This window comes from Akebia trifoliata, chromosome 8, assembly GCF_017979445.1.
Source record: "Akebia trifoliata isolate Shusen 1 chromosome 8, ASM1797944v1, whole genome shotgun sequence".
Classification (NCBI taxonomy): Eukaryota; Viridiplantae; Streptophyta; class Magnoliopsida; order Ranunculales; family Lardizabalaceae; genus Akebia; species Akebia trifoliata.
The window spans coordinates 52,681,423-52,825,265 of record NC_141382.1 but is presented as its reverse complement, the minus strand read 5'-3'; the positions used below and the strand labels follow the sequence as shown (position 1 = coordinate 52,825,265).

Here is a 143,843-nt window from a genome sequence, read left to right as displayed (position 1 = left end):
AAAACCAAGCTCCTTAACCAATCAATGCCTGGGTACAAGTCAAACATCCAAACAAGTACTGACAAGAGATACAAACCACTCCAAGCCCCCAAGGATACGAACCAAGCACAAGAAATGAGATGAAGAAATTTGAGGTTGCTCCCAAGAAGTAACGCACCTTTTTGTAAGCCAATCAATCAACAAAGCTTTGTCCAAACTCTTTCGAGGGGCTTTTGCATCAATATGAAGAGGAATTTAGATGCATGGCAATCCTCATTCTCACATTACTTGTCAACCCAATCTTTAAACAGCAACATCACGTACAGAGGAATGTTCACAGCTGCAATGAACATAAGCGATCGGAATGTTCGAACCAACCGTAGGATCACGGACTTTGTCTTGAACCTGCTTGATTTTGGCAATAGTTTTCTGCTTCCATCCATCTGCACGTCTGCATTCATCTCTACAACAAAAGATGCATCTCTCTCTTGAGATGTGTGTTTCTTAGCCGATGGCCGCACAACAACATTACCCCTGCCATGTAAGAATGTCAATCTCTTTCCAAGATTGTATTCCTTCTAATGAAAGTCCCATTTGTAACATGGAGTCATGGAAAATGCATACGTTTTATAGCTAGTTACTGGAAAGCAATCCAATACTTCTTTCTTATCTTTTTTCCTTAAAAAAATGGTGACTATAAAAAAAAAGAAAAAAAAAGGCCAACAAGGCATAGATAGCACCTACTTGTGGCATATCCAGAGAAACCCGTGTTTCCCAGCAGAAACCACACAATATTTAGAAAATATGTGATATTAAAATTCCCTACATATTTGTATACAGATGATTAAAAACCATATTAGATATTATATCTGAAAAAAAAAATTGAAAACAGATGAATCACTACGTGAAAAAAGTGGTCAGTTCGACACCAAGGTCTGTCGAATTTGCTTGGATTTGGCCAAATTCAACGGACCTTGGTGTTGAATTTACCCCCTTTTTCACATAGTGAATCAAGTTTAATCCTAGTGCATGTTGAACAAATTTCTAAGCGCACCTTCCCACCAATCCCGAGTCACTTGAAACTGTAAACTCGTCCTTCTTTAGAGCTTTCTTGACAAGATGCATCGATCCCTCTGCATCCCAAATCATCTCATACTCGCAAATCTCATCTTCGTCCTTCTCTTTAGTTCCATTATTAAAAATGTTGCTACTTAGTGCCCTTCCAATGGACCCCACAAAACGGATATAACGATGCCAGCAGCCCAATCCATACGTGGGCCGAAGTAGAAGCAAAAGAATAGTACAAACAAAGAGAGAGAGATACCTGATATTTTTGGAAAAGGATATCAGAACAAGATCCATGATATAAGTCTTCGGAGAAGAATTGTATAGTTCATCCAGTGGTGGATTACCATATGTAAATGTGGGTTTGCTTTGGAAGAAAGCATAGCTGAGTGGATACAGCATCCTCTGATTTGGTTGTGTTTGAGATTGCGCGGCTTGCAGACAACAGCATGAATGATGGATACAAGTTCCCTTGTTGCCAACTTAAGGTCCCTAAAGTGTGCTGCAGTGACCAGGACAATAAGATATCATACCCCTTTCAGAAACCCACATTTACACAACAATTGGTTACTTACCTCTGTTATGGGCCCATGTTGTGTTAGGTGGGTCACAGTACACTGATCATGATCATGACCAGACAGGATAAGTACCTGTGGCAAATACAAATTATTGCGAGTAATCTTAATTTTTTTCTTTCTTTCTTCTTTTCATAGTTGCTGATTTTTCTTTAGCACAACCACATGATATATCTCAAAAGACACCAAAGGGAGAAATAAGAACCTACAGGTCTGATAAATTCCAGTAAAAGGCTAGATGTTTCCTCGGTGAGATAATTCTGGTACCTTCATTGACACAGTTACAGTTAAACCACTAAGTCACATAATAATCACAGCCAATTATATAATGTAATTCCAATGCTGAAATTACAAGACATAGTGACAGATGAAAAACTTACGTTATTTCTTTATCATTAAAAGCATAAGTGACCCTCTGGAGATAAAAATGGAACATATTAGGCAAATTTCATTAATAAAAGATGTAGAAATCATTTAGTTTTCAAACCTAATATTTCATTCAGTAGGTCCATAAAAAATGTTTCTGAATATGAATAGAGAAAGCAAGGATTGACTTGGATTTACAAAGAGCATCTTCAGTTTTAACCACTACAAATCACAACATGATCAAGAGAACTCTGATAGCATACCTGGTTAATGATTGGGGAAGAGCGCTGCAGGCCACAGGGAGTCCCATCAGGTCGATACAATGGAATATGGGTCAATAACACCCTTGGACTTGACACAGCATCTACATGAATATAAAATATATATATATATAAACAAATGAAGTCTTTTGATGTTATACACACTAGGATGTAATCAACAACCAATATCACATACCCATGGATGCATTTTTGACGAAATTCCAGGATTTAGAAGTCAGATTTCCATGCTTTGGCCCTGCAGATTCGAGAAACATTCACCGGGTCAGTGGGACTGATGTTTAAAATCTTGTCTCAAGGAAATCACATGCTTGTTATCAAATATCCTACAACAGCACTGCTGGATCCCTGCAGTCAATATTCTGTTCATGAAGTAGAGGAAATTTTCTTCATGCGTAGCGAACACCTTTTTGCGGAAGAAAACTTTGTCAAGAAAATAAAATAAAGGCGTAAATGGCTCTTGTTAAGCAACACGCAGACCCTTTTTCCTATTAAGCAATTTCAGAGCTCCGATTCAATAACTTGATTAATAAATCACTACTGAAGATAATCAGTGGAACTACCATTACGTACTTTAAAAACCTCTTGAACCAATCAATTGATGGCTTCAACCATGGTTTCAAATCTTGGTTTGAGGTTACATCTTGTCTCATTTATGGAAGAGACCAAGTTGTCTCAGGCGAGATAAACTATTTAACTCGATTAACAATTATTTATTCATGTATATGTATATTATATGAGAATAATTATAAATATTTTTTTTATAAAATAAGGTAGATTACAAAATACTTAATCATATTCTATTCATATAATAAATATTTAAATCATAAAAAATTTAACTAAAAATACAAAAATCTCAGTTGATTTGGCTGAGTTTTACTGACTCGTCCAAGATTTTGAAATATGGTCTGAGTCATATCCGTTGTCAAATGAGAAAACATTGGAGATGATACACATGGAATACCCGTATCTGTGAACAATACCGAGATGACTCAGGTGAGTCATCTTGGACTCTGACAATATTTGAAACCGTGGAGTCAACCCATCATGTGACAATGGGTTGACCCATTGTTTGGCCAGAAATGACCGTACATAGAATCGAATGAAAGAACAAGATTCATGTTACGGACCCCTCATTAAGGCTTATGATAATGATAATGAAAAGATCCAGGATATTAATTTTTTGGTCAATTCTTCATTGTTTGAATCTAAACCAACACTTCCACATACAAAGACATGCATGCCATCCTATCACATCCAAAAGCTGAAAGGCCAGAGTAGAGCTGCCAATGAATCAGATCAAACCAGAAATCCAATCTATTAGCTGAAGGTCTGGGGATTTGGGATCCAATAAGGATCTGACCCAATCAAACTGGTTCTGGATTAACCACATACTCATCTGATAATATGTGAGAAAATATATCAATTATATTTGTATACAAATATATTATTTATTGAATCAGATTTGCCATGATACATCCACAATCTGATCGTTATGGGATTTGGACCTAAATGCTAAGATCTGATCTGATATTCTAATCCAATAAGCTATCAGATCAGATCATGACCCATTTTTTCTCTTATCTGGTCAACTCCCAATCAACCCCACAATAAGATCTGACACATTGACAGTTCTAGGCCAGAGGCCTCCAAAAAAATAAAATAACATGAGAGGTTTCTGCAAGAAATAAATCACTGACACATATCAAAAGCGATGAAGTTTGAACTTTTACTGAGTTCCAAACTTCAAAAAATATTTCAAAGATTCCACTTGAAAGAGTTATTAGATTTGTCATTTACCATCAAGAGTTTGGGCATCAATAGCAATGAACTCCACATTTCCTGCAGTAAATTTATGGTTTCTAGCTCCAAACTCATTTTCATATCGACCTATAACCTGTATGGAAGTAAATATATATCAAGAAGTTGGGAACATACTCATAACTCAAGATAAGAAAATCTCAAAAGTTACAAAAAAATTCCCAGTGATGCCTAACAGTTAACTGCAGAGAGATTCCTTTGAACCCAACTCATTTGGCAAAGTAAATTATTGAGGCTTGAAGTTGTATGAGGAGTTCAAAGAGATATTTTTTGAGGATCTTTATTTAGGCGGGATTCGTTTTGTAAGGATGGCAGATAGTTGTATCTCTTCCTTTCCTTTTATTTCCTAACATATCTTGGAGGTCTCCTTTGCCTCCTTTTTTGATATATAAAATCTTCTTTATCTATCTTAAAAAAGAATAATTGAGGTATAAAACTATGGATCACATAAATGAGGTATGGCGTGTGTCTTGAAATGAGAAAACCAAGTCCTACTAGGACTCATAAGGATGAAGATAAGTGAAAGGGAGGTGGAATGGACTGCTAACAACCGACTGAACCATCCATTTCAAAATTCTGATCTTATCAAACGAGTTACAACTCTTTTCCAAGATATTAGGACTTGGCGTCGAAATTCCTCAACAAATAGGAGGTGGGGAATGAGTTTTACATAAATAAAGCATTGAAAGGTCTGAAGGTAAATCTTACATACATGACGTAGGATGAATGGAAGGAATACAGTCTGAAGGCTGCAAGTTTGATTCATCTATTTTGCAAAGGAGGTTGTGTACAATGCAGTGAACGAAGATTCTGCGACGAAGCTTTGGACAGATTTTTTTAAAAAAAATTTAATATAGATTTAGAGTTTGTACATGACTATATCACTAATGAATTAGTTATATGTGAAACAGCAGTTATACCTACTGCAGATGAAATAATGTATTGGTATCTTTGATCATCCAAATGCCTTCAATCGCATCATTTTTTATATTTAATGAATGGCAATGTAAATGGAGATATGAGGTGCACATTTGGTGTGGCTTGTCCCAAATTCAAACCTTCCAAGAGAAAGGTGGAAATTATTTTTGTGGCTTGATTTGAGAAAACCAATTCCTAGTTATTCAAGAAGAAAATAAAGCGAGGTGGGATCGATTGTTTGACAATTAATTGCACCAGTGATCTGAGGTCTATAAGGACTCAAACAAAAGAAAACAGAGATACAGAGGTGGGATATACAAAACATCAAAGACCCCACTCCATTATTTATATTCAGCCATTCATAAATATGGAGAAATTGTTGAGGACCCTACATGGTTAGCATTGAATGAAGCTCAAGCAATTATCTCGGTATGGGGACTCCTTATGGCTTCATTACTCATAGGGAAGCAGTTTTCAAAGCACTAAACGAGACAAAGATACCCCTCAACCACTTCAGAACAATTAGCATCCATAGTAGGGATACTATGTTGATGATTAGTGTTTAATAAATAAAGTCTAGCTTTCCTAGAGTGTTGTGACATGTTCTGATAAAACAAAAGGAAAAGAAATTACAAGACACCAATACGACCACCCATGTTTTACAAAGCAAATGTTGTGTTGTCAATATGTAACATTAACATGTCCATAGAGTTAGCAGATCTGAGATTATAGTATTTAGATGTACAAGTGATATGACAACAAAAGACAATAAGAAATGAGTGTATATTTGAAGAAATTTAGGAATAGCTCCAGTAGAATATAAAATAAGGTAAAGTCGATAGCTCCAATAGAATATGAAATAAAGCAAAGTTGTATGAAATGGTTTGGGGATGTGTAAAGAAGACAAATGGCATCACAAATGAGGAGCTTTTTGGTGCAAGTCGAGGGCTCTAAAACATGGTCTTAAAACTCGTTTTGACGTCACGTCTCGTCCGTGAATGGGACCAAGTTGTCTCCGATGAGTTTTCCGATACGTTTGAGATGTCTCGTTCAACAATGAGAAAAATGAACGTGGGTTTTAAATCTCGTCCGATATTGTCTATCCGTCTCGTTGGTGGACAATATCGATACGTATCGGACAAGTCGTCTCAGTCTCGGATGAGATTTAAAACTATGCCCTAGAAGGGCAACAGGAAGCTAAGACCGAAAATGACATTGATGGAATAGTAAGAAAGGATACAAAGGAGCATGCTAGACTTTAAAAAAAAAAAAAAAGGTTCATGATAGAGTTAAATGGTGAAATTGCCGACCTGATAATTGGGACAAGTGTTGACGGCCACAATATTGAGGATGATGAATGTGTTGGCACCCAAGTTGTTCAGATTGATGAGTTATGATCCTTATATGCATGAAAAAGATAGATTTCTAAGATATGCTCTATTTTCAAGAACTGTATTTCAGCAGAACATCATTTTAATATACCTGTGGATTACGAGAAAGCAAACCCACATAACCAATATCATGGTTCCCAGGAATGTAGTATAATGGAATATCTGAACTTCCTCTATCATTCAGATTAAAGATGTGCTTAAAGCGACTCAAAGAGTCCTGCCACCTGTTAAAATAAAGAATGTCAGGGAATGGGACACAAAAACTAACAATACCAACACTCATGAAATTTGATACAAGCAATGACACTTTAAGCATAGTTTGGCTCTTTAAGTACAGAGAAATAAAGAAGGACCACTTAGCTAAGTGGTAAGACCTTGTGGAGGTTGTTCCCAAGGTCTTAGGTTCAAACCCCTTCTTATGCTAACCACTAACCCCGCCTAGCAGGAAAAAAAAAAGTACGGAGCATAGGATTATGTGAGCCATAGTCCCACATTGCCTAGGTATCAAGACCTTGGGCTGTATATAAACCTGGGGCAATCCTCATCTTACAAGCCGGTTTTGTGAGGATGAGTTAGGCCCATGGGCTTTTACATAGATAATGTAAAGAAACGTAATATGGTGGATACATTAATATATTAATTAACTTCCATCTTTGGTTCCTGTGTTTTCATTAGGTGCATTTGTGACTGTCCTGCTTTTGGACACACTTTCTTTCTAAACTAGTGGGAGTGATGCAGAACCACCCTCCTCCACAACCCCAACCTACTACCAACCACTGCCACCCTTCCCTTACTACTATAGTGTTGTCCCTTTCAAAACAAATTTGTTACCAATCAAAGACACTAGATATAGTGCGAAGCAATGTTCAGCAAAAAATAGACGTACAAATAAAACAAAGAAAGAAAGAAAAAAAAAATGAGGGCAATTAAAGGGGTTTTTTTTTCCTGGTGAAAGCTAGACTTCACATTCATGAGAATACTTGCATCCAGATGGAACAGGAAGAAGAAGTTATCTTTTCCTGCTTGTGCTATGCATGTGGTGCTGGTCCAAAGATGATCCAGGCCTATCATTCAACGTTTCCCACCTAAGAGGTCTCCCAAATACAAAAACAACGTGGCATAAGATCCTCGCCATCCCATTTACTGATATTTTTCAGGATGACAGGCACAGGTTTAAAATATACGATATGAATGAAACTGATCATATTCTAAAATCTATCCAGACAGACGATTTTTTAGCCTAGACAACAAGAAGACCGAAAACATCAAGTCGTGGCTTTTCCTCTGTCCTTTACGGACAAACAGAAGGAAAAAAACCAGGGGCAGCCCATCCAGCAAAAAATAAGGAAATCTGGGGGCAGCATGCTTGCGTAGAAAAAATTGCATTAGGGTAATTTGTTTGGATTCTGTTGGCATATGGAATTATGGAAGACAAAAATGTACGGCAGGAAGCAACTCCAAACAAAATTGATTTGTGAGAGATTCAAAGACCCATGCATATCCACAAAAAGTAACTCCATTTAATATTCCTTACTCTTCATCTGACAATAGGGGGCCCCCATCAAAATAATCGCCCAGGAACAGAATCAGATCAGGTTTCAAAGGCAATACAGTCTCAAGGAACGATCTTCGCATGTACACATCTGTATAAAACTGTGAAATCTCCAGAGCAAGTGATTTTGGAGTAAGTCCATGGGAAGTCTTGTCCATAAGCTGTTACAATTTGGAAATCTGTATTACAAGATGAAGCAGAGAGGCAAAATAGACCATAGGTAGGGTGAAGTTAGACTCACCTGAGGATCAGCAAGAATGGCAACCTTCACATGATCACCTACATAGGCTTCTTCATCCATCATCTGCACTAACAAGACAGAGATGTGTATCATGGTTTACACAAGATAAGTTGCTGTGGCCTAATGGACCACAACAAAAAATAAATAAATAACATGTCTTTAGGCACAGCAAGAAGCAACACAAAGCATAATAAGAGGTCAAGTCATGAGTCCCAACTTGATATGATCAAAAGGCATTCACTTTAAGCTCCTCTAAAGGCTTGGCTTCCAATTTTAGTTCCCTCTCGCATCAAAAGAGCCAATGATCATTCCCTTTTGGAGGCATTTGACTGGCTGACTTACTTCGAAAGCCCAAACGGGAAATAGAAACCTTCACCAAATACTTAATAGAAGAGATCATCTATACTGGCTCTCTTTTCCATGCATTTTTGTTAGACAGAACCCTCAAATCCGAAGTATAAAGCAACAAAAACACAAGACACAAGATATACGCGGTTTAGTAAAAGCATCGACCTACGTCCACGGGGGCGAAAAACGGCGATTTCATTATGATAACCAAAGAAAAACTAGGTTACAATTTCTCTCTGCCTCTCGTATATCTCTCTCACTCTCTTAGGGTTTCATCTCTTACCCTTTATATACTTAGGGTTACAAAAAGAGTATAGTGGTCGGATCTAAATCCAAACCAAATGGGCCCAATAATGGGTCATACGGGTTGTTAACGGATCATCAAAAGATCCGAGTTGAATCCACAACTCTCCATATACAAGAATAGAAGACATAACCCAACAATTTTCAAATTTAAGTAGGATATATATTATCACATTCCCGTGTTTTTTAACTTCTTATCCTTTCACAGACCAGTTTTATGGTGTTGGATCTTGGGTAGTCAAGAAATAACATATTTATAGATTAACAATTATGCAGTGCTAATATGGATAAATCAACATGACAAAAAAGATAGATTAAAAATGAACACGTTTGTGAAAATGCAGTAGTAGGCCCCAATAAGTGATATCAAATATAAGTTGTTTCATTTTCGTCTTGTTCTCACATATCTTCCTCTCTTTTTTGTTGATAACATATCCTATTATTTTTCCCTTTCTTTGCAAATACTAATCAAAATAAAAAAATAAAAATAATACCTTCACATTCTCAAAGGAAGTGTAGTAGATTTAGAGGAAGTATTTGTACATGATTCGAAGTTAGAGGATGCAGAAGTGTTGGCAAGTATTACATAGTCTCGGTCAAACATGTTCCATAATCTCTGGGTTGAACATGCAGTAGAAATGTTTCAAAAGCGTATGGGAAAAGGATGATGCAAAAACTCATAAGTAAGATCAATGATAAAGCATACAAGGTATAGGCATTTTCAAGTATGGGCAGTGAATAGTTTTTAAAGATAAGACTTAAACATTTGGATGAGTTCTTAAATGGGAGGGACTAATATAGATTCAATCCATTTTGGGGTTGTTTAGACATCAATGCTCACCACCCCCTTAGAATTTGGCTAATCCCCAATTATTAAAATGTTAAGGAATTAGGGTGATTATATTTGGTGATACTCACAACCCCTAAAATTATCAAATACACATATTTAAGAAGCTACAAAACATATAGTTTTGTAATGGAAAAATATTACGGTAAGGCGGTGAACTTTATGAATGTAGATATTCTCGATCTCGCAAAGAAAAATAAAGGAAATTGCTTAGACAAAAAAAGAAGTGTAGACAAATCTTGTATGTCAATAACCTCATACCAATCAATCGAATATTGATTATCATTTTGTAAAGAACAACCCATGAAATATCCGACACTACAATTCTTGTTTCTTTCCCAGACATTTCCATACTTCCATCATAATATCATCTGCTCCTAAAGATCTAACCTATCTTTATCTTTTCTAGCATTGTTCAAACTTCATATATGTTAATTCTACGTAAGTATGTATACTCGTTGGTCATTCAAGTGTTTCTTTCTAGTCCTAAGTCTCGTATGTGTTTTTCATTTATCAATTTTGGAAATAACCTCGTTAAATTTTCTTAATCTATGAAAAGACTCTCATCTTAACCGTTAATCCTTATAGAATGATATAAGTCTATAGTTGTCATTTTTTAATGGGTGCCATACTTGTATAATTATTATTAGCAATACACAAAGTCATCATCTTATGAAGATTAGGATAATGATTAGATTAGATTCATCAAAATTTGTTTCTAATTAGGACTATGTCCATTATTTTATAAGTTTACTAGGATTCTTGTAATTTGGGATCTAATAATGAAAGAATTATTCCTTCATCACGGAATCAGAGCCATACTCCGCTCCACTCCTACAATCAGGCTGGCCATGCTCCTATCCCCACAACTTTTGCTACCAATATTCAACAACCTTATATTACTTTCTTTTCCACTAGTCTTTTCTTTAATGATCAATAAAATCCCCACTATTCAATCCAATGATCTATGTTTTTCATCATTTAGAATCTCTATTGAAAAATTATCCAGTCAATCAAATGCTCTTGGGAGATATCATGAGTGAGACGTGATAGTGATGGACTTCCCATAGGTAGTGACCACCAATAGTGTAGGAACAAAAAATATCCCCTTCGAGGGATTAGCAAAATTACTAAATCAAGGCAATCGAATCCGTTCTAATCCGATCTAACCCGTAAACTTGATTCGAAAATGTAGGTGAATCGACCTTTTTGCCCCCCCCCCCCCCCCCCCCACATTGTTCTCTCTAAGTGGTTTGGCCACCTTGATCGACCCCCCTCTTGCTCCCTCAAAGTGGTTCGATCACCACAGCCGACCCCTCATCATGATTCAGCTAGGTGGTTCGACCACATGGCCGACCCTTCACCGTAGTACATCTATATGTTCAACCTCCCTATGGGAATCAACCTCTCTCTCTCTCTCTCTCTCTCTCTCTCCAATCCGTAGGTGGTTCAGCCTCCCTATAGGAGCCAACCCCTCTCTCGTATATCATAGGTGGTTTGGCCTCCCCCTAGGGAGCTGACCCTTCTCTCAAACACTTAAAGTGATTCAGCCAAGTTCTTTCAGTAACTTCTTCTTCTCCTCCTCCTACTCAATAGTTGATGCTACTACCTCTTCTATTCTCCTGCTCCTGCTCCTGCTCAATAGTTAATGCTACTTCTTCTTCTTATCTTACTCCTGCTTAGTAGTTGATGCTATTGTTACTTCTCCTTCTCCTACTCCTACTCTTACTCAGTAGTTGTACTACTACTGCTGCTACTCCTTCTCTAGCTCTTACTCAATAGTTGATATTACTATTGCTACTACTACTCTTACTAGTAATCCTCCTACTCTTGGGAATTACTCTAAGGAGATTGATACACTAAGGGAATTGTGTAAAGCTACTCAAGTAGCAACATGGCAAAGTACTATAACTAATTACCATAAAGCTACTCAAGTAGCAACATGGAAAAGTACTATAACTAGTCACCATAAAGCTACCCAAGTAGCAAAGGTCATTACAACATGATCTACGGCCAAGGTAAAACACACATAGTCCTGAAAGAGTTGCAAACACCTAACTTGACTGAGTCGACTCAAAGAACTGAACAGTCATCAAGTTGAGGCAATTACATATTTAAGGTCACTCCTCATGTAGGTTATAAGAACCACGAGGAGTGGGTCTTCATTGCCGTCAAAGCCTCATGGGCATTTATTATCATAAATGCTAGATAATATGAGTAAGTGGTTACAACTAAGTTTACTACCCCCATTAAAGAGCTCACTCTATAACTAGGGAGGCTTCTCCCACTCAAACCCAAGGCACAAGCTACACACAATTCTAGGAAAATTTTCATCAAGTAGTAACTTGATCATCGGAGACTCCTTAGCCGATACCACGTTGATGTCTTTTCAAATAAAGACTAATAGAGAAGACAACCGAAAAACAAGGTTCATCGGAGAAGACGTCCTGAGTATACATTTATTGCAATACAAAGATCGAGGATCAAGGAATCCACTGTTACACAGATCTTGAGGTGTGTGAGATCCGAAAAAGCCCCCCACAAATAGCTTGGTGGATTTTTTGAAAACAACAATTATTTAATCAGTGAAATCAAGACTGACATTAAATGTAACGAATGGCGCATTCATCATTTAAAGCAACATGCAATTGTGGGAAGGTATTAGTCATCTTCTCATGAAGATTAGGATAAAGATTAGATTAGATCTATTAGAATTAGCTTCTAATTAGAACTCTTTCCATTGTTATTCTATATAAGCACAATTAGGGTTCTTGTAATTTAATAAAAGAATTATTTATTTATCAAGTATCATAATTAAGTAAATAGCATACCACCTTTTATAGAAAAAAAAATGGGGCAAAAGCTTCACAGATACAAAAAGGTGTACCTAAATTATGGTTTTATTTGGTAGGAGTAGGTGTAAGGGGTAAAAACGAAGGGTGGCAAACTAGATAAATAAAAGACAGTTTAATCCTTGTAGTTATTGAAGCATTTAATAAAGTGGAGGGCATCGTTAAGATAACTAAAATAAACTGTTTATTTGTAATTAGATAGACAGATAATGAACAATATCGTTCCCTATATATGTAAAATAGCATTTTTTACATTATCAGTAGTAGTAAGGACTGATTAGTATAAATCTATAAGGAAAATCTATGTCTTCTATAATTTTCTATTTTCAAAAATACGACCAACGGATTCGCAATTAATTAACTGAAACTGAATTACCGAAATATTCGCAATTAATTAACTGAAACTGAATTACCGAAATATTCGCAATTAATCTATAAAGAAAATTATTAATTTAGTACCTTGGAGTTGGAGGTTGAGAGTTGAGGCCACGAACAAGTCCACAAAGAAGGCACCCAAAACGCAACCATCTCTCCATAAAGAAGACTAAGCGTCCACACGCAGCACAGAAACACTGTCACCTTCTCCACCTGCATCTTTTCTTTCTTTCTTTCTTTCTTTCTTTCTTACATTATTAAAGCACTCACTCTCTGTTAATTTCCTTCTTCTTCTCGATTTACTTACAGATCAGGTACAGTACAGCAGTATTTCGATTTACTTAATCTGAAATCTGAATACCTTTACAAATTAAGATTGAGAGAACTATCTGATGAACCGATCGCCTCCGTGCTGTAGCTGACTTTCTACCCAAATTTTCATCTTTTCCGTAGAATTTTATTATTCTATTATTTAACACCAGCACAGTGAACGGCTGAGATTAGATGATAAATACAGGTTTTTTCTAGCAATTGGAACATGAAGTTTCCTCTAAAATCAAGTGTCGGTGTCAGTGTCAGTGTCGTGACGTTGGATACTAGAATTTTCCTATAAAATCTATTACAAATGCCAGATAAAGAGGTAAAATGTTAAGGGCCTGTTTGGATATCAGGAGCAGAACTACTCTTCCAAAGAGCAGGAGCTGAAGTATTCTATGGAGGAGCTGGAAAAATAATTATGTGCAGAAATGACGTTTGGCAATCAACTCTATGAAGTACTGGCAGAAATACTTTTGTGCTAGAAGTTTGTTTGGGAACCATACTGACTTCTCATGACTTCTAGAAAAAAGACTAGAATACCCTTATATTATACCAGTTACTGTTTTTTATCTTTTAGTGTCATAATATGCCTTCAAACTATATTGTTTTTGATATTTTAACTATAAATATTAATATAATATAATATAATAAATATTAATATAATATTTTAAATATTAAATATTAATATAATATGTTTAAATCCATTATACTTAAAATTTTAAAAAAAAATTGACTGACTGTTTTTGACATAATATGACATAATATTAAAAAAAAAAAATTGACAGACTGTCTTTTAGTGTCATAAGATGCCTTCAAACTATACTATTTTTTACATTTTAACTATAAATATTAATATAATATAATATAATAAATATTAATATAATATAATATAATATTTTAAATATTAAATATTAATATAATGTGTTTAAATCCATTATACTCAAAATTTAAAAAAAAATTGATAGACTGTCTTTTAGTGTCATAATATGCCTTCAAACTATATTGTTTTTGACATTTTAACTATAAATATTAATATAATATAATATAATATAATAAATATTAATATAATATAATATAATATTTTAAATATTAAATATTAATATAATGTGTTTAACTATAAATATTAATATAATATAATATAATAAATATTAATATAATATAATATAATATAATATAATATTTTAAATATTAAATATTATTATAATGTGTTTAAATCCATTATACTCCAAATTAAAAAAAAATTTAATATTAATAAATGTTTCTTTTGTTTGATTTAAGGGCAAATGAATTAGAAATATTTTCATAGAAAATTAATACAGTTAGGGGTATTTTGGTAAAACGAACCGTTAGATTTTGACTCCCCGCAAGAAGAGTTTTGAGAAATAGGTTTTCTTGACTTCTTCATAAAAAGTAATTTCTTGCTCTTGCACGGAGTAACTCTTCGAAAGAGTAGTTCATACAAACGCATCCAAACGACTTCTAACTCCCCGCAAGAGTCAGAAGTAGCCAAGGAGTCCTATCCAAACGCCTACTAAAAAACCGGAACCAAGTTTTAAGCCACGGTCAAAAGGTTCTAAATGTTTCTATGGAACTAGCGAGTACGTATTTGCTGTTAAAGAAATTTTTGGCATAACGCCACGTGCATTGAAAATTTATTTAAAATCCTAACACCTAACCTTTTAAGAAATTTTCTCTCCATAAGCCAATCGAACTTTACTTTTTCAATACAAGTGGTATCACATTATAGATCGTGTCGTTTGGGAGTTGGGACTGGTTATTGTAGATGTACGCTCAATGTGAAAATCGATTTTACCCTTGAAAGATGTAAAGAAAATCCCTAGACTAACTTTTTTTCACTGTAATTCTCACTGCATTGATGTGATAGTTATAAATGCATTTTTTCGAAATAGGAATAGAAAGCTTTTACGATTATATGAGCACCTCCACGTCAAAATGTGTGAATCACAATAAATCCCAATGTCACCCTAGCACTACACAAAAAGTGATTTTCTGACTCCCCCACTAACATGCTTAAAATACTCTCCTGACTTGGCATATGCTAGAACCATAATTTTTATGTCTTAGGATACACATATTCACATCCTCATAAAATCTATGGACATATGTATCTTGAGTCATATAATCTATGGTTCTAGCCCATGCCACATCAAGAGAGTATTTTGAGTATGCTAAGTCGGGGAGTCAGATTATCACGCTCATTGAAATATAATGATAAACTAACTAAAAATACTCAACTAACGTGGAATGTGCATAAAACCATAGATTTTCCTTGTGTATCTCAAGAAAAAATATATATATGGTATGTGCACATGTTACTTCCGTTGAGTAAGTTTTTTTCTTTTTAGTCAATTAATCACACTTCTCCCTCTAGAGGTTAGCTTGACTAACTTAGATTTCAAACTTACAAAGACTCGTTGGGCCACATGTATTAGGGTTGGCAATGATTTGAAATATACTCAATGTTCGAACCGATTCGATTCGAAAAAACATGAAAAATCAGATCGGATTTGAATCTATCCCAATCCATTCTAGAAATATATATATATATATATATATATATATATATATATATATATATATATATATATATATATATATATATATATATATATATGTATGATCTAAACATATTTTAATAATTTTTTAATTATTCTTAATTTCATACAAAGACATATAAATAAAATAATTTAGTCTTTTTTCCACCGTAGAGTCCTTGACCACATTGTATCTCTCTCCCTCTACATCTCACAAGATCTTTTACAAAAAAGAAGGTTTCAATCTGTTTTCCTGAAGTTACAAATCTTGTCATGCAAGACCATGGAAGTCACTCAACTTCGAGGAGAAGTACCGCATCACCTATTCAGTTCCCCTCAATTACAAACAATGTGAGTATATGCCAACTCTCAAAATAATGTGAAATAGTTCACAAATGAATATAAGTGCAATGCATATGTCATTACATGTTATGGGCTAGATTTTCCATAATCTTTGGCACAAGTTGGAACATGTGCCAAAGATCTTATGAGGCTTTGTATAATCCCCAAAACTTTTGCGAATTTTTTTTCTTGATTTGTCCAAATTAAACTGAACTGAACCCCATTGCATAACTGTCGAATCCGAACTTGGTTGCTATAATTACCATACAAGGAAAAAGAAGAAGAAATTGCAAATCTACTTAAATGAACAATATGTATCCTCATAATATATAGATAAATGTTAGGAAGCTAATAGTTTGAAAATGTGATGACAGGAATTTAAAACACAACGATTTAAACGGCACCTGAGAACCATTTGAAGGTCCTGATAAAGGAACTTGTATTCTTATTCACATCTTCTTTTATGCTTTTACTAGGTTTTATGTTGTAAGTTAAAATCGATGTTGTTATCTAAGAGTCTACAGAGAGGAGAGGGTTTTTTATTTTTTTATTTTTATAGAGTTGTTGTAATGAGGTGGTTGTTTTGCTTGGTTGAGACTTGAGATGTATCAAAAGTTAGTTACTATGTACTCCTTTGTAATTTTATGAGAATTTCTAAAGTTAATTAGTTCTAAAGCACTCACTCTCTGTTAATTTCCTTCTTCTTCTCGATTTACTTACAGATCAAGTACAGTACAGCAGTATTTCGATTTACTTAATCTGAAATCTGAATACCTTTACAAATTAAGATTGAGATAACGATCTGATGAACCGATCGCCTCCGTGCTGTAGCTGACTTTCTACCCAAAATTTCATCTTTTCTGTAGAATTTTATTATTCTATTATTTAACACTAGCACAGTGAACGGCTGAGATTAGATGATAAATACAGGTTTTTTCTAGTAATTGGAGCATGAAGTGTCGGTGTCAGTGTCAATGTTGTGACGTTGGATACTAGAATTTTCCTCTAAAATCTATTACAAATGCCAGATAAAGAGGTAAAATGTTAAAGAATCGGGACCAAGTTTTAAGCCACGGTCAAAAGGTTCAAAATGTTTCTATGGAACTAGCGAGTACGTATTTGTTGTTAAAGAAATTTTTGGCATGACGCCATATGCATTGAAAATTTATTTAAAATCCTAACGCCTAACCTTTTAAGAAATTTTCTCTCCATAAGCCAATCAAACTTTATTTTTTCAATACAAGTGGTATCACATTATAGATCGGGTCGTTTGGGAATTGAGACTGGTTATTGTAGATGTACTCTCGATGTGAAAATCTATTTTACCCTTAAAAGATGTAAAGAAAATCCCTAGACTGACTTTTTTTTCATTGTAATTCTCACTGCGTTGATGTGATAGTCATAAATGTATTTTTTCAGGATAGGAGTAGAAAGCTTCTACGATTATATGAGCCCCTCCATGTCAAAAATGTGAGAATCACAATAAATCCCAATGTCACCCTAGCACTACACAAAAAGTGATTTTCTGACTCCCCGACTGACATGCTTAAAATACTCTCCTGACTTGGCATATGCTAAAATCATAGTTTTTATGCCTTAAGATACACATATGTACATCCCCATAAAATCTATGGACATATGTATCTGGAGTCATATAATCTATGGTTCTAATCCAATCAGATCAAGTTCATGTTTAAAAAAATTGGATCAGTATCAAAAAGGTACTGATTCAGTATCGAACTGATTCATTGCCAACCCTAACATGGATTATCACATTCGAAATCTAATACCATAGTCCTCTAAATTTCATGGAAAATCTCAACTTTAAAATAATAATAATTGTAAACTATGAAACCCAATATGAGCAATAATTCCTCAGGGCACACCCTCACTTACCTGGTGCGTGTGATGTGTGGACGTTGCACATGCCCCGGGACTAGTCCTTGGATAAGATAATGGTCTATAAACTGGGCAAAGCTCAAATACGAACTCGGTCCATTGTCTACAGGGATACTTGATTATCAAAAAAAAAAAATTGTAAACTATGAAAATGAATGGTTATTGAACTCCCAATTTTAAAATTAGAATTCAACGGTGAAAAATTACTTTAAATTTTTTTTTTCAAAGTTCTTAAAATGTTGTCATCTACATTGGAACCTTGTTAGCAATCTCCCGTTTAATTCTTGAAAAATTCATGAATTTTTTCATTTTTTTCAATGAAAGTATTATTCTCCAAAATATTAAACTATTCTGAATAATTCATGGATTTTAAGTTTGAAAAGAATAAAATGTGATTTTTACAATTTTTTATAAAATTCGATGGAAAAAAAAATTCTACTATAACTTGTTGTATGTTGCGAAGTGTAAAATTGTAAGTTGTGACATGTAACACAAGTTGACTTTGAAGCAGCCATGCTTCAAAATTTTGGAGAAATCCACATTTTTATGTGACAAAAGTCCTTTTTTTTTTTTTAAATAATGACATGACCCTCTACATTTATTTGAGATTACATCTTAATTTTCCATATTGATGATTTGTCCCATAACCTTGGTCTTCTTTTAAAAATCAATGGAACTATAACCCCAATGTCCTCATTATCACCACCATCATTATTACCATCAACTTCCTCATCACCATTAACATCATCAATTTCATCATCACCATCACTATTAATATCACTATCATATGGTCGAATTTTTTATTTCAAATTTTTTAAATGAAATGGATAATACACGTATGAAGCATATGCTGCATGTTTTCCATTTATCAAATTTTTGAACAAATTTTAGACCGGATTTTTACAATCTAAAATCAAATATAACTTGAATTTTTCACGAATCCAATTTTTGCCGTATTCCAAATTGCTAACAAGGCACCGGAATCATGTTTTTAATGTCATGAGTTGATGAGGCTGGAAAACTTTCCTCACTAATTGAGCAAGGAAATTTCTAGATGGAATGTGTGATGTGCTTGCATTACAAAATTTTGAATTTATATAATATTATTTTTATAATGATTTAATATTTAATTTAAATAGATGATTTAATTTTATTTCATAAATTTAATGTATTGCAAGCATATTTTATAATTTAAAATATTGAATTTACAATTTGAATTAGAATCGAAACCTTATCTCATTATAGTATCGAAGATTAAAAAAGTACTTTTGAAATTTCAATAAATCAACTTCCCTTATCTCATTATAATATAGAAGATCATGATATGATAATGTGACTAAAATGTATTGTTGGGGGCATTTTTGGAAGTAACGGTAAAAAAAAGTTACGACTCTTCAACATTGATTAACAATGTGTAGGATTTTTTTTCCCATTTGTTATTATTAAAAATTAATCATTTTTATTCACATCAATTGTAGATCAACGTCAATTGACAATCCTATAATTTCTGATAATGTGATTTATTATATTTAATCTATGATTAATTTATTTCTCTGGTGCTCGTGTTGAAAATTTTAAATTTTAACTCTTTCCGTTTGGTGATTATGAAATTCGGATAATTAATTAATCAGATCATTTATCCTAGACAAATAGTGAAAATCAATCAGATAAATAAAATTTTAAAAAAAATTGTGTTAACCACGACACACTATTTTTAATGTGGAAAATTCTTCTAAAAAAATCACGGGACTTCCATCCAAAAATATCCACTTTAGATTTAACAAGTACACAAAGGTTACTCATGCACAAAATGACTTTAAAGACTCGATTCTACAATCCTTCACTTTCTTTCTTAACCGCGCCATTTGTTACTTCACAAATCAGAACTCGAATCCATGTACTATTCTTATAGCTTCACCACCATACAATCTGAACCAATGAAACGCAACACCAACATACGATTCCATGGGCAGTAAAGGAACAATGGGTATGTGTATGATTGTTCACTCGGTCTCTCAAACAATCATAGATCTAAATGAATTTCAGTGTTTGAGAATATTGTCCAGGGTCTCCAAAGACATTCTAAAAGATATAATTCGTGCTCTACTTCTGTAAAGATCCATATTTGAAACCCTAGATCTGAAAGTCAATTTATAGAGGAAAAATTCAGAGTACTAAAAATATTGAAATTCTCTTCACCTATCGCAACCAGGTCGGTTGATCGGTTTTCACCCCACCCAGTCAATAGAGGATCCAAAAAGTCATGTAATTGAGCTTGGCTGATTCCTTGAACCTTGGCTACACTTGATGTTAGCTCACTAATTCAACTAGCTAGTGATTGATCAAATGTATCGAAGACGATCAAATGGATTTAACCTTGTTCAATTGATTGTAATTGACATAAATCGAATGTTTAACTTCTGAAATTAATTTGCATTTTGACTTCCTAAATTTAATTGATTCTAATCATTTATGGCTAGAATGGTCTCTAAGTCACTTGCCATTTTATTTCATAAAATCAAATGGTCTTGAATTTTCTTGTGCAATGCGCTTGACCCTTGTCACACCCTAAATATTGAACTTTGATATGATCCATGACCCAGTTCAAGATCATAATTTAAAAGGGTATGAAAGGAACCAAGAGTCATTGAATAATAATAACTAATAATTTAAGAAAAAGAAATAAAATTAATAGAAATTAATGCTTATAAAAAAAGAGAGTATCAACCTAGAATCCAATCAAAACATCAAGTGTAGTAATACTTGTTGGATAGCTATGACATCCAAACAAAATATAAAATATAAAATAAAAATAAAAAATTTCTAAATTTGAATCTCAAGGAGACTAAACAACAAACTAATGAATAAATTATGCCCACTGATGATTCTGCATTTCCATCGTCCAACTCTGATTTCAATGCTCATTATATGAAAAGTTTTTCAATAGAATCAATAAGCTAAAGTTTGCTCCCTATCTTAGATTTACATTGAGAAACATCTGAAAAATGTAAAAAAATTAAGTTTGGTCGAAGGTTTCATATTGGATGTGGTCGGAAGCACTATTTTTTTATTCCCCCTAAAACTTGTGATGAACTGAACGATTTTCTCTTCTACACTAAAATCCAATGGATCCTCTTAGTAAATGAAAACCTTGGTTGAAGATAGCGGAGGCTAGGATTTTTCTAGGATTTTATTTTTAAAAGAGGAGAGAACATGTGAGTTTTGAAAAATCTGAAAATTTTCGTAGATTTAATATTTATAAGGCATAAGGGTCATTATTAGATTTGTTTTATGTTAATTTAAAAGTTTATGTCCCGAACTCTAATTTTCGCAATCTTATAATCTATTTCAGTGTGAATCCAATGATGTAGTAAGATTTGTTAGAATTGAATCCTTAATTGTTTTCCTATTTGATTAACTTACAAGCTTCTTTGAGATACGCACATAAATTTGGGGCATTACAAACCTTCAACCACGTTATTCAACCAACTCGATGACTAGAACTTGACACATGTTTTGGGATATGTGATTACATGATAAATGTGCTAAATCATATTATTAATCATTTTGTAGATGCATGCATTATAAGTGATTAAATTTGTTCAGATCAATGTGAGGATGATAGGATCTGTATGATTTATTTTTAAGATGATGGATTCGTAATTTAAGGGCTAAGGTTACAAGATTTACGAGTTGGATTTTAGGATTAGGTTTTTAAGGGTTTAGTGGTTTGAGTGTTTTAGGATGTTGTGTTTTGGATTTTATGTATGAAGTTATAGGGTTAGAATTTTAGGATTGGATTTCAATTGTATGTCATTCTAGGTCGACAACTCGAGGTTATGGAGTTAAGGTAGGATTTTAAGGGTTAAAGTTTTACTTGATTTTAGGCTTTTAAGATGATAGATTTGAGGTTTAAGGATTGGGGTTATAGGGATTAGGGTTAAGGTTAGAGTTAGGATTTCATATTCGGTATAGGTTTAGGTTAGGGTAATTTCACCTATGTAGTTGTTGGCTTGTAGCATGACTAGAACACCAATACATGATCTCGCTGACGACAATCCTAATTTGTTCCTAAGTCCCAATGGTTACTAGATATGTCTCTAGGGAGATGAGGCGTTGATTATTGCCCTTCATAAAGGAGTGTGATATTAAAAGGTGAGTGCAGCATAATAATTAGGCTAGTCATTTGATAATCTTCTTGATATTGTTAACTTGAGAACGGGGACATCAACTCGACGTTATGTTGAATTTAGTAGCATCAAATAACATATCGAGCTATAAAACCAAGTTGTGGATGACCCTATTACTAGTGATCATTAAAAAAAAGAAAAATAAAAAATCGACAAATGCTTATGACAATGAAATAATTTTAGAGAGAGCTTCTATAATATGCATTCTACTAAAATGTGTTGTGGGTGCCTAGAAGACGAGATGATTGATTACTTCTTGTGGTGGATAATAGTTAGGTATTTATGATATATTATTTAGAGTTGTTTATACGTTGCAATCTATATTTGATGGCTTTGACGATTGCCACAAATGGCTTAATTTGACAATTAAAGTGCCGTTAAAAAACCTATCTAACAACATAAGAGAGACTAGTACATCTTAGGAGATTCTATCTTATTTTTACGATTGATGATATACTGTCTACAACACTGAACCCCCCCCCCCCCCCCCCCCCGGCACTATGTTAATGTTGTGGTACACAGAAAATCATAGATGCTTTTCCTTGGCATACAATTATTGTACGCTCAAGGGAAATCAAAGCTTTTTTTGCACAAAAAGAGCTGTAGAAAGTGTTGTAGGATGTCGACTCTATTTTTTTTTTATAGCAATTCCTACATTTTGGGAGACTTGAAACCTTATGAATCGGTGCAGGCACTCTCCTCACAATTAACTAGTTATGAGAGACACTTAGCATATAGAGAACTTTGGGATTCTCTATGTTTTTTTTTTCATGACTAGTGATAAATTGATTCGCTAAAATTGATGTGGCATGTGCATAGAACCACAAATCATTTTTCCCAAGGAAAACTCAAAGAAAAAGATATGTGATTTTTTGTACATGCCACATCAACCACATAATCACAATGTTATTTTTTAACAATTGTTTAAAGGCACACATTTAGATGCATTAAGGGTGTACGATCGAAATCCGATGGACGGCTCTAATGGACTTTGTTACACTGATCCGAAGTCACTCCGAGCACTTCCCTTTCCGCAGTGGAGTGGTATCTATCAAAATCACTCCGACGTTCAAATTAGAGAAGTAGATGAATAATCTAAGAAAATTGGTTAGACTTCTGATCCCCCCTTAAAAAAAAACAAAACAAAACAAAACAAAAAAATCCCCTCAATAATACTTATTATGCTATTTATAATCCAAAGCAACGAATCAGGGTTTCCCCCTTTTCAGGCGACAATCATAGGATCTCCCCTAACTCTATGGGGTTGTTCACCTAATAAGGATCTGGATTGATTGTATGATTCTGCAGAGATCACCTCCGAGATCTCTGTGATTGACGCGCGCATATCAGATTTACGGTTATTCTATGACCTGATCTACCCTGCTTGGCTGGTCTGGTTTCACTTAACGTTGTGATGCCTTTCTAGTCAGGCTAGGAAGATCTTTACTTTGATCTGCCTTGCTTGAAAGCAATACATGTATGCTGATTTGCGCCTAGTACCACTTAATCGTCTTGATCACGTGTACGACTTAGATAACTACACAATTATTTTCCTCTATAAAAAAAACATTTGATTGCACATGAAAAATAAAGTGGAAAATCAATTTTCGTGGAAAAAGACATTTTTCATGTGTTTGATTACATTTTTCCATGAAAATTGATTTTCTACCCCAATCAAAAAGTCCACAAAATATGAATTTTAATTTCCCACCCATATGGGTGGAAAAGTGAAATCAACCTATATTTTCCATCCTTAAAATATCATTTTCTTCCCCACTCATATCTTCTTCTTCTTCCCTACCGCTACCACCGCCACCATAGCTACTATCACACTAACATCGTCGTCATCACCATCTCCGACCACCTTCTCTTTCTTTCTCTCTTTGTCTTCTTCTTCTTCTTCTCATTTGCCTTCCCTCACCTCCATCGCCACCACCACCACCACGTTTTCCCATCTTCTTCTTCACTTATCTCACCCGCCACTACCACCACTTCCTCCCCCATCCCTCTTATAATTTCCCAAGCATCTTCTTTTATGCCCCAAGCCTCTCTCTTTCCTCTCGTCTTCTTTCTTCTCATCCTCCTCTCATTCTTCTTCTTCTTCATCTTCCTCAGATATTTTTCCCATGATTTTATCCAAGTAAAATCAAATAATGAAATTTGATTTTTCAATCCTATCTATTTTCTACTATTATTTTTTCATGGATTTCAAATACCATGGAAAGTCACTTTCCATGCAATCAACCATACCTTAAATACACTTTGTAAATAACCATTTGTGGGTAATTTAGTACGAAAAAATTAAGGGTAGTTTTGGTGTAAAAATCAATTTCCAATGCCCTAAAATTAACAATCTTAGGATGACAACAAATTTATCATATATGACTTAAAAGTTTTGGATCGAACTGATTTTTTGTGAGGATGATCTCTAAGGTGAAGGGATCATCCTCACCAAAAATTAGCTCAATCTGAAATTTCTAATCTCATCAAAATTATTTTAGAATTGTAAATCCTTATTTTTTTTATCGAAAATGTGTAAATCACTTTTGATGAACTTAAAATTTTCAGATTTGACTGATTTATGATGAGAACGATCGCCTCACAAAAAATCAACTCAATACGAAAATTTTAAATCATATAGGACAAAAAAATTACCAGTGTTTTATCATCCTAAGATTGTCAATCAAACACTCCCCTATATATATAAAATATAAGAAATCGATCCAATTAAATTGAGGCTCAGTCCAACCAATTAAGTAAAATTTTGGATCGATTATCAAGTCAAATTTTAAAACATTGGGAAGTACAGCAATCCAAAGTTCCACCCATCATTAATATTGGTGGCATTCATAATTCAAGGAGACGAGGAGTCACGCGTAGACCAATCTTTTTAGATCACAATTGCTGCAATGATAAACGAAAAAAATCCAATCCAAAGTATGAAATATAGGTAAGTGACATTAATTAATGAATTAATTTGACCCTTACCTTGAGACGCATGGAGCTGTCGTCGTGATGCTGACATTTTATTAATGTATCGTTAGTTACCAACGCTAACGATAGAGATGGACTACTCTCACTGCTCTCTAGTCTAGTAATTACTGAAACACCGACTACGCACCATAAAGAAGAGAGAGATGCAATTAACAGCTGACTAACCTACCTGCATGGGGAAGCGTGGTCTCCACTCTCTTTGAAGGTTATCTATTCCATTCAACTGCCTCCCTTACACGCCACCCCAAGTAACGTTATTAATTATAATTATTAATAAATACATAATAAATAGACAGAACTACCACCAGCCCACCAGCCCACCAGCTCTCACATCAAAATTCAAACCAAACGCACCTTGCACACTGCACAGAGAGAGAGAGAGACGAAGAAGAAAATGATGATGATAGAGAAGAGAGAGAAAGGTGGGTGTGTTGTAGAAGTAGGTGTAGGAGCGGAGGTGTTATTGGGGGGAGCTGATGAAGGAAGAAGCAACATTAATGCTACCATGCGCACTGCCGAGACCGTGCTGCGAGTTGTCCCTATGGCCCTCTGCGTCGCTGCACTCGTAGTCATGCTCAAGACTTCCCAGACTAACGATTTTGGCTCCGTTTCCTACTCCAATCTCGGAGGTTTCAGGTAATTTATCTGCTACTATTGGCACTCCAACTTTTCCTTACTACACCCCCAATTACAAATAAAAAGAATATAGTAATATTTTCCAAAACTTACCCCAACCTTCGAAAAAATTCCGATTCTGGTACATTGTTCACTTTAATTCCCAAACCATGTTTTTCAATCGATCTCGCTGGACTTGGAATTTTGACATTTCAGCGCACGAAACGATAACTTATCCAAGAATGTAAGTGAATTGTTGAATATGACAAAATTCCAGTTTTAGTACAATGTTCAATTTAATTCTCAAAACATGTTTTCCAGTGAATCCTCGACTTTTATAATTGTAGAGGTGAATCTGAGTTTACCTCAAGTTACTCAGCTCTGCTACTCTGACAAAATGTTCCTTGCTCCGAATAATCCTCTGACGATCAACGTATAATCACAAAATAAATTGCTTTAGTTAAATTTCAAGTCTGAGAGGAGCCAAAAAGATCTCCGACTCTTGGTACTCCCTCCAATATATAGGATTTCCCATGGATTAGGGTTTCCTTTGAATTCAGAATTTGATTATGGGACATCCCACGATCTCAAGGATCCTAACCAAATCAGAACTAACCTTATCGTGTCCCTGGATTCTTGGGATCCTCCTAGAACCTCGGATCCTGACATGCAAAGAACAAGATCTGCGTACATACACTGAGTTACTCTACGCCGCTATCAGGGCAGACTTGCATCTCTGTCCTGCCCTTCTACTGGGCAGGCCTGGATTACTGGCCTGACTTAGGTACCATTTTTCTCTGTTAGTCATCTCCATGCTCTCTTGATTTCTGCTCTCATCAGGAGTTGTTGAAATACCGATTTTACACTCTACAATAATCAATGAATCCGTTGATAAAATATCTCAACGAATTCGTTGTTATTTGCAGTCTCACTGATAATTTATCCTCCTCATTGGTGAGTCCTTCCTCCTCCGCTGATTTAGGGCACCAATGTAATTCCTGACAAACACCCTCCGACGATACGACACGGTCTAGTTAAAATAGAAATTGTAGGGAATAATGACACCAGTAAATTCAACCAACCACTTTACAAAAGTCCTTTCCTTCATGGCCCTCTCATTTATAAGTTGCCCTCTTGTGCTGAGTTGATTAGCACCTCAAGTACAACGGGTTTGTGTTGTACCGTGAGACAATCTTGCCTAAGCCTAACCTCCCAACTACTCTCACATCCTGCCACGTGTAGGATCTGGATTGAATCTAAATTCTATCTTATACTGGAAGCAGCGTACGTAAGATGTATATATTGATTGACACACAATAATGTTACGTTCGATTGTCTTTATCAAAAGATTAGAACACTTTGAAACTTTGTTGTGGATACCCCAAATATTTTCTCAAGAAGTGAAAACAAACTAAGAAATTTGATTCAATAATTGCACAGATTTTTTCTTGATGAAGATTCCATTCCTTTTGATTTACATACATGGTGCAGGTATTTGGTGTATGCCAACGGCGTATGTGCGGGCTATTCCCTTCTTTCGGCTTTCTACACGGCTGTACCTCGTTCCCCCACCATCTCTCGGGCCTGGACTCTCTTTTTCTTCGACCAGGTAGTGATCTGACTTTTTCAGCGGTCGTGTTAATATTAAGTCAAGAACAATAAATAAAATATAAAAAACTAGATAGATAGATTGGGTGATGATAAAAATAATTAATGTGTGTAGGTATTGACCTATGCGATCCTAGGGGCAGGGGCAGTGTCGGCAGAGGTGATGTACTTAGCATACAAGGGTGACGATGCCATAACATGGAGTGCGGCTTGCGTGGTCTTTGGTGGTTTTTGCGGAAAGGCAATGATATCAGTGAGCATCACTTTTGTCGCTGTGGCCTTCTATGTTGTGCTCTCTCTCATATCTTCCTATCGACTCTTTATCAACTATGAAGCGCCCACCACCACCACCTACCCATCAAAGGCATAGTCTAGACCTTGCCTCTCAATGGCTCATGGTAGTCGTCTTGTGTGTTTTTGGTTATTCAGGATACCAAACACCAGAAAATATATGTAGCATCACTCTCGATCTTATCTCTCTTATTGTTATTATTAATAAAAGCTTTCCCGTCTAATCTTCTTCTTTTTCTTCCATAAAATTGAGCATTGGAATGCCACAGGACATGGGTATCCAGTGGGCAACCTGCTCAACGCATAAGGGGATCCACATTGTAAAAAAACACCACATCAAGAGATTTCCAATGCCAACTTTGCAAGACTTGTGGAGTCTTGTTCCCACGTCCAATGTTCAAACCCTCTGAATTCAACTTCAGTTCGTTAACTAGTAATCATTTATCTATAAATAAAATACAAATAAAAATTAGGAGTATTTAAGTCATTTTCTACTCCCAAGACCATGGTGTGAAAGGGTCATTGGTTTGATATATCTCAAATATTCACTAAAATTACTCTGATGTGTAGATGGTAGGAAAAGTTGACTTTTGGTGTATTGGTCTCCAAGGGGTAGTTCAAATTTCAAACATCAATGCACAGGTGACACTTGTATTTTGTTTTTCCTGCAATCTCTAATGTGATTATTCTTGATTACTTTTAACACCTATAGCTGATTTGACTTAAAGATTGTCGAGACATAACCATGTATGATATCATAGTGATTGCTTTCTTTGTTTTAGGCAAGGATTTTTGTCATCAAAATAAATAATTTAAAAGGTATCTAGCATTGGTATGCCACATGAAATGATGACTAACCTTTGTTGTGCTGCAAAATGGTCCTTCAAATATTCAAGTGAAATACACGATTGTGTGATTATTCCTATACTTCGATCGGGTCTACTAATAAAAACCATGCACCATGAGATAACTATCATTTAGCTTGTTGGCATGTTGTCAAGGTCATGAGAGATCATGACTTTCATTTTAATTTTAAAATAAAATGTTAAAATTATAGTGTAAGATAATAATGGTATGTTATTTTGACCGTACACGTGTCCTAATCAAGTAAATAATATTTGGAGCGAGCCAGTAAATCTAATCCTGCCCAATAGCAGTGTGAATCAAAGTAGTTGCGTCTAATCTGACTGATACGGCAAGACAACATAAGGGGAGACCTGACCTGCTTAGTAGGGCAGACCTAATCTGAATATCTGCATAATTTTGGATTACGCATGTCAAGTCTAGAGATCTTCCAAGAATCTTGGACTCATTCTCAGATATTCAAATTTTGTTTAGGATCCTTGTAATCAGAGGATTCACCGAAATCGAATCTTGGTTAAAGGAGAAACCTTGACTTGAAGGAAAAACCTATAAATAAAGGAATCAATGGAGAAAAAATATTTTTTTTTTTTTTGAAAAAAAAAATAGGGGGGCACTCGAAGGTTGAAACTGTTTTTCTTTAATACTGTTTTCTCTCCAACTCTAACTTAGGCATCGGAGGATTATTGGCACGTAACATACTAGTGCTTACATAAAAGACTTAAGAGCTACATCAGATAAGATATAAAGCAAGACATATATAAAGATAGAGCAGAGTATTACCTGGTAGAGGACCTGAGTCAACTTCCCAAAGGCCTAATCAAGGTTGGCCCAATCAACAAGCTCCATGTCCTTGAGAGGAATGAAATGGGAGAGAACTGAGATAGCAATCATAGGGTTCGTCACTCCGTTGTCTTTGTTGTTGACCAAGCCAACACCTAAAGTAAAATCAGGCTACTAGATCAAGTTCTCGCTCCCATCCTCGAAAAGTCCTCCCTTGCTTAACCAACGAAAAACTAGATCTTAAGGGAGGTCTTATAATCATTGAGACCCTCCTAATTTGATTCATCTGGGGGAAGAGAAGGGATCTTCCTCCTGAGCTTGCGCTCCTTATGCAATTGGAGCTTAGGAATAGAACTTACCTTCTAGACTTCATCAGAGTCCTACCCCTCTTAGGCGAGGGCCCCTTCAGACAGCTCAACAGTTGCAACATGTTCACTGTGAACCAATGCCTGTTGCTCAACTCCAATAGCCCGCACACTACCTTGCCCTCCAAGAGGAGCCAGGTTCTTCTTCTTCTTGCCATGTCCGCCAAGGAGTAGGTAGGCTCTAGCATAACAAGGGGGGAGAGGTCAATGTTCATGACGTAAGAATAAGGGTTTACTGCAAGGGAAGGTGGAAGTTGGTATAGAATAGGAGTAGGGTGTGAGCGGGAGCTTTTTGCAATTTGCTCGAAAAGATGAGCATGAACACATTGAACAGACGGATGAGACAGAAGAGTAGGAGAAAGATGTGCCCCTTCCTCGTTGATTTCTCTCGTTTGGGCTTCCTTAACATCTTCCTTCTTTTCTTTGGTTGCTTGGCGCTGCTCTTTCCTAACTTCTACAACAGAACAGGTAGAAGAATATGCAAATGAGCCAAAGTCAGATTGGACTGACTCGCATAACTAAAGTGTAGTAGAAAAGGCAATTATTATCAGAAGTCAAAAACGTGGCTTACCCTGGAAGGCTTAAGGAACCCTACATCTCTCACGAGAAACACCTGAGCCAAATTCTCAGTCCCCATAGATGATCAAGGGATCCTTGTAATGACTTGAAATCCTAAAATGTATCTCAAGGAAAGAATTTTAGATCCGTGCATTGATTTAAAAGTATAGATTGTTAATTTTTAATATTTGTGAAAAATTAACTTCACCAATAGATTTAGAAGGATCGAGAAATATACTTTAGCCTATAAGCACGCCGAAATTTGAAGTCGATTAAAAAAATTACCAAATCCTCGAGTTTCGCATTAGATATTTTTCCAATAGGTAAACGACACCTTAGAGACGTAATTTGAGAAAATCGATCATACCATTAGATTCGTGTCGAAAAATCACCCGAAATAAAGTATAAGTTTGTCCAATTCAACATTCGGGAAAAATAATTCCCAAAATGACAAGTATGTCCCAACTTAAGTGATATAAATATCTAAATTCTATTAGAAAAATCAGATTTTTCTTATTCTTCTCTCCAAACAAATCTCAACCATTTTTCTTCAATATTTGAAACTCAGATCTACACTAAACGAGAACGATCCGAGCTTAGAGCATATTACAGCTTATGAAATCCAGGAATTTCTCCTACTTATTTCCTGGGGAACGTTGTGTGTAAAGGCGGTCTCTGTATAGTGTAGAGCTAGGCGGGGTTCACATGCATTGTCTCTTGATAAACTTCGACGCGAGGGATTTCCTGGGCTAGTTAGTGATCACTATTAGTCTGTAGTCGTCAAACGGTCGACCTCATCGTTAGTTGAACTCAGTATTGGGTTCTTTGTCAACGGTCAGTCTGACCCGGATAAATGGTCATCCAACCGTGGTATGTTAGACCGACCACAAAATCAGATTATAACAATGGGATTCCACATCGGAGGTTAAGTTTGGAATATCGTATTGCCATAGTCGAGGCGGTTATATCGGCGTGTTCCTCTGCTCTCTTATCGATTACACCGCCATGTTCTTATTATGTATATTTTCTTATTTTGTGATGTTTGATAGATGTTTTTATTTGAAAGATGCATAGGTTACTTTAAATGATAGAAATGATAGGTTGAAATTTTTTAACTGTTTATTGAATATGCTTAGACATTTATCATATGTTACATTATGAAAAACTTACATTATTTAACTGTTCAACTGATTACTCGTGCATGTATGACTCGTTGTTAGAACGGCGTTCATCCTGCTGAGTAACATTCCCCTGTTACTCACCCTATCCTTCCCCTTTTAGATTATTCAACTTTTGAAGAACCGTTCTTTGAGGAGTCTTTTGAGGAGGTCCTCGAGGAGGATCAGATTGATGTCTTGCCGCCGTCATGCCTTTGAGAACTAGTAGATGATCTTAGCGATTTTTGGTTGTAGATAAGAAACATGTTGTTTAGAAATTTTTGTAACCTGATGAATTATGAGATTAAAGATCTTGACTTATATCAGTGTTTGTCGATTTCTTCTGCTTACTCTAGACTCTCGTATAGATGTTAGTTAAATGTTTATTCCGCTGCGTGTATTTTCTTTTCATAAGTATTATTATTTATGAATGTTCTGTCAGATTGTGTGATTGATTACCTCATACCTCGAGATTCTAACTGATGAATCATAGGGATTCGTGTTGGGATTTCGGGGGGTGACAATCCTTGTACCACCTTTTGTTAGGATTGAGAAGGAAATGCACCAGAGCGATAGCTGTATTTTTATAAGGCAACGAATAGTACCCAGAGCTTTGAGGGATGACCTTCCGATTATACTTAGAGAGGAAGTGATTGGGGGTTATCTCTAATTCCTCCACCTTCTCTACCAGGCGATAGAAATTTCCTGAAATCTAGCTTGGGGCTCAATTGATTTTGCTTAACACCTTCCTAATAAAACGATAAAGAAGAAAATTTAAGCTAGCTTTAATTTGGCCAACGTCAACTAGAACTTCTCCCTGACGACATTTGTCAGGGTCGTTGCAAATCCTAACAAATACAGTGGTGGGGATCAAAAAATTCTTACGGAGTTGGGCAATGTCAATGGCCATTGAAGAGTTGAAAATTAAAGAGAAATAAAAAGTAAAATGGAAAGTAGAAAATCATCTTTGAACAAGAGAGGTAAAAAATGGCTAAAGGTCTGGAAGACTTTAAAGGTATCTGAAAACGAATTCACAAAGATAGAAGAACAATATAAAGGGAAAGTGATTGGGGATCCCTTATTTATAATAGGGTAAGGAGGAGGACATACACTTGCGAAGGGTAACCTCTTCTAACCTAACCGTTGTAGCCCTTGGGTTTAGTGAGGATGTTAATAGGACGTGAATACGACTATGGATGAGAGATGATTCATCTTAACTGTTTAAAAAAAAAGTTGAAACGACGTTACATTTAATGCATCGAGACGTTAACGACATAAGTAATGATGAAAGATAATGGCAACCAATCATGAGAGAGATACGTGTCTCAAGAAGATGACAAAACTTCATGTCTCCTCGAGAGGGGGTAAATGTGGAGGGTAATAATGATACGTTATCTAGATCGTACACGTGTCCTAGCCGAGTAAGTGGTACTTGAAACGAGCTAGTAAATCCAATCCTGCCTGACAGTATGGTAAACTAAGTTAGTAGCGTCTAGTCTGTCTAATAGGGCAAGATAGCATAAGGGGAGACTTGGCCTGCTTTGTTAATATATGCATAACTTTAGATTACACATGTTAAGTCTGGAGATGTCGGAAGAGATCTCTTAAGAATCTTGGACTCAATCTCAAATATTCAAATTTCTTCTAAGATCCTTATAATCAGGTGGTTCACCGTAATCAAATCCCAATTAAAAAGGAAACCCTGATTTTAAGGAAGAACCAATAAATAGAGAAATCAATGGAGGAAAAATGATCATTTTTTATATTTTTTATTTATTTCTTTTGGGGGGGAGGGGGGAGAAGAGGGGGGGCAATCGAAGAACGAAGTCTATTTTTCTTTAATATTATTTTCTCTATAACTCTAACTTGGGCGTCAGAGGATTATTGGCAAGTATCACACTAGTGCTTACAGGAGGGACTTAGGAGCTACTTCGGATCAGTAGAGCAGAGTTGATCAAAGTAAAACTCGATTCCTCCTTTACAATTACTATTTAATTGGAATATTTTACAAAATTTATGATTAGGAGTATGGTATTTAACATGTTAAATCCAACCAGAGTCATGGACCAAGTGAGAGTGTAAGATTTTTCATCATTTGACTCACATGACTTGGTTGCTAAAAATACTTTGATTATTTAATTTTAAAGGTGCAATCTCAATTGAAATCCCACTACTAATTAATAAGGAAGTAAAAAATCCAATTATTTATCATTTTCTTGGTGAGTTAGGAAATATAATTGGTCTTCAATATAAAAATGTATGCTTTTTGTAAATGAATCGCAATGATCTGACTCCCCCATGTGGTATACTCAAAATTCTCTCTTGACACGGCATGTACTATAATCATAGAATTTTTGCCTCAGGATACACATATGCACATCCCCATAAATATGTGGGGTTGTGTATCCTGTGGTAAAAAGGTCTATGGTTCTAACACATGACATAACAAGAGAGTATTTTGAGTACACCATGTGGGGGAGTCAAAAAATCATTACTCTTTGTAAACAGGGAATATGAGAGAATTGAAGTTGAATCAAGAGAATATTGAGTCGTTAACAAAGTTTGGATTGATCCTAGAGTGCATTAATCAATGATTTAAAAAATTGAAAGAATTCAAGATTTAGCTGTGGTGGAAAGTATTTTCCTTTATTTGATAATTGTATGATTTTAAGATTCATAATTTGTGATTTTTGAATATTGATTAAATCAATAAATATATGAAATTTTCAATAGAGCCCAGCAAGCAAGTGAAGTCAGAATATTTTTTCATCTAGTTGGAGAATGTCAACAGAGGGATCGGAAGAAGAGGGTTGGCAAATTAAAAGAATAGCCATACATTTATCTATTGAATAATGTCGAAGTGACCACAAGACTATATCTCACATCACACATCACACATCGTGACATGAAAGTGTACAGGAACCAATCGATTGAATAATGTTGAAGTGACCTCCAGATTATTTTATATTAGTGTATAGGAACCGTAGATACTTTTAATTGAGATACAAGTGAAAAAAAGCATCTATGGCTTCTATACATTTTTCACGTGAGGATGTGCGATGTCTGTCACAATCTAGACGTCACTCCAGCACGAATCTTACGAATTATTAGGTCCAAATGTGCTGACCGATTTTGCTCACAGAAATTTTCCCCACAGAGCTCACAGACTCTCCAATTCGTGCCCGGATAGTTTTGTAAGTGAACAAGGGTATTTTTGTGAATTAGGGATGCCAATCCCGGGTTTCTGACTGCTATGAGCAATTTTTTTTTCTTTTTCAAATGTGCATTATATTTGTAACCACAGAGAAGAATAAGAAGAACAGACCATTAAGCGCCATGTTAACATATGGAATTCATTTTCTGTTTATTTATTTAAACTTTGGGGGTAATACAGATATATATATATATATACACAAGACCATCCCGACTTTCATCTTCTCTATTAAATTATTAAAAATATTTTCAATACTACTTGAGAATTGAGAAGAATTTCTTCTCTCTCCTTTTTTTTTTTTTTTTTTTTTGAGGGGGATTCGTTTGAAAAGAAGACAAATAATTATTATTATTATTATGAGCGAGGGAAGGGATGGGTGATGGGGTCACAGCAGATCGTCCCCAAAGAGGTAGAGAAGTCGTTCTACGGCCCAACTAGGCTCTGTCCTGGTGGTAGTGTTGGTGGAAGGCAGAAAGGGGGGCAGCAAAGGAGCTCTGCAGAGTGGGCAGGTGTTGTGGTCATCGTGGTCCACCCATCTATCGATGCATCTTCTGTGGAACACGTGGGTGCAGTTCCTCAGCTCCCTCACCTTCTCTCGCTTCTTCAACTCATTCAAGCACACTGCACACGTATTACTACTTTCTGGTAGCCTCCACGATATATCTCCGTAGTTTGCCACGTGTAGACTGTCTAGGATCATCTGTGTCTGCTTCTGATGGTGTCCAGCTGATGATGATGATTCTGAAGGGGAAGACGAAGACGAAGACGAAGGGTGATGATGATCAATATGCGACGACAGGGAGGAGAAGCCTGTATGTCTGAGAGCCCAGCACAACACCCATCTCACCACTGTCAATATTAGAGTCGCCTTGCATATTATATGGGTGATCACCAAGCTTGAATACTCTACTGACAGACCCATTAATTAATTTGTGGGGTAGTGGTTATGAAGGAGAATATGGCTTGTTTTTAAAGGCAGAAAAAAGCATCCAGATGGTGGTGGTAGTGGTGGTGATGATGTTTGGTGGGGTCAATTGCTTTTCTCTCCACCACTAGGAATAAAAAGCGTTTCTTATCTATATTCTACTGCAACTACTTATATATGGGTTTATAGTTTATTTAATACTTTACACACAAGAAAAAAAAAAAAAGAAAGAAAAGTATAGGGAGGAGGAGGGCTAGTTCAAAGATACGTGGTTATGAGTGGTGTCTGTGACTTTTTTCAAAAAGAAATCAAACATCCGTTCTCATTGAAAAGTTAATAAAGAAAGAAACGCGTCGGTGAACGAGAAAGTAAAAGTGGCTAGGATGGGATTCCATCTTTTATTTCGATAAGAGTATTGGATTCGATCATTATTCCTTTTTCTTTATTTATTATATTTATGCATTCATCCTTAGATTTTGGGGGTGATCTTATTTTATTATAGACAACCCCACTGGCTTTTCATGAATATTTGAGGTAACCCTGTATTTTCAAACAGATCGCATATCCTCTCCTACCTTATTTCTGGGCAGGGGTGGATTTAGAGTGGGGGCAGTGGGGGGGGGGGGCACTTGCCCCCCATAAGAGTTTTCAAATTCCATGGAATAATGTGCTATTGCGACAGATTTGAGCAGTGGATGAAGAAATTTATTACTATTGCCCCCATAACATTTTTTTCACTCTTAATTGTCCTCACAATTATTTTTTTCACTCTTAATTGTCCCCACAATTTTTCTTTTCTACTCTTGGTTGCCCCCACATGAGCAAAATCCTGGCTCCACCCCTGTTTCTGGGGCTAATAGAAAATAATATGAAAAGTTACCCTCGTCTTCAACCTCTAATCTCAAACATTTAAGTTTTGAATTGTAATTTTCCATCTAGCCCACCCACTTCTGACATACTCCTCCATACTCCTTTAATGTTGTATGTGATAGAACCATAAATATTTTTTCTCGAGATATACAATTGCACATCCACGCTAGGAAAGTATGGGGGAACATGTCATAGGAGGGGGGTTCAAAAAATCATTATCCTTAATTTTTCTCCCTAAACTCACCATACTTATGATTTGAAAAATATACTCTCATCTTCAATCTCAAGATTCCATATGATTAAACTTACAAACCTTGATAAGACATGACTTTTAGGGATGTTGAAGCTAATATTCCTCGACACCCTTGATTTCGTGGCTTCAATGGAGTTTCCCTTTCCCAAGCTTTTGGCATTAGGAATTAAATGCGAGACCACCCCCACTCAGACCCAAATCCAAATTCTTTTCATTTTATTTAATTATCATTATTATTAGCAACTCCCAAATATATTTTTTTTAAATAATATTATCATCAATTTATCCTCCACTATAATCAATCACAACAAATATAATATGAGGATGCTTTGTGCTCGTCACTCGTAACCGTCCGCATTGGTCAAGGCCAAAAATGACACCTGGTTTAAAAAACAAAAACAAAATAATCATCCATTTCCCCTTGTCACACAAGTCACTACCTGACCTACGCTGACATACATAAATAAGTTGTAAGCTTTTAAGATCCAACATTTTTCAATTCATTCATCTTTATTTATTTATGGATTTATGGGTGATTTTGGCAATACCCATCCATCTTTTTGGTAAATATGAGATACCGCAATCTTTTCAAATTGACAAATGCTTAGCTTGGTTTCAGTCTTCCTTGATAGACTAATAGAAAGTAACCTCTAGATAAAAACTCCTTTGATTTTTTTTTTTTTTTCTTTCAAAATCAATTATCTTCAACCTTATGGTTAAAAAAATAAAAAATTTCCTCATCTTCAATTTTAAGATTCTAGTTTCTTTAGTCTTCAAACCTCAAGACAAGATTGGATTTTTGGGTAATTATAAAATTTTGGATAGAAAAATCCAAAACTTTTCTTAAAAAAAGTTGACATAATTTTGAAGATAAATATTATTTATAAAAATCTGATGGGGAAAAAATCAGTGTTTTTTTAAGCTCGATGTTGAATATGAGGGCATGTAGATCACTTTTAATTAGTCTATAAGAGAAGACAAAGGTCAAGGGTCATGTCATGAGTTTAAAAAACAGGGATTTATACCAAATATTCATCCAAACGAGGAGGGGTATACGACTAAATCAAGCTTTATTTATTTGATGAAAAGGACAGAGAAAACATCATACACGGAGTACGTCAGATCCTAGTCAGATCTCTTTACTTTTTCTTCCTTTGGATGGTCAATCCCAATCAGATCCACGCACCCATTCAAACACTCAAAAGAAGATATTATTTAATCAGAACTGTGAAGGATAAGAATTATACCCCTACCCGAGTGATTTTTTGCTAGAGTGAAGGCGAGATTAGTGGAAAGTGGGCAACTAGAGAAGCATGTTAAATAAGAGGAAAATGCTGGAATGACACAGACGGAGACACAATTGATGTGGTGGCGTGCACATAACCATAGATGCTTTTTACTCGCATCTCATCTCATGGAAAAGCATCTACAGAAATATGCACATCACCATGTCATTGTGTCTCCCTCTGTGTCACCCCAGCACTACTCTACATAAAAAGAGGAAGCTAGAACAACCATCCATATATATATAGGGAAATGTTCAGCGCAAAACATTTTGACAAACATTTTAGCAAATATTTTTAAGCCGTCAGATTTAACGCAAATGAACGGATCAGATTCTATTTCACTGTTTTATAAAATTATACGTTAATTACAGCGTCATCCCTCATTTTAAGCGTATTTAGTGCGACATCCCTCTTCCCTTTCAAACCGATCGAACGAGGGTTCTGTTCCTTTCTCCTCTGTCGAACCCTCTCATTCTCACTGTCGAGTCTCTCTCTCTCTCTCTCTCTCTCACTCACTCACTCACTCTCTCTCTCTCTCTATCTCTCTCTCTCATTCTCTCTATCTGTCAGTTTGATGATCAGTGAATGAGCTTCAATTCCTTTGTAGATGCTCACAAGGATGATGGATGCACTAACAAAGGCCATGGAAATAGAGTTTAAGAAGCTAAAGAGAGAAGTAGCAACGAGAGAAAAGGAAGTAACATTGTCTAAAATGGAGGAAAACAAATAGAAAAGGGCGTCGAAAGCGAGAGGGTTTGAGAGAGAGTGAGAGAGAAGGGCGTCGAGAGAGAGAGAGAGGGGTTCTGTCGATAACGAAAGGGTTTCAGATAGAGAGAGAGAGTGAGAGAGAAGGGCATCGAGAGAAAGAGAAAATGGAGAGTTAACTCTCTGATTTTTTTTTTTTTGATTTTAAAGAGAGAGGGATGGGGCACTAATTTTGGAAAACATTAAGGATGTCACTGTAATTATCGTATAACTTATAAGTTATACGTTAAATCGAGTTTGAGCCGTCCAATCTCTCTATATCCGACAGTAGAAAAATGTTTGTCAAAATGTTTTGTGCCGAACGGGACCCATATATATATATATGAAGGTAGTTGTGGCATAATTCCCAGAACTGCACAGATCTTATTATGGTTACCCATCATGTGATCTACAAGAAAAGTTAGTTTACTTGAATTCCTGGCAGTTGAGCAAAGTAACACCAATAGATTTGGAGATGAGAAAAATTGCAGATAAAGAAGGTGAGCGGGGGCGAGTGGACACCTAAACTAACAAGCATTCTAAATCCACATGTTAAAAAACAAAACAAAAAAAGACATTCTCATTCTCATCCTCATCCGGTATTATACTAGTAAAAGTAGCAGACAAGAAAATATGTGATAGGTTAGTCATTGACATTCCACTCAGTCAAGTCCAAGAAAAACAGAACAAGAGATTTTGTAGATTATCGTGATGATATGTTGGTATCTCACATGGTAGCACCTCCTTCCATCTTCATCCTCATTTTGTATTGCAACATTGTAGGAGCACAATCAAGTGGTGTTTCCCCTGAATAAGATAACACTGCCTTCATCAGGAGGATTGATTTATAGGATGCCCATCTTTTACTTCTCTATATAACTCTTTAAAGAGAAAAAGGACACATATACCTTGTTGATTCTTATAGTCCAAACTCGCTCCATAGTCCATGAGAAGAAAAGTGATCTCCGTCTGATTAAAGAGAGTTGCCTGAAATCAAATTAACCATTTAAATTCATGCCCTTTCAAATTCTAAAATCACATCCTGCACACACAAAGATATGCATCAGAATCACAGGACAAGAAGAGGAGGTACCAAGTGCAACAACGACAATCCTTGTTTGTCACAGTAATTTGCATCCACACCCTGTCACACATGAAATCAATCAGTCCCATATCCACTGAGAGGGGAAGGACTCAATAGTGAAGTTAATATATACCTCACTCAGAAGCATCTTGACTGCAGTAAAGTCACTGTTCTTGATAGCTTCTCTTAAACCCTGAAAACCAAAATTAATGCACAGGGCAAATATGTAAATAAATATAAAAACTATTCCAAACAAATAATTTCATGGAATCATTTGAACCTCTTATTGATGTTCCTAATGTGTAACTTGAAGTTTTATACCTCTCCGTTAACATCATAATCCGTCTGAGGTTTATCCAAACTTCCGTTGGTCACTTGGCCAAAATTGAAATATGAACTGCAAAACAATTCTCAAGTTAATTGGTTTTAGGGATAATAAAATTTCTTGGATATGAGTAGTAGAAAACATATTGATAGGGTAAGTGAACAACTTAGTAACTTTATTAATCCATTCATGGATATCATTGTAAAGATTATGGCAAGAGCTTTATAACGGTTATATACATACTACGAATCCGCTTGGGGATTAGAACTTGTGAGACTAAAAAACTAAAGAAAAATTAGTATTGAAGGAAGAGTTAGAGAAGGGAAAACATGGAGCCTGTAGGTTCACATTGTCAGGTAAAGGACACATGGGTTGACAAGCTAAATAGTGGTTGGTGATTTTGTAAAATTTCGCAATCTAAGAGGTACTTCTGCTTTCTAAACAATGTAAACACCTAAATAGCCTCACTTATAGTTCCCTTTTAATTCAAGTACTACAGGTATTGCATGCCTTACTGGGGAAATTTTAATGACATTAAAAGGTTCATCTCAGTTATATAAAAGAGTAGATGGGGGGTGAACAATGTTTATCTAAGGATAAGATCCACTGATGTTTGGAATTTGACCTCTAAAATTACATTTGGTAGTGGAGCCCACACCCTAATCATGTTGTACAATCCAGCTATAGATTGAGTTCCTATTTCTTGACAACCATCATCAAAAAATAATCAGACCATTCTAACATTGCTAGCCTTGTGAAAAGTTGGATTGCATTTGAAAATCACAGACAACCAAATTAAACTGTTATTTAGGTCAGCCTTCACATGGTTAGTAGTACCAGAATGGGCTAATTTTGGTAATAATGATCATTCATTCATGTCTTTATCACCCCCAATAATGATCATTCATGGGAAGTCAACACACTGCATGGTTGGATTTTCCAACATGAACTTTATGTGCTCCCTATTGTCGAACATAATTTTAGGTGTTAAGATCCAAACTTATACATCATCCAACTCCTTATGCCATAACTTCGGTTGAGGAATGGGTCTTTATATCTTTTCTTACTATCTCCATCCACATCATTTCAGCCCATCTGTCACCCTTTAAAGCCTTCAAATAGTTCAAAAGTGCTCCTCATCGGTGTTGTCATTCTCTTTGTTGTATGTGTCAAACCATCTCAATCAAATTTTCTTTATTTTATCCCCTATTGGATTATTCCAAAATCGCCTTCGATGTTCTCATTTGAGTTTGTCCTTCCCGGTCTTCCCACTCATCCATCTCTGTTACAATTATTATGTGAACTTATTGTTTATCGACTACCCGGCATTCAGCTCCATAAGCAAGGCTGATCTTGTTGTTGTCGTGTAATATTTCACTAGTTTGATTGGTACACATTAGTCATAAAATACACTAAAAGTGCTCCTTCACTTTATCCACCCAGAAAAATTAAAACAGACAATTAAAAGGATATCATTTATAACTAGATGAAAAAATATGAGAAATACTGTGGTGAAGACTTAATTGTATACTAAGAGCATTATCTTTTCTTAATTATTCTTTCTAATTTAATAAAATGTGGACCAACTGTAAACGATGAAAATATATGGTCCAGATTTTTTTCCAAATGTAACTGATTTTCATACATCTGTCAGAGCATTTATTCAATAAGATGATCTCAATGAGATCATTCTCACCAAAAAATTTCCCTTCACCTATTTTTTTTATAGACAACAATGGCATGTCAAGATAATATGTGTGTGTGTACATTAATTTTGGATGAGGCAGATGATGATATAATGCAACTAAATCCTCAGGACATCAGTCTTTACAGTCCCAACACACCTAAAATACCGACAACTATTTACAATGTGCATATATATATGGTTGGGATCTGTACACTCAAGGAAAGGGAACTCATATGTTCACTCACAATCCCAACAGTGTAAACACAAAATTCAACGGTCGGGAAATCTTGAGAATACATGACATATCTCTAAGATTTATCCCAACTATTGGATTTTGTACTTAGAGGACTGTGATTGTGAGTGGCCATATGAATTCTCTTTCCATGAGTCTATGGATCTCAGCCCATATATATACTGTCAAAAAACTAGAACTATAAAGTTTTTTTTTATAACCAGGTATCCCAGTAGACAGCAGACCGGGCCCGTATCTGGGCTTTGCCCAGTCCATAGACCATGGTCTTGTCCAAGGACTAGTCCCAGGGCACGTGCAATGCCCGCATATCACACGCACCAAGTAAGTGAGGGTGTGCCCTCGCGGGTGGCCCTTGAGGAATTAATGTTCATACTGGAACTATAAACTTACCATATAAAGAAAAATATAAGGCAGAAAAAATATTTAAGAAAAAAAAGAAGTCATCTTGCAAACACGTGTTCCCATATTGATACATATCGCACAGCTAAAAAACCTAAAATAGAGGTTTTCTATCTTATAGTCGATAAATCTCAGAGAAATAGTGATATAAAGATCCATCATCTCAAATGTAAAAGGTTTAATTCAAGAAAGGAGAGAGAGAACATGCATGACTGAAAAGCATAGGTCCTAACCTGGTTAGAGTTACACAATGGCTTGAGCATGGTTTTAAAATGTCATTTCATTTCAGTAGTAATGTATTTCGAAAAGCCTAAATGTAACAGAAACATTTCGATACATACCGAAACATCCAGAAAAAATTCCAATTAAATTAACAAAAACTAGTTTTTTTCATAAACAAGTATAGAAAAATATTTTTTAAGTGACTAAATGAAATTTAGAATTAAATACCACACTTTCCCATATCGATAGACATTAGAAATGTTCCAAAAGATATCATCATCATTGAAGCCTTATCCCAAAGATTCAGGCTCGATTAATGTTCCAAAACACATAAGAAACATATATTACCTTGAAACATTGTACTTATGCATATATAATGGTAGAATTGTACGAGTTTCTAGGTCACAGAAGAAACGTAACAGACAATTTTTCTTCTCTACAGGAACATAAAATTAAGGATATTAGAGCATGTTTCCCAATGACAAATTAATTGTTCCTATTTTATGGAAGAAAGAATCAGAGTATTTAGGATGAAAAACCAGGACAGACGTATCATACCTAGCCTTGCTGTTTGAAGTGGAACCTGTATTCTTCGGAAATTGGTTCATCTTCTTTGGTTTTGGGTTGGGATGAGCTGTGAAGCTGGAAGCACTTTGCATCTGCGTAAGAGGAAAAAGAAAAAGGTGAATAGCTAAGATGCATGGAAAGCAATCAAGCTGATTCTGGGAGTATTGAATACTAGTATGGGAGCCGGATCTGGAGCCGGAGCTGGAGCTTCACAAATGCATAAAGGCATCCCGCATTTGCACTCAAGTACATTTGTAACAGTGCTCTGCTGCCCTGCATCTGACTCAGCCTTTGCATTGATATCCTCACTGACATCTAATCTTGAAAACATATTTGCTGCTACGTCAATGACATCGGCAGATACTGGTAGACCATCTTCCCCCGATCTAAAGAGCACCAAAACAACATAAATGAGGTCACCTATTAGAGTCAAGCATCATACGTTCAAACTAGGGAACAAAAACATTAATATAATGACACATGGATTTCATGTCCTTTGAGACGCTTGTCCCCTCCGCAATGTATTTTTTTTTTCTTTTGCTAGGCTAGCAAGGGGGTTAGTTGTCAACGTGAAAGTGGGTTCAATGGGATTTGAACCTAGGTTGTGGGATCAACTCTCCACACCTATACCAACTTAGCTAAGTTGGCACCTTCTTGTTTCCTACACAATGTACTGAACAATAAAGCACATAATTCAAATGTTATTATATCCATATGATACCCTCTTCTCCAAACTTTTCAGTCACAGCCAAAAGTTCAGTATGTGCGTATATGTAGCGAAACAAAAACTGTTCAGAACCATAAATTAATGTTTTTTGATAGGCAAACAGAATATTATTAACATAGAAAAGAATTTACTAAAGGGAGGACAAGATATCCAACCCAAAGAAGGAAAAAAAACAAAAGACAAAACTAACAACAAAGACCAGCCAAACACAATTACTCCTACAGATTACAAACCCTATCCTACCTCATGAGGAAATCCTCAAAGAACACCCCTCTAAACACTCTGTAGACCTTGCCCAGTGGAACAAAAGCGCTAAGACCCAGATGATAGTACCCTTAGCATCCATTTCTTACCCAAAAAAAATTCAGTTGTTGCGTTCCTTCCACATGGCCCAACAAATGGTGAAAGAACAAAAGCTCTAAAGAATTCTCTTCGCCTTTGTAAAAGAGAAATCCCACTGGTTCCACTTGCTAGTAATCACGATATAGTTGGATTGGCAAGAGCAATTACCAATGAAGTACAAGCTTACTCATTAGGTTGATGCTGACACATTCATAGCTGGCTCCAACTTACAGATACCACTGCAGCTGGTGGCATGCAAATAAAGATGCATAAACAATATGTTAATACATGCATCATGTTTTGTTCTTCTTGTATGACTTGGGTTGACATTTCTCATGCATAAAAGGATCTTTAACATTTTTTTCATGTATGTGGTCAAACTAACAGGTTCCACTTGATGACCCTTTTGCACTAAATCTTGTAGTGCTTTTTCCATTTGAATTTGGGGTGTTGTTCCTTTTCGGTTGATTAAAAATCTTCTGGAACCTAAATTTTTTTTCTGCAACTGTCCTTCAATCATTTATAATTTAATTATGATTAAGAATAAAAATTACATATTTTTCATGAGCAAGGTTTTAATTTCATTTCGGAAGAATATATTTGTCAAGGAAAGAAAACAAAACATTCAACGAACAAGATGAAACATTCAAAAAATTTCATAGCTTTTCACGCTAATATCCAAATGAAAATCCATCACTTTTCTTCCAAATCCAGCATTTTTCTCCCAAGATCCTATCTTGTTCTTATGTTTGAAGGTCAAAGGATTTGGAAGAAAGATCAAGGGTTTTTGGCTAGAAATTGAAGACGATGACATTTAGATCATTTAGATTAGTCTCTAAGAGAATACCGAGATCAAGGGGCATGTCATTAGTTTGAAAACATAGCAGTGTCTCAAATATTCATCAAAAGTGGAGGAGGAACCATATAATGGTTCCCCTAGCAATACTCATTGTTTCTAAGTTGTCCTTGCTTTCTAATTTTTTATTTGATTACATTATGTTGTGGTTCATTTTAGACTGTTTGGACAAAAATATTTCAAGGCAAACTGGCACAGTCCAAAACATTTATTGAGACTTTCATTCTAAGCGTGTTTCATATGAATACTCTAACCTTTGTCATGAGTGTGGACGCTCCTCAAAAGACACTTCACTTATTATCTGTATTATGATTTATTATTCTAGGACCTCTCATAATTTCGAAGGTAGCATATAAATTTATGCCAGAAATACTTCTCCTAATTTCAACAAAAATTGTTTGACATGATTTTAGTTCAGAAGTAAATTGCCAAATGTCAATCAATGTTTCTAAAGGCAAGTGAGGCAGCCCCTAGGCGGCACACATCCAAGTGATGTTCATTAAAAATGACTTGAGGTGCAAAGAAAGAAATACAAAAACAGTTGAGGCATACGCTGCAGAGTAAGAAGCATCCAAAAGGCGTACGCCACACTGTGAGGCATGACTCAGGCTTATGCCTTTTGATTGAGGTATATGCCTCAAATTTTTTTGTTTTGTTTTATTCTATTTTTTCAAATTATATATTAATAGTATTCTTGTTTTCTTGCTCAATCTTTTTTTTTCCTTCTTTTCCTTTTTTTTTCTTCCATATTTTTGTTGTTGTTGGCATCCAAAGCATTATTAGAGCATTCAGAAATAAAGTTGAATATAAATTAGTAATAAATACAAAGAAAGTAGTTGAGTTGTTAATAACTTTTCATACTATTTAGTATTATGAAGAGAAAGTTATTGAAAAAAATTACTTAGATATATTTTTGCAATAAATATAAGATAGTCATTTAAAAACTTTCAATTATTCAAATATAAAATATCTCTATCTTGCTTCTTATTATTAATGTAGGAGATTAAAATTTGGAATTCAATCATGTGGATTTGAAACTCAAAATTTGGAAATGTGGTAGCTCACTCAAAAATAAAAAAGTATTAGTCCACTAGTTGCACAACTCAAACCATCTTGGACTTCGAGCTTTTGAAAAGAAAGCAGCAACCCAAATAAATCAATCAGGCATACACTGCTCTGGAACTTCGGCTGACCCCTTAGACTGTCAAAACACATTAAAGACGATCTCTCAAGAGCCCATGTGTAAATTCAGTAACCTGCTCTACCGATCATCAGTCCAGGTGTTCATGCACCCCCCAATCACTACATGGCATTCACCAATCCACCCAAACACCAAAATTGATGCAGTACCCATGTCAAACACTTCATCGTTTAGTTCAAATTGAGTCCATTGTACACCCATGTGGTGCCCACTCGTGCCATTTATTTGATCATTATCAAGAATGAAAAGAGTGGATTCTGCATAAATTACTAGTACTCACAACAGCTTGGGCATCCAAGGATAGTAACATCCTCATTATCCCAACGCTGAAGGTTGAAGAGTGTACAAGCTGACATCAAACTTGACATCTCTCTTCCCGTTCTTGCAAATGGTTGCAAGAACTGTAATGTTCACGATGTACTAGGCACGTCCCTGTCATACCCGGGTAACAAAGCGACCCATGAATAATCCTGTTTGTACCATTCTATGAATGAAATCAATTTAAATAATTGTCCAGCAATCTGTCAAATTTTGTTTACACATGTTTTTTTTCCAATAGGTAAATGCTTGGTTAGTATAGGAATATTGTTAATTGTTAATAGTGAGCATAAGAAGTATGGGTTCAAGGGGTTTGAACTTAGGACTTGGGAACAACCTCCACAAGTCTTACCACTTAGTTAAGTGGCACTTCTTAATTTTGTTTACACATGTTAGGAGTAGTAACTTATTATCACTAACAAAAACAAAGATTTGTTACCTATCTCAAAAAAAAAAAATAAGGAGCAGGGGAGAGGTTTACCTAGAGGAATTGTTAAAACAATCAGAACAAACTCTAACACTTGTGTGAATGCCGAATTGGGGTAAGGGCTGCATATAACAAAGAGCAAAGTAAAGAAAAAAAAAGAAAAAAAGAATAGGAGACAAGGTTAGAATTATCCACTGAAATTTCTGGATGCAACAATGATGATGATGTAAAAAAGACCTGAAGTTCATACCACTTGATTTGATGAATGTTCATGGCATAATGTCTTGCCACAACATCTACAGTGATGCTGCATAAAAGATCAAGATATACAAAATCAAACCCAATTTTTAAGTAGATCTCCATATGGAAGTATGGTAGACTAAGTTTCAATCATGCATCCTTTACTAATATCACAGAGAATCTTTATTAGGAGACACAATTGAAGACCAAACAGACATATGAACTGGAATTCTTTTTTTGTTCCAAAAAAAGTGGCATTATAAGCATTTCTTGGAGCATGTAAGGCAAATCATCTAATGCATCTTAAAGTACAACCAATGCTTAAGAGGCATGCCGTGCTTACAAGTTACATCTCGAGGTTTACCGAGTCTTCCAAAAAATACCCTCATAGACCTAAAAAACTGTAAAAACTCATGAAGCATGCAGCTCATCAAGAGAGGCTTGAAAATGTGGGTGCAACATACCTTTCTAGCCTCATGTTTGAGGTATTCTTAGGTCGCAGTAGCTTAAAGAGTACAATTTTATTTTCAGTTTTGCTTGCCTCCCCCACTAAGTCTTAGATAGGTATAAATAAGCCACACTAGGAGTCAAAATCAAAAGCACTTCTAGGAGTCAAAATGATGAAGACATCATGAAGCAATACAGAGTTCACCAAAGGAGGAGACCATTAGAACTTTGGATGGATGATTTTTTATTGCATTAATGTGTAGTCTAGCTAGTTTGGAATTAGTAGAGTTTTTTTTTTTCTGTGTGTGTGTTTTATTAGTATTGGGCTTTTTTATGTTTAGTGGGCTTATTTATGTTTTTTGTTTAATTAGTGGGTGGACCACTTACTTTAATTAAGTGAGTCATTTCTTTTTATTATTTTTAACATGTTTTGGGCTCAATAGAGGTATTTTGGTCCTTTTATATTATTTTAGTTAGATTAGCATTTGAGTTATTATAATAATAAAAATAAAAAACTTCTTTGCTGTAAATTTTCTCTAACGATGGATGTTATAAATAAAGAAAATAGATCTTCTAAGTTTTCTCCAGATGTGGACTGTGTTGTGAGACCAAGGTACCATCTGAACATTTTATCCATCTATTACTACACAGATAAGGGTGTCTTCTTTTCTCTTATTATTTTTTGTTTTCATGGATTTAAACTCATCATATCTGTCCACAAACAATAGACGAACCAGTCCTACTTGCAACAATTAATTCCATGAAATTCCATCCTCCCCCCCAACCTCCAAAATCATATACAATGTTGTTAAAAAGCATATGCGATTTCGCACATCGCATATGCTGCAAGAAAAAAAGACACAGAAAAATATGCCATCGCACATGACAGATAGCATAATTTGGGGTATGCGAATATGCGAGCATTTGACAACACTAATCCTATATCCAATCATTGTTTTTTTTTTGCACAAAACTCTAATATTTGGAGTTGCTACCCGTATACCTCTAGTCAAACCCTCTGTTTGTCACAAGAAACCAACCAGACTTTGTGAAACCAAAATTCTAACCCTAGATCAACCCTAATCTTAGTTTATTTTGATTTTTATCCTCTTGAAATTAATTTCAGTAATAGATATCATCCCCAAAACCCTTGTCCAATCCCCCCAAACCTTTCAAAACTTACCTTAATATCATTCCATAAATCTAAGCGCCTAGTAGCAGGTGCCAACTACCTTAGTTGGTAAAGCCTTTGGGTGATGATACCAGAGACCCAGGCTCAAATCACACCGACACCGAGTTACTGAACTCATTAAAAATAGGCTTACCGATAAAAAAATAAAAAATCTAGGCCCTGGTACATCAGTCCTACACCTCATTTCTTTTACTTTAATTGCAAATACTGCTGGAATTTCTCCTTGTAGACAACAAAACGTACTTTGTTGTCCAAGATAACCAAAATAGATATTTTGATTATACCTTTGGACTTTAACCATCCTTGAAAGCCTTAATTGGGTTTAAGAAGCTTTTCCATGATACTAGATTATTTCCCTAGGCTAGCTGGAAGTTCTAACTTTCTTTAGGATTACTTTATTCACATCACCATGTTAGGATAATTTAGATCATCCTGCCACACAATATCTCGTTTGGTATGCAATTAGTTCCAGAATTACAGCAAAGGCCACAAATAGGTCAAAATCCAAAGCTGCCTAAACCCATTTTTGGCTTCTAGCTTTTGCGAGAATTTAGATTGGGAAAAAAGTCAAGTTGGGACGTTTGCAAATAAGTGTTAATATTGTCCACACTAATGTCTACAATATCGTCAATGGTTTCCATGTGTTAAGTGCATCTTAGACATTGGCTTCTGGCTTTTGAAAGAATTTGTAGAAAAAAAGTGAAGTTGGGACGACTACAAATAAGTGTTCATAATGTCCACACCGGGGCCTACAATATGATCATCAATGTCTCCATGTTTAAGTGCATTTTAGATGTCATGCTCTACATGGACGACTGAGAGAAGAACTAACACTTGACCTTGTGCAAGGGTACACTAGTCTAAGATGGAAACAAGCCAGGGTACAATATTGGTGGCATGAGAAAAAGGGTAACTCAGAGCCAACATTGCATGCTTGCGTCATCTATGGCATTCTATAAATGGGCCTTAGGACCAACCAAAATGTGAGAGAGAGTCCTATGCATGTCATATTGAGAGGCAAGTACATGTTTGACATGACCACAAAGTATGATCAACTAACCTACCGATTGACCCATGAACCGGTGCTTGCAAGAGGGCAAGTTGCAAACACCACAGAATTGTCGAAAGACGTGTTGATCTAGCGATCTGGGACCTTGCCAAGGCATGTCTAAAATCGATCTCACCAAACTAACAAAGAGTGATCCGATTGTCCTTTGACACGAGGACAAGGGAGGACATTCCTCTTCCATATAAATGAAATCTCCCAAAACAATGGGGGGGCCAACGGAACAAAGATGAGTAAGACTTTCCCTAGTTGGCCTCCCAGACTTTCTTGCTTCTAACCTTTCTTTCTTCCTAATCCACCAATCCTCAAGGCACTCCAAGGCTTTCAATTCACAAGAAGTACCACGACATCCAAATAGCTAGTAAGTGATTTAGGTGGATGTCAAATGTTCCCTACACATAGCCTCTCATGAGCTTTAAAACGTGAGACAAGTCCTTATCCACCCCAACATCACCCTAAAACATTTCATGTCCCAATTGATTACATTTATTAAAATGTCCCACTCTCTTCACACATCTCTCTAAGGAGCATTATGGTCAAATCAAATACAATCTAGATCCCAAAAAATATTTTTGAAGACCAACAAGTGGAATCTTTTATGTGAGGCATGAGTGCATTATAGTCAATTCTCTTGTTATTTTGTCAGGTGGCTGCCTATCTCTTGCTTTTTTATCAACAAAATCTTTTATCTATTAAAAAAGAAAAGAAAAACATAGGCCCTCACTATACGACTAGACAGCTACAAAGGGGAGTGAAGTCGACCATAGCCTCTTATATTGAGCGACAAAAGCACTAATTCGAAGTCACCTAACTAATATTTCCTCCCCGATCTATACATTAAAAAACAAAGAAGAAAGAAATGAGCTTTTGGGTCCTAACTATAAAATGATGACATATAAACCAATATGATGAGGGCCACCAAGAGAAACACCCTTAGCTCCCTACCAACCCACGCTGCTCCCTACCAACCCACGCTACCCCCTCCCAAATCCATTTCCATTCACCTATTCCATCGAGTTATGTGTAGATCTCAGTCATTCATTATGGTACCCAAACCAAAATATTTAAATTATGCTTCTCCCCGAACTTAGCATGTATCAATTATTTTTGTCATCATGTGACAATGCTCCACTCCTCATTTCTATGTCCCCGATTATTTCTTTCCACAAACCAAGTAATCCTAGAAATAAGTGAAAATGAGAAGGGGTTGGACTAGATTTCATTTCTTCCTATATAATGGGTAGGGATCCATAGACTTGTGAAAAACGTCTCATAAAGAAAGACACAATCCCAACCATGTACGAATGAAATCAATGGTCAAGATTTATCTTAGAGATAGATGATGTATTTTTGGGATACATGCTCTATCTCGACCATTGGATTTCATTCATATACGGTCAGGGATTGCGTGTTTCTTTGAGTGCTTTTTCATGAGTCTACAGATCCCAATCTTACATATTTCCTCCATCACTACAAAGAATTGATATACATAATTTCTCTGTGAGGGCAAGGATTGAGATTTAGGTTGGATCTAGTAAAGGTATATATGTTTTGGATTATTGTTGCCCATAATAAGATAAGTATTATAAAAAATGTTGCAAATGAGGTGTTTTATTTTCTTTTGTTTTTGTAAGCAAAGGTATGTCCTAAACAAGATGTCTTTTTAATGTTGCTAAAGGGCTACATGAGGAGGACCACTAACACTCTGCCTGGATTGAGAGAAATGGAGAGAAGAGAAAAGAAATGAATCATTTTTCTCTCCTTTTCTCTTGTTTGGGAAGTTAAGTGAGGAGAGAAGAGAAAGTTAAGCTTTTGCTATTAAGAAAGGAGCCAACTCAGAAATGGTAAGCCAAGGGTTCAAGCAATTCTTTCGTCTCCTCCTCTTATCCAAAATCTTACTTTTAAAGCCAAAAAAAGGGGATTTGATGACAATGGAGAGAAAATTGTTCAATTTTTTTCTCCCCCAAATCGAAGAGATTTGGAGAAAAAATGAAAAAATAGAACAAATTACTACCTATTCTATTATTTTCTCTTCCTTTCTCTCTTATCTATCAAAATAGGGAGTAGAGAAAGTTTCTTTTTGTGATCTTCACTTTTTTCCGTTTCTCTCAATCCAAACAAACTGTTACTATATGGGATAGATAGACAAAGGAGAATATCGCCACTAGAGCTTCTTACAACAAACCATAGGTGAGGAGGTCAGGGATCCTACCTCCTTTGGATCGGATGTATCCAATAAGTTTAAAATTTGAACAAATTTGATGATCAAGAATAAGAGGTGTAAATTAAGAGACCTGGCTGTCGGTGTCAAGTATACCTATTCATAATTAGTAAATATAGCACAAAATACAAATAGCAACTTAGAAGGATCCCTCCCCTTAACCTTTTTCTTGCAAATACACAAATAGATTGGATTGGTAGAATAGGTATGGGTAGATTCCTTCTCTTTTTCTTCTTCAGAGAGAGAGAGAAAATCGAAACAAGGGGCGATGAGGGATTTTTGAGTGAGGAGATTGACCTATTGTTGAACAACAGAAAGAATGAAGTTACTAAGATCATCGTCCAACCTACAAAATTTTACAGACTCAATTACAAATTGAATTTTTTTTATTTATTTACAATTAAAGAAAAGGATCACTACAGAAAAGAGAAAACATGCAAAATTAATCTCATCTGCTATTAATTAAATATATATACCCGTCGTCTGAAGGTGTTGAAACTGCATTTGCAGACGTCGCAGCGTGAGGCTTCCTGAAAGGGCGGGAGTTTCAACGACATCTCCTCGCTCTCAGATTTGATCCCAATTTAATCGTCTTTCTTTGTTATATGGAATTTTGGATCCACTCACCCAATGACTCTAGACTCTGGAGGGTTTATTTGTAATTTAAAATAATAATTAAAGTATGATTTTGAAGATTCTATAGTAAAAAAAGGTTATTTTTGTAATTTTTTTAAATTAATCAATATCATTTTAGAGCGACTCAAACTGCCTTACAAATTGGCATCATCTTCAAAAGCCACTTTTAAACTCCAACCGGTCTCACTTTTAAATCACTCTCCTCTATATTTAAAGCAATGAATAATATTCAGTGAAACTTTTTTCATTTTGAATGATTATTAGAGTTTGTTCAGATTTCAAATTTTTTTATTTTTATATTTAGAAATTTGAAGAATGATTGAAATTATTCTTAAAAACTAAGTTTAAATGATTAAGTGAGGGTATTTTTGAAATCCAAATTTTATTTGAATAAGAAATATCTAAAATATTAATTAAAATTAAAATAATTTAGATAAATGAGAAAAAAATATTTTGCAGGAAAAAAATAATGTTCGGAAACTTATGTCCATGAGGTGTCAAACTTGCTCTTTATTTTTAAAATTAATTTCGAACTCGGGAAAAAGTGCATGTCATAGGGTCATGTATGGAAAACATTGTTTGTTCAGTTCATAAAATATAAACCTGAAATGAGCACATCTAAGAGTGAGATTCGGCATCTTAGTCGATACTATGATATTGAAAAAAATCAATCTCCTTGATTTATCAACCATTCAACCCCATAGGCTCGACTAGCATAGGCGAGGCAATTGGCCTCCACACATACCAAGTAAACAGTGATCAATCCATGTGGGTGGCCAACAAGGGGGGTCTTGAGCTGTAATTCTATTTGCATTCTTTGTTGGTCCTATGTGGTATTTTATTCTTTGAATACAAACCTATAAATGATCTAACCAAGATCTTGCATTTTAAATTTTACTATAGAACAACAATTTCAAGAAGTAAAATAAAAAAGACAATTATAATTAATTTAAAAGATTATTTTCTTAGATAAATAATTTAACTTCATAATGTTGTCCATCCAGTTCCAGTCCACTGCACCATGGGCTATTGCTGAATTTATAGGAAAGTGGATGCCACAAATGAACTCAATTAATAATATTCGATGGGGTGAGGATGGATAATGAGCTTAATTTAGGCTCTCGAAAATTAGGACTAAACCATCCAAAGCCCAAAAGGAAGCATCTTTTGTTCTTCATTCTGAGTATATCAACAGTTCAAATCTGAAAGATTATAAATGTCGTCAGAAGTGGCATATAGTAACAGACATGGAGATACTGCACAAGTGAGACCACTCCACCCCTGGTGGTGTGTATGGGCGAGACCATGTTTCCTACCTCTTCTACCACTATCAGAATTAGATGAGGACAAAGTGAGGGTTGGTGTGTAGAATGGGATATCATACACTCACTCCTCGTGCCATCCTCAAGGAGCATCTTTACTCTGTCTGATCAACAGAGACCTAATCCAAGCAGTAAACACTTCCCCCGACCCCAAAAAAAAAAAAAATAAATAAAAATCTAGCTTTTGTTATTAGTGAAAATTGACACACAACACAAAAATGAGGGAACAAGAAGAGAACAACGTATCAGTGGCTTTGTTCATGCAAAAACACCTTAGTTTTGTTAATGTACCATACTAGATTGAAGTTACAATACAAAGATGCCAATGAATCCAAAAATACTGAAACATTTGTATACTCAAATAATAATATATAAATTATCACAACCTTAAATGTTTTTGGGGGCTTAAAAAATGTTCATTTTCTTCCAATCTGGCAGATTATGCAAAATCTGCAGTCCCCCCACCATTGTTTAGACATGATCCCTTGTGTCCACTTGAATGGGTTTATTGTTACAACAGCTTCAGTCTACCCGTTACATCATCTACCACATCAGCTGGTCCTGTGTACAAAAACAGATGTCAACAGAAAGAAATTTGAAAGTGATTTCGATTAACTTCCAACCCAAAGCTGATGGAATAAAAATAAAATTAAAAAAAGAACCATATTTATTTTCTAAAGTTACCACCAGGTATATCCTCCTATGGCTATCAAAAGAAGAAAGCTCTCGAGTTCAGTACATCACAATTTGTCACTTTGGTTCAGTAAGTTGTTTACTAATTAAAGATCTAACATGAGAACAGTATTTCATAACAATACAACACCACAACAATAAAGACTATCAGGATGAGAGACTATGAACTAAATTAACCCGATTGACAGACGTAAGCGTATGAAACCACATTTACTATTGCAACATAAAATAAAAAAATAAAGGACTGCCCTTTTTTTTTTGGCTTGGCAAAAGAAATAATATTAAAGACGCTGATTGAGATAACCAGTAAAAGAGTACAAGAACGAAGAGAAAAATGACCAATCCTCCCCCGAGAGGTTACAAATTCTTTCCCAATTAAACACAAAATCCTCAAAGAAAACCCCTATCAATTTCTTAAAGATTTTACACCAAAAGAAAAGCAAGTATAGAATAGAATAAATAGTATCGTCCACCGCATTCTCCTTGTCCTCAAAAATTCTCCCATTACGCTCCATCCAAATTCCCCAAAACTATAGCAAAAGGCACTCCACTGCCCTTTTAATAAAAGATACATGGAAAGCAATAGGCTAATCTATACTTCTCAATCAATGGGCAACATTTGATGAGTCATAGCCCAAAATCAATACCAATGGCACTGTCAGCTGATCATCCAATCTTGAAATGAGATTCAGAAACAAGGAAAAATTACTGCTTATGGTGGGTTGAGAAGTCCCAACAACAAACAGTTGAGAACACATGTTATCACTTGGGCAACGAACCACGTAAAAGAATAATAAGATAGAATGGGAATATAGAATTTCAAACTTCCTAATGAACTCGTGTCATCTCAGTAAATAAAACCATGTGATCTCAATTTTACAGAAAGAAGAAGAAGAAGAAGATAACTCACCAAGAATGGCCATCACCGTTCGTGAATCTGAAAGAAAAGAATAGTAAATTATCAATTTGAACAACACTTGTGAGGCTATAACTTATCAAAAGAAACTGTAAGATACTTAACACTAAAACTTCCTAGTTCTAACCGAACTTTCAACAAAAAAACTGAATAGCTTCTGACAAATTTGATCAGAACACAAAAGAAGAGAGGCACTAAGCAACCCACTCACTTGGTGCAATCTGTGTTCTTCCAGCATCAATTGTAACATGGGTTGGTAAATTCAGTGACTTGGCCCTTTCCTGCCACAGATACAATTGTAAACATTACAGCCAAGAATGAGATAAAAATGAGAAAGAGTTACAGTATACTCATGCCAATGAGAAAAGTAGACATGAAAGATCAGAATAAAGATTAAGTGGAAATGAAATAGACACAGACACAACATTACCACAAGTTAAAGTAAGAAGACCAACAATAAGTCCACAAAAAATCTTGCTAATCATGTCCATCCATGATATCTGGAAGTACCAGTACCAACCTCAGAGGTGATAATCCCCTCCCCGCCCCAAAAAAAAAAAAATTATAAATACAGTGACAAGGAAAGCCTCACACCTGAGGATTATCTATATTTCTCATTATAAATTATTTCAATTGTCAAACAAACACCAATTAATATAATATTTTAATTTGTTGGAAGAAATCAACATAAGATGCCAACTAGGGCATTAAAAGCTTCCAGTTGAAGGCCATTTCTCAAAGTTAACAGAAGTGGGAACGAGGAACAATAACAGGTATAGAGGAAGAAATTGGTAGGATAAAATGTGGAGATGTATGTATAGATTCTATGTGGTACTGATTTAGCGGGAAACCAATAGCAACTTCATGCTATTATCAGGAACTTTATAGTTTATGAGGGATTCCAATTTCCAAGGACATAATGAAGGAAGTTTCCTTACCCCATTTATACATAAGCATGCAGCAAGAACTGGGGTATATTGAATTCCTTTGAACAGTTAGAAGAAAACTACAGTGAGGGACCCTAGAGAATAGATACTTGAGACGATTCAAAACCACTTGAGAATTACATAGTTTATATATAAATAAATGAAAACCAACCTAGCAACCTTTACTCTTGGCAACAAAAAATTGTACTAGCACAACGAGCAAAAGCTGGATTACATGCCACCATTCCATTCAAGAAACAAAAAGAAAATAGAAAACCTAAAAACTGTATTAGATTATGTACTAAACAATCAAGTTTGACCCGCACTTACTTGTAAAATTAGTAAATCTTCCTCACTTTCGATTTTCAAAACCACCTTAACTTGCCCGCACATCTCCCACCTGCAATGAACAGAAACTCCAAAACAATATAACTAAAGAAATACCCAAGGAAGTCATAGAGAAAAAATTTGGTTGAACACTTGAAAACATTGAACCAATTTTTTTAATGTGACTAGTGTCAGAAGGTACCTGTTCAAAGCGTTTGGTGCTCTTTGGTGGAGCTTCTTATAAAGGCCCAAAGTTGCATGACTAAAGCACAAAAGGCACAAATTAGAAATAGTGAAAAATTTTACCCAATTGAAAGTAAGAGAACGTATTCAACTGGCCTAAGTCCCACTTCCTAAATTACTTCAAACCAAACAAAGAGCTTGTGGCCCACTGGGGCACCAATATTGACTGTCAATCAGTGAGCCACCCCTCTCATCATGCATTCTTCCAAAACCCATCCAAATGTTTGTGACATTTCAACAATAGACGAGGATATTGTTAAAGAATACAAGAGTGAACATCCCTCTGAAATGCTGAAGAAGGTGGTTGATGACCCTAATAATGCAAGAAGTTGGTTCTCCAATCCCAGATCTAATTTTCTATGGACAAAAAGTTTAACATCATTCACCAATGAAAAATAAATAAACTACCACAATGGAATTGTCATAGTCACACATTGGTGAGAATATCAAATGGAAAGAGTATCTTGCATTGCATTGAACAAGTCCCAACTGAGGATGGTTGGACAATGGACATTCAAGAAGTTCAAAGCAGTGAACACTGGCTTCCAGAAACACAGACTTAAAAAGACATGAAGATTTACAAGTAGCTGGTTTTAACATTTATTGAGTTAAGGTATGACATAACTGACTTCAACATTTTCCACAAAACTTAGGGGTCAGTATTGATAAATGGGACTCTGAGTTCCAATCTGATGAATGAGAAGGATCTGAACAAGAGCTCTAGTGGTAAGTGTTTATAACGATCATACTGTACGCACACAATTTGTTCTAAACGGTGCTGCACGTCTATATCTATAGAGCTTGTGGAGGCCATTTTGGTCACGCCACATGATGGTGACATGTGTCATAGAAAAACAATTAGGCCCACTTTGAATCATGCGGTAATTATTAAGTCCAGACAATAAAAACAACATACCGAGGTCTACACCTCAAACCAAATACGCTACAATAAGAAAAAAAAAGTAATTCACACCCCTGCTAAAAAATAGAGTACGGTATTAACCAAAGTATTCCAAAAGAAGGGCAAGGTAGGATCCCAAAATTACAACTGGCCTGGAGTAGGCCAACCAACTGAGCAGTCATCAGATCAGAATTTGTACCTATGAAATCAAACAAGAATCGACTTTAAAAAAAAAAACAAGAAGTTCCAACACATCTTGACACAATCATTCTAAAGGGCATCTAACCTACTTCCCAAAAACACAAAACCCAAGCTCATGTAACTCTTTCAGAAACATACGAACACAGTCCTACAACTAGCTTAAGACCAAGCTCAAATCAAACCTCTAACTCATATCTAACCTGTCTCATAGCACGTGAATGACACTTTAAATCCTATTACCGATTTGACCCTTATCCGATTTAAAAGGTAGATCTTCATTGGTGATTTGGAATGTATCTAGTAAATATTCAGTTCCCATACATTCCTCCTTTTTTGGGACTTTCCGTAATCAAACTTTTAACCCATTTGATCAAATCCCTGATTTTCTCCAACTAAGACCCGAACCCATGGTTGGTTTGAGCTTACCCTCGTATCTCCGTACTGAACTCGAATCCCTAGGTGCCACATATCGCCCCTTAGTACCTAGCGAGAAATATCCTCCACAGTACCCCCTCTAGGGGTTTGGACTTTCAGTCCAAGCGCCTAAGAATAAATGAACGATATCATGTGACACGTGGCCGCACACCTTTTACATTCTCATTTCGAGGCTTAAGATCTGTTTAGTCAATGTCCATGTCATGCATCATCCACCTGTTTTACCTTCAAAAGTATGACGACTATAATGACCTCGGTTTATATGAATCGTTGGTTTTGTTACATGCCTCAAAGTATTTTTCTTTTACATGTTCCCCCATTTTTTGTCATTTTTTGTTGATTGATTGGGCTTTGTGCCATCATGAACCAAAACTCCTAAGCCAATAGATATAACCTCTTATGGTCGGAATTGGAACAAAAATCAATTAAATCCATCCCCAATGGTTGGACTTGGCTCCCTTACGAACCAGTCATTATTAAAAACACCGACGAGTTAGCCCGACCTTTGTTGATTGAGTTTGGTTCCCTTATGAACCAAGTTTTAATTAGCTAAGGACCTACCTCCAACGATCGGACTTAGTTCCCTTTACGCGCCAAGGCTTTCACTGTATGCCCACCCCCTTATAGTCGAGCTCAACTCCCCCAATAAGCAAAGATTTGCCAACCCCAAACAGTAGAGCTTGACTCCCCAAACGAGCCAAGGCTTGTCAACCCCACATGGTCGATCTTGGCTCCCACACAAACCAAGACTTGCCAACCTCAAACAATTAGGCTCGACTAATATAACAGGCCAAGGCTTTCGTTAAACCAACCTCACACAATCGGGCTCAGATCCCATAACGGGCCAAGGCTTTCTCTAAGCCAACCCCCACACTGTCAAGCTCGACTCCCATAACGAGTCAAGGCCATCACTAAACCAACCCCACATGGTTGGGCGCGGCTCCCATAACGAGCCAAAGCTTTCGCTAAACCAACCCCCACACGGTCAGGCTTTGTGCTAAATGGTCCCATACAACCAACTGAGGATGTGGACTAGACTGCCCATATGAGTCGGGTGTGGCGCTAAGTGGTCCCGCACGACCGACTTAATATGTGGACCGAACTCCCCATATGAGTCAGATGTGATGTTAAGTGGTCTCGCATGACCGACTTAGGATGTGGATCGGACTCCCCATATGAGTCGGGTGTGACGCTAAGTTCCTTTGCAATCTGCATATCTTTAAACAACAGAAATAACAACAATTGCACAAAAAATCAATGTATTCTCAATCTAGTGTTATCAATTTGTCGAGTTCTTGATAAATTGAATCCCATGTCTCGATCAAATTCCTTGATTTGGTCGAGTTACCAATCAATAATTTAGAATCCTTTGCTCAATCAACTTCCCAAATTATCAATCAATTTCATTGAGTCCCTTTTCAATGAGTTAATCCATTTAACTCAATCAAGTTTTTTGGCTCGGTCAAGTTGGGCACGAAATTAGCCCCCAACCTTATTTGTCAAGCCGACCCTTAATAAAAATTTGGCCCAACATCATTATGCCCCTAAACAATTTAACTGGCTCGGCAAGGTTCATAACTTGATCGAAATCTTAAGTAATAAATTCAATTCGACGGAGTCTTTTGACTCTGACAAGTTGGACTTGGTTAAGCCCCCAATTTATACCATTTTACTAACTTAATTGGGTCCCAACGAACATCAACATCACATTTGATGCAAACCCCTTACCTTTTATATCATGACCTTATTACTCAGATGAGGTCTCGATGGAAAATAAAATTGGTGTGCACCTAAGGCATCCAACAACCCCCAATTTATTTTGAAAACTTATTTATTCTTTACCCTATAATTTTTCAATCAAGGGGAAAGGGGTCATACATCAATCATGATGTATAGGCCAAACACCAAACTCGATCCAACCTTCTCATGCTAAAACCAAGGGTAGTATGTGTATTGAGTATAAATCAATACGCATCAATCTTTGATGAGCATGCTTCACACCTTATACCCTTTTTACATTTTTTATATTTATACAATTTGAGCAATAGACCTAGGTCAATCCATATGCCCAATGATTATTTGACTAAACCACTATATAGTGAGTTAAAAGACATTACCATGTTGAGTAATAGTTGTATGTGACCATGGGTGCAAGTTGAGTAATAGTTGTATGTGACCTCTTACCATGTTGCTTCTTTTTCACCAAACAACAACAGAGAGGGGGCAGCCACGTTTTCTATCTTTGTTCTTTGTTTTAACCAAGGGCATGTGTATCCCTTTACAACTTACAACACCACCCATTCCCTCAACCTCCTCCTGATGTGGGTCCCCCAATATACTTATCAATCCAATTCAATTGTGGTTATGTTGTTTACAACAACCACCTCTAATTTTGCACGCTACCACACATGCATACCCACAGCACAACAGCCCTCCTTCCTCTTCCTCTCTCTCTCTCTGACTTTCGATCATGGCAACAGCCACACACACCTCATCTCACCCTATGGTGTACACCATACAAGTTGTCACATACATCAAGAATGATGTATATGCCAAGTAGCAAATCCAATTCAACCCTCTTTAACCTTCTGACGCCTTTATTTCTATTATTAAAAGACTTATTCATACCTTCTTTGTTTGCTACTACAGAACAAGGACGGTGGACCTAACATGAAGCTCCCAACGTGAAGGGGAAATCAGTCACCATCTTGCTCGATCCACTCTTTTCCCCACCACGTACGCACGAGCAGATTTCTTAGTTGAAAGAATCTTGAAATCCAGATCGTTCCTTCACGAACATATGTGATTTTGGTTCTAAATCCTCAAGAAATGAACATAAAAGAATAAAAATAAATAAAAACTTCTACCTCCTCCACTGTTGATTTTGATTGTAGAGGAAGAGATGTCAAAACACGAATGCCTCTAATCATTAGGAACTCACAGCATCTCATCTTTGCTTGATCAAAAGTGGATTTAGCCCTTTCTTCCACTCGAAACCCAAAACGCTAAGTTTTGTCTTACCGATCTTTTTGAGTAAACCTCATGATCAACAAATTCTATTGACCAATCTTAATCATCACATAAAATAAAATAAAAACCCTAAAACCGCAAGGGTTGATATTGATGACAGCCCCCAATTCCTAATTTTGAGCCCTAAGACCATACCACGTGGTCTCTGTTCGTTCCCGCGAACGGCATCAAATTATAGATGCAAAAACTTGTACTACCTTAAGATCTGTAACGATGCCTCACGATCTCCTCTCCTCGTTCCCCTGGGTGTGCCTGCAACAACACCTCTCTGACGCCCAAATTAGAAATTTAATACAAAAATAGTGTCAAATTTAGAGAAAGGAGAACTCATACCTTTTAGTACCTTTGTCCATCTATTTATAGAGATCAAACCATAGGATCCCTTCAAATCCTATTACTGATTTAACCCTTATCCAATTTAAAAGATAAATCTTCATTGGTAATTTAGAATGTATCTAGTAAATATTCAGTTCCCATACATTCCTTCTTTTTTAGGACTTTTCCTAATCAGAATTTTAACCCCTTTTAATCTAATCCTTGATTTTCTCCAACCGAGACCCGAACCCATACTTGGTTTGTGATCAAGACGCTGAGCTTACCCTCGTATCTTCATATCGAACTCGAATCCCTAGGTGTCACATGTCGCCCCTTGGTACCTAGCGAGAAATATCATCCACGGTATGAGTACGTCCTCCCACAAGGTTAAGCGAAAGAAAGATCTGAATCAGACTAATGGGACACCATGTATCAGAGATATTTTCTCATATTTAAATAACCTGCAACATGCAACACTCAAATCTCTAACAAGTGATGGGTTCATCTCCCAAAACGCTTAAATACGCCTCAAACAAAACAGCTTAAATAAACATTTGGATCCGACGTGCAGTGCCATTTGTCCTTAGATATACATATATATAAACAAAACCCTCAAGCGAAGTGGTGGTTGGAGATTGGTGTGTTGAAAGTGGGTTGGTTAAAACAAGAGAAAAAGATCCCATAGGAGAAAGATCACTCTGCAAGTATATTGTTTATCTTCTTCTCCATTTATTTCTTTATCATCTGAGTACTAACAAAATCATATGAGGACCATTGGCAAGCACCACACCAAGGGCCCATCCTTCCCACCTTCTTGTCTTCAATCGTCCTAGGAGCGTCAGAGAAGCAGGAGAAAGTTAGACAGTCATCCAGATCCAGAAGAAGGAGAATAAGACAAGAGGACCAAGGTCAAATCCAACAATAGAAGGACTCAGCCAAGTCAGCACCAACAATGAGGGAAAATCAAGCCAATCAGCAGAAGAGGTCAGCCGAGCCTGCAAGGAATGAAAGGGACTCAGTAAGCTGAGGAAGGAGGCAAAAGATCATAGTTCAAAGACAAGTCTTCCAATCGAAGCAGATGACCGAGCCGGCGCTAGTAAAGAAGGAAGATCAAACCTACCATAGGAAAGGGGAGCGAGGATAACATCGACAGAAAGCTGGAAGTGTATCAAGACACTTTCCAAGAGAAAAGCTGAGAACCAAAGCAAAAGCCAAAGTCATCAGCCAGGGAGGCCGGTCATGTCATACCACCAAGCTTGGAAAAAAGACACCAAGCGGCAACTATCCAGGACGGTCAGCACTTTACTACCAAGGTATGGAAGGCCAAAAGGCTTTCGGACAAACTTAAGAGTCCAAAAGCGGAAGACATCTGACACCTCGGACCAGCCAGAGCAGCATCAGCAGAAAACGTCAGAGAAATCCGAGATAGCATCATCCAACGAGCCGAGGAGAGCCGAAGCCATCCCCGTTAAAGGAAGAGGCCGATAAATTGAGACCGAGCTCGGTTCTAATGTGCAGTTTGTATCTATAGAACTGGAAGGGCCTAAAAAAACTCTCCACAGAGCGAAAACTTGCTAACCAAAATATGTTGTTGTATTGGTTATTTATAGATACTGGAAAGAAAGAAAAAAAAAAAAGCACTCTTGCTATGCTACAACTCATGCTTACAAACAAGTTCCAAATGACAACTTACAATGGGAAGAGTTAAAAGTTGTTTACCTGCATTGGGCGGCAATCTTTCCCTTTCCCATCTTCAAGTCGTTCCTTACAATCAAGACCATTTTGAAGTCTTCGAGAATGTCAGCGAGCTTTTCGATCTCGAGTGGTTCCTTCTTTGGTCGATCCACGACATTTGGTTTTGGTTTTCGATCTCGAGTAGTAAAGAAGCTAAGGTTGCGATGATGGCCGAGAAGATATCCCAAGGCGATGCAACCGGCCCCAACTAGAAAGGCGCTCAGCCATGACACTGACGCTGACACATCCATTCACTCGATCCTTCCTCCTTCCTATTAACACACAGCTGATGTGAGTAAATCCTCCCTCGTTTTTTAGATCTTTGAGGAGGAGACCCGTTCGAGAAACCCTCACAGGTCTCCACTCTTGGCAAGTTTAAGGGAAATTGACTCTTTTTTTTCTCTCTTCTATTTAAGATATAAACAAAAATCATGAATTGGAAATTTTTTCCAGAAAATTTGATATAAAATTTTGCACCATGGCATTATCAAATCATCATCCAACGTTTATACTCAAAATTATTATATAATTCAGTACATAGGGATATTTTTTTTTTTTCAAATTTTTTTTTAAGGTAAAAGTTACTTAATATATACCCTAATATAAGATTTTCTTGCTAAACGCCACTTAGTTTTTAATCATAAATAATCCCATTAATAAAAAAAATTCATTAAATACCACCAAAGAAAATATATATCTAAACTATTTATAAAAAAACCATTGGTCCTACATAAGTTTACCCTACCCCTCAACAAACATTCCAATAGTGGATCGTGATATATATTTATATGTGTGGTATGAATAAATTGTCTTTTATTAGTTATTTACTCTGTAAACATTTTTAAGTGAGAATCACGTTTTTAATTCCATCAAACAAGTGATCATATTTTTCATTGTGATTTTATATAAACCAATTAGGATCTCTTTTAAAAATCATTTTTTTTTATCAATTCAATATTAGAAATTTTCTTTACAGAATTAATAAAATCACTATGAAATTTTCAGATATCAAACATCTAATTTTTCATAAAATAAATTCTCATTTTCAATTAATTAAAATCGTAGAAAAATAAATCAATCAGCATTGAGCATATTGGCCAATGCATCCCTCCAAAGAATAGATGTTTTTAATTCAAACCCCTCATTGACCAACCACAAGGATTTATCCCTACTTACAAAGTATTGCATGTACCTAAGGGATTTGAGTGAGATATGGTGCTCTAAGAAGTCAGTTGTCTCGTCCTACTAGTCAGGCTTACTGGTTCAAAACCCCCTATCATAAAAATAAAAAATCATAGATAAGCTTATTTTGATTTTCAATTTTTCACTTCGAAATTATTCTAAAAATCTTTTTTTTTTTTCCGCACTAATATTTTTACTTCTAAACTAAATGGTTAATCAAGACAAGTTCCTTATTAATCATCGATTAGCTTAGAAGTTAAAACAATGCTCTATTATTCCAATTAGTTTAATAATAAAAGACATAATTGATTTTTATTCAAAATCAACTTTATAGAAAAACTTTTTAAATTAAAACATTCCACTAAACATTCGTGTCATCAACTAAAATTTCATATGACATAAATACAAAATTAATATATCAAAATTTTAATATAACATGCAGGAAATTGTTGCAAAATACATACGTTGAACATAAATTTTTGAAATAATTCATTTATTTTATAAGAAAATATTTTTCAAATGAATACACCTACAATTAAGAAATTGAAAGTTCCTTACCTCTTCAGATTCGTTACTCAACATCTTGAATTTTTATTCAATTAGTCCAACTTTTGATTTACTTTCTAACGAGATCAAAACCTAAATTAAAAGTCGAGAGACAAACAATTTTTTTAGCTTTTCATATACGTACAATTTTTTTTTTATCTATTTAGAAAATAAATATGAATTAATTCTTTATAAATGGGCCAACTAACTTAACCATTTAAATCAAGCTCACACTGAACCATGTTTTTCGACAATTCTCGACTTAGTGATGAAACCTAATTGACCCAAAAACTCTCTTATCACAAATTTGATATATAAAAAACATATTTCATTAAATTTACTCTTCAAGATGCATAGTAAAATTTTCAAGGCGTTACAAATGCAAAGTCAGATATGAAAATAGATATATGCCTCGTTCAACTCATAGCTAGAATCATTGCCAACCCTAATCCTTGTTCGTCATTAGAATCTCCTATAGATAGTTAAGAGAGGCTACCATGGATAAGTAAACTGATGTATTTTAAAGGGGTATTTTGGGTAGTTTAAATTTCATCCAATCACACTGATCTAGCTAAAGGAGGATTGAACTTTTTCAAAATATATTGGCCAAACGAAAATGGGGTCAAACTTCATCAAATCACATTGACACAGTCGAAAAGGGTTCAAACTTCAAACCCCATCAAATCTTTTCGAGCCAATCAAAATAGTATCAAACTTCATATTGACCCATTTGAAAGGGGTAAATTTATATCTAGCCCATTCAACCTTGTCTGCAATCCATTTTTTTCAACTTCTAACTAAAAATCATTTATATATATATATGCATAACATTTTTAATTTAGTTCAAAAATCTGTTTTGTTCTTGTAGTTTCAAAGTTGAAGGAGATGGAATCCTAAGGTTAAAGCCAAGCGTAAAGCCTTCTTCCCTAAAGGTGAAGATAATAAGTTTTAGAAGAGAGAGAGAGAGAGACCAATAGATTTGTTGGTCGTAGGTTATAAAAAAATGTGAATAATTGTGAAACATCACCGCTTCTCAACATGGCAAGTTTCACTTTTTGTTCAAAATATTAGATGAGCTGTTCTCGTAATTGACACTTGACTTTTTCTATTTATTTCATGTCTGTACCTTTTATTACTATTTGGGATACTTCCTTGAAGATCCCATGTGTAATTTAAAAAAAAAAAAAATTGTTAGAAAAAACACTCTCTTTAGTAAGATTTCAATTATTATTAATGATTGTTAAGCTCATATGAATTACTACATTGGCAATCCAACACCACAACCCTCTAGACTCCATGGAAAACCTCAAATCCAAACAAAAATAATTTATAAAAAAAACAATTTATTTTGGACTTAATCTAAGATTTTAAAAATGAACGACTATTGAATTTCTTTTAAACTCTTTTGGTTTGAATTTTTTTTTTTTTTTTCCAAAATTTGTAGAATTTTGTCATATACATTCCTATTGAATCAGATCTTGTTTTTGAATGTCATGAAGTGAGTTCAATGATCCCTAATAAGATTTCAAATCTTACTAATAAATAAGACTAGCCTTATTTATAAGTATATTCGAAATTTTTATAATTTGTACCACTATGGCACTTAGGTTACTCCATATTAGTCTCTCAGGGAGGAGTCCAGTCCAGGGGGTATGTGACGGTGTTTGAAAAAGAAGGGTATCTTAAACATTGACCAAAAACCGGAGAGGAATGTGTAAATTATCATAAAAAGAAAGAGGTTAGAGGAAGTGGAAGAATCTTTCTCCAATGGTCCAATGGGCCACATCCCACCTGACCATGTGTTACCTGTTAAGTTGGGATCGTGACTCTGTTTCTTGTTGCGTTTCCAACCCAAAAAAAAAAAAAAAACGTGATGAAATTGGCGGTCGTTTCGTGCTTTATTATTATTTTTTTACTGTACTCAACTTTTTTAAATTAATAATTATGTGACTTTGTGAATTGTGAATTGTGAATTGTGAGAGAAGAACCCTTGAATCTAATCCTCCGTTCTGAATCCAGAGAGAGAGATGGAAAAGGAGCAGAAAACGAAAAGCCATGGATGGGAGGAGAGTGAGAGCAAGGATGCTAATAGGAATGGGAGGGAAGAAGATGCAAGCGAAGGAGATATTGCAAAAAGTGCGGAGACGGAAAATACTGACGACGGTCTGGACCTATTCGGCAAAAAGTTGTTGATCCACCACCACCAACATCAAGAGAACAAGGAGATGCACGTGCTATCTGAGCTTCTAGATGCTTCTCTCCACGTTCGTCCTCCTCTCTCAGTCTCAGCTCCCACCGCCAGGTATGGTTTTTTCTAAGTTACAGCTCTAGGGTTCAATTGAAGCTTCCAATTAATTAAATTTAACATTTGAAATTGTGGATCTGAACCTTTGTTTTGAAAAGGAGTTCATCACCCAGACCTCTCTCAGCTATTTTAAAGTAAACCAGTCGACTGAGTCTCCCCGTTTCAACTCGCCCAACAAGAAGACGGTCCTGTCTTGGGAAACCCTTGTTTTGCAGTATTTGTATGTGCTTAATTTGTATTTCGTAGTCTCATACCATGCTTTCTGAATCTGATACACAGTAGAATATCTAGTTTATATATATTAAAGAAAAAAGGAAAAAAGGAAAAGGAAATATTGTGAGAAACCCAACCTGCTCGGGCGTTGGGATTGGGGTTGGCGCCGGAGTCGGTGGTAGCCCTCTTTTTGTCTTTCTTTATTCTTAAGAAAATTCTTATTTCTATATATTTTTTTCACAATCTCTTTATCTTGTTTCTGTTCATTGGGAATTAAATTGATCAATGGTGGAATTGCCCCACAACATGTATTATGTTTAGCCGGCACAGCCACCAACCTTTTCTTCAATCTGAACTCTCTCAAGTAAGGGAGGGTGGGCTGATTTTGTCTTTGAGGAAGAACTATCATTCAAAAAGGACTTGTATCAAATGTTCTCAATTTTGAAAGTTAAAAAGACATTGCTTGGATGGTAATGGTAGGAGCCTATACAAAATAATACCAAGGCTGATATTTTTCTTCATATTTATTTCCCTTATTTAGTAATTTTTCTTTCAGAATACCTTCCATCCATAGTTCCATACTTAACTAAAGTCTGCTATATTTCTTTCTTATGTATTTTGAGGTCATCTGGACAAAATGCCACTGCCCCTCCTCCAGCCCAGCTCACCATCTTCTATTCTGGAACTGTGAGTGTCTTTGATCTGGTTCCAGCAGAAAAGGTCAGCTTTACAAGTTTCAAAGATAACAATTGATTTCCAAACATTAAGATTGCAGACCTACTGTTTCTCACATCTTTTTTTTTTTTTTGTTTCCCTGCATCCAATTGTTTAAAAAGGCCCAGGCAATTATGCTTATGGCTGCTGCCGCTGTGGCTGCCACTAACAATACAAAGAACGTTGGTACCCCTAGTGCTGCTGCTTCACCAGTTCTCACAAGGTCACCATCCCTACAGAGCACTGCAGCTGTCGTTGCTTCTCCACCGCCCATTCAGAACCCCCCTTCCCTCTGCAAGCTTCAAGCTGGTAATCGTAATTTTCTCAACATTTAGATCACGAGTTATTCTCACACTTTAATTATGTCAGTAAAAAGGTGCCGCTGCTCCATGATTTCTATTGTTACTTAAATCTCCACTGGTGCAGAACTTCCCATTGCAAGGAGGCACTCGCTTCAGCGCTTCTTAGAAAAGCGACGTGACAGGTATTGCAGGAACTACTCATCCCCCTTTTTTTTCCTCTCTGTATAGTGAAATAGGATCCCTTTGTTTCTCATTCTCTCACTGGATTCCAAAGGAAATCCATCTATGGGACAATCAGATCAAGAGGTGTCATACTTGTAAAATGGGGTGTCTCTTACCACAACCCAATCCCACTGTAACCATATAGTTGGTTGATGATGGGAGAAACAAGAGATGGATTCATACGTCAGGACTGTGATATGGTGCCAAGCATTACCCAGCAATACCATTTATATATTTAGCGATAACATTGAAAAAGTTGTGATTGATTCGATGCCTTGTGGATGGATAACTACCACCCATTGCCATGAAAAGGCCATTAACCAGTAATTTTGTTTGTCTGTGTAGATTGGTGAGCAAGAGCCCATATCCTCCTTCAACACCGATAAGAGGTGCAGACAACACAGGGAGTAGTCTCATTGCTGAAGCTTCACTTCAGCTGGGTTGCTATTCTGAGAATTCCAAGTCTCAGGAAGAATTAGCAGCATCAGTTGCCATGCACCTTACATGAACCGAATTAATTGAAGGCTGCACTTGTATTAATTAAAGATAAAAAACATGACTTTGATTTTCTGTTGTGTGATTAAATATGCTAAGACAAGATTTCTCTCCCCCTCTCTCGCACTCTCTTAATGTGGTTAGGTTTTATGATATTATGAAATGGTGTTTTAGTAGACAATATTCTTCTAGGTTTAATGAATGATGGGTGGTTGTGTGATGTCTCTGTATCCAGTCTCCACATAACTTTATCCAATAGGATTGGCATATTTTTGATTTCTCTAGCTACCAAGTTGATTTTCTGACTCAAAATTTGTGGCTACAATTTTCTTAATTTCTATTCAGATTCTGAGTGCTCTCAAGACTTCCACTACTAAATTTAGTTGGAGTTGATAAATAGGGGTGAAACGGAAAGAGATGTTAACATCCTCACGTTAGTTTTTTTTTTTTTTTTTTTTAATATAAATAATAATTCTTTTTTTTTATAACAAATAGAAATGCTTGTGTTTGGGTATTGGACATAATTTTAAAAAATATTCAAAATGGAAATAATAATTTTTCTTTCCGTAGTAAGTTGATGGCCCACTGCGAAGTGCTGTATCTGGGATTCTCCAGTAATCCACTTTGTATTGGATGGGATACTCAGGGAGATTGTGTATGTTGTACTCTATACATGGGCTAGTGCAGACGTTAACAGTCCAAGTTAAGCTATTTCGAGGGGGAGGCTGTTTCCTACTATCACTAAAAAGATAAGAGATAAAAAATCATCCTAACTTGATTAATGGTGTGTTGAGTTAAGGAGGGGGAGGGAGGAAGGCTTCCTACTACTACTACTAGTCACTAGGGCATGATTATCAAACAAAAAACTGCTTAAACATACTTTCAAAGTTACTGCCTTTGTAATTCTTAGAAGAAGCAGAAACCCAGAACAAACTCAAATTTGACATGGATAAGTTCATGTGAAGGAGGAGGATATTAATTAGATTAGTAGCCGTGCTGCGTCTGTGTGTGTGTGTGTGTGTGTGTGTGTGTGTGTGTGTGTGTGTGTGTGTCAGAGATGACATTTTCTGGAAAATATGGTTACCCGTCATTTTCACACCAACAGGTTGTCATTTTCACTTTGCTATGCTATATGCATGGTACCAATCAGAGCTCATACACAAAGTAAGGTAATCTAGTTCATTCCACCAAAGTTGATTGACCACCTACTTTAAATGTCACTTGGCACATATACATATCTGTGGAGGAAATTTTCACCCACTCTTTGGTGGAACCTCATACCCACAACACTCCCAGATCCAAAATTTCTAGCCATTGAATGGGATACGCTCAAAGTCCATAAATGATAAAAATTAATTAATCCAATGGTTAAAATCAACAATCAAACTGATTATGTGTGTAGGTCCACCGAGGATTATTTCAATTTTCAAGCATCCCTGGACCAAAAAAACATAAGAAAAACAACTAATTTGCTTTTGTAAAATTGATAACTTTTTTTCTTCAATTACTAACCAAAATTCAATTTAACTTTAAAAAGGTCAAAAGAATTTCCAAAGAAGTTTGAAACCAATTTGGATTTGTAAGTGCTCTAAAGATCGCCTCAACAGAACCCAAACAAGAAATGTCCAAATTCCCCTAGTCAATCAGGTTGGGTCTACTCTTTAAAGAAGTAATTGGGCTTCAAATATATATGTTCTTTGAGATTTTTCAAGAAATCATGATCATCAAACCTTACGCCAAATACTGGAGCTAACAACTGATTCCTATTTTTGCAATTAAAGAAATCACAACCATCAAACCTTAACCCAAATACTGGAGTCCACAACTATTTCCTATTTTGCCATTCCTCCATCTAAAGCCCCTTAGTCATGGTTTAGGCCTTCAAATTTTGTCATCCTACCCCAAATCAACATATTTTCAGCCATCAACTTGCACCTAAGCACTCTTTGATGTCGACATTGGTATATCCGTAGCACATATCTAAATCATCTTAATTGGATTTCCTTCATCTCCTACTAGTGTTATTCCTAAATTCTCATGTTTCCCTGTCTCAACACCATCTATCACAACATCCTCATCTCTAAAATGATTCCATAACCTACATAAATCATGGCTGATTTTTTGTTATTGCAAGTAGTCTGCAAAATTTCTTTTTCGATAAGCAAACTTTATCATAGGAAGAAAAAGACAGATACCAAGGAGGTTGAAACTTGAGAGAAAGAGAGAGAGACAAACAACGAAAACTAAACGTTAGGGTACTGCTACCCAAGCTATTTCAATACATATGCTCCCAATTGAATGAGAAATCCTCTACTTAAGTTGGGGAAATTCTTACGCTAATAAAAGAAAATAAGTCCTACGATGGAAATAATGACATCTGAGACTGGGGATGCCCACCCACAGAAGCCCTACCATTTCTCTCTTTCCCCAAACTCCAACGGATGGCAAAGTGCATCCATATCGAAAGAATTCTTTTCGTGCCAACAAAGGATGAGGACAGCCAGCTTTGAAACAGGGAAGACCCTAATATCCAGAAAGTCCATGAGATTCAAAAAATAAAACCAAATGGAACTGGTATGGGCATAATGAATTAGAATATGATCAACCGACTCTCCACTAAATTTGCAAAGAGAACAAAATTAACTGATGCAAACCCCCTCGCAATTACATTGTCGAGGGTCAAAATCCTATTTTTCGAATAAAAAAGGAAAACTTTTAGGGAATTTTGTTACACCAGATTTCAAATCAATTATTATGAAATTGATACTTCTATTTAATTTTGTAACTGATACTGATATAGCTTAAAATTCCTACAGTACCCTAAAAGAATGAGATAGAAAAGAGATAATAATATACTTAATTTAAGTTACCCTCTTACCTTTTCACTAGATTTTTTTATTTTTTTTAAACAAATAGAATATCTATATTAATGAATTGTATGACCACCTCCACCCTCCCTGTGCACCGTGCATACCTTGGTTTTTCTCCTTAAAGTTGCAAGTAAAAATTAAGGGACAAGAATGTACGTTCTTATGTCTATCTGTATCTCCACAAAAATACTATTCAGTACAGCAGTTAACAGTACCAAACAAACACAAGCTTCAAGTTCAGAAAAGAGCGTTATACCACATATCCCGACTGTTCAAATGTGGAACTAGACTCACCGAGTCTACATAATATGAAACCAAAAAGTAATAAGTCCGCTGATTCGGAGCTTTATGCATGCAGACTACGCAGAATTCCGTGAAGGTAGCCGCCAGCCATTACAAAGGAAACAAAAGATACAACACCTGCAGGAAATATCTTACCAGATTTCTTGAAGCGAGAACCCATCACTCCCAACAGAACTGCAGACAAACCTGAGAAGTAATACAGGACCAGTTAAAATTACTATTAAGGTTACATAAATAGCTAGCCTAAGGTTGTTAGCGGGTAGACAGTAAAAACAACACAATTTTTTTTTTTAATTTTTTGATGGATGAAACAACACAATTTGGGGTGAGGGTCAGGATAGCGAAATAATTTGATGGGGTCCCACCCAGAACTCCAACACCAACAAACAACCGTAATCATCCAGTGTACAAAGGAGATCTTGGTGTGACAGTTTATGAATAAGAATCAAGTTGTGACCGACCTATCCAAAGGTGGCTCTGACCCTCTCAAATAAGTCAACTTATATGGGAACTATACCATTGTTAACGTGTATTTAGTCCACCAGAACATGATCTTACACTTCACCCATGAAAATCAATCAGATCAAGAATGAAAATAAGTTGCTATCTTACCAAGGCCCAGGGATGATGCAACAGCTGGTCTAGTGGGCAGTTCAGTATAAACGTAGTACAATAGCAATGTTGACAACCCCCCAGCAGCTAGCGACTTCTGGCTACCACTTTTTACATAGCCCATAACTCCACCCACTGTAAGACAAAAATTAAAAACACTTCAAGAATTGCAGGAAAAAGCTGGGAAGCTACATGAGCAATTTAAGATGATACTCAAGTCACTGATAAGTAATGCTCCATGATACAAACGGGAAGGAGTACATATGCCAATTTACTAGAAAATCAACTCAATTGACTAGGTTTGGTCAGGCTCCCACTACCAAATCCAAAACTCTTATCAAAACTCTGACGGAACCAGTATTCTAGCAAATGATTGTGATTCACTATGTCCAAATCAAATAATGTAGAAAGGAGAAATAATTAGCCAGTAACACAACTTCAGCTTAAACGATATCAGGGTTGTGTCTCCAACTAGGAACACTTTTTTTTCGTAACATATGGTACCCCATCATCCTTTTGGGATGTGGACTAATCTCCTAAGATCAACCATCAGTTACTCATATGGACAACCCTATATTCTTCCAAACTCATAATTCTCGGACCTCACATAGATGTTTGAGTTCTATTTTTCATCAAATTGAAATATATGTGCCCATCGGTGTCCTTTCATTCTTATTTGACAACAATAATATGGCAGCAAAATGTTATTCACTTCAGCTATTAGGCATGGTTCATTCGAGCAAATGAAAAAAATTCAGCCAAAAGATCCTATCCCTCCCACCAAACTAAATTTTTGTCACCGCAACCAAGCACCAGTCATTAAATAAAGACAAGCAAATATAGTAGAGCGCTAGAACATTTGCAGAACATGCCTAATTTACATCTTAAAGGCGAGACAAGCAAATATGGCAAAAGTTTGTTTCATTGGCTTTTTTTTATTTTAAATATATCCCATCTCACAAAATAAAACCTCAAAATGATCTCCTTGAATAATTTCCCCCAGAAGAACAACAATGCCATCATACACATATAAATATCCTGGAAAGAGTGCTCCTTATTATTGAAGATCCTACTATTCCTTTCCGTCCACAAGCTCCAACAAATGGCAAACGGTAAAAGGCTCCATAAAATACGCTTTGACCTCCTAATTGGAATTCCCCAACAGATCCAGGACTGGAACAATAAGCCCAAAAACGAGGGAAAACACCCTTCAATGCCAAACAAACAAAGAAAATAGGATCAAATAGCATATGCCACTGAACAATGCAGTAAGATATGATCCGCCAATTGCCCATTCTCTCTACAAAGACAACAGAAATTTGAAGGAAACCTTTTGACAATCTGATCTAAGGTGGTCAATTTCCCTAATGAGGCCGCCCAAACAAAAATCAAGATCTTTGAAGGAAGCTTCCCACTCCAAATAAAGCCGTCAAGAACTGTCATATTTGTGATCAATAAACCATCCATATACATCGAAGAAAAAGATAATCTGCCATCCTTGGTGCTTCCCACATCCAAATATCCTCCCTCCCCAAGTGCAGAGGAGTGGTCTCAACCACTACTAACAACATACTCACACTCTCCAATTCCCAATCAGAAAAAGATCATCTAAAACCAAAGTCTCAAACCCTCTCATTCCGCTCCTATTAAATCCTTAAACTGAGAGTAGTTGGATTCACGTATGAATCCTTTGCAAATTTGACGCAACCAAGAATCCAATGCCCTCAAACTTGAACCAAAAGTTGTAAAACACGTTTGATGCTTCTTAGAATGACAAAAATGTATGTGTTGTGTAGGTGGGATCACCATCATTTCAATAATCATTATCAGCCTTCAATTTACCCAGCCCTCAATACGACTATGTCACCCGCCAAAAGGCCTTCAATGGACTACGTCAATCTTCACTGGAGTTTTTTAGCTTTGCCAAACTTCGACGGACTTCACCTTGTGAACTTTGCTTCAAAATCCTCCTGAGACCTGCCTTCAACAATAAAGTCCATCTTTCAATCTTTGAAGAGATAACCATTTGTGGAAAGGCATATTAGTAAGTGTAGAAGTTTGAAAGATGGTCGTCTATGCGTGGCACGTAAAGAGAGATTCTGAGATAAGTCACCATCCAAAGGACAGTTGAAGTATTGAAGGACAACTAATAGCGGGATATTTGGAAGCATCAACATATCTTTATTGTGGGATGTTTAGGGTCATCCCTAAAAAGGAAGGAAGGGCCATTTGAAACAATTCATAATTTCCTTTAATACCGAAGAACTGGCCTCATGCTCCCATCTCAAGGCTTTGTCTATGACTTTGATAGTTCACTGAAGCCCCTTGATCCTCGGAAAGGGGAAGTTGTCCTTGGGACAAGCTTTGTTTACAATTGTGAAGTCTATGCAGATGCGCATTTTTCTGCTCTTCTTCGGTATTGTCACTACATTGGCCAGCCACGTCAGATAAAATACTTCCCTCACAAACCCTACTCTTATCAACTTGTCAACCTCTTCCTTTACCGCCTATCTTTTCTTTTAGGCCATCAGTCTCCTTTGTTTCACCGGATGGAAGGTGGGGTCAACATGCAAGCTATAACTTGCTATGCTTGGATTTATTCCTGGCATATCTTCAAATGCCCAAGCAAATACCTCTTGATTGCTTCTGAGGAAAGATGTGAGGCACTCTTTCTCTTAGGCGCTTAGATTTCTACCAACGAGAACTTTTTTGGGTTTCGTGAGGGTGCCTATGATGACTGCTTCCAGTTCTTCGATGTTGGGGGCAGTCTTCCTTTCATCTTTGGCTTTCTCCAGTAGGCACGTCACTCCCTTTAACTGCTATGGCTCCGGAGTTCTTCTTGAGAGTGTCTTAAGAGATTTTCTGGAAGTGATGTCCTGCTTATCTGCTCTTGGTGGGGCTAAGGCAATGTTACAACACCTTCAGGCCGCAAGCTGATCGTTGCGTACTTTCCACTCCTTTCGAGGTCTGAAACCTTAGTAGTTGTTGGTTCAGCGAAAAGGATATCGACCGAGTTACTATTATCGACCAATATTTTCCTTACTATGTGATTCCCTACTATAATTGTTAGTACAAGGGCAACATTGTGGGGACATTGTAGTCCTACTAGATCTGAATCCGAAAATTTGACCTACCTTGTGAGCTGTGACCTTGACGATCCAAACGTTCTTAGGCGACTACTCCCTCACCTCGATCGACGAACTCCATTAAGTATCTGCTTATAATGAAATCCTCTATTGTGAACCTCAACCTCTTGCAAGAAGTCGTTGTATGCCCATAGTCTTTGTAGAACATGCAGTACTTGCTTAGATCCCTGCACCTTGGATCTCAGATCATAGGTCTTGACCCTTTTAGGAAGGGTGCGCTCTTGATAACGCCGAAGATCTTCTCTGCTGGAGTGTTAAGCGACGTGAGTTTAGGAAAAAGTTCGGGTTGCTGCCTTATCCTCCTATTGTCCTGCGACATGATCTACTTTTGATTTGATTATTCCCCTTGATAGGTGAGTGTGTACGTGGCTTTCTAACTCGGTCCATGGTCATACTGTTAAACTTTTTGTTGGGAAACTTGAGCTTGTTTGGTGTTTGAGTATATTGATACAGGTGCAAGGAGTACGATCTACATAGCGAAGCTTCTTAGGTCGGCCCTGTGTACATCGTCCAGTCGGCAATATTTCTTCGCCTCTCCAATAGATCATCCATATCCTCAGGCTTTCTCTTTATCAAAGAATCGAACAATCGGGAGTTCTGCGACAATTCTCTCTTGAATACCACCAACGCCGTTTTCTCGTCGCAACTTCTGACTCATACCATCTCAGATCGGAACATCTTAACGTATTCTCTAAGTGACTCACTTGCCCTTTTCCTGATGTTGAACAAGGTATTGAGTCTCGATCTTGGTTCCTGCTTCCTGCAAACTGGATGAGAAATCTTCGACAAAGTTGATAGAATGATGAGATTGACTTGCCCGTAAACGTCTGAACCATGTCAGGGATGCACCTTGTAGGCTAGCTGAGAATCCCCGACAATTTAAAGCTTCATTTCCCTCTTGTAGCACCATCATCTGCTGGTAATGGTAGAGGTGATCCATCGGATCGGTTGTTCCATTGTACAAAGTGAATTTTGGCATACTGAAGTTCCTTGGGACAATCGGCTGCGTGATTTCGCCCGTGAAGGGATTCCCTAGAGATTTTTGCATGACTGTCATTGTTGAATGGTCGGTCGCCCTTCTCCGACTTGAAGCTAGTAGTTGGTTGAAATCCTCCTTCTGTTTTCTGAGTAATTTGACGACCTCTTCTCTCCCTGTGCCATCTTAATTCTCTCGTCTTCGATTTTTACGCATCTCCCAATCAAAAAATTGTTCTTCGTCGAGCCAACGCCTTGGTAGAAGGGGGTGATACTCCTAATCTTCGTAATATTCTTGAGCTTTTTGAAGATTCTCCCTCAAATTGCCCTCCAATGTATTGCCCGTTTCTCTCCTTGTTGTTGTTGTACTGTTGGCTCTAGGTTTTCGGCCCTCACCCTTGGTTGCGCCACCATTCCTAGTGTTCTGAGTGTCGGTTGTGTTTCTCCTCCAATCTGCACCTGGGTATCATTTTGGGTGTCCAAGTGTGCTTTGTCTTTGAGTGAGGTGTTCTCACCCTGAAGTTCGACCACCTGGTCGCTTGAGTTTGATTAAAAAAATATTCCAACGCATTAATTACCAAGTTGAACCGATTTTATCGTTTTGGGGTTGGTAAGTCAGGGCATGTTGTTGTCAGCTCTGCTCTGATAAATATTAGTGGATATTGTATTAAATGCAAAGATTTATTTCTTGATTTACAATTTAGACCGTCTTGAACTCTTTGTCCTATTGCATCTGATGTAAGAACTCGGATGTTATAGTTTCATTCATGCCTCGGTATGTATCTCTCACGGATGCTTAGGTCGGGTTCTGTAATGGTTTATTTTGGGGACACGTCATTTCTTTGGGCTCTGACCGGAATGAACTCCATACTAACCAAGTGATGGTGCATCGCAGTGAGCATGACAAGACCGCAAGTCCGCAACAACAAAGACAACTGTAGCTCTGAGTTTAAAACCAATAGATTAAACTCAAAATGCAACTCCCGACCAAAGAACAACAATCAATTAAAGGCAAGGACACTACATTGAAACTGAAAAAGTTACAATCCCAAATGACACGAAAAGCTAGATTTATGATTTATTTTTATTTTATAAACAGTGGGAAAAGTGAGAGTACCTCCGATCAGAGCGGCATAACCGAGAGTCAATTTCTGGGACATCGACATTGCCATTTTCTTCTTACTGCTGTCGTTGTCGTTCGAACCTTCTTCTTCGCTCTCGTCACTATTACCGTTGTCGTCACCACCACCTCCTCCTCCTCCTTTGCCGCCTTCACCACCTCTGCTGCCAAATCCGTCTCCTCCACCACCACCAATATCTAGTTGGAGCTGGTTCTCCTCCTTAACCGCTTCGGATTCTGCTGAAACCCTAGCGATCACGTGGGAACGATGCGTTGTGCTGTGGATTAAGCCGACCCCCGATCCGTTCTTAGAGCGAGAGAAAGAGATTATGGAAGATGATAATGGTGGTGGTGGATGCCTCCACCTAGCAGTGGCACGGATGGAAATAGAAGGTAACAGAAGAGAGGACTGGGAAAGCGTCGACGTGTTGGACAAGCAAGCCATTTCGCATCTGCGCCCCCACTTTTTTTTGTTGGGTTCCAAATAGGGGTGCAAGTTGATCCGGACAGCTTTGGATTGATTTACTTCGATTTATAATTTTCGATTCGGTTCCGGATTAACAATGCAGAGAATCGACCGATTTGGTTGGATTCCTGGTTCATGTCTTGTATAGAACCGAATCGAACTTTGTAGCAATAACATTATAAATAATTATTATTAATCTATTTAATAAATTATAAGTATTTTTTATAAAAATTTTTTTTTTTTTTAGATAACATGGCAATTTTCGGATATATGGATTAATGACTTTCTTTAATTGATAGAAAAATTATTGATTTTTTTTTTTTTATGTATACATTAATATTTTATTTTGTTAATAGATAGATTAATGACTTGTGATATGAAATTTCATATTGATATTTATTTATTTTCATAAAAAATATGTTTATTCAATTGGGTATTTTAGATATGGGCACCCATAAAACCAAATCAACCTTAGCTAGGTTCAGGTTGATTTGGTTATATGACAATTTGGTTCGGTTTCGGTTCTCATTTAATGGAATCGACCTAGGACGGTTTGATTCCGATTTGGCCTCAAATCGAATCAAGTTGCACCCCTAGTTCCAAATGTCAAAGTTGATGAGAGTGCATTAATCGATCATGCACAATACCTTTGACATTGGTTCTTGGTTGTGCACTTACTCAACACCCAACTCTATTGTAACATGGGCACACTAGTATTTTCCACTCAACCCTTAGAAATCCTATAAAAAATGTTTCATTTATATATATATTGCTTGATTTATTTCATTATGCGTTGGGAAATGAAATAGACGTGGGCGAATGGTGCAAGTGTTGTTTTATTTGGGAATTATAATTGACACATTGTGAAATAACGTAAATGTAGGGTTTTGTTTGCATTTGACATTTTATTTGGAGTCGAGATAATTCAACACTCTTTTATCATACGCCCCCCATTGCAAATCAGTAGATCCCTTACTTTGGGATACACAATAAAAAGATTTGTGGTTCTATAATTGTCAAGTCAAGGAGCATATCTGATTTATCTTTAACTCTTATTGGATATAATCCCTAGTTCGTATCTGATATAATCCCGAGCTCGTATTTGATCCCTAATTTGTATCTAATATAATTCTTAGTTTGTATTTTATCCCTAGCTCATATCCAACCTGGTCCCTATCACGTATCTAAATTCAAACATATCATTCTGCATTAAATAAGATGCAAAGAAAATCTTATCAGATTGGTGGGACATTACATGTCAAAATTCTTCATTTATCTATTTTACATTAATGGTCTGCAATACTCACCCACCATACTCAAATGCTTGCTTACAAATGATGAACCTATCTTTAAAAAACTAAATGCATCTCAATACCCAGCTCATCGTACATCTAGACAAGTAAATGTGGTAACACCTGTCTCCAAGGCTTGCTTATAAATATACAATCTAGAAAAAAAAAAAATAATAAATGTTGGCTTGGCTAAGTTATGATTTTCATATTTGAGTACTATCCATCTTTTTCTTTATTCATTATATTTTATCTGAGTACCAACTTGACAGTCGAAGCATCTTTGACAAGCACCATGTCGGGGTCTCATCCTTCTATCCTTTTTACTTTCCATCAACAAAGAAGTAGTGAAGAACAGAGATCAACCATCGTCTATGAAGAAAAGAGGCCGTAAGATCAAAATTAAACACAACATCAGAAGGAGTCAACCAAGTGAACACCAATAAGGAGGAAGATCTTTATATCAAGATCAAGTCTATAATTGTGAGACAATACTTATCTCAAGGAATGGAAGCCCCAAATAACCTCTACATATTGTTTAGCCTCAGTGATTTGGGAGACTCGATCAATGAGATTGTACGTGTTTCAATATTTGAATAAGGTTTATGATTATTTTTTTCTTATTTGGTGTGATTTTTGGGAAATTGATATTTTGGGTAGGAAAAAAATGGGATAGCTCCACTAATAGATGGTTGGAAGAAAGAAATTATACATAAGGATCTTAGGTACAACAGAGCATGCTTTCCACCTAATATACAACCAAGTAAGATGGAGGTTGATGGGAGGAAGGGGAGATCTCCACTTACCATAAGAACTAACAAAATGTGATAGGAATAATGGGGAGTTGTGTTTCTAGTAGGATTTTATTTGTCATACCAATGTAGATCACATGCACTTATAATAACGATTCACGAAAGAAATTGAGGCCCAACAAATGCAATATGCCCAAAATAATTAACAATCATTGAGGAAGTTGCAAATTAGTTACCAATCATGAAAGAGGTTTGAGACCCATTCACAACCACGATTGGAAGACTTTTGTATTTCTCCCTGGTCAAAGCCTTTAGCATAGAGTACAAGTAAAGAATGTACCAAAAAAATCTTTTCACGTTACAATCACACATTAAAAGTCCAACCCAAAAAACAAGGATAAACATTCAGTAAAACCACTCAACACAAAGCAAATGCCAAGGAAGTGGATTCGAATTTTCCTATTGAAGACATAATAAAGCAAAATGTGATTGCCAACTCACCATTTGTTTTACACATGAAGCAAAAAAGTTGACATTGACAAACCCCATAGCCAACCAAGTGAAAACACAACCTTGGAAAGAACAAGGGAGGACCAAATGGCAACCTTCCAATTAACAAAATCGGATGAGGCAACAACGCTTCACGAATGAAGCTCACAAATAAAGATATTTTCTCCAATTCAAATGGTTTTTTGGGGGAAGTCAAATATGTAAAATAGCTCAAGTGTAGTTATCAAAATACCCTTTATCTTTAATTAAATTTTCAATCAAATTTAATATTAAAAAATAAATGAGATTACTAAAATATCCTGTATCTTCCAAAATCCTTCGTTTTAATCAAAATACCGTTCATCTTTAATCAAAATAATGTAATTTGTACGGTTTTAACTGAGTCAATTCATAGGTTCGAATTTCAGATAAACGAGTCGTGTCCGCACCACGGTTCTCACGACCTCATGGGTTTTATGCCATCATCAGTCATCAAATGACCGCGACCAGACGCTTCGCTTAGAAAAAAAGAAAAGAAAAATCAAATATCTCCGATTCTCCTCCTTTACTCCCAGATCTCTCTGTGCAAAAGATCTCCACTCCGCCATTAACATCAGGTATGCTTCTGTTTCTCTCCGTCTCAAAACCCCTGAATTATCATTATTTTTAGTTTGATTCCTCCCTTCATACTTGAATTCTGTTTCTCTTCATTTTGTCGGACATTAGAGATCTCCGCGTGGGAGAGGGAACGATGGGGACGCAAAACCTCAAGATCTCACAACCATACCGAATCACATGGTTCTTCTTCCACGGACAAATCTATTCTTTCATTTTTTTTACAATTTTATAAGCACTAGATCTCGAGATCGCACCTCATCCAATTTGTTTAATTTCACTCGACATCCCTGTTTCTTTATCATTTCGATTCAGTTGTTCCAACAGAGTTTCTCTTCTGAAGCATGCAAATTTGTATGATTCATCCTTCAGAGTCGCATAATTCTGGAAAACTTTTACTTTTTTAATCATCGCTGATCGCCGATTTAGACGTTGTTGAAGTGAGTGATACTGATACCATATTTTTCAAAATTTTTTTTTCAAAAGGTTATTTAGAAGGGTTTAATTCTGCTCGAGTGAGAAAGGTTTCAAGGGGAGGTAGGTAGAGGCACCTGTAGAATTCTTTATACAATGGCTGGTGCCGCGGGCGGTTTCCTCACTCGCGCCTTTGAATCCATGCTGAAGGAGTGTTCAGCCAAAAAGTACGGGGAGCTTCAGAAAGCTATCCAGACCTATTTAGGTCAGTCTCATGCTCTCATTACCCATAGATCTCTGTTTATTTATTGAAGTTTTCCATGTTTTTTTTGGTACCGTTACTGCTGACTGCCATTAAATACTCCTTGCTTTCTATTAGACAAATGATGGTTGAATCACTGGTTTAAAGATTGCTGCTAACATATCTACCCATGTTCATAGTGTCTCATGCATCTTAACACATATTCCATTATTTTTGGGTATGGAGTATCAACTACTTTTAGTTCAGTTTGATTTGGGTTTTTTGATTAAATGATTCTTTTTCGTGATCTGGGAATCTCCACAAGAAAAGTAAAGCAGAAAAGAAAGTTCACCTGAACATACATGATCGCAAAAATGTTGTAAAAATCGACATTTTAGTGATAAGTATTTTAAAGAAAAATATGTTTTAGGTTATAAAATGACTCTTACAACTATTTTTGTCGAACATATCATATATATATTTTTTAAAAATTTATGCTGACACTCATTTATGAATCCATCATTTTATCCCAAAATCCGTCTTTTTCTTTTTATTGTAAGGTATAAGATTTAATATATATTAATGGTAAAGAAAGTGATGGTCGAGTTGACCATTTTGATACAAAGCAAGATAAACTTATCTCGTTGACTTACAAAGTGGTTTTCTTCCGAATAATAATTATTCAAAAAAAAAGAAAAAAAGACACCCTTGCATTCCTCAAACAATTTACACATGAAAATTTTCTGATTTGATTGCTCATTTCCTTAAAAAACGCACTATTCCTCTCCTCCAAAGACTCTAACAAATCACAAAAGGGGCGAATTACCATAATGAGGAATGAATCGCCAACTCTTAAATGAGGAATGAATCATGGAAGGAAACACCAAAATTATGAAGTAATGAAATTGGATGAGCCACACAACCAATGCAAAATTGCAGTGGATTTGGGCATGATTAACTACCTCATAATTAGATTTACACAAGTAGCAGAAGTTTCCCAAAGTAATACCTCAAGCAATGATGTTTTCCGGTGGTAAACTTTTGTTTAATGTAGAAGAGCTAAGGAAGAAGGCTAGCTAGACTGGGGTTTTCTAACTCCAAATAGTAGACACTGGAAAGTTCAGCCTACTCGAGACCTGCTCTAGAGATTTATTAAAAAAATATTCTTTATTGAAAATCTTGTCCCAAGTCTATCCCTAACTAACCAGTCCTCTTTCAATGGGTTGATGGTCACAATGGACATTTGACTAATTAGTCCAACAATAACTGGATTTCCTAATCATTGAAGTGCCTTCTTAAGGTTTTAAGGTCGAAAGAAATAGAATCTTAAGGTTAAAGAGGAGGGTAAAAGCTCTTTTACCCTAGAGGTTTGCATATGAGGGGTTTTTGGGAGAAAAATCAAAGGTAAAGGCTATAGGTTGAAGACAAGGGAATTTAGGTTATTTTTTTGTTAGTTGGACTTTTAGAGGAGTCCAAGGTCAAGGTCTTCATCATCTGGTTGAAAACACGGGGTATCCCAAATATTCATCAAAAGTGGAGGGAACCATTGTATGGTTCCCATATAAATAGTTGCTGTTTTCAACTTGTCATCTCTTCTTTTATTTTGTTTCCTTATGGTCTGGTTCATCTCTTTATGTCTTGGCTGAAACATTTTGAGACAAACTGAAATACTTCCAGAGAAACCGACACAGACAAAAACATTCATTGAAACTTTGATTACAGGCATGTTTCGTTTCAGGATGTTCAAATAATAATATGTATTGGCTGGTAAATTTTGAAACAATACAATATTTTAAACCATGGCGGTACAATGTTGGCCATGGTGATGCTCCTATTGACAATGGCTGTACTGCCAAGTGCCAACTCCTCAATCTGGCTTGGTTCTCCTGTTCATAATGGGATCAATAACTCGTAGGTGCATGGTGGTTTTGAAACCGATGACCTTAACAATGCAGGCCCTTACCTTTTGTTGATTAGGCATTTGCTAAAGGGCTACCTAATCCACTTTATTGTTTCTTTATCTTGTCTGTGTTTGGTAGTCTTCTGCTGAGTTTTATGAGGTTTTGGATTCTCATTGTTACTGCCTCCTTAGTCTTATTGAGAAATTGATTGAAGAGGACCTCAGTAGTTCTTTGCATTTTTTCTGCAGATGGTACAAGAGATACCAATCAGCATTCCATTTCAAGCGAGAAGAATCAAGCAGTATTATCGGCTGGGGATGGGAGGTAAATATCCACAGACAAATTTCATATCTTATTATTTGCTATCTCTAATATAGTTGGAAGAAGGCTTTGTTGTTTGAATGAAAGTGTATCTCTATAAATTTCTTTTTGGTGACCAAAGGCATATTTCGATCCTTAAGCAACTGTTTTACAAGTTGCAACTACTTGGGAGAAAAGAAGGAATGGAGAGAAGCTTTCTCGTTTTTCATTGGTTTTAGTTGCAGTAAATAGAATTGTTTTCATCCTTATTACAATATTGCTATATTTCCATTTATCTGTTGTAGGTTGATACCTCTCATAGATAAACACCACTTTTCTCTACAAATGACTAGAACTTTCTTGTTTTCTATTGCTTTTAAGTTATAGGCCGTGGAATTGCTTCAATAGTCACTCCATCCATGATCTTGCTTTATTTCCATTTCCCAGTCTTGTCATTTTATTCATGGCTTTTGCCCTCTAAGATTGTTTAGTCTTAGTTTTTTATTTGCTGCTTGTTTGTGAATTCGTGCTGTTTTATTTTAATGGATATTGTTTTTTATGAGAGTGCTGTGCTTTACCAGTTCAATTGACAGTAGTGGTGCCGAAGCTGTGAAAGATGGAATAAATCCAGATGGTTCACTCTCAGTTCCACACCCTGCAGAGGGGGTGGAGCATGTTGATAAGCCAGGGGACATGCATGGAACAATTACAACGACCTTGGCAAGTGCTGGAAACTCCTTAGAAGGGGCTGAAGCGGAGCTTGTTTTACAGCCACTCCGACTTGCATTTGAGACCAAGAATTTGAAACTTGTAGAGCCTGCTCTAGATTGTCTTCATGTATGTATTCTTCGTTTTTTTTTTTTTTAGTTGATGTAATTTAACTTCATAAACAATTTTTTTGGACTTTCCTCCATTTTCTTGTTATGCATATTTATACATAGTAGATCACTAGCACATTTAATCCAACAGTTGGATTCTTATCATGTAGTCACCATTTCTATGTTGGGGCTGCTCTTTTTTTGGGGAAAGCTTTTCAAGGATGTCTTCTTCGAGGATTTCATAGTTGGATGGGGTGTGATTTGTAATTTGGATTTTGTTTAGTTTCTTTTTTTCTGTTTTTTCTTCCCCTGTGTGGGTCATCTTTACCCCTTCCTCTTTTGATGAAATTGATAAAATATCCGTGTTCATAAAAATAAAATAAAAATGTATACATAGTAGCATTTTATGCAATTCTTATGTTAGGCATGATGAAGGTAGTTTCTGATTTTTGTTTGGATGTATTTCTGTCTTTTCTTTTTAAGTATCCTTTAACTTCTAATGTAAACGGTACATGGTTCCTGACTAGTTTATTTTGATGCCAATGTGCAAGTGCAGAAACTCATTGCCTATGATCATTTAGAAGGGGATCCTGGCTTAGATGGTGGCAAAAATGCTCCACTATTTACGGACATTCTCAACATGGTTTGTGGTTGTATTGATAATTCGTCATCTGATAGGTAAATCTCTATTTATCTTTGTCCGTGTTTGTCAAGCTTGTAAATACTCGTAACTTCGCTGAAATGCATACGGAAATTTGCAGTACTATTCTACAGGTATTGAAGGTGCTTCTCACTGCTGTAGCATCAGCAAAATTCCGAGGTACACTGATTAATGGAAAGTGGATTCTGTTATATTTTCATGAATTTGGCTAATGTTTGACTCGTGTCTATGAAATGTTCTGTATTAACATCAGATCTGCAATTTCCATCTTGAGTACTAAACATATTTCCCCCCTTTTTTCTTCTCTTGATTTTTTTTTTCAGTGGGTACTAATTTTTTTTTTTCTTGTGAAATTTGTCTTGACCCGGAAAGAATTTCACGACGGTCATATATTTCCATATTTAAGTACATTGAGCTCCAGTAGTAGTATTTTTTCCATCAAGGAGTACTTCTTATGGATTAGAGCATGCTTTCCACCAGACATGGCTTAATTGTCTGGCAAGGTTTAGTTGATCAGGATCATGAAAGCCTGGATTACTTTAGTGATTAGATCTGAAACAGTCATTTGCAAAAATTGTGGGGGAACCGCTCTTCATCTTCTCATTTATTGCCCCATTGTGAGGGAAGTTGGGCATATGTTCTATCTTTGTTCCATCTGGTGTGGTGCTTCCCTAGGTCAGTCCTAGATCTCTTCCAATCGTGGCAGATTGTGGTCTTTTCACATAGAGAAATGATCTTGTGAATACTAACCTCTTTTGCCATATGTTTTGGGATTTGGATGGAGATAAATAACAGTCTTTGAAGGGAAGATACAATCTGTTCTAGAAGTTTTAATTTCTATAATGGGTTTTCTATTCTTTCAGAATAAGACGTTTAGGTTCTTTTTCGAAGAATTTTTGGATCGGTGGGAACGATTGTTTAACCCCAGGGAGTGAGTTTTTCCTTCATCATTGGTTAAAAATAGTAAAATACTGGGAAGACAAGACTTATAGAAAATTTCATTGCTAGGTATAAGTTGAAGACCACAATTTTTTCCTCAATAAGTAATAGATTAAGGTAAGATAGCCAAAATTAAAAGGTTAGGAAGTGAATTTCTATATATGTTGTGTTTAGTATATTGTTTTAGGTATTCATCACTGGAAATGATAATGATTAACAGACTAAAACATGATAATCTGTTTTCACTTAATTCATAAGGATATAATTTTTTTTTTTCTGGTTTCATTTGAATTTGTATGACTAAGGTGATAAATTATGCATGATGTACTACAAAGACTTCTCTGTATTTAAAAAAAAAAATTATGATTTCAATTTATTTATTTAATAATTTTTTTTTGGATCGATAAAGATAATTTATTGATAAGAAAACAGGGGGTCGAGGTGACCAACCCAAAAACAAAGAGGACCAAACAGACAAAAAACGGCAAAACAAACGAAAGAGAGAAACAAAAAAGAGCTCAATTTATATGCACATAAGAACTCTAAAATCACAAACAGAGATAAGGAATCTTTTTTTTTGTTTTTGAAAGGTATAATTTCTATTTAGTAGAAAATAAATAATATGGTGGTTGAGGTAACCATTGTGATACAAAAAGATGTCGATAAGAATACTAATTAGCCCTCTGGCTTACAAATTGCATCCCATCTAAAAAACAAAATTTCAAACAATACTCTCTTGAACTCCTCAACAGCGTGCACCAAAAGAATACAATTCCCAAAATGGTGATAATTATTTCTTGCAGTGATTCTTCTACCCTTGAGAAAGTTGGTTGCTTCTTTCCTTTTACAAGTCCCAACAAACAACAAATGGGAGTAAATGCCGGAGTATTCTCTCTCTCCCTTGAAAGGCATGACTTTGCGAACTCTCAAAAAGCAACCGAATCTGATTAACGGAAATAAATGAAGTAATGAAATAGTGAATTAAAAATGAGACCTTAAAAAATGTGTATCCGTACAATGGATTAGGATGTTATCTACCGACTCCCCATAAGACTTGCACAAACGACGTAAAATGACTGAAATAATGCCATGTCTAGTAAGATTATCAATGACTAAAATTTTGTTTGTATCCATGGGCCAGATGAAAAAGAAGACTTTTGAATGCTCATCAAAAAAGAAGAAGACGACTTTTTAAGGATTTTTTTTTTTGCTCGAAATTGCTACCACAGGAAATTTCCGTCGCCTAGGGACGTGCACTAGAGAGTTATAAAAGGCTTTACGAAGAAAACCTTGTCCTTATTGTGTGTTTTACTATCATGTATTTTCTATATTGCATTACTGCATACAAATTAAGGTTTTTATGCATGTTTGCTTTATAGAATGCATAATTGTTGTTTTATGGCTAGGTGGTTGTGAATAGCATGCTACAGCATATTTTATATACAATATACAATAGTAATTAAAGGGGGAATTAGTGCACTATACATTTTTGATTGTTCAACATGGTCTCCATGTGAACCCACCATAATATATTAGAATATAGTTATATAATACAATATGCGTTTGAGCTAAATAACTATGGTGATCCATGTTCCAATGCAGTACATGGCGAACCTTTGCTGGGAGTGATCAGAATATGCTATAACATTGCTCTTAACAGGTAGCTGTTTACGCCCTTTTTAGGTTTATTTGATTGAGATTGAAACTAGAACTTCTGATTTGTAAATTGGTTTGGATGTTTAGCAAAAGTCAGATAAATCAGGCAACGTCAAAGGCAATGTTGACCCAAATGATCAGCATCATATTCAGGCGAATGGAATCTGATCAGGTACGGCATCCTAGATCCTTCATTTCTTGATATTTGGTGCAAGTCTGGAAAACTTAAAACTTGTTCAACTCAACTACCCACCTAAAACATGCTTCAGCTGAACTGTTTGGATTGGCTATGTCAGACTTGTCTTGAAAAAATCCTAGCCTCTGCCAACAGTTTTGAGTACCATTCCATAGAACCTTTTATCCAAAATATAAGTGGTCAAGCAGAATGGGCTGAGAACCCTAAATTGAAGAGATTCTTTCTGCAGCTGGAGGTCAGCTGCCAAGCTGCAGATGAGATGCACCCTGGATGGAGATTCTACAAATACAGGGTGTCTAATATAGAGGATATATGTTGTGTCTTTGAGTCATGATGTGATCACCCATTGTTGGGTGTCTGGGCACTTTAAAAGCCTGGCCAGCTAATCTTTGAACAGGTTCAACAACTGAATCGACTTGGCTTTGGCTGAGTTGATGCAGAGCTTTCGAACTTTGGTTGGGTGGTTGTTGGCCTATCTGCAAAAGACAAGAAACCTTAACAAATCACTTCCATTGTGTTCCAGAACATCAACCATGTCACACAGAGTATTCAGGATTCTCTTCCATCCTCTGGTAGACCTGCTCATACAGAAACCACTGCAGCAGATGATGGTTCAAACTCAAAAGGTGGAGAAATTGGCTTGGATGACCAAAATGAGGAAGGCATCATTCTTGGAGACGCACTTTCCATGAACCGAGATAAAGATACACCTCTTGCATCTGTTGAAGAACTTCAGAATCTGGCTGGTGGTGCTGATATCAAGGTACTTCCAGTTTCAGATCCTTTTTATTAGTGGACAAATGCTTGTCTTTGTTTATCTTATGAGTAGTTAGACACAAAATGCCTGTGGGCCCAAAGTACCATATAACACATGTTTTTCTCTGTGTTTGTACTGATTGTTGGATAATAATATTATTACAATTTTGGTTATATTATTCAGGGTTTGGAAGCTGTTCTTGACAAGGCTGTGCATCTTGAGGATGGCAACAAGATAACACGGTATGGTAAAAGTGCTAATATTTTTAATGGTTTATTGATTTGCTTTTCTGATGTCAGGGTTGAAAACACACTTTTGTTTTTTGTCGATACTTAGTTCTGTAAATCTTCTCACTTTTCAGAGGAATCGATCTTGATAGCATGAGTATTGGGCAACGTGATGCTTTACTATTATTTCGCACCCTTTGCAAGGTTGAGTTTCACAATAATCTGTTTATAATATATCTTTCATACTTCAAAATTTACCTTTTAATCTTCATACGTCATTGGTATCCCAATTATTTTGGTCAGCAACACGAATACCTAGCCATCCAGTTCTCTTTAGAGATCTTTGCTAAAGCATTTGTTTCCTCTTTTGTTACTACCTCAACTCAGATCCTTTTGGCCTCCCCCTTACCCATTTAGAGACTTCCTCCTGCGCAGCTGCACTAAAGAACTCCTTGTATTTGCAGATGGGTATGAAGGAAGAGAATGATGAAGTTACAATCAAGACAAGGCTTTTGTCTCTCGAGCTTTTGCAGGTTAATTCCATGGCAGCATCTGTATTTTCTTGTGCATGCATTTGATACATAGATTTACATGTAATGTTCTGATATCCTCTCCATAGTCAGAAATGATGATTGAAGGGAAACTTTTTGCAAATGGAAATACTTGGGGTACTTTAGACTTTTTTGTGTGTTATGTTTGGGGTTCTGTCATTGAAATTAAAAAGGATAGACTACAGGGAACTGTTTATATTGATATCTCAATATGGAGTTGCTTAACTCACAAAGTTATTATTATAAACATATTCATCTCATGATAACTTTGTAAGAATAAAAAGAAATAATTCCAATCTCTTTTGCTATCTAATTTCATGTGAGATGTGACTATCATTATTCTTTCTTCAAAATCTTACACAATCCACAAGACTTTAAAAAAATTGGAAATATTTGGCAAAAATCCTGCCAAGGGGCTAGGTGATAGCAAATTGCTTATGCACAGAAGCCTAGATCATCAAGTGTATATTGTATGCATTTGACCTCTACAAGGGTTTGGTTCTTGTTGAAATGTTTATTTTTTCATTAATGTGCCATATCAGCTTTCATATGTATTTTTTTAATGTGCTTTTCAGGGTTTATTGGAAGGAGTTAGCCACTCTTTTACAAAGAATTTCCATTTTATTGACTCAGTAAAAGCATATCTGTCATATGCTTTGTTGCGCGCATCTGTTTCTCAATCCCCAATTGTATTTCAGGCAAGTAGTGTGCTATAAAAAATTTCTGCTACCTTTCTTAACCTGGTATTGTAGGGATCTATTTTTTATGGTTGGTATTTTGTTGTCTGCAGTATGCAACTGGAATCTTCACGGTGCTTTTACTGCGGTTCAGGGAAAGTCTTAAAGTATGCATACCTGGATTTGGACCTCTCCCGTATGCTCCGAAATATTTTACAATGAATCTTTTATTGTTTCATGATGCTTCATTTTTAAAAATCTTTTCAGGGTGAAATTGGTGTCTTCTTTCCCCTAATTGTTCTTCGTTCCTTGGATAGTGCTGATAGTCCTCTTAACCAAAGAACAAGTGTTCTCCGGTAGAATATTCTTTCCTGATTGATTGAATATACTGTATGCATCTTACTTTTAATTGGTGTGTTCACTTTGTAAAGAGACAAACAGGAATGTTGATCTTTCTAGGTGGATTTCAATATTTTTAGAATAGTCTTGCACCATGTTTAAACATCCTCCCCTATCATTACTCATCGAGTTTTATTGACAGGATGCTTGAGAAAGTATGCAAGGATCCCCAGATGCTTGTAGACATATTTGTCAACTATGATTGCGATCTTGAGGCACCCAACTTATTTGAGCGTATGGTAGGTAACCTAAAAGATTATTTACTCCATTGTAAGCGGTTAATTGTATGCTTAGATTTCTCATCTTAGATTGTCCACTATACCTTTTTCACAAGCATATTTTATCTATTGCTCTGTCACTAAGGTTACCGCTCTATCAAGAATAGCGCAAGGGACCTTCAATGCAGATCCAAACTCGGTTGCTATATCTCAAACAACATCAACTAAAGGTTCATCACTTCAGGTAATTTAATCTGTTGGTTGTTCTTGATAGCAAATGATTAAATATTGATTCCCTACTGAAGGTGCCACCTCGGTGAGGTGGTGAAGTCTGTGCGTGATACTACCACAGACCTGGGATCAAAACACCACATCCTCACACCTATAAAATGAAGTTGATTCCCTACTAATTTTTCAATTGCTATTTCCTCTTCCATCAAACGTTTATGATCTTTTCAGTGCCTTGTGAGCGTGCTAAAATCATTGGTCGATTGGGAAAAGTCCCGTCGTGACTCTGGAAAGCAGAATGGGGGCACTCAATCCATGGAAGAAGAAGCTTTAGCAGGGGATTCTGTTGAGTCCAGAAGCAGGGAGGATGTACCCAGTAGCTTTGAAAAGGCTAAAGCACATAAATCTACCATGGAAACTGCAATATCTGAGGTAATGGTTGACAGTTTCAATTCACAGATGTACATGCCAGAATAAGGTGTTAAACGAGTAGGATATCTCTTGTAAACATTCTTAATTTTTAATTTGGTCTTTCAAGTTAGGTAGCTTTATAATCCACATACATGTAGAGCCTGTTTGGAAGGCAAAGTTGATGTTGCAACTCCCATAGTTCAACTCCATTTTGTTAATTGGACCATGAATTCCCATGAATTGTATGCCTTGTTGGTCATCTCGACCATTTTCTAATGAAATTTGCTTTTACCGATCAAAATAAAAAATAAAAGATAGAACTCCCAAATTTGGTAGAATCAAAACTCCTACCTTAAAAAGGGCCAGAGTTTCAAATCCACCCCTCCAATTCTACCAGGCAGACAACCATTCAGGCCACTTAGGCCGACTGTGCCCAGAATGACCACTCAGCCTAGACTGACTGTGTTGCCTAGGCCACCCTATGGTGATCAATGCCAGTGTTCTATGTTGGGTGTCCTAATATGGATCCAACTCCAACTCCAATCCATTGGACAACCATACTCCAACTCCCATAACTCTGCTTCCAAACAGGCCCATTGAATGTCAAATAACTGACCCCACAGACCTGATGCTCTGACTTGTCCGTAGAGTTTAATACCTTGGTTTATGATAATATAATGAATGCATTTTGATAAATATAATTGATATAAATAAAAGCTGAAAGCAAATTATTGGAATGAATTATATTTTTCTTTGGTACCATGTGTACGACATTTCTACTTATAAGTAACTGGAGTGTTTTTTATATGTAGTTAGGTGTGATGGTCCCGATACTAAAACTTTGGAATTTGTTAAGTCTTTTTTAAGTGCTTAGACAGTGATGAGAACTTATTATGATTTTTCATTTCTTGTCAGTTCAACAGACGACCAGGGAAGGGAATAGATTATTTGATATCAAATAAGTTGCTAGAAAACACACCGGCTTCAATTGCCCAGTTTCTTAGGAACACTCCCAGTTTGGATAAGGTGGGCTTTTTATTTGTTAGAACTTTAGCCTTTAAAAAAAAAGAAAGAGAGTAGAACATTAGCTTTTGCCTACAAGGATTTAAGGTTTCAATATTGCAGGCTATGATCGGTGATTACTTGGGACAACATGAGGAGTTCCCCCTTGCTGTTATGCATGCTTATGTGGACTCCATGAAATTTTCAGGAGCAAAATTTGATACTGCAATCCGTGAATTTCTGAGAGGATTTCGGCTTCCTGGGGAAGCACAGAAGATAGATCGCATCATGGAAAAGTTTGCTGAGCGGTATGATCTATGTCTTTACCGTTATATAGCACCTGACCCCTCAGTGTGTTTTTTTTTTTATAGGTCCCTCGGTGTTGATGGTCTTGTGTCATTTTTCCTCTTTTTTCCAGAAACATCCTTACTAATTGGTGCACCCTACACAGAAATTTGTTTAGAAAATTTTCAACCGTATGCGTGCTAGCACACATGCCACTTACTGGTGCATATGAATATATGATGTATATGCACGTGTTATTACTATTATTTAAATATGTACATGTATGCTAATAATCAATGCTCGGACTATAGTAAGAGTTTCTTTCATAATCTTTTCTGATTCTCACCAATATATTCTTGGATCCTGGGAATCGTGTTTATTCTGTAGCAATGCATGACATCTGCAATTCTTCTAGTGGTTTAAAGAGAATATATAGTGTGGACATTATTGATGACACCTACCTTCTCTAAACAAAATATCAAGTCAAGGGGCATGCTCTGGAGCTGAAGAACCACTATGCTGAGAGGGGGATAAACAGAACAAGATTTTTTTAAATTAAAACTATTTTATTTATCAGTAAACAATTTCATTAAAGGCAGTCAAGGAGACCGATCAAAGGAATGGAAATACAACGAAAAGAAAACCACACGACCCAAGCAGGCTAAGAAACCAAGATCTTAGAAACACAATTTCATCTCCTTGAAAAGTCTTAATAGACCCTTAAACTCTCTAAAAATCTTACACCAGAAAATAACGAACCCAAAATAGGAATGGCAACATCCTGGAAGGGCAGTCCTTTGTTCTCAAAGTTGCACATGTTATGTTCTTTTTAGAGACCCCAACAAATTGCAAACAGTATAAGACTTATACTCCAAAGAATTCTTTTTGTCTGGTAGAAGTGCCTTCCCAGCCAAGATAGCCCGTGAATAAATCGTCAATGAACTGAGGAAGACAGCCTACATTGCCAAAAAAAAAATGGTGAATGATCAAAAGGTAAATCTAATGATTAGATAGAGTTGATAATCTGATCGAGTTGATTTTTGGCATTCTCCTTGGTGAGACCATTTACTGGTAAAATCCAATACCTACAATATTTTTCATGAATTGATCTTCCTTTTATAGGCAGTAATTACCATTTATATGATACCAAGCCTAGATAACCTTTCTGTTGTTAATTTGTTGACTAAGTCTTGAACATTTTGGATTCCTTGCAGTTATTGTGCTGACAACCCAGGACTTTTTAAGAATGCAGATACTGCATATGTTCTTGCATATGCAGTCATAATGTTGAATACTGATGCACACAATCCTCTGGTGTGGCCTAAGATGTCCAAGTCTGACTTCATACGCATGAACACAAGAAGTGATGCAGAAGAGTGTGCCCCAAGAGAGTTCCTGGAGGATATTTATGATTCTGTTGTTAAGGAGGAGATAAAAATGAAAAACGATGTAACAGCTATTGGTAAAAGCAGCAGACAAAGACCAGAAATGGAAGAGGGAGGCCGTCTTGTTAGTATTCTTAATTTGGCCCTCCCTCGAAGAAAGTCGGCTACGGATACTAAGTCAGAGAGTGATGCTATCATTAAGCAAACTCAAGCTTTTTTCAGAAATCAAGGGGCAAAAAGGGGAATTTTCTATACAGCTCAGCAGATTGAACTTGTAAGGCCCATGGTTGAAGCTGTAGGATGGCCATTGCTTGCTACATTCTCCGTCACCATGGAGGAAGGAGAGAATAAGCCAAGGGTTCTTCTCTGTATGGAGGGATTTAGAGCTGGCATACACATTACTCGTGTGCTCGGAATGGATACCATGCGCTATGCTTTCTTGACATCTCTCGTCAGGTAAAAGTTCCATTTGTCTATAGTTCCTTTTATCCTGCAAACATTTTGAATTATTTCTGTTTGATAAATTAGGCAAGATGTGTCAGACTACCATGCATTCAAAAGTGGTAAACTATTACTTACCTTAACCGTCATGAATTAATTTACTTTCAGATTTACTTTCTTACATGCCCCAAAGGAAATGCGTAGTAAAAATGTGGAGGCATTGCGAACACTACTTGCTCTATGTGATTCAGAGAGAGACTCCCTACAGGACACATGGAATGCTGTCTTGGAATGTGTTTCTCGGCTAGAATTCATCACTTCAACCCCAGCTATTGCTGCAACTGTCATGCAAGGGTCAAATCAAATCTCCAGGGATGGCGTTCTTCAGTCTCTCAGGGAATTGGCAGGGAAACCAGCTGAACAAGTATTTGTGAATAGTGTGAAACTGCCCAGTGATTCGGTTGTGGAGTTCTTCACAGCACTCTGTGGTGTATCCGCTGAAGAACTGAAACAAACGCCTGCTCGTGTTTTCAGCTTACAGAAACTTGTTGAGATCAGCTACTACAATATGGCTCGGATTCGCATGGTAACACCTTGACTAATTGAGTTGTGCGTGTGTGTTCATGTGGTGTGCCTATCCATATGTACCTCAATGAGAACGAATGTGATGTTTATTGTATATCATTTGGTAATGATATATCCTTTATTAGCTGTTTACTTGGTACGCATACCACCACCAATCCTGATAATCCAGTTGATGGGTCATACCTCTAATATGGCATCAACTGGACGATTCAATCATCCTCTGATTGTACTTTTTTGATTCTTGTAGTTCTGATGACTAATTCTTAAGGATTGTTGTCTACTTGTGGATTTTAGACTATTGTCTATTGAAGATTTTATCCATCAACTGGGCTGTCTGGATCAATGTTTTTAAACGTAGTGGCATGAGACAAGTCTCTTCTATGGCCTTATGCATAAAGAATAAGCTTCCTGAGCATGTCTATTCAAATCATCTACATCATCATCCATGCTTTATCCCAAATACTGGGGGTTGGCAACATGAGTTCTATTTTGACATTCATGCCTTTTTTGTGCATACTAAAATAAAAAGAAATAAATAATAGTAAAACTTAGATAAAGTATCTTTAAAAAAGACGTATCTGTTTCATACGTGGAAGGAGAAGTTTTATTCTTATCATCTCCTATCTAGCCAATCAAGATTCTCTAAAATAGTCAAGAGAAAGAAATCGATCAAAATGGTTAAAACTTGTATAGGTTGATTGATATGGGTCCCATTAAATGTTTTGGAAAAATCGAAACAATGGAACGATACACAAATTTAAATCTTGGGGTTAAATATTATTGTTACGTACTTACGTTACATGTAATGATCATCCTAAATGGCCTCTTTTTCTGAAAATCATAATCTCCATTTTGTTCCATGAGGATGGTGGTCAATGTATGAGAATGATCCTCTTAATCCCCCCTACCTTTTTTATTTTTTAATCTTTACAATTTTATGTCGACCTTCAGGTCTGGGCTCGAATATGGTCTGTTCTGGCTAATCATTTCATTTCGGCTGGGAGCCATCATGACGAGAAAATTGCTATGTATGCCATCGACTCATTGAGGCAGCTTGGTATGAAGTATTTGGAGCGTGCAGAGCTCACCAATTTCACGTTCCAGAATGACATTTTGAAACCGTTTGTTGTTCTTATGCGAAATAGTAGAAGTGAATCTATACGGGGCCTAATCGTTGACTGCATTGTGCAAGTATGTGTACATAACTTTTTCTAACCACCTTCTTATATGAAGCTCGATCAACATACCAATTGCAAGCCTTAGAAAAGTCTACTTAAATTCAATTTACTATGACAATTGGAAGTTGATTGATGCTGGTTGAATTTCAGATGATAAAATCGAAGGTTGCAAGCATAAAATCTGGCTGGCGAAGTGTGTTTATGATCTTCACGGCTGCTGCTGATGATGAATTGGAATCCATTGTTGAGAGTGCATTTGAAAATGTAGAGCAGGGTAGGAACCTACTATATTTTCCCTCTCCCTTCTTCCCCTTGTACTCATCAATAGTCACCATATGTTGATTATAATTGTCATTTTCAAGCTCTTGTACATTCTCCTAACGCCAAAAGGCATTTGCAGTTATCTTGGAACATTTTGATCAGGTTGTTGGAGACTGCTTTATGGATTGTGTCAACTGTCTTATTGGATTTGCCAATAATAAAAGCTCTCACCGGATAAGTTTGAAGGCTATTGCTCTCCTGCGTATATGTGAAGATCGCCTTGCAGAGGTTTGTTTTGCATTATAAGTTTAATGTTGTCTATGTCATTTCCTTATTAGAAACCAATGTTTATTTTTCTTGCACTGCTAATTCATTCTCCGTTTCTATTGGTTTTGTTTAGTTGTTGTAAATCTTGTAATTTGTCAAGGGTGACTTTATTTTTCGAGTGGATTAGTTAATAAGCCTTGAATGGATGCTGAAATGTAGATCTGACCGATATTTACTTGTGTTCAAGTGAATGGACATATTTATAAATTTGAAATGCGTGTTAGCAATGACGATTGGCTAGTAATAAGAGTGCTCTAACCTATCTTAAAGGCGTTGCTTACTGGTCCTCCAATTCACTGGTGATTATCAGTTACATGTACAACATGGCATGTACTATTTTTTGTTGCCGATTCTCACATTTAAATAGAACTTACAAGTTACAATAAACAAATAGTTAAGTTTTTACTCACAATAGAAAGCTGAGGATAATTGGCTGTATCACTGCCCAAGTCATCTTGAATGAAATGGTTTGTCCTTTAGAAAAAATTTGAAAGTGGAACTTTGTTGATGTACTTAACATGATCACAGTGTCAACAAGAGTGCGGGATCCCACCGAACACATCTCCAGATCACCAACAAATGTTGACTTATTTCAGGGCCTTATATAATTATTTGTTCATAAGATATGACATTTTTTTAATGATTATTAACCTTCCATGAGTGCTGCTTGTAATGTAGTTTACTCTTCTCTTCTTTGTCGTTCTATACCATAACCATTGAATGTTTAACGTGGAACGCAAATCAAGTCAATGATCAAGGGTTCTAATGATTTTTATTTTTTTTAATTATTTAGGTATTCACTTAATTGGGTTTAGATTTATCGTTCTATTGTTCAGGGACATTTTAGATTAGTTATATATTTTTTTTAGTTTTGAGTTGTTTTAGGGTTTTATTTTTATGTTTTTGGGCATATTTTCATGCCTTATTGGCCTATGGTCTTAGTATAATATTTAGGGGTAGTTTAGTAACTTTAATTTGTCTTATATTTAAGTTTGTTAGGGTTGAAAATTTTGGAGAGAAAGTTACGAAATTTGGTATTTTAGTTTGATTAGGATTCTTGGATTTATTTTCTTTATATAGATTGTATTATGATTTTTTTTTTAAGGAAGAAGATGAATGGAATAAACAAAATTACAGTTATTGTTTGGATGGTGGTGCATTCAACATGGTTGATGCCATGTAAATCATTGGGGTGATTCCAAGGTAAATATAAATTTTGTTTTTCTTTAATCTTCTTATCCTCTTATCTCTTCTCCAATCCATCTTTTCTATATGTTTTTATTTTATTTGTGAGAGATCAAGAAGCCATCAATAACCCTTTAATTCTTTCAAGAAATCAATCCATAAACTGTGTTTTATTTATTTATCAAGAAATCTTGAATTCTTGATTATTGAAACCTACAAATCGTAATCCTTTCCCCTTTCCTTTAACTCTTATCCAACCCCGAAATGTAGTAATTTACAAAACTTTGCATTTTACATCTCAATAGCCAATTGGAATTTTGGAAATCCTTTTTCTCCCAAATCCTTAACCTAATTCCAAATTTCAAATCCCAAATCAGATACCCTAATCACCCCTTTTTTCTTCTTCTTCTCCCATGATCTATCGTCCTTCATCATATTTTGTATTAGAACTAAACCTGAAATAGTTAAAGATGATATTGGAAGTCAAAACTAGATTAATTTTACCTTTCGGGAAGTCATTCGAGGTATTGTGTAGTGATTATTATGAATAGGACCCAATTTCAAACAATTTCGCTGAGAAGATCTTACAAAATACCAAAGCTAAGAGATTTTGTAGATATTATGATGAAGATTTTGTTGTTCAATTTTGTCTAGGAAAGTTCATCAATAGTTTTGAGTGTAAGGTGGTTACTTTAAAGGTATGTCATATCGTGCTGGGACGCGGTTGGACATCACGTGAATGGGTTACTTTTGATGCGGAACAGGGTATTCTACGTGTTGCTTCATACAAACGATATCTGCTCAAGATATCATCGTGAAAGTCAATACCTACGGTACCACCAGTCCAAGAGCATGTTGCAAAAAAGACAGATCGAACATCAGTTTTAGAAGATGGTGTGTTTACTGTTTACAGCTCTAGAATCAACGCAGGAACTAGATCATGAAGTGGAAAATACGTCAAAAAAGCCTAAGATATTTTGGAGACAGTATCTACAGTTTTTGTTCATGATGCCGCTATTCCATCACTACCTCAAACCGACTTAATCATCTCAGACGGGTACAATGAAGACTTTACCGAGATAGATCGCAATTTGAAGTTAATGTTTCAACACCACATCGAGACATGAGGACAAATCTTTGCCAAAAGGGATGAACCACAAATTGTCATGATCATTTTCAAGCACTTTAAAATTCGAGGATGAGGTTTCTCCAACCAAAGGAGAATAATGCGGAATACAAATCAAGTCAATAGTAAAAAATGTAGGTTTCTTATAAATAAATCACAAGAGTTAGGGTTAAGTAAACTAGAGATTAGAAAGGGCAAAAAAGAAGAGAAATATGGGAGAAGAGGTGAAATCTTGGGTCATTCTCATCCCATGATTTCACTTAAAACATTAACCTTTATTAATATTAAGTGAACTGCACAAAATACCCTGGCAATCAGTTTTACATAATAATATAAAAAAGAAGCATATATGCGTACACTCCCCTTTAAGTTGGTGCATGTATATCTATCATGCCCAACTTGGACAACAAAAAAACCAATTTAGCCTTGTTAACTCCTCTTGGAAGAATATTCGCCAATTGATCAAAAGACTAAATGTAGGGAATGCAAATCTATCTGGCATGGTGTTTTTCGCGAATAAAATGACGATCCACCTCAATGTGTTTAGTGCGATTATGTTGGACAAGGTTGTGAGAAATACTGATGGCGGTCTTGTTGTCACAAAAAAGTTGCATAGGACTAGGCACAAAAAGACTTAGCTCAGATAGGATAGATTGCAAGGACAAGGCGACACATACCCCATGAGTCATAGCTCGATATTCAACTTCAACACTAGAGTGGGACACTATAATTGCTTCTTATTACGCCAAGTCACATGATTACCCCTAACAAAAGTACAATAGCCAAAAGTGGAACGACTATCTATAGGGGATCCAGCCCAATCAACATCAGTGAATATCTCAACTCGTGTGTGACCATGATGAGCAAATAATAGACCACATCCAGGTGAGGACTTCAAGTATTGAAGTATTTGGTATGCAACATCAAGATGGGGAGTCCGAGGAGCATGCATAAATTGACCGATCATACTTACAACATATGAGATATCAAGACGAGTGAGTGGTAAATAAATAAGCTTCCCCACCAAGCACTGATATTGTCCAACATCTACTACTAACTCCCCGACTATGTCGCAAAGATGATGATTAGGCTCAATTGGGGTTTCAACAGGCTTTGCTCCAAGCTTTCTTATTTGGGTGAGCAAATCTAACACATTTTTTCCGACTTATTAAGATATAGTGTAGCAGAAACATAGGATTTAGAGTCAATGGACTCAAGTTGAACCAATAGGTTCAAAAGGGTGAATCAATGGATTCAAAACTCTAGAAAACTAGAAGATAAATTTGTTCTAAGCATAAAATTGTATTTGATTGATAATTATCAATTTTCCGGATTTGGAGCTCTTTATATAGATACCTCCATCATAACAACTTAGAATCCTGGGTCATTTTCATCCTATGATTTCACTTAAATATCAATTTCTATTAATATTTAGTGAATTGCCCAAAATACCTTGGTAGTCACTTTTACATAATAATATAAAAAAGAGGCATATATGTGTGCAAAGGGCTCCGATGAAAAAGTAGTTATTATTTAGGTTTTCACTTAATTAGGTTTAGATTTATCGTTCGAGATTATTTTAGATTAGTTATTTTTTTAGTTTTGAGTTGTTTTAGGGTTTTATTTTTATGTTTTTTGGGCTTATTTTCATGTTTTATTGGCCCATGGTCTTAGTATAATATTTATGGGCAATTTAGTAACCTTAGTTCGTCTCTTATTTAAGTTTATTAGGGTTGAAAAATTAGTAGAGAGAAAGTTACAAAATTAGATTATATATTTGGTTGTTTAGTTTGATTAGGATTCTTGGATTTATTTTCTTTACATAGATTGTGTTGAGTGTTTTGTTATCCGCCTCCACTCTCTAGTGTCATATGCTCACGTATCATGCCCCAGATCGACCCGTGACCCTCTTCTATTCATAGTTGTGCCTTTCCCATTAAATCGATTTTTTGGGGTAAATGGTTGTCAACATGGTATCAGAGCGTTAAGTTCGCATTGGTCATTGTTCGAGTCTCTTTGAAGGAATTTTTCACCCTTATGGGTGATGGGGAGTGTTGAGTGTTGTGATATCCGCCTTCACTCTCGGGTATCACATTCTCACGTATCGTGCACTAGTTCGACCTGTGACCCTCTTATATTCATACTTGCACATTCCCCATCAGATCGGTCTTTTGGGGTAAATGGTTGTCAATAGATTGTACTAAGAACATTTTTAAGAAAGAGGATGAATGAAATAAACATAATTACGGTTATTGTTTGGATGTTGGTGCATTCAACGTGGTTGATGCCATGGAAATCATTGGGGTAATTCCAAGGTAAATAACTTGGAATAAACTTTATTTCGTTTATATATAGATTGTATTAAGATTTTTTTTAATGAAGAGAATAAATGGAATAAACAAAATTATAGTTACTGTTTGGATGTTGGTGAGTTAAACGTGGTTGATGCCATGGAAATCATTGAGGTGATTCTAAGGTAAATATCATTTTTTTTCTTTCTTTAATCTTCTTCTTATCCTCTATCTCTTCTCCAATCCGTCTTTTCTACATTTTTTTTTTGTTTATTTGTGAGAGATCAAGAAATCATCAAGAATCCATCACGAACCCTTTAATCCTTTCAAGAAACTAATCTATAAACTATGTTTTCTTGATTTTTGATTTTTAGAATTCTTGATTCTTGAAACCTACAAACCTACAAACTTTAGTCTTTTTCCCTTTCCTTTAACCCTTATCCAACCCCAACTAAAATATAGTATTTTACAAAACTTTGCATTTTACATCTCAATAGCTAATTGGGATTTTGGAAATCCTTAACCCAATCCCAAATCCCAAATCAGATCCCCTAATCACCTTTTTCTTCTTCTTCCCCTACCGTCCCACATCAATATTACCTCATGTGACCTCAAAAATCAAGTTTAGAGTTAGTATAGGAACACAATTTCATTTCCAAGAAGGTTGCAATTACTTGTGCTTCTGGTGTTGGAGGGAATCATTCAATCATTCATAGCCATAGTTGATCCATTATGCGCATCATTGCTGACCTATGTTGCAATATTCGGACACAGTGGCCCTGCTTAGTCACCACCATCATCATTGTCAAAGCTTTATCCCTTAAAAAATTGGGGTTTTCTGAATGAATCCTATCCCTTCACCCAGTTCTGCGAAAAGCCATATCATCTATTGATTCATGTTTGTTCATACTGTTCTCACTATCTCAATCTGCATCCTTGTTGGTCTTTGTCTCGTTCTTTTAGAACCTTCAACTTGCATGTTCCTTAGAGGTTTTTTTTTTCTTTTTGGAACTGAGGCATCAGGCACACGTTCCTTAGAGTTGCGCTATTATTGATCTTTATTTCACATGACCTAACTTCTCAATCGACTTTCCCTTAATTTTTCACCTATTGGGAGTTTGAGACCATTCCTACATTTTGAGGAATGCATTTTTCTGAGTTATTCTACCCGTTCTTCTCAGCATCCTCATCTCTGTTGTGATTGAAAATCAATGCAAAACTAAAATTTGTGGGTTTTGGGGACTTGGTTGCTCCTTTGCACACGTAAACTTTTCAGATTAAAATTTCATTGCGAATGAATGATTTCGTGGCATTCAGAGGTTTGCACCAATTTGCAAGTATAATAAGAAGAGCCTACATGTCTTTGATGATCAGGATTTTTATAGAAGTACCTATTCTCCTAAAGAGCTCTTTTTTTTTCCAGTGTTACTCTGCATTGAATGCTTGCTGTGTTGATACTTACTCGTACACTCCTGAGCATGGCACAACAGTTTTGGACATGTACAAAAAAATGATATCAAAATAAGTCCAATTCCAACACAATAAAATGAGATTCCTTTTGTGAAAATCCATGTAAAGTATCGTGTGAAGTATGGAATCTCATAAGTGAAAATGTTAAGAATCCTCAAAACTATGTTGAATAGTTTACATTAGCTGTTAACGTACATAGTAGAACTTCTAATCTTTTCGTGATGTAAGTTTTGCTATCTGCTTTCTTAGATTTCCCAGTAGTTTTGTTTCATTAATACATGCTTACATCTTCTAAAGTAGGTTTTGGTTTTTATTCATCCGATATTTATTTCTAATATTTTTGTTCAGTCATATTGCCATGTTCAAATTTTCAGAAGTTGATGTGCCTAACACCTGTCAAGTGTCGACACCTTGACTTCTTGGCACCCATGTCACATGTCTAGGTGACACTACTTTTTTGGTGCTTGGAATGAGAGATTTGATAAAGACTGTTCTCTTTTACCAGGGCCTTATACCAGGTGGTGCTCTGAAACCCATCGATGTAAATGCGGATCTGACTTTTGATGTGACTGAGCACTATTGGTTTCCAATGCTTGCGGGCTTATCTGACCTGACATCAGATCCTAGAGCAGAGGTCAGAAATTGTGCCCTTGAGGTGCTTTTCGATTTGTTGAATGAGAGAGGTCGCAAATTCTCGTCAGCATTTTGGGAGAGCATTTTTCACCGTGTCCTTTTCCCCATTTTTGATCATGTGAGACATGCTGGAAGGGAGAACTTGGTTTCTTCTGGTGATGAATGGCTTCGTGAAACAAGTATTCACTCACTTCAGTTGTTGTGCAACCTTTTTAATACTTTCTACAAGGTACACACAACTTGAATTTGGTTCATGGACCTTTATCTCTTCTGAACTAAGTGCAAGTGTCTTTGATAGAATAAATTTTACCTTGATTGTTTTTAATGTTATGTATGTGAATACTGGCTTTTTATAATTGAATGGAGGAACAAGATTTGCTCAGCTGATCCCAAATTTTTGGGATAAAGCTTTGACGGCAACGATGATGATAATGATGTTATGCATTAAAATTGAGCTTATCTTGGGATTGGTTGAGCTTATCTAAAGGAATTCTCCTTTTAGATAATTTCGTTTTCCTTTTTCTCTTTCTTCTGTTTATGTATTGTTTGGGGGTTTTCCTTTTATCTTAATGAATTCATATTCACTTCTGAAAGACTGGGGACTTTGTTCAAGATAGAGTTGAACGGTGGAATAGGATCCATGTTGTTTCCTCGATATTTGGGATCTGTGTTGACCTGGTCCATCGGTTGGCTTGGTTTGAATTCGGGTTCATGGTTCACCACTCTAGAACGAACCCGGTTAGTAGGGGGAGGCAGAGACAATTCGTTTCTTGGTTCACTTAAGTTCGCTAGTTCAGCTTGCTCATGCACATATAATTCAAGCATGCAAGTTACACGTACAACTATAATGTTAAAAATTCTTAGAGTTAAACAGAAACAAATACATATAATGGTCCAAATTCTAAATATAAACAATGATAAAAATAAAAATAGAGCTAAAATGTGCATATATCCAAAAAAGTAACAGATCTAAAAACCATCCCTTATCAAGTTCAAATGTCATACTAATTAAACTAAATCAACAAGCTTTCATGTTCCAGTAGCATGCAGAAATGTTAATGTTTATTGAGATTCAAAGAACAAATGTTTGAAGATGTATTTCCTAATAAACTATTTATTTCACCCTGAAAGATGAGAAGTTATGGCAACTACCAGGTGGCTGGATTGTTCATCATGATCTCTATGCAGTCCGCAACACTAGATGTAATTTTAATTATCAAGTTCCGAACATCAATGAATCCCACCCCACCCCACCCATGCATATGCATGTGTATAGTTCTAGGTTCTAACATTTAATATTTTTCGAACTGTCTCAGATGTATTAATTGTGTTTACAACTTCATTCTTTTTTGCTTATTATGTGCAGGAGGTTTGCTTTATGCTGCCACCTCTGCTTGGTTTGCTACTGGATTGTGCCAAAAAGACTGATCAAGCTGTGGTTTCAATCTCTCTTGGTGCTTTGGTGCATCTCATAGAAGTTGGAGGCCACCAATTCAGTGAAAACGACTGGGATACCCTACTTAAAAGCATTAGGTAAAGTATTGCTTCTTACTTGATTATGTGCTGTATCCTTCCAAGTTTTTATTTGTGTCTTCTTCATTTTTTTATTGTCAGGGATGCTTCATACACAACTCAACCTGTTGAGCTCCTCAACTCTTTGGGTTTTGATAGCTCAAAGAGCCAGTCGTTGCTAACCAGAGATACAGAGATTAATACGAGTGACAGTCCTTCCCTAAGGTCTGTTGACAATGGGAAAGTGGACAATCATCAGTTTGGTAGCAGTGAGAATGGGAAAATCTTTGGTTGGGCATCTCCCCGTGTTGGTGTTGACAGCCCTAGAAAGAATCCCAGTGCATCTATCTTGCAGGATGATTATCAAGACATCAAGCCACATCCAAATTTGGAGGAATCTGAAGGTTTGTGATTCATAAGTATATTTTTGAGCTGAATATGGATGCTTAATCTAAGTTCTAAACTTTAATGCATTTATTCAAGGTAAGCCTCTAAATAGAACCTTTTTGTAGGCCTTTCATCACCATCCGGAAGATCTCAAAAACCTGCTGGAGCTCAAGATTTCCAACGGAGTCAAACATTAGGTCAAAGGATAATGGGTAATATGATGGACAACCTTTTACTCAGAAATCTTACCTCTAAATCAAGAAGCCGTCCTTCAGATGCTTTGGTACCATCTTCTCCCGTCAAGGTATTGGAATAGTGGACATCAAATAACTTTTGGCCTGTTAACATTTAAATGAAGCTGATAATTTTCTCACTATAATGGAGTCAAACTCTGAATCTAATTGGCATCCCAGTTCTATGTATTTTTTCTCTTTTATCTAACCAACTGGTTTGTTTTCTATTCATTAGCATTTTATGTTGCAATTTATTCATTGGACCAAGAAAGTTATATCACAAATATGTTTCCTTGTGGGAAAGCTATTGATTGGGTTCTTCTCCCCTGGTTATCTGGTATTCTGGAAGCCAAAATCTGAATTACCCTCAATGGGTTAAGGAGAAAGATTTTACCATCATTATCAGTTTAGATATCTGGAGGTGGAGAATGATATTTGAGATGGATTTATACAAGTGGTCTTTGTTGTAAGAGACTGATAATTCTCTAAATTTTAGATACATAACAATTAGTATCAGAGTGGTTTCCTAAGCTAAAGGTTGTGGGTTCGAGGGAGGCCAAATCCTATGATTAGAGAAGTACATGGAGTTCAGGTGAAGATTTGAAGACGGCAAAGACTTGAAGAATTTTTATAAATTTCAACCTTAAGGACAAGGTTGTTTTTCAAGAAGGGTAGAATTATACGTACCTAAATATATGAGGATGGGAGAAATCTATTTTTAGTATATTTGAGGTATGGAATCATTACTAGTTGGGTTTATGAGGGAGATGGGAAGGAGTTATTTCTACATGGGTACTAGGTGGGTAGTCAGATTCCTTGTGTGGGTAGTTTAGTGAGGGAGTTCTATTTTATAGGGAGTGGTAGTTACTTTAGGAGAGAGGACTCTATGTATTTCATCTCCAAGAAGTTGTTATCTCTGAACTCGATTTCATCTTATCTGTATCGTTTAAAGCAGTTCCAAACGGATTTGATCTCTGTAGCTTTATGCTCAGCCATATATCACATTTGGAGGAAGATCAAATTCTTTATCAGATAAGTCTGGACATTCATGGGGTCTTTGGTGGGTGTGTGGTTGATGATTTGGGTCCCCAAGGTGTAGAGCTGCTGCAACGATGGGGATGTGTAGGAAGGGAGAAATGAGGCCAGTAATGATGGTAAACTGGACACCTCCTTTGGATGGTTACATTAAATTATATAGCTTCGATCAAACTAGAAGCCATCTATGAAGGTCTGACATATGCGATTCAGAAGGGTTATTCCAATGTGATCGTTTCAGCTGATTCAAAGTATGCAGTGAGTTCAATTAATTCTGTTTCGGAGGCCTCGTGGAAGCATCATAACATCATTTGGAGGATTGAGGACATTAGAAGCCAATTTCCAGGTTGTTTGATTGAATTTTCTTGGTGGGAATCACACCAGGCTGCAGATTTTCTTGCAATGAAAGGATCGATTTTAGAGAGTTTTTGGTTGTTCAGTGATGTTTGTTCTATCCCTCATGAACTGAATCTAATCCTTGCAAAGGATTTGATTTCAGATTATCATAGAGTTTAATCCTTCTGTTTCTATTAATACGATGGGTGGGGTCCCTTCCCCCTACTTATCAATAAAAAAAATTAAAAAAAATCTTGTTTTTGAAATTGACCTTCTCAAATGGGTCTTGGGGATCCGATCATCCTGGAATGAGATCATTATCAATCCACTTCCTCTTTTTATTTTATTTTGTGGTCTGTAAATATTAGGTACGTAAAACAATTATACTAGTTCACAATTTCTTGGTTTAGAAAAATTACCTTGTGCTTTGAATGTAAATTTTACTACTAGTCGGTCAATATTTATTATTTTTGTGATACATCTGCAGTTAATTATTTTCTTTTTCTTGATTGAATGCCATTGTAGATTCCTGATGCTGTTGAGCCTGATCCGGTGGATGAGGAGGAAAGTCCCCTACTGGGAACAGTTAGGGGTAAATGCATCACTCAACTACTACTTCTAGGGGCAATTGATAGTATTCAGGTATGACTCTCTTTGTTCTGTTTCTTATACATGTTAAAATAATTTTGCCTGTTGATGGCAGACATTTTACATGTCTCAAAATTTCAAATCTTATAGACATCCAACCTGATCAATTATACATGGAAGTTCAGGACATATCACCAATTTACTACATGCAAGAAGGATGTCTAAATGCTCTTTTTTGGGGCTACTGACATTTCCTTTTCTGTTTTATGGTTTTGGTAGAAAATAATAGTAAAATTGAGAGCCTGAAAATGAAGAAACAAAGAAACAGGAGAGTTTGTTCATTATTGTGTCTCTTAATACCACTGAAGGTGTTAGAGATATGTGGTTCATAATTAATGCGACTTTGAAAATGCAGAAAAAATATTGGAGCAAGTTGAAGGCCTCACAGAAGATTACCATAATGGACATTTTGCTCTCCGTTTTAGAATTTGCTACTTCATATAATTCATATACCAACCTTAGAATGCGTATGCACCATATTCCTGCTGAAAGGTAGCCTACATATACATATTCCAATTCATTTTTCTTTCTATTCTTATCTTATAATTTCCAAAATCCTTTTGTTAAACTAACACATTCATGGTTCACAGGCCGCCATTGAATCTTCTTCGCCAGGAATTATCTGGAACCTGCATTTATTTAGATATATTACAGAAAACAACTGCAAAATTTAACACTGACAGTGAGGAACCACTGGCAACTAATGGTTCCCATGAGGTTAATGTAACTTCAGTTGATGATCCAAGCTATAGCGAAAATTCCACTGCGGAAGAGAAGCTTGATGGAATAGCAGAAGAGCGGCTGGTATCTTTCTGTGGACAGATACTGAAGGAGGCATCTGACCTACAGTCTGGCACAGGGGAAGCTGCTAATGTAGATGTTCATCGAGTTCTGGAGTTACGTTCTCCAATTATTGTGAAGGTACGGAAGTCTTTATTTCTGAACCTTATTTACTTGTTCTTGTTGAATGTAGGGTGCTTATATATTCAAATTATTAAAGAAAAGTGTGAAGTGTGAATTATTAGAGTTGTTCCCCCCTGTTAATAGCTCCATGTTGGCTTATTCTTATTGTTACCAAAGGCGATCTTGGAGATCACCTGAGGCAAAAACTGAGATCATCTTGAACATGCACACCCCAAACATTCTAGGGACCACCTGGTGTTACCTGCTGCCAGCCTCTTCTTTGGTGTGAAGCAATCATTTCCTGTAAACTACCTCACTGTTACAATGGTGAAAGATTTAGTATACTTTTTTTTTCCTCTAGTGGGGTGGGAACTGCGGATTTATTTGTAGATGTTTGTCACAATTACTTCTTTTGCTTATCGAAGTGAAACTACACAAAGATGGGGTGGTATAATTTAATCGATAGATGATCCTTTTATTAATATATTTCAGAATTTTAGCAGACCATTGGCTTGCACTTTTGGAGAGGTAGTCCCAAGTTCTTGTTGTCTTTCTTCAATATGACTTGACTTTATTTTTGCATGTACCCAGAATTCTAGGCATTTTTTCATTTTTGATGAGTTGGATTTGGATTTGGATTTGTAGGACATGGATCTGTTTCTTTTTTTCCTTCATATACGCTTTAGGTATTTTCCCCCCTTATTTAGATGTGCACTCTGATGTTAGTCACTCTTCAAGAGTCGAAGCTATCGGTTTGTGAGGACAAGGTGATAAGGGATCTTTGGAAAGGTAATATTGGGTGGGTTGCTCTCCCAGCTATTGGGAGTGCAGGTGGAATCATTCTGATGTGGAATAAAGATCTCATCCAAGTGATTGACAACTTAGTCGGAGCCTTTTCCATTTCTATTCTCTGTAAGGGTGTGAATGAGGATTTTCAATGGGTATTCTCAGGGGTGTATGGACCGACAGTGAGTAGGGAGAGAAATCAATTTTGGGAGGAATTAGAGGATATAGCGGGTTATTGGGATAAATCTTGGGTTTTGGGGGGGGGGGACTTCAACGTTATCAGATTCACTAATGAGAAGAATGGGGGACAGAGAATAAATAAGGGGATGAGGGACTTCAATGCTTTGGTGAATAGATTTGCTTTAATGGATTTACCCCTGTTAGGTAGGAGGTTTACTTGGTCTAATAATCAAGAAGTTCCGAGGATGTCCAGGCTAGATAGATTTTTGGTGAGTGGGGATTGGGAGGAGAGATTTGGCAATGTGGTGCATACGGCAGCCCCGAGTCTTATTTCGGATCACTCTCCTATCCTTATTGAGGCGGGGCTACGTCGTGCTAGTCCAACTCCTTTCCGATTTGAGAATATGTGGCTTATTTACCCAAATTTCATAGATCTGGTTAAGGATTGGTGGAGTGAATGTCCATCAGTAGGACACCCAGGGGTTGTTTTCAAGAACAAGCTTAAATATTTGAAAGAGAAATTAAAAAGGTGGAATAAGGAAGAAGTGGGGAAGGTAGAGAGAAGAAAGGAGGAGATTCTCAAGGAGATTGATGAGATAGATTGCAAAGAGGAAATAGGGGAGCTAGATATAGATGAAAGAGTGAAAAGAACAGAACTGAGGCTAGAATTCCAAAGAGTGGCTTTGATGGAAGAGATAAGTTGGCGTCAGAAATTGAGAATCCAGTGGCTTAAAGAGGGTGACAATAATACGAAGTTTTTCCATAAGATGGCCAATTATCATAGAAAAAATAACCAAATGGTTAATTTGATGATCAATGGGAGTTTGGTGGAAGGGGAAGAGGGTATTAGGGAGGGTGTAGTGAGTTACTACAAAGAGCTTTATAAGGAAAGAGAGGAGAGGAGACCTCGTCCGGATAATCTAGAATTCAATACGTTATCTTGGCAAGAAAGGGTGTGGTTGGAGAGGCAGATTGGGGAGGAGGAAGTGAGATTAGTTGTGGCTTCAATGGGAGGGAACAAAGCGCCCGGGCCAGATGGTTTTACAATGGAATTTTTCAAGCATTGTTGGGAAGTTTTATCCGAAGATTTCATGAAGGTGGTTTGGGAGTTACAGGAAAAAAAGTGTTTGGATTATGCCTTGAACAGTACCTTCGTGGCATTGATTCCTAAAAGGGTGGGGGCGATTGACTTGAGTGATTATAGGTCGATTAGTTTAGTGGGATCGGTGTATAAGATTTTATCTAAGGTGTTGGCTAACAGATTGAAAGAAGTTATGAAGAAATTAATTAGTCAAGAACAAGGTGCTTTCATTAGGGGAAGACAAATTCTGGATGGGGTGTTAATGGCTAATGAATGTTTAGATTCGAGAATTAAAGACAAGAAGGCGGGATTAATAGGAAAATCGATATGCAAAAGGCTTACGATCATGTGAGTTGGGATTTTTTGGAGTATATGTTGGGTAGGATGGGGTTTGGATCTAAGTGGATTGGGTGGATTATGAAGTGCATAACAACGGTCTCTTTTTCTATCTTGGTCAACGGTAGTCCGGCAGGGTATTTTAGGAGTTCTAGGGGGTTGAGACAGGGCGATCCGTTATCTCCGTTTTTATTTCTTATTGTGACTGAGGCCTTGGGTAAAATGTTTAGAAGGAGGGTCGAGATAGGGAGGTTATCTGGTTTTAGAGTGTCTATTGAAGGTCCGTTGATTTCGCATTTGCAATTCGCAGATGACACCTTAGTGTTCTTAGATCCGTCTAGAGATCAAGTGAGAACTCTTCGGGTGTTATTAGGTTGTTTTGAAGCAATTTCAGGTTTACACGTTAATCTGCAGAAAAGCAAGTTGTTTGGTGTGGGTGAGGTGCCGAATCTTTCAGTTTTAGCAACTACTATGGGGTGCAGGAGTGATACGCTTCCCTCGTCCTACTTAGGTTTACCTTTAGGGGCTTCGTATTGCAGCAAAAACATTTGGGAGGGTGTCATCGAGAAAATGGAAAAGAAATTGAGTACTTGGAAGGCTAAATACCTCTCAAAGGGGGGTAAGGTTACATTGATTAAAAGTACTTTATCGAGTATTCCGATTTACTTCTTATCCTTGTTTTCGCTGCCCCAATCAGTGGAAGTTAAGATTGAAAGACTTATGAAGAATTTTTTGTGGAATGATAATATTGGTGGTAGAAAGTATCATTTGGTGAATTGGAAGTTGGTTTGCACTCCAAAGAAGAAGGGAGGTTTGGGGATCCGAGGGTTGAGAATCTCTAATAAAGCTCTCTTGGGAAGTGGCTGTGGAGATTCGGGGAAGAGAGAGATAACTTATGGAGGAAAGTAGTTAAGGCAAAATACGGAGAAGAAGAGATTTGGTTGGTATAGTGGAGAGGCTATTGGGACCTACGGGTGTAGTGTGTGGAGAGGTATTCTGAAGGGTGTTGATAAGTTCGATAAGGAGATTAGATTCAAAGTGGGTAAGGGGGACAAGGTTAGATTTTGGGAGGACTTATGGTGCGGAAATTTATCTCTGTCTACTCAATTTCCATCCTTGTACACTTGCTCTTTGAAAAAAAAAAACTCTGTTAGGCAATGTTTGATTCGGTACGAGAATACAGACTCTTGGGATCTGGGATTTAGGAGGAATTTCAATGATTGGGAATTGACAGAAGTTACATCTCTTCTAGATCTCCTGAATTCGATCCAACTCAGAGAAAATGAGCAGGACAGAAGGGAGTGGGTCAAGGCTAAGGATAAGAAGTTCTCTGTTAAATCTTTCTATAATTGTTTGTTGCCGTCGGGTGAAGTCTCGTCCTTACCATCTTTCGTTTGGTCCGTTCATGTTCCTTCTAAGGTTTCGTTCTTTATGTGGCTTGCCTCGTTGGGCAGAATCCTTACTTTGGATAATTTGATAAAACGAGGGTGGATTACTCCAAACTTTTGCTTTCTTTGTTATAGGGATGGGGAGTCTGTTAATCATATTCTAAGTCATTGTCCTTTTTCCCGAGTTATTTGGATGTTCTTCTTAGCTCGCTTCCATGTGGATTGGGTTTTTCCCTTATCTTTTTCTGAACTTCTGGAGGGGTGGAGTTTCAATATCTTCTATTCAAGAAAGAGGTTTCTCTGGGCTATCCTGCCTTTTGCCATTGCTTGGGGTCTTTGGAGAGAGCGCAATAACAGGGTCTTCCATTGCAAAGAGAACTCGTCTCATACAGTGATCTTAGAGATTTTGGGGTTTCTATTCATGTGGTCAAAGATGAGCAAAGACTTTGAGGGAGTGCGTTTCCAAGATTTTGTTTTTAACTGGGATATCTTTGGTGTTAGTTAGCTCCCCGCGGGGCGTGTATTTTTTATTTCTTTTTGCTTTTCCCTTGTTGCTTTTCTAATCTTGTTGTTTGGGGGCTACCTTAGTCTCCCCTTCCTTTTATTTATACAATTTATATTTATAAAAAAAAAAACACCTAGTCCACTGATTTGCCATGTACTAGAGTTAAAAAAACAAAAAACAAAAAACAAAAAACAAAAAACAAGAAACAAAACAGCTGTTACGGAGGATACGTGGAAAATGCTTGCCCAGTGGGATTCCTTTGGTGCTCTAAGAGGCCCGGATACCCAAGGTATCAACAAAAAAAAAAAAAGGATACGTCGTAGCAAGCCAGGACACTAACAGCCGGGTTACTTGAACACCTTGTGGCACAGAATCTCATCTCTTTATATCCTAAACTGTTTGACTTGAATCTTTGAGAATTTCAATATTGCTAGTTTAAACATTTTTTCTACGGAATTCATCTCAGTTTCTTTTTCTCTTTGAATTTATGGGTTGTCATAACAAAGAAAGTATACTTACGTAACTGGTCTTTCAGGTGCTTAATGGGATGTGCTTTATGAACCCTCAGATTTTCAGAAAGCACCTGAGAGAGTTCTATCCCTTGTTTACTAAGCTTGTGTGCTGCGACCAGGTAATCCTTTCTTCCCTAGGCGTATCTTCTTCAAGTGCATGCATCTATCTCCATTCTCCAACCCAATATTATCCCAACTAATGCTACAAAGACTTGGTCCTCAAGGGCTCAGGATCTATCTTGCTTGCTGGCCTTGTTGATGAAGCTACAAAGATTTACTTTCTGATTTTAGGGCCAAACACCTAACCTGGGTGGTCGTAGATCAGGCTTCAATCTGAACTTTTGCGTCAAGCTAAGTGAAGAGAAGAGTTTGAAAGCGTTCTATGCGAGATGAGTAAATGCCTATATGGGACGTCCCTTTTTGGGACGGAAGCGCGCTTGATGTTTCAAGAGTCTAGGATCGGAGAGCCTTTCTTTATAGAAATGTGATTGAGTTCTATTAGGATATGTTTCGCTTACCAAGCCCAGATATAGGACCAGAGATCCCTATACTATCCTACTTTTTGAGGATGGCAGGGTATCCTATTCTTTTCCAGAAAGTGATGGTCCACTTGATCCTCTTCTTACAGAGTAAGAATGCGGGAGGCACACAAACTCCCCATCAAGACCAGACTATGCACTATTAGGACTGTGTTCCATTTTGCATTCTTTCTATGTTCTCTCACCCCTGCTTTTCTTTTCATATTTGATAGGCCGTCCATGTGTCCATTTTACTGATTATATCTTGATTTTTATCAGATGGATGTTCGTGGAGCTCTTGGTGACCTCTTCAGTATGCAATTGACCACGCTCTTGCCATAGTGTCTGTCTCTCTGTATCATCGTACCTTACTGCTTTTCTGCAGGGAGGGTTTGTTGGCGTTGCCTCCCTTTCAGGAGCTGAACATGGCGATTTCCCAGCCTTCATCCAGGGCACATAATCCGATTTTTGTAGCTAGTTGTGTCAGGACATGGTAAGAATGGCATGTTAGTTTGGCAATGCCCCCTTCTTTCTATTTCAATGCATTTGTTTTGATATTTAAAAACTGTAAGTAGTTTTCAAAGTGGTGAAAATTGGAAGTTTCTAGCTTTCAAGAACAACTAGCTTGTTTTCTTGACCTTGGTTTTATCTTTTGAAGCTTTACATCCCCTTCGCTGCCACACCATATCCTAATGGGAATTTATGTCGTTGCGTCGTTCTTGTAATCATTGGGCACATCAGGTTAAAACAACATTATTAGTATACATGTTACATGGAATCTTTTTAATCTAATGATCACTTGGGAGTTTTTGAAATGTTCAACTTGTTTAAATTACCAAAAAAAAAAAAACAAAAACAAAAACAAAAAAAAAAAAAAAAGAAAAAAAAAAGAAGATTATGTAATATATTGCTTCTGTTCAATGCAGGGGAGAATGAAGACAGAAGCTATAAGATAAAAAAGAGAGTTATATGTGAATTGATTTGGCACCATGTTCAAAACTGAGCTATCTTCAGTGTTGAGTGACAAGGTTAGATGATAAAACAAAGGAAGAAAAGGAAGGAGTTTAAATGCGAATGAGAACATGAGTTAAAGAAAAATAATTGAAGTCAGAGACAGGAAAATAATGAAGGTTCACGTTCCTTTGGTGGTGATGATTGATAAAGTTGGGCAAGTGTTAACAACTAAAGTTTTTAAAGTTTTTAAACTCAAATTTGGTGGGGGCAATGCAAGGTTCACGAAAATGTACGGTTGCAAGTGTTTCCAAGGGATCGGTAAAATTTTCTTTCTTCTAAGAAAATTAGAACCATAACTACTTCCAAGTTTCAGTTCCAATTCCAAAATAAGTGGAACCAGAACCGCCAATAATCATAGGTACCCGATTCCAATTCTCAAGTATCGAGAAGAAAAAAAAATTCAAAATAATTATAAAAGAATTTCTTTCTAAAAATAACATATTATCAACTTAATTATAATTTTTTCTACCATATATGTGATTTGATATTTTTTTTCAAGCTCCAATGTTTAGTATTTATTAAAATTTTAAGATCTTTGTATGAAATATGTTAATTTTAAAATATAGAAAATCTTAAATCATATATAATGTAAAAATAAATGACAAAATTAATCGATTCCAAGTACCAACGGGTACCCATCAGATAGAACCTAATGTTTCATGTTCTTATCGGTTCGGTTCCATATTAGATCCAGTTCTAATTGATTCCAATAAAAAGGGAATTGAAACCAGGATTTTCGATTTTGGTTTTGGGTAAATGGGTACCCATTGACACCCATACTCTATTGTACTATCCATCTCTATCTCCATCTCCATCTTTATTTTGGGTTGAATAAAAAAATATTAAAATATTTATAAATAATCATTTTAGATAATATGATTGGAGTGCATATTCTTTAAATAACCAAAATGACTAGCCATTATGGTTGGTCATTTTGAATATTCCCCTTGGAGTTGCTCTGATATCTTTCATGAAATGAAGAATGACACATCCCGACCCAACGCTTCCTAGGAATTAGTTTCTAAATCACTTAAATAGAAAACACTTGCCTTAAATAAGTAAAGAAAGCTATGTGATCCATGTCCATCTGACATCCAAGAAGATGATTGGATGTCATTGGGATGTAGGTCACAAAATTTTAATAACATTTTTAACAAAAAAAAAACAAATTTACCATTGGATTTCAATTTTAAATATTGACGTTGGATGGTCAATCATTTTCGAAAAGCTTTGATCTAGTAAAAAATCATGTGTATGTGTGCATTTTTATGTTTATTTCTTTTTTAAAATTTTCTAAAAATCTATCTACATCCTCAAATCTAGATTATAAAAAGCTGTGGTGGGGATGCAAATCCTTGTGGGCCCAACAATTCTTATCAGTAAGATTTCAAAAAAATCTTATCAAATTTAACGACTCCAGGCTTGCCTAATTCTGTCGTATATGTATTGGGTTTTGAATTAAAACCTATGAATCCAAAATTTTTGGATATCAGATTCGGATGTCATTTTAACATTCAAATGAATTTCGGATATTATGATATCCGATCCAATAATATCCACTCCAATAATAACATATATATTGTGTATTTATGTCTTACAACAAATTATTTATATATGTATATATATATATACATGGCGCTATATATTCGTGTCAAGCAACAGAATTTTATTTTTAAAACTTCATCTTCTCTCAACCACATTAAAGTCTAAAACGTGAAGAAGCAGACAATTAGACGACGTAACGGTGGGTTTCGATCGAACTCACTCCGTAACCACCGTCTTCTCCGGTCGGCGAGCATCAGGTACATATTTCTCTCTCTCTCTCTCTCTCTCTCTCTCTCTCTCTTTCTCTCCCCCCGATTTGAAGTGATTTTTCGGAGGAAATAAGATCAGAATCGTGCGTGCTTCTGCGTGATTTAGATGGTAATCTTTATTTCAATCAAGTTTTTAATTTTTTAATTTTCTGTTTTTGATTGAAGGACGTCGGCTAGGGTTTTGATTTCATGGAACTTTTAGGACTTTCGACATACGAGTAATTTTCTGGTTTCGATTAATCTCCTCCCCATTCCCCTATTCCTTGATCTAGTTTTGATTGATTACGTAATTTATTTGTAATACTTTCAATAGCCCTTCGTTCTACTGATCTACTTGCAGAAATATTGTGGGTTCGAGTAAATCAAACCTTTGTTCTTTGCAAATTTCATTTTTTTTCTTCACTTCGTATTGTTTTTCTAAAGCTGGAATTAATCGATCTAAACTACTCATGATAACCACCAAATTTGAACTTAGTAACACCTGGAATTGTTCAAAATGTGCTGAGGTCTACTGGTTCTCTACAGATTACCCTCATTTGTTAAAGTAAATTTAAGCTATACCCTTTCCAATTTGAAATTTCTTCAGTATTACTGATTTACATACATATATGGATATGCTGATTTTCTTTGTTTTCAATCATGTCTTTTGGACTGAAACCCATTAAATTAATCATGCAATGTAATCATTGGCCTTATTGGATTAGAATGATCATAATTTTTTTTTTTTTTGTTTGATGGATCAGTTCTTTGTTTTGCCTGCTGGGTCTCGAGTAGGCAAAAGAGCTAATTGATAACCATGGCGACTTTCGCAAAACCAGAGAACGCTCTGAAGCGTGCTGAAGGTTGGTGATTTCATTGATTCCTTTCCTAGTTTCTCAATTTTTAATCTTTATTTATAGCCCAGGTATGCTTGGAACAGTGAGTTTACGATAAAGGGATTTACTTTTCTTTCAATTTTTAATTTTTTTTCTTCTCATTTTTGAATTTTTTGGTCTTAACAGTGAAACGTTGAGCTAGTTTGAGATAGAATGCCTATTTTAATTTGAAATTACCTGTTCTCTTCCTTTTAAGTTTTTTTTTTTTAATCTTTAATATGCGAAGTTCTTTTGGTCTCTTTGTGTACGTAGAAGAATTGAAGAAAATATAATTTTTTTTTCTGTCTTCTTAAATGCATTAAGATTACATCTAGTCCTCTGAATGATCTAGTTTCACTGATTAATAAATTTAATTGCATTAAGTACATCCTTGTTAGTTCATTTGGAACTATTACTCATATTCATTTGAAAAATATGAATGCAGAGTTGATCAATGTTGGACAGAAGCAAGCAGCCTTGCAAGCACTTCATGATCTGCTCACCTCAAAGAGGTATCGGGCTTGGTAGAAGACTCTTGAACGGATAATGATGAAGTATGTGGAACTTTGTGTGGACATGCGGAGGGGTAGATTTGCCAAGGATGGTCTGATTCAATACCGCATCGTATGCCAGCAAGTGAACATTAGTTCATTGGAGGAGGTGATCAAACACTTTCTGCACCTTTCCACTGAAAAAGCTGAGCAAGCTCGAAGTCAGGCGCAGGCCTTAGAGGATGCTCTGGATGTTGATGATTTGGAAGCGGATAAAAGACCAGAAGACTTGATGCTAAGTTATGTCAGTGGAGAGAAGGGAAAAGATAGATCTGATCGTGAGCTTGTAACACCGTGGTTCAAATTTCTTTGGGAAACCTACAGAACAGTGCTTGAAATTCTACGTAACAACTCTAAATTAGAAGCACTTTATGCGGTAAGTGACGTTCATTTCCTTCTAGATCTCTCAACATACAACAAAATTGTTTGGGCTACATGATTTTATCTTTATACAAAAAAGTTGTGGAAAAATGCCATAGTAGACTTGGAAAAAATCTAATGTGTTTGAAGCCAAGGAAGTGAGACCAAACATCCCTTACAAAGGAGTAACGAGTTGAAAGATGATCAACCATCAAAGGTAAGAATTCTATCCAAACTGATGATCCAAATAAATAAGGCTATCTCGGACAAAACCTTCGGACACCAAATTGAGACAGTCGAAAATTCCAAAGATGCTACAAGTACTAAGCTTTAAAAAAAGGATTTAACTCAGAAAGACCTCTTCTCGTTGCATATTCATTCTCTTTAGTCCTTCTCCGATGTCATAATAGGAATTTAGGAAATTAGATTAATGTGGTTGGCTCAATCTTGACCCTCTCAGTCATTATAATCTCTCTTAAAGCCCTTCACTCCCATTTTGAATCATGAAAGCCGCAGTATGCAAATTCTTTTCTGAGCACCTCTTGCCCTCACATCAATAAAATTTTATAAAAATAAAATAAAAAAATTGTGAAGACAAGGTTATTTTGAACCATTAAAATCTCTCGTCTGGTTCTATATCCAATCCTCCCAAAATCTTACCCTACTCCTGTTGCCAACGTTAATGCAGTCTTCGTACATAATTGGGGTGAAACATTGGCAATACCTTTTGATACCCTAAAATATAGGAGGATTCCACCTCTCCAATCTGCCACCAAACTAGTCCAATCTAGCCTAAACTTCCAGAGCAATTTCCTTAGTAATGTCGGGTTCATCTTTCTAAACCCCCTGATTCCAAATCCTCCATTCTTCTTTGTGAGAGGCAAATCAATTTCCACCTTACTAGATGAAACTACGGTTTAACACCCTATCATCCTAAAGGCAGATTCCTATTCAGCCAACTTTACAGTTCTTTTATATGTATAAGTTAAAAATCTACTAAGATGAAAAAATCAATTCATTTGGGTCCTCAAAAATGAAAGATATGTCTGGGATATCATGTTAACATGGCCTGGTGATGGTCAATGTGAAATTTTCTACTCTGCCAGAGTGAATAGTAATGTTGATGTCGTAAGAGGGTTCGTTTCTCCAAATCAATGCAGTATGTGTAGAGCTAATGCGGAATCGGTGGATCATTTACTCATCCATTGTCAGGTGGCAAATCACATTTGGATGCGTTTCATGTCTTTATTCGGTTTGATGGGTTGTTTTCCTTGTTCGGTTAAGCAGACATTGGAATCTTGGTTGGCATGGGAAAGTTTGTTTACATCCTCAAAACGGATTCTGTGGTTTTTGACTCCCTTTGCAATCTGTTGGGGGTATTTGGTTAGCTCGTAATGGGTGCATCTTTGAAGGAAAAGTCTCCTCGTTCGATCGTTTGGTTTTATCGATCTTGGAGTTTCTTTTCATCTGGAGTAAACTTTATAACGAGTTTAAGGGAATTTTCTTTGAGGATTTTGTGGTAAGATGGGACAAAGTCTGTTCTTTAGCAGGATAGTTGTGGTGTAGTTTGTTTTGTTTATCTTTGTTTTTTTGTTGTTTTTTTCTGTTTTTGGTGGGTCCTCTCGACCCCCTTGCTTTCTCCTTGATTATCAATAAATTCATCTTTACCGATATAAAAAAAAAAAGTATTCCTTATATGACAAAAGGATTGGACTTAACTCTACTTTCTTATAATGTGTAGATGACAGCACACCGGGCCTTCCAGTTCTGTAAGCAATACAAACGAACAACTGAGTTTCGCAGGCTATGTGAAATAATCAGAAACCATCTGGCCAATCTTAACAAATATAGGGACCAGAGGGACAGGCCTGACCTGTCATCTCCTGAAAGCTTGCAGCTGTATCTTGACACGAGATTTGAGCAGCTTAAAATTGCAACTGATCTAGAACTATGGCAGGTTTGTTTATGAGTTTTGAGCAGATCTCTCTCATAAATCTATTTGAGTACTATGAACTACTTCTGACTTCATTATTGCTTTATCTTATGTTACACATGAAGCTTTCTGTTCTGTGGAAGATGTCCACGGTTTGATGTGCATGGTTAAAAAGACCCCCAAGCCATCCCTTATGGTAATTTATTATGCTAAGCTAACAGAGATATTCTGGGTTTCAGACAGTCATCTGTATCATGCCTACGCATGGTTCAAACTTTTTGCACTTCAAAAAAGTTACAATAAGAACTTAACCCAAAAGGATTTGCAATTGATCGCATCATCTGTTATGCTAGCTGCTCTTTCAGTGACTCCCTATGATCACATGCATGGTGCATCTCATTTGGAGCTTGAAAATGAGAAAGAGCGCAATTTGAGAATGGCTAGCCTTATTGGGTTCGGTATTGACCCTAAACGTGATAGTAGGGAAGGGGTAATGTGATTCGCTTCCATTAGTTTGTTTTTCATGATACTTGCTAAGTAATTCAATTTATTCATTCTGACGAAGAGTTTATTTTCCAGCTTTCGCGGTCATCACTTCTCTCGGAACTGGTAAGATTCAAATATTCATCTCTGTTTACATTCCCTTTATTGGGATTGCCTTTACTTTACTTGAACTTTCCTTCTCTCAACGCATTACCTTGAACCACACATTGAGAACTAAAAGATTGAAGTAACATATCAAGTTATTTTGTTACAATTTGTATTGAGTAGTATTCATTATCCTTCTCAACATTTGATAATCTAGGTACTATCTACAGGTCTCCAAGGGTGTAATGACATGTGTATCTCAGGAAGTAAAAGATCTTTTCTATCTTTTAGAAAATGAGTTTCTTCCTTTGGATCTTGCTTCAAAAGCCTAGCCTTTGTTAACCAAGATTTCCAAACTTGGGGGAAAGCTCTCTTCTGCTTCTTCGGTCCCAGAAGTACATCTATCATAGTATGTTCCTGCCTTGGAAAAGCTTGCTACCTTGAGATTGCTACAGCAGGTCTGCTTGATTATGTTCCTCTTCATATTTCTAGTGTATTTTTTCTCTTTTTAACTTCAGTTGTTGGTACACTCTTTATGGGTTTTTTCGTTGAGCTGTTTTCTGCTTTACCAGGTTTCACAGGTGTATCAGACACTGAAGATTGAGGTGCTATCAAGGATGATCCCATTTTTTAACTTTTCGGTCGTTGAAAAGATTTCGGTTGATGCTGTTAAATCTAATTTCATTGCCATGAAAGTTGACCATCAGAAGGGTGCCATTCTCTTTGGTAGTTTAGTAAGTTGAAAGTGTATCGTCATGCACATATTTGATTAGAAGCATTCAAGAATTGTTTATATTTGAAAATTTGCTGACATTTTAGTTGGTATGCCCCTAGCTTGGCCCAGAAAAAGGAAACATATGCATATTTGTTTTTGGATTGGTCTAAGTTCTTGATAACACATAATCATGGCTAGACATATGCTTTCCATATCTGTGCTAGAGATGCCTCTGTGAAAGGTCACCCACTTTGGGGAAGAAAGACTAGGATGAGCAAGCCAGTCTAGACTCTTATTGATTTGTTTTGCTAGTACAAGTGTCTTAGCTTGGATTGAGAATGGCTGGTCAATCCAAATCTATAATAACCCTTGGTAGGCTTCAAGTGATACAAATTTGGATTGAACTATAAATGACACCAATGATTTTAACTTAACAGTTGATTTTAACCTGTTGTCATGGTAAGTTTCTTCAGGAGTTCTTTGCTTGTGCTTGTACGGATTTGCAACTGCTGATTTGTAAATTATAATCCTGGCATCTGGAAAGAAAACTTGGTGGGTAGGTGGTTCTGGACAGCATGGAATGGAGGAACGGGATTCATTTTGCTAACCCCAAATCGTTGGAATGAGGCTTCAATGATGATGATGATGGTGGTGGTGGGTAGGGTTGAGAGGATGTCATTGGTGTGTATATCAGCTGAACCACAATGCTGTCATGACCTCTGGGGTCATTGAATATTTAATGACCTCCTACCCCAAAAAGCCACCTGGCACTCTTCTGGTCCATTGACCCCACAATTTTTTGTATCACCCATTTTTGGGACTACAATCCAAGTAAGCCCGATTTGGTTGGTTCTAGTCGTTTCATTCTAGCAATTTTTCTTAAGGTCGTCTTGGCTCATGAGGAGATTCCGAGTCCATGATGAAAAACAATAGAACTTAATGGCTATAAAATAACTATGGGAATACCAAAGGTTGAGCCAGAATTAATGTGCTCAGAAGGCTCAAAGGAGTGCTATATGGCACATTTGATGTGTGGTCCTTTCCAATTTCTGGTGTCATTGGAGTATTTAAGAGCCATATCTCACTTTTTTTATGTTATGTATATTCACTGATTTTTCTAGTCCCAAGTTTGATCAACTGGGCTGTGTTGGCCATTATGGTCTGGTGCTAAATTCTGTCTGGAACATCCTTTGTTACGTTTTTGAAGTCCAAAACATGTTTTGGTTGTGTGAAGGATTAGTGTTTCTATTGAGTGTTTGGACTTTTGTTGTCTTTTTTCCTTCTATATTGAACCTTCATCTGATTACATTGAGTTCAGCTGCATTCAGCTTAGGTTTTCCATATCCGTGCTTTGATTTTATATGCCAGGGGCATGCAGACATAGTCACTTCTGCAGTTTTATCTTATGTGGTTGGCATTTTTTTGGTTTTTGTTTTGCAGGATCTTGAATCGGACAGGCTTCGGGATCACCTGACCACTTTTGCTGAATCTTTGAATAAAGCAAGAGGCCTGATTTATCCTTCAGTAAAGAGAACATCAAAACTCGGTGAGACTCTTCCTGGTTTGGCAGAGATTGTAGATAAGGAACACAAGAGGCTTCTTGCTCGGAAGTCAATAATTGAAAAACGCAAGGAAGAACAAGAGCGCCAAATGTTGGAAATGGTAATTCTGTGCTAATTGCTGTCTGCTGAACAGAGTGATGATTCCTCTGATTTGCAAATGATTTATCCATTTTTTTTTTCTTTCTGAAGGAATCTGAGGAAGAGTCGAAGAGGCTAAAACTGCAGAAAATAACTGAGGAAGCAGAACAGAAGAGACTTGCCTACGAGTATTCACGAAGGGAAGAACAAAGGATACGAAGAGAAATTGAGGAGAGGGAACTTGAAGAAGCACAAGCTTTACTCCAGGAAGCTGAGAAACGTAGTAAAAAGAAAGGAAAGAAGCCCATCATAGAGGGAGTAAGCATAATTTCAGTGTCATCCATTTGTTTTGAAAATTGTATTTTTCTTCAAAGGTGCAATTGTTATGGTTTTTTCCAATAATTTTAGGAAAATTGTCTTTGCACGATAAAGTCACCAAGCAGACATTAATTGAGTTGGCTTTGAGTGAGCAACTAAGAGAGCGTCAAGAAATGGAGAAGAAATTGTAGAAACTTGCTAAAACAATGGATTATATGGAAAGAGCAAAAAGAGAAGAAGAGGCACCTTTGATTGAGGCTGTGTTTCAGCAGCGTCTGGTTGAAGAAAAAGTGCTTCATGAACGTGAACAGCAGGTATGGTTTGTGCCCTTTCCGATTGAGCTCATTGCTTAATTTACCCCATACACTTCATAAATGAAGAAGAATGATCTTTTTGTCCGTAAGATTTTCACTGTTTGGTTGAAATTTTGCCTGTGTTCTTGTTTTGTCAAAATCACCCCTTTGTATTATATTCTTAATCAATTTAGACACCTTTCCTTTTCTTGTCCTGAATTTATTCTCATGTGTTATGCTATCTTTACGCATGTACCATCTCTCACTGATATGATATTTACCTATGATGTCCTGAAAACACGTACTTTGAACTTTCTTCTTGATTTGTTTGCCATATTGGCTACTACATGTATATATTATGTTTACTGGAATGTTTCAAACTATTCTGCAGCAAGAGGTTGAGCTAAGCAGGCAGCGCCATGCCGGAGACCTTCAGGAGAAAAATAGATTGGTGCGGATGCTGGACAATAAGGTTAGTAGATCCAACAGTTATCTAATGGCAGTGGCAATCTGTTGAAAATCATAGCTAAGTCCATTGTTTTTGTTGCTGTTTACAAGTCAAGGTCTGTCAAATATTTGGTATTGTAGTGGGTTTTTTAACTACGAGCAAAATCTTGATTTTAGCAATATTTAGATTAGGTCTTAAGTCTTATTTGCAAAAGGGGCATGGGAAGTCTGGCTTTGTCATGCCTGAAGCAGTTCTCATCTTGTGTGAATTATTCTCTTTCCACCAATACCTTGTTTGGTTATTGTGACATGATCGATTATCTTGCTTCAAATGGTCTTTGGTGTTGACCTGGGGAGGACCATGTTTAATACTTGGAAGTAGATTGAACCATAGGCTGCGAACGTGATCAACTAATTTAAATAAATTTTATTTTGGCTGCTTTGAGTGATCATGTTTTTTGTTATTACAGATATTATTCCAGAATAAAATTGTTAGCCGTCGTGAAGCTGAATTCAGCAGATTGAAGTCGGAGAGAGAGGAAAGGATTGGCCAGCTTCTCCGGGTTCGGGCACAAGAGAGGGAGGCTAAGAGGAAGATGTTATTTTATCTGAGGACAGAGGAGGAGAGGCAGAAGAAATTGGAAGAGGAAGAAAAAATTCGGAAGCGTGAGGGTATGTATTTTTTTGGATTTCAAATCTTTATTTTAGTTTTGCTTGCAAGGTTAAATTGGAAAAAAAAAAAAAAAAAAAAAACTTTACACAAGAGGAAGCTTTTGTTGGGTTGCCACTAATGATGGTTTGGTTTTAATATATACTTTGTTTTGATTTGCAGAGGATGAAAGGCGAAGGAGGGAAGAGGCTGAGCGCAAAGCGAAGTTGGATGAGATTGCTGAAAAACAGAGGCAAAGGGAGAAGGAAGTGGAAGAGAGAATGAGGAAGGAGAAGGAGGCTCAGTTAGGAAGATCCTTTGAACCACTTCCAAGGCCTACTGCTGCTGCTGTTGAGCTTTCTGGTGTGGCTGCTGCTGCAGCTCGGCCAACAGCAGAGCCTATAGGTGCTGCTCTGCCTACCTCTGGGAAATACGTGCCCAAGTTCCGGCGTGAGAAGACTGAGGGCCTGGAGGAATGGCTCCAACCCCTGAGCCTGAGCGATGGGGCAGACAGGAAGATTGTGGTGACAAGTGGCGCAGTGACGAGCGAAGGCCATTTTCTGGGAGCTCAAGAGCATCCACCTGGTCATCCAGACGTTGACACTTATTTTATATATTATTATTATGTCCTCCTTGAGCTACTACTAGTCAGAGGCAAGCCAGACTACCATATGTAGGATTGAGGCCTGTGGTTGATTGAAATTAGAGGTGTTTCTTTCTGGGCTTCCAGATTGGGCGAGATTTTGTTAACTAGTAATTTTGAGGGATTTATTGCCTGAATTCTTTCCTGAATCATAATAACTTAAACGAGTACTCTTAATTTTAAGAGGTCCATCAGATTACTTTGGGCTGGTGTTTGTGTTGCTTGCAGCAGGTTGGTCCTGCCATGTTGAGAAGAGAAGCTTCACAGTGAAAGAAAGGATGTGTTCTGGGATATATTCTATAAGTCGGAACTGTCAAAGTAGTTTGCTTGCTGCGGCATTTTATTTTCACAATAGAAGAGATTTTTAGAAAAAAAAAAAAAAAAAAGGCCGTACTACTCTGCCTTCAACGCGTAGATAACCATATGTATATTTATTTTCTCAAAGATACAAGTTAAAAAATCAACGGTTCTGTATACATTGCCACGTTTGAACACCCAAGGGCAAATTATTGTATTTAACTAATTGGTCTTAAAAAAGAAGGCATTATAGAGGATAATTAGATCATTTCGTTTAGTCTAAGAGAAGACCTATGTCAAGAATCAATGTCATCAATTTTAAAACCAAGGATATCTCAAATATTTACCAAAATGCTTACATGCCTTCCTTTTACCTCGGTCTTCACTAATAAATTCGTATGACATTACCACAATACCATTGTCTTCAACCTAAAATAATAATAATAAAAACTCTTAATTTCTTTTCCCAAAACTAGTCATCTTCAAACCTAAACAATAAGGAAGAATTTTTAAAGTATAATATGAGAGGGGGGTGGTGATAATAAAATTCACTACAAGAAATATCCTTTTTATCAATGCTTAAAATCTGTCGGAAAATCTATAAAAAAAACGTCGTTGAAGGTAGAGTACTTTTTGGAAAACACTTGTAATTCCTGTATTGCTAATTCCTACATCGATGGGTTTTTTGCATTTTTGAAATCACCACTATTTCGTATCATTCATTGACGTTTATTAGTCACCGCTATTTATTCATTTATTGGCATTTTTTGGAATTAGAGGTGTAAAATGATCACCACTAATAATATTATAAATTCATTAATAATATTTAATCGTTGCTAATTCTATTTAATTTTCTAAAAGTATGTACTGTAAAAAAATTTCATTCATGCAAGTTGGATGAGATTGCTGAAAAACAGAGGCAAAGGGAGAGGGAAGTGGAGGAGAGGATGAGGAAGGAGAAATAGGCTCAGTTATATATATTTTTTATTTTGACAATTTGTAACAAACAATGAAGATGGTAGTTAAGATTCTAAAATTTCTATTTAATGTCGAGCTCACCACTTTTTATTGTTGAGTTCGACATTTTTTATTATTGAATTCGACAATTTTTTAAAAATGTCAAAATCGACAATAAAAATGTTGAACTCGACACTGTAAATGTGATCCAATTTATTATTATTATTATTATTCATTTTTTCTACTACAATACTGGATAGATCATCTTGAAATACCTAAGATGCACATATTATATTTGTGAAATGGACAATCAAATCGAAAGTCATAAAATCTTCAAAAAGCTTAGAATCTCAACTTCATTTTTCATTTTATTTATAAATTGTTGAAATAATAATACTAATAATAATACATCTAAATGTTCAAAATTAGAAATATATCATTCTCTATTCTTTTTTTTGATAATTGGGTATCCGTGTAGACAGTGGATCAGGAACGTATCTGGGCTTTGCCCAATCCATAGACCATGGTTTTATCCAAGACTAGTCCCAAGGCATCCATTCTTCATTCTTCATTTTTCATTCTTCATTCATGGCAAGAATTCATGGGAATTGATTTCAATCCCCGTTGGAAAATCTAAGAGAACAAAGAAGATGAAAAAATGATAATTTGGATATTTCAAAAATATTATGAGGTGGCCATTTATAAATATTTTTTTACTGAATGGACAATCAAGTTAATGCCCAAAACTTAGGGATTATTTAAAAAGAAATCCCTCTACTAGGGTCTTTTTAAGTAATTTTACCAAAAAAGAAAAGCTAATAAGAAGTACAGGATGGGATGAAAGGGATCTCGTCAAGACAAGTATCTTTCTCGATAAGGTTGGGGGAGTGAGAGACTCTTACCTATTCTGTACAATGTCTCTCTCTAGATAGTGGTACTGCTACCTATTTGGCTGTATTGTGTTTCCCCATCTCTCCACATTTCACGTTCACACGGTTCACCTCTCTCTCACTCAATATATATCACTTACTATTATTAATTTCCAAGTGGGGTGGGGTGGGGGTGGGGCCAAATAGTGAAAATGAGAGAGAAGCAAATTAAAAGGGAGATCATTACATCGCTCTTTCATCTTAACTTATATGGGAAGTGTATTTTAGTGTTCCTTGCCGACATTTTCGAGCACATGTCTCTGCCTATAAAACGATTAGGTAGGATACTTGTGGCTATGAAGCTTTTTTCCGTTTTTGGTTATTTGTTGAATCATGGAATTAATTCTTCTACCAATTTCCTTCATACAAACATTCAATTGCCCGACCCGCCCACCTGCCCTGGTTGTGATTAACCAATAACCATATAGAAGGGTAAACAATTAGCTTTTTCGTATAATAAATAGTTAGAAAATCCTATAATTGTAAGACATAAAGGTGGGTGACTGGTGAGACCAAAATATTTCTAGAATTAGGGGTTGATGAGTATCAATTTCATGTCACATGACATAAATCCTGCTTGGTATGATGGTAAGTTTTCCCTTAAGGTTTGCAAAGTTTCATGGCACAAGTAGAGTGATTAAAAACAAATGAATCACAATTTTGAATTATACATTTGAGAAGGAGATCCATAATGTTCAATCTCCATATATATATATATATATGGACTGTTGAATCACAGGCCATTCCTTCAATAATTCATGGTCCAAAAACAATCCTAAATCTATGCCAGAGCCAGTCAGAAAGTAATAAGATGAAATGCCCAGTTGCCGTGCATGGTCATCCTTTGGAAGTATGGCCCCCACTTATATGGTGGTTAGGTTGGTGGCACTGCATTTGATACACCATTAAACACACAACAACAACAATTGGGTAAACTATAAACTTGGGCACTGGGGCTATGAGAGAGACAAAATAAAATGGTCCAGCACATGACTTCACCCAGAGGCCAATATGAAGCAATTCAAGATGGCAACATTGACATTTATATTCTCCCACTTTAAAATAATTGGATGGACCCATTACATTTTGCTAACCAAAAACTTTTTTGAGGATGCAGCATTATGGCCACAATTGGGTGAAATTCCAGCAAGTCTAAAGATTCTGAGAATGCTCGAAGCCCAGCTCATTTATATATAACTTCTTTATTCACAGATCTTCCTGTACACGCACTCTTCCCTATCAAAAATCAAATCTATAATAGCCTGAACCAGATCAAACAGACACTACTAGGTCAATATAATCTTCCTGGATATTAGCGAGATAAGGATAGGACTACCACTAGAAAGTCTTCTTCGCTCAATCGAATTTCCTAAACTGCCCACAGTTCGGAAGGAGTAGGATGTCTGGGTGGGTGGATGCAAATTTAAACAATCTGCAGCTGAAAAATTCTCAGGAATTTGAACCAAACAGATTTGTGACTGACTAGACATTGAGCAACTCCACTTGGCCTACTAGGTACTTCCATTTTCCAGCAAGAATAGGTATCGGAACCTTGAATCAAAAGGTACAACGGTGAAGCTTCGAGCGCTTAGAAGCCTCTGCTTGCGATGGGAAGAACAGTCTCGAACCAAGGTAGCTTGTTCAGGGGAAAGGAACCGGCAGATCCATTCAGGCAACAATGACTCCTCCACTATGCCCTTAGCAAAACAATGAAGCAGCTTCGGCACTAGTAGTTTCCCTCTGCTGCTTATACCCACGGATGCTTGGATGTAATCTCTCAATGAATTTTGGAGCTCCTCAATCACATTTGTAGGCCTGAAGATCCTTACCTGCAGCATATAATAAAGGAAAAATTCTCAGTTGACTCACAAACTGATAATAATATTTTATAAATAAGAATTTAATTAAATTACAAAAAGATAAATGCACACTGAGCTCAATAAAGCCTTTCATTTATTCATCAAATAAGGAGCTAGATTCTTACTGCAGGAGAAGAATACACCCCGCAACTAAGAGCAAATGCTACAAGGGGCTCAGGGTTCTCGATCGAATACTTCCTCTGATCCTCCAGTATCTTGAATTTATGAAGAGCAAGAACCAGGGCCTGACATTGACAGGGAAGAATATTAAGACTTTACCAACATCATATATGCGCAACTGGTGTCAAGCCCCTCATTCAATTGAAGGGGTTCCATGCGGCAAATTTGACGTCATGGCCCATGGGTTTGATTCCCAGTTTATAGGGAAATAGAACACAAAAGAGAAAGATGTGAGATGAGGGAACGTATGATGCTTCACATGAGCATCAAGAAAGATGCTCCCTCCCTTATTTATCAAATTTATGGCCCACCGAATCATCAATCTGGAATATTCAATCAATGGCCCCAATAATAAGACAACCAGTCAGGAAGAAGGTTCACATGTCATCTGGTCAGAGATGTTAATCTGAAATAGGGGCCATACCCCAGCAGAGAAGGGTTCACCAATTGAATGTTTCACATGAATGAAACAGTCTGCCATGTGTGCAATAAGGGATGTGGAGCAAATTGTCGATGCTCCCATCGCATCATCTATTTCTCAAACAACAATCAGAATATGTCAATACAGAATGCATACTATTTGCGGGCGATGGGCTGGAGGTTTCATCTTCAGAATGACGTATTCAATGTCCGCTGCGCTGAATGAGTGCCCTCCCACAGTGTAAGCCGCCTGTATTCCATCAATAGCATCTCAGTTAATATTACTGAGCAACAATGTTCCAATTAAGAAAAATAAAATCAAGATGAGAACAACTACAAGAAGAACCAATATTATATTACAAATTACAAACCTTTTGCATTAAAGAAAAATGTTTGATGTCACTCCTTGGAACTCCATAAGCTAGATAGGCCTGAAAGAAAAGGGATAATAAAGATAATTTCAAATTCAAAATATCTATGGACTATTTTGGTACCACAAACATACATATACATATATATAGGGCAATGTTCGGAAGCCAAAATTTTGTCCTATATGGGTTAGAAGTTTCGGAATGGGCTGATTTTTTGTAAGGATGCTCTCTATGGTGAGATCATCCTCACAAAAAATCAGCCCATTCCAAAACTTCTAACCCCAATTTACAAGTTGAAGAAGAACATTATTTGTAAACCACTTTTGATGGGGTAAAGAGTTTCGGAATGGGCTGATTTTTTGTGGGGATCATCTCCTGACCAAAATTTTAGCTCCCAATTTCGGCCGCCGAATGGGATGTAAGTATATACACAGATGGCAATGAAATGCATGCAAAAGTAAAGAAATTGGGACATGGAAGGGTATGATTTCCACTGCCAGCCACAGCATTGTAGATGGGAAGAAGTGGACTTTTCAACAAGTTAAAATATATCAATACTTGAGTTGGACTCAATGATAGCTCAACACGAGTTAACTGAAAACTCAAGCAAAACCAAGAATATAAAGCAGGAAAACCAAAGTGTACATTGGTTGGAATCTTACCAAACCTAACTTCAAATTTTGGCCAATTTAATACAACTATCTATGCTAGTGAGTGTTGGGAAATTGGACTTACATGCATAATCAAGGCATTATACAAGTTGATCCAAAACGCCAGCTTCTCATTGCAACTCATACAAGCTGGGTTCACTTTGGCCAACAGTTCAACAAGCAACCTGCAGTAAACAAAAGAAGGAATAACCAAATCATTACTTACAAACTCAGGGCTAAGAAGAAAGATTTTTGAGTCCAGCTTCGGTTTTCAATAATTGGTCTCTAGAAGCAACGAGTAGCCATTATGTGTAAGCAACTGAAGAAGGAACTTTAGATGTTGAAGTGTCAAAAGAGTAGAAGTATTAAACCTAAATCTTTTAAGAGCCCCCGCAGCGTACTGGAGCTGTTTCTCTCCAACAGACATCCAAGACACCTCAGCTGCCATACCGTAGATTCCAATATTTTTGGTCCAGTTTACCTTCCCACGAACTTGATAAGGATCAAACATGTTTTCTTTAGCCAAATCTTCAGAATCATAATGCAAATCAGCAGAGGGACTATGCATTAATGCAGGTATGGCAGAGGAGTCTGAAAAAGATGTAATGGAAGAACGGGAGAAGTGCCCCTGAGGTGAAGCTGGTGAAGCCATACACCCAGAAGAAGAGAACTTGGATGAATCTGCTAGGCGGAGAAAAATATTTCTCATGCACCGCACCATTTCTTCAGAAAGCTGATTAGGATGGTGCCTAAGGTGCTCCATAGAATAATCCTTGTCCCACTCCTCCACATCTGTCTGTAGAAGCAGATCATCCATCTCCATTTCCTGTTTGTCTTCAATGCATGGTCTTGAGATCTGCACCAAAAGGTTAACTGTTAGCCACTTTTCTTTTGTCATTTACCAGTTTCTCTTTGCCCCCATGCCAGCAATACATACTCTGGGTTATCATCACTAGGCCCTAACTTTGTATTCTAGGCACATTTTTTTAAAGAAACTTGATCAAATAGAAGCCACCAAGTCAACTGAACAAGATAAAGAATTTAGTCAATTAAAGAGGAATCTTAGATAGCTGGAAACCAGAGAAAACTCAAAGAACTCAGCTGGGCACCCAGCTAACTCAGAATATCTCAACCAAGGACTAAGAAACTTGAACGGACTAGGGACTACATACTACATACATCAAAGCATTTTAACTTGAAAAAAGAAAAGAAAAGAAAAGAATACCAGCTCTTTCGGAGAAGTGGGAGAGTAGGTAAGTGGTGATGGTGAAGGAGAATGTAATTGTTTTAAACGGTACTCGGCAAGACGACGTTCATTCCTCTCCTGACTAAGCTGAAAATGCAATGCCACTAATTCTTCTTCAAGCTTTGATACAGTGATCTCCAGCACAGCTATGTTATTCAAGAGCTCCTGGGCCTGCAATGTTCATGGTCTTGAGATGTTAAGAAGGATAACCAGATGAGACTCCGTAAAGAATGGAAAACCAAATAAGGGAGACCAACCTTATCTGGGTGCTGGTAAGGAGAATTGGGTAGGGGTGCACTAGAGTTCTGAACAGCACTTGCTAGAGCTAAATGCAAGTCAATCTCTTCTTCCAGCCGCTTCTGCATTCTTTTGATCTGTAACATACACTTAGTAATAAATGCCAGGAAACATATTGCCTGGTGTGTATTTCAGTTACATTGGGATGTTGCTAGGATTTTATTAGAGGACTGCCACTTCTAATTTTATAATCAATACCATGCAAATGATGAACATGAATTGGATCAATGGGTCGCACAAAGGAGAACAATCTCGTAACCTCCAAATATTAGCCCAATCAGATGATTCTAACAATAATAGGAATGGAAATATGTCTGTTATTTTTTTTTGATCGGTAAATATGTCTCTGTTATCACCCTCTTCATTTTGATCATGCAAAGAAAAACAGTTGGTGAGATGGCTAATCAAGCTGCTTTTGAGCTAGAAATTTTCCTAGGCAAAAGCTTTGAAAGGTTCAGTAGGCGAACTTTGCACCATAGTTAGGGTATAAATAGTTGTGGAAGTCATAATATCCCATCAATTACCCTTTAAAATAATTTTGGACAATAATTTAAGCATCAGTTTCTCAGGTACAAAACAAAGTTAAGAGTTTTAGTAAATGACAAAAATCTAAGTATTAATTGCTCATGTCCAACATTGTTGAATCCTGTAAATTTAGTACAGTATGAGGGAATTCCACTTTAACCAATCTTCCTTCTATTCTATCACCTTCTTCCTTGATCAACACAGCCAACCTATGCTTACAAAGCATGGGGGAAATGGTTGTTTACAGTGTATGGTTTCTATTTGAAGAATCAAATGTTTCAGTCGAGACTGTCTCGATTCTTCTCCTGACCGAAACATTGCCTTAAGATGAGAATTTTAACCATGAATATGACCATGCTTCTCTACTTTCTAGAAATCTTGCACAAACCTTTTTTCCTCCTTTTTTGATTAGTCGATCTTTAACATGTTAAAAATTATATAGAAGTGATTTAGAGAAAATGTATAGTAACAAGAATAATCCAGAAAACAAAAACTTTTGGCAAGTAAAAGTTGGGGAGTTGCAATAACTGGTTAGCAATTGGGATGGGTATCAATTTTTTGGGCTGAGTGATTACAACTTAAACCATTTTCCTAACGGGAATTGCACTCATTAAATGTCAAACACGACTTTGCTAAAAGGACAGTATCCTAAACGAGTCCTACACAAGTAGTCCATTCAAGTGTCTAGTTTGAGTACAGTACCCAGTTGAATGGAGAAACTCATCGATTCAAGTATATTCTAAGGGTATGAGAGTGTGTGTGGCCTCCACAGATCAAGTCTGAACATTCAAGGATAGCTTCTTTACAATTAATCTTCAGTGCCAAATGGACTCGGTAAAAAAACTCCCCAACCCAAGTCTCTTTGGAGACGTAGGGAGTTGGAAATGGGTTATGACTCTACCTGAGATTGTATCAAAACTTGGGGTAGCCGAGACCTATCTCAAAATGACCACCAAACCAAAACCTATAATTGTCTTTGAGGATTTTCATTGAATAATTAGCAGAACAATCCCCAGAAAACCAACTCATAAGAAATACTCAATAAAAAGTATTTATCTTTCTTGATAACGAGCTAATATCACATAAAACAAATTAGATTGGGAATGAGTCAAATAGAAAGAAAAGCATGCTTGCTGCCAGGCACGAAACAACGACAAAGCAAAGAAAATTTCCAACTAACATGAGATAGGAAACTCCATGTGAATAGAAAAATACGCATCAATTTTCATCTCAAATTTACAGACACTTACATCCTTCTCAAGCTGGGATCTGTAAACCCATACCTTCCCGCCCTTATCTCTTCCACTTCCTTCATCTTTGGTCTTAGTATCCTGAGAAAAATTGTACTATCACAACCAGACAGACGATTGTTGAAGAAAAAGAAGAAAATTGCTATTGAGAACCATTGAATCTAAATAAGAAGTGGACATTGTATCTAAATAGATATATTTAGAGACACATTTTGATTTTATCTGAATTGATTTTGAGTTTCCTCCATTCAAGCAAAACATGAAAATGAATATGAAAGTGGTAAAACTAGACTCCATGACTCCATCTCCTTATATAATTATTGGAAACGTTATTAAAAGGGAAGGAAGAAAAATAAAATAGGTGCACACCTCCACTTCCACCTCCACCTCCAAGTCCAACCCATCAATTGAAATAGAAGAAGATGACCCAATAGAAAGCCGAGACTGTGAACCCCACCAACCACCACTCTTTACCTTCCGTACATATTTCTGAATTGTGTTACCACTGTGGATCATCATCATAATCAAATCAACAGAAAAGTCCCCTACTACATACCAAAACTTACACAACAGTAATAAGGAATAAAAACGTAGAAGTTAGAGAATGGGCAATGGGGTAAGTGGGTGTTCTTACAAATTCATAGGGAGAATGAGAGCATGGGGAGGAGGGTAGAGGTCATGTTCATGTTCATGTCCCAGAGCTTCTGCTTTGAGACAGAGCATATCTACAGTGAAGATGGAATTTAGAGAAACCAAAACAGACCCCCTCTTCACTCTTCACTCTTCACTCTTCCACTGTTCACTACTCAGTCCTCACCGACAACAACTCAACCCAATCCACACAGTAAACGAAATGGAATCAAACTAGCCCTCTCGTTGTTGTTGTTGTTGGTAACATCAAAACCAAACACAAGAGCAAGAGAGTGGTGCTTCCAGATTTTGCATTAACTATCTATCGCTTTATTCCCAACTTCCCTTCTCTCTAAAGCAGCAAAAAAATACAAAAAGCCAACCCACAGTCCCACACACAGTCATGAGTCACCCACCCAAGTGAATAAAAAGAAACGCAGAAGCAATGGGAAAAGGAGTGATGCCCATGTCTCAAATGACTAGGTTACCATCCCACCCTTCTATTTTCTTTCTATAATTCTACATTATCAAATTACCCTCATCTGACTATCTCAATTTTCAAAAGTCAAAAAAATTACCTTGTACTTAGTCATTTAATTGCTAAGATAATAGAAGAGGATCATGCATGACCCAAGTTCTCTAATTGAATTACTGAGTTGAGTTTTAAGGACAAGAAAATCTATAACATTTTATCCTTCAAAGTTAAGTTGTCCATGCCGTGAATACTTAATACCCTGCCCAGCCCAACCTGATTTACACCCTTAACTATGATTTTCAAGGATGGCAGAGATTATGTTGAATGTGCCAATAAAGTTAATCTCACTTTTTTTTTTTTATTTAATAGAAAGGATAATTAAGTACATTTAGATAAGAAAAAAAAAAAAAAAGGAGAATCTTGTCAATGTGTGCCAATTGATAATATTGAAGATCAAGCAAAGAATCCATCCACGTAAAAGAAAAACCCAACACAATGTCAAAGGAGGGAGCAAACCCATTTTATCTTCCTATTGTCAAACACTCCAAGGGAAAGGAGGGGGTCATAAGAGATTTTTTCTTCACAGGTGCAGATGTCATTCAAGACACACGGAATCATGTGATACGAGATCCAGTGAGCACACCCACACCCCAATTCAACCCCCTTTGAGTTTGGGACTTGGAGTGAGAGTAACAACAACTCATCAATGCCCGACCAAACACCTCTTTTTTAATTAAATAACATTGACATGTATATTAAATAACATGTATAATTTGAGGTGAGGTCCACTACTTTTGTATATTATATAATATTTATAAATAATAAAAAGGAAAGATTACACAAAGAGGACAAGACAATGAATGCGCATATGTGCATTTACATTTCCCAATGACTAGGGAAACAACCCCAAAGACCCCACAACTTTAATCAACTCCTCCAACCCTCTCCTGCCCTTTATACCATCTTATCTATCTTCCAAACTACTAAGACTGGATTATCTTTTGTCATCAATTTTGTGTGAATCCCGAGCATCATCCCAGGGTTATTACTGTCCATGAGTTCCTTGTATAAAATCCCATGGTCGCTTGCTCATCAGCATTTGCTAATCAACTAATTATTTTCTAGTAATTTAGGAGACTTATCCAATTTCTCTCTCTCTCAAATATTTATACATAATTCTGACCCAATATATCTCTTACTTAATCAACTACCCTATTATTAATAACTTAAAATATAAAAATGAATAAATCATCTATCATATTAGTTTCTTGCTTCTTATGAAATTTCCTGTGGAAAATGTTGGAGTGACATTAAAATTGACACTTTTCGCACATTGTTTACATGTATGTGTGTGAACGGGGAACCATTAGAGTCAGTAAATTGTGAATTGAAGTCAATCTTCTTGGGGTCACTCCTTCAGGACTCTTTGCATTTCTATCCTTCATAGTCATGGTAATTAATGGACTTTCATTTCACTTCAAAATGTTGAGTTTGTAGCGCATTATTTAAGAATAACATAATAAACCTTTACAAGCAGTCTCATATGACTTTTCCTTTAAATATGAGATAATGCTCCAATGACTTTATTGGCCGGCAAGTATTTTGCAGTGGAACCCACATTTAGGTTTTCTTTGGTTTTAACATGTACTTTAAAGAAAGAAAGAAAAAAAAAATTGAGAAACAAGAAATACAATTATGTGTATATATATATATATATATATATATCCAAAAGCTAAATGTAGCAAATTAAATAGAGCTTTAGTATTTTATAACCATATTATATTGTTCCATTAGGTACCATTTATGATATTCAACAACGTAATAAAGGGTTGTTTGGTTTGCAAAGTTGTGCTCTTGAGAATTAGATTTTTAAAGTTCAACTCCGTGAATTTCAACCTCTGAAAGTTGATAGTGAGAATTGCAATTAGTAAACCATTTGGTTGTTTGTGACAATTTACCATGGAGTTGCTAAGAACTCCAATCCCATTGCTTTCGTTAATTCAAAATGTGCTTCGTGACCCACCAATATTGAGTGGTGCATGTCCATGAGTCAATAGTATAGTTTCTCTATTTATTGGTTAGGGTGTAAAAGATATTTGTCAAAGATTAGGTTTCTATCAATATATTCAAATCTCATTTCTTATTACAATACAAACCTTATGCATTGAACCAAATATATATATTGGGCTCATTTTTTATTACAATATCGACCTTATACGTTGAACCAATGAGCATTGGATGCAATGCCCAAGGCATCCTTGTAAAAAATGAGAGATCTTAAGTTCAAATCTCTCATTGACCATCCACACAGATTTATTCATGTATACTTGGTATGTGTGATTTGTAAGATATTATATGTACTCAGGGGATTTGGACAAGATATGGTGCTTTAAGAGGACAGTTGTCTTACCTCTATTAGTCGGGTTTACAAGTCCAAAATCCCATCCATCATAAAAATAAAAAATAAAAATAAAAAGCTCACTTTATACGTTCACCTTATACGTTGAGAGTATCCAAAAAAAAAAATAGAGTTATGACTTATAAACCGACGTAACAATTTATAGAAAACATTCTTTTTCTGATTTTCAAATCTAGTCTAAACCATGAGTACAAGAGGACTAAATTGTTTTTTTTTTTTTTTTTCTAATTATGAAGAGCGCTACAGGAAAAATAGGCCGCCTCTTTTCCCCGATCTCATTGTCCACATGGCGCTTCATGTTCTCCTGCTAAATAAGATTACATTATTTTAATTAATTAAATATAAAAAAGAGAAAACCAACATTGGATAGTGAGCGGCAGCTTTAAGTTTTATGCATAACATTTATATCTTTGATATGATATCTTGACCCACTGCACACACTATCATTGTACTATGCCATGCCCCATTTTGATTTTGATATGTGAAGTCTCTCTCCCAAAATTATTATTCAAATATGATGGAAAAATATACATATAATGGGACCCGATGAAATTACTACAACCTAGTATATTTAAGGGAAAACTACTTAATGCACCCTGCCCCCCTACAAGAGGGATTTCTTTCTAATAAATAATTTGTTGGTCTTTTTAATAAACTTTTTCTCGTTCTAAATGTCCTCTTATTACCCCCTTTCAATCGGTGAGATTCATGATTTAAATTGTTGAGATTGACAATTTAATTATTGAGATTGATCTTGATCTAATCGTGGAAGTCATCTTTTACAAATGTCAAGATCAAAAGATTGTAAATCCATAAATCTTGAAGGTTGAACATAAATAATCGAGATCAACATTCAAATTCTCAAGATCCACCTTGTAACAATTGTTGATATCGACATTTCAACATGAATAGTCAAGATCAAGGATATGACGATTTGGATTGTCATTTTATCAACGTGAGGGGACATTAAGAAAGAAAGATTTTACTAGTTGGCATGTTAAGGTACCACCCCATAACTCATGATGCCGTTAGAAACATGTCCCTCCTGCAGGTTCTATTAAGTAATTTTCCGTATATTAAATTGCCACTTATTTGATTGTACGTGGCAAGAATCGCCACCTACAATATAACCATGCCATAAAGGAACTGTACCATATTACAGGGTTCTAAACTTAATGCCTTGTATCGATATCGTCTACATTATCATGTATATCTCACCCAAGGACGTCACAAAACAAGTGCACAAACTCAAGGATTTCATGGGGTTCTCTCTCCGTAAAGAATCCTAAGAAAAGGATCAAGTTTGCCCTCGCAGACGCCTGATGTACTACACTAAGAAATAAATTGTTTGGCCATAATTACTCAAAGATAAGAATATTTTACTTAATAAAATAAATTATAAGTAAAAAAAATTCAAACTCATCTTACAAAGACTTCTTCAACAAATCCATGACGACATTACAAAGTTGTTTCGTAGTACTAGATTAATATATGAAGAATACAATTTGGAGAATATGAGGATCTGTACTTGTTGGGGTGTCCTACAGGCTACATCATGCTTTGCATATATATATTATTATCAAAACTTGTTGATGGCCTCCTCTATTCTCAGCTTCAATTATGGTTAATGTGGATGCAACCAATACCCACTCCAGAGCTAATTTTGGATTTATTGTAGGAGTTCATTACCATTGCTTCCTTCTAATTATTCTCTTTTTTTCTTTTAATATATAATAATAATAATATATAGGATGAGTTTTGCCAACTTCAATGCTTGCTTATCAGGAGAAAACAAAATAAAAATAAATGCTCCCTCTCAAAATTGACTCTCTCCTTTTCGTGTTGAATCAGGATCTAAATTTAGAGAACTCTAGAAATAATGTACCCTTGATGAAGACATCCATCATTCCTCTGTATTTATTGGTAAATTAAATTATCCTCAAATTGATCAATTATGTACCCTAATTTTCTTCTTGAATCATATTATGAGTAAGGCTAGCGTAAATAACATAGTTGGGGCTGATCTGTTCAGCACTTTTTTTTTTTTTTATCCCAGTAGCACCCCGTAGCGTTTTAAACAGATGGGAAAGCGCCATGTTGAAAAAAAGATAAGGCAAATGACTTACTTTCCCAAGTTTTTTTTTTATTATAAAGTTTGGAAAGCTTTTCATGAGAAAACAAAAATTATTGATTTTTTTAAAATCTAATCTAAGCCATGAACCCTAAAAGGATGAAGTGTTATTTTTTTACATCATGGCGCCTTCAATCATTTAAGAAAGTACTTTAAGGCCCTACAAGGGGAAAAACAAGTACTAGAGAGGATCCACAAGCTCCCAGCCTTGATTAATTAGCTAATAAGGCTTCCTGGTGCACCAAAGTGGAGGGAAAGCAAACAATAGCCTATTCTTTGGTGTGGGGTAAACAACAATAAGTTGTTTTCTTTTCCCTGGACTTGACTCACCAATATTGACCTGAATAACATTGTCGGGCTAGAGTATTTCTAATGTTATTAGCCATTAGATTAGTATTTTTGTGTCAAACATGCACCGTGTGACATTACAATTATATTTTTGGTGTTTTCTAGGGTCAATGTGGCACAAAGAAATTATGTGGGAAGAGGAAACAAGTTAAGAAAGAAAGAAAATTGCATAGGTTTTCAGGTTTCAATTGGCTCAAGTCTATTAGCGCGCAGTTGGATGATTTTGTGTTCAATTACGCCGAGGTTGTAAGTAATTGTACTTCTCCACTAGCAAATAATGATTAATTAGAGTTGCCTGATCAGGTGGATCCTTGGGTAAATTTTTCACGACGACATAGAGAAAGAGTGGATAAAAAATCACTATTAGGAGTTAGATGCTTCACTATTGTATTTCACCGTCCAAAAAAATAAGTTGGAATTCAGGTTAAGGGGTTTAAGTTATAAATCTAGGCTTCTACCAGATTGAAAGTTCATGTGCTAGAGATATGCTATATAATTCAAATTATTGAAGGGTACGGTCTCCCGTGAAAAGGAACAAGTCTACACAGTACATAATTATGTGCGTAACTATCTTAATTAGTTGATATAATCCTAATCTCATTCTAATATTCTGATATCATCAAGATGTATTGTATTATGATGTATCATATTTAATACTATATTGATTAACATTTTCATCCATGGAAATGCTTGTACATGTGTGTCTGTGTGGGTAGTGAAACATGGAATTATAAGTTTTAGAAATAGTAGGTAATATTTAGCAAGTTATAACACATAAGTCACCAAATTACAACCTTGTATTATAACATGAATGCATTTAATGCCTCCATGTCAAAAATACAAAACAAGAAACATAAAGAACCCACCCTCTTACAATACTCATTTAGTCCACTCTTACCCCAACCTCTACAAAGCAAACTTTCAAGCTGAAATCCCCATATATAGCAACACCATTAGTCTGGAACCCAATTCGTTAAAAAGCTACAATGCAGCCACATACCTCTCCCATGCCCTTAAACCCAATCAACTTCCAACCGATTGGGTAAAAAAAAGAAACGATATTAAGGGAGAATTAGTGGTCGCCCATAGACACAAGACCGAATTAGTCCCGCACTCCAGCTACGCAAAAAAGAGGAGAAACATAATAATAATCATAATAATAATTGGGGCAATTTTGTGTCCCCTAGTCATCTCCTTGGATATACCAGCAAAGAAGCATGGTGGCACAACGCCGAAGGATATAAATTCTGGCTCGTTGTTCCTTCACCAAAGTAGTGCACCTCCTAGAGAATCCATTCCCTCTTTTCTT

The 143,843-nt window shown here is 36.4% G+C and overlaps 9 protein-coding genes and 1 pseudogene across 16 annotated transcripts in view; 4 read left to right on the top strand and 6 right to left on the bottom strand.

Annotated features, from left to right (window-relative positions):
• Positions 1-13,396, bottom strand: part of LOC147397785 (Calcineurin-like metallo-phosphoesterase superfamily protein) — a 13,430-nt gene extending 34 nt beyond the window's left edge. Inside the window, exons 1-13 of one of the 3 annotated variants that reach the window (XM_086449717.1) lie at positions 12,996-13,396; positions 8,187-8,249; positions 7,928-8,106; positions 6,485-6,617; positions 4,064-4,160; positions 2,443-2,501; positions 2,249-2,344; positions 2,000-2,034; positions 1,829-1,886; positions 1,620-1,694; positions 1,392-1,546; positions 1,034-1,303; positions 1-513 (exon numbers count right to left, since the gene is read on the bottom strand). The exon at positions 1-513 is cut by the window's left edge and continues 34 nt beyond it. In XM_086449717.1, the coding sequence (XP_086305843.1) occupies positions 264-513; positions 1,034-1,303; positions 1,392-1,546; positions 1,620-1,694; positions 1,829-1,886; positions 2,000-2,034; positions 2,249-2,344; positions 2,443-2,501; positions 4,064-4,160; positions 6,485-6,617; positions 7,928-8,106; positions 8,187-8,249; positions 12,996-13,130 (1,605 nt within the window). In that variant the 5' untranslated portion in view covers positions 13,131-13,396 and the 3' untranslated portion in view covers positions 1-263. Of the gene's footprint in view, positions 514-1,033; positions 1,304-1,391; positions 1,547-1,619; positions 1,695-1,828; positions 1,887-1,999; positions 2,035-2,248; positions 2,350-2,441; positions 2,502-4,063; positions 4,161-6,484; positions 6,618-7,927; positions 8,107-8,186; positions 8,255-12,995 lie in introns of all 3 variants that reach the window. The other 2 variants (XM_086449716.1, XM_086449718.1) reach the window with 2 other exon arrangements.
• A 12,141-nt stretch (positions 13,397-25,537) lies between these two features.
• LOC147397784 (CASP-like protein F16) lies at positions 25,538-27,947 on the top strand. Its single transcript, XM_086449712.1, has 3 exons — positions 25,538-25,845; positions 27,316-27,433; positions 27,548-27,947. Exons 1-3 carry the CDS (start codon positions 25,604-25,606, stop codon positions 27,800-27,802), a joined length of 615 nt encoding a protein of 204 aa, XP_086305838.1. The 5' UTR covers positions 25,538-25,603; the 3' UTR covers positions 27,803-27,947.
• A 6,839-nt stretch (positions 27,948-34,786) lies between these two features.
• On the bottom strand, positions 34,787-35,617 carry LOC147397783 (E3 ubiquitin-protein ligase Os03g0188200-like). Its single transcript, XM_086449711.1, has one exon. The coding sequence runs from the start codon at positions 35,581-35,583 to the stop codon at positions 35,047-35,049; it is 537 nt and encodes a 178-aa protein (XP_086305837.1). The 5' UTR covers positions 35,584-35,617; the 3' UTR covers positions 34,787-35,046.
• Positions 35,618-39,254: 3,637 nt separating this feature from the next.
• Positions 39,255-52,950, bottom strand: LOC147397782 (Ankyrin repeat family protein). Its single transcript, XM_086449710.1, has 10 exons — positions 52,790-52,950; positions 47,398-47,454; positions 47,202-47,269; positions 43,449-43,662; positions 43,268-43,368; positions 40,145-40,220; positions 39,957-40,016; positions 39,833-39,883; positions 39,648-39,726; positions 39,255-39,546 (listed from the first exon to the last, which is right to left on the bottom strand). Exons 1-10 carry the CDS (start codon positions 52,868-52,870, stop codon positions 39,467-39,469), a joined length of 867 nt encoding a protein of 288 aa, XP_086305836.1. The 5' UTR covers positions 52,871-52,950; the 3' UTR covers positions 39,255-39,466.
• Positions 52,951-54,490: 1,540 nt separating this feature from the next.
• Positions 54,491-64,476, bottom strand: LOC147397781 (Peptidyl-tRNA hydrolase II (PTH2) family protein). 2 transcript variants are annotated; one of them, XM_086449708.1, is made up of 7 exons: positions 63,978-64,476; positions 62,141-62,209; positions 57,336-57,395; positions 57,137-57,206; positions 56,092-56,161; positions 55,875-55,901; positions 54,491-54,832 (listed from the first exon to the last, which is right to left on the bottom strand). In XM_086449708.1, the coding sequence occupies exons 1-7, from the start codon at positions 64,241-64,243 to the stop codon at positions 54,783-54,785; spliced, it is 612 nt and encodes a 203-aa protein (XP_086305834.1). In that variant the 5' UTR covers positions 64,244-64,476; the 3' UTR covers positions 54,491-54,782. The 2 variants fall into 2 exon arrangements, with proteins under 2 accessions (XP_086305834.1, XP_086305835.1); XM_086449709.1 differs by lacking the exon at positions 62,141-62,209 and having other exon boundaries at positions 63,978-64,467.
• Positions 64,477-67,681: 3,205 nt separating this feature from the next.
• Positions 67,682-70,259, top strand: LOC147397780 (protein TIFY 3-like). Its single transcript, XM_086449706.1, has 5 exons — positions 67,682-68,022; positions 68,862-68,958; positions 69,075-69,261; positions 69,379-69,436; positions 69,822-70,259. Exons 1-5 carry the CDS (start codon positions 67,748-67,750, stop codon positions 69,982-69,984), a joined length of 780 nt encoding a protein of 259 aa, XP_086305832.1. The 5' UTR covers positions 67,682-67,747; the 3' UTR covers positions 69,985-70,259.
• Positions 70,260-72,994: 2,735 nt separating this feature from the next.
• LOC147397779 (uncharacterized) lies at positions 72,995-79,549 on the bottom strand. Its single transcript, XM_086449707.1, has 3 exons — positions 78,995-79,549; positions 73,757-73,891; positions 72,995-73,330 (listed from the first exon to the last, which is right to left on the bottom strand). Exons 1-3 carry the CDS (start codon positions 79,440-79,442, stop codon positions 73,188-73,190), a joined length of 726 nt encoding a protein of 241 aa, XP_086305833.1. The 5' UTR covers positions 79,443-79,549; the 3' UTR covers positions 72,995-73,187.
• A 2,905-nt stretch (positions 79,550-82,454) lies between these two features.
• Positions 82,455-116,516, top strand: ATMIN7 (HOPM interactor 7). 2 transcript variants are annotated; one of them, XM_086449705.1, is made up of 35 exons: positions 82,485-82,610; positions 82,720-82,962; positions 83,095-83,287; positions 85,413-85,488; positions 86,046-86,301; positions 86,839-86,960; positions 87,044-87,102; positions 89,485-89,542; positions 89,626-89,710; positions 90,258-90,497; positions 90,675-90,733; positions 90,853-90,922; positions 91,183-91,251; positions 91,845-91,967; positions 92,060-92,113; positions 92,214-92,302; positions 92,488-92,584; positions 92,709-92,807; positions 93,023-93,223; positions 94,118-94,228; positions 94,328-94,512; positions 95,704-96,330; positions 96,484-96,901; positions 97,852-98,091; positions 98,229-98,352; positions 98,479-98,627; positions 105,244-105,600; positions 106,738-106,904; positions 106,986-107,287; positions 107,396-107,574; positions 109,400-109,516; positions 109,878-110,014; positions 110,113-110,443; positions 115,237-115,332; positions 116,011-116,516. In XM_086449705.1, the coding sequence occupies exons 3-35, from the start codon at positions 83,179-83,181 to the stop codon at positions 116,071-116,073; spliced, it is 5,469 nt and encodes a 1,822-aa protein (XP_086305831.1). In that variant the 5' UTR covers positions 82,485-82,610; positions 82,720-82,962; positions 83,095-83,178; the 3' UTR covers positions 116,074-116,516. The 2 variants fall into 2 exon arrangements, with proteins under 2 accessions (XP_086305830.1, XP_086305831.1); XM_086449704.1 differs by lacking the exon at positions 82,720-82,962 and having other exon boundaries at positions 82,455-82,610.
• Positions 116,517-118,394: 1,878 nt separating this feature from the next.
• LOC147397777 (eukaryotic translation initiation factor 3 subunit A-like) lies at positions 118,395-127,508 on the top strand (annotated as a pseudogene). Its single transcript, XR_015180463.1, has 14 exons — positions 118,395-118,547; positions 119,303-119,401; positions 119,859-120,340; positions 122,066-122,285; positions 122,383-122,747; positions 122,837-122,866; positions 123,076-123,303; positions 123,418-123,579; positions 125,001-125,222; positions 125,312-125,517; positions 125,625-125,832; positions 126,203-126,283; positions 126,729-126,930; positions 127,091-127,508. The product of XR_015180463.1 is annotated as a eukaryotic translation initiation factor 3 subunit A-like (transcript).
• A 3,237-nt stretch (positions 127,509-130,745) lies between these two features.
• On the bottom strand, positions 130,746-137,575 carry LOC147397776 (uncharacterized). Of its 3 annotated transcripts, none has more exons than XM_086449700.1 (11): positions 137,166-137,572; positions 136,901-137,036; positions 136,532-136,612; positions 134,717-134,833; positions 134,439-134,630; positions 133,585-134,069; positions 133,299-133,398; positions 132,564-132,623; positions 132,350-132,442; positions 131,718-131,837; positions 130,746-131,562 (listed from the first exon to the last, which is right to left on the bottom strand). In XM_086449700.1, the coding sequence occupies exons 1-11, from the start codon at positions 137,252-137,254 to the stop codon at positions 131,245-131,247; spliced, it is 1,791 nt and encodes a 596-aa protein (XP_086305826.1). In that variant the 5' UTR covers positions 137,255-137,572; the 3' UTR covers positions 130,746-131,244. The 3 variants fall into 3 exon arrangements, with proteins under 3 accessions (XP_086305826.1, XP_086305827.1, XP_086305829.1); XM_086449701.1 differs by having other exon boundaries at positions 136,565-136,612; XM_086449703.1 differs by lacking the exons at positions 130,746-131,562; positions 131,718-131,837 and adding an exon at positions 131,844-132,133 and having other exon boundaries at positions 137,166-137,575.
• Positions 137,576-143,843: the final 6,268 nt, after the last annotated feature.

Coding starts and splice junctions, on each gene's coding strand:
- LOC147397784 (XM_086449712.1), top strand. CDS start 25,604: ATGATGATGATAGAGAAGAGAGAGAAAGGTGGGTGTGTTGTAGAAGTA. Junction 25,846..27,315: donor TCCAATCTCGGAGGTTTCAG/GTAATTTATCTG, acceptor TACATGGTGCAG/GTATTTGGTGTATGCCAACG. Junction 27,434..27,547: donor CTCTCTTTTTCTTCGACCAG/GTAGTGATCTGA, acceptor TAATGTGTGTAG/GTATTGACCTATGCGATCCT.
- LOC147397783 (XM_086449711.1), bottom strand. CDS start 35,583: ATGGGTCTGTCAGTAGAGTATTCAAGCTTGGTGATCACCCATATAATA.
- LOC147397782 (XM_086449710.1), bottom strand. CDS start 52,870: ATGTCGTTGAAACTCCCGCCCTTTCAGGAAGCCTCACGCTGCGACGTC. Junction 40,221..43,267: donor ACTTCAAACAGCAAGGCTAG/GTATGATACGTC, acceptor ATTGTTTTGCAG/TTCATATTTCAATTTTGGCC. Junction 40,017..40,144: donor ATTATGATGTTAACGGAGAG/GTATAAAACTTC, acceptor TTTGGTTTTCAG/GGTTTAAGAGAAGCTATCAA.
- LOC147397781 (XM_086449708.1), bottom strand. CDS start 64,243: ATGGATGTGTCAGCGTCAGTGTCATGGCTGAGCGCCTTTCTAGTTGGG. Junction 56,162..57,136: donor AAGATTTACTAATTTTACAA/GTAAGTGCGGGT, acceptor TATCTGTGGCAG/GAAAGGGCCAAGTCACTGAA. Junction 55,902..56,091: donor AAGAACACAGATTGCACCAA/GTGAGTGGGTTG, acceptor CTTTTCTTTCAG/ATTCACGAACGGTGATGGCC.
- LOC147397780 (XM_086449706.1), top strand. CDS start 67,748: ATGGAAAAGGAGCAGAAAACGAAAAGCCATGGATGGGAGGAGAGTGAG. Junction 68,959..69,074: donor ATCTGGTTCCAGCAGAAAAG/GTCAGCTTTACA, acceptor TTGTTTAAAAAG/GCCCAGGCAATTATGCTTAT. Junction 69,262..69,378: donor CCTCTGCAAGCTTCAAGCTG/GTAATCGTAATT, acceptor CCACTGGTGCAG/AACTTCCCATTGCAAGGAGG.
- LOC147397779 (XM_086449707.1), bottom strand. CDS start 79,442: ATGGCTTGCTTGTCCAACACGTCGACGCTTTCCCAGTCCTCTCTTCTG. Junction 73,892..78,994: donor TTATGCCGCTCTGATCGGAG/GTACTCTCACTT, acceptor TTTGTCTTACAG/TGGGTGGAGTTATGGGCTAT. Junction 73,331..73,756: donor TGCATCATCCCTGGGCCTTG/GTAAGATAGCAA, acceptor ATTACTTCTCAG/GTTTGTCTGCAGTTCTGTTG.
- ATMIN7 (XM_086449704.1), top strand. CDS start 83,179: ATGGCTGGTGCCGCGGGCGGTTTCCTCACTCGCGCCTTTGAATCCATG. Junction 89,711..90,257: donor GGCGAATGGAATCTGATCAG/GTACGGCATCCT, acceptor ATTGTGTTCCAG/AACATCAACCATGTCACACA. Junction 92,585..92,708: donor CCAACTTATTTGAGCGTATG/GTAGGTAACCTA, acceptor TCTGTCACTAAG/GTTACCGCTCTATCAAGAAT.
- LOC147397776 (XM_086449700.1), bottom strand. CDS start 137,254: ATGCTCTGTCTCAAAGCAGAAGCTCTGGGACATGAACATGAACATGAC. Junction 136,613..136,900: donor AGGTGGAGGTGGAAGTGGAG/GTGTGCACCTAT, acceptor AATTTTTCTCAG/GATACTAAGACCAAAGATGA. Junction 133,399..133,584: donor GGGGCTCTTAAAAGATTTAG/GTTTAATACTTC, acceptor TGTTTACTGCAG/GTTGCTTGTTGAACTGTTGG.